General features: G+C 45.0%; 4 protein-coding genes and 1 pseudogene across 13 annotated transcripts; 4 read left to right on the top strand and 1 right to left on the bottom strand.

Moving 5' to 3' along the window:
- Window positions 1-24,014: 24,014 nt before the first annotated feature.
- On the top strand, window positions 24,015-24,486 carry LOC129478594 (E3 ubiquitin-protein ligase RNF181-like; annotated as a pseudogene).
- A 9,895-nt stretch (window positions 24,487-34,381) lies between these two features.
- MSANTD2 (Myb/SANT DNA binding domain containing 2) lies at window positions 34,382-69,404 on the top strand. 8 transcript variants are annotated; one of them, XM_055273593.2, is made up of 4 exons: window positions 34,382-35,992; window positions 61,031-61,130; window positions 62,813-62,873; window positions 67,875-69,404. In XM_055273593.2, the coding sequence occupies exons 1-4, from the start codon at window positions 35,216-35,218 to the stop codon at window positions 68,725-68,727; spliced, it is 1,791 nt and encodes a 596-aa protein (XP_055129568.2). In that variant the 5' UTR covers window positions 34,382-35,215; the 3' UTR covers window positions 68,728-69,404. The 8 variants fall into 8 exon arrangements, with proteins under 8 accessions (XP_055129568.2, XP_055129566.2, XP_063491662.1 ...); XM_055273591.2 differs by having other exon boundaries at window positions 60,875-61,130; XM_055273594.2 differs by lacking the exon at window positions 34,382-35,992 and adding an exon at window positions 56,757-56,820.
- A 4,058-nt stretch (window positions 69,405-73,462) lies between these two features.
- ESAM (endothelial cell adhesion molecule) lies at window positions 73,463-82,551 on the top strand. Of its 2 annotated transcripts, none has more exons than XM_055273585.2 (7): window positions 73,463-73,799; window positions 77,353-77,531; window positions 79,119-79,320; window positions 79,499-79,654; window positions 80,914-81,036; window positions 81,337-81,463; window positions 81,712-82,551. In XM_055273585.2, the coding sequence occupies exons 1-7, from the start codon at window positions 73,538-73,540 to the stop codon at window positions 82,025-82,027; spliced, it is 1,365 nt and encodes a 454-aa protein (XP_055129560.1). In that variant the 5' UTR covers window positions 73,463-73,537; the 3' UTR covers window positions 82,028-82,551. The 2 variants fall into 2 exon arrangements, with proteins under 2 accessions (XP_055129560.1, XP_055129561.1); XM_055273586.2 differs by lacking the exon at window positions 73,463-73,799 and adding an exon at window positions 75,939-76,161.
- Window positions 82,552-83,104: 553 nt separating this feature from the next.
- VSIG2 (V-set and immunoglobulin domain containing 2) lies at window positions 83,105-88,212 on the top strand. Its single transcript, XM_055273588.2, has 7 exons — window positions 83,105-83,599; window positions 84,097-84,254; window positions 84,759-84,966; window positions 85,807-85,965; window positions 86,910-87,029; window positions 87,135-87,279; window positions 88,008-88,212. The coding sequence occupies exons 1-7, from the start codon at window positions 83,539-83,541 to the stop codon at window positions 88,138-88,140; spliced, it is 984 nt and encodes a 327-aa protein (XP_055129563.1). The 5' UTR covers window positions 83,105-83,538; the 3' UTR covers window positions 88,141-88,212.
- A 255-nt stretch (window positions 88,213-88,467) lies between these two features.
- NRGN (neurogranin) lies at window positions 88,468-95,767 on the bottom strand. Of its 2 annotated transcripts, none has more exons than XM_055273590.2 (4): window positions 95,584-95,767; window positions 89,956-90,182; window positions 89,695-89,712; window positions 88,468-89,273 (listed from the first exon to the last, which is right to left on the bottom strand). In XM_055273590.2, the coding sequence occupies exons 1-2, from the start codon at window positions 95,596-95,598 to the stop codon at window positions 89,961-89,963; spliced, it is 237 nt and encodes a 78-aa protein (XP_055129565.1). In that variant the 5' UTR covers window positions 95,599-95,767; the 3' UTR covers window positions 88,468-89,273; window positions 89,695-89,712; window positions 89,956-89,960. The 2 variants fall into 2 exon arrangements, with proteins under 2 accessions (XP_055129565.1, XP_055129564.1); XM_055273589.2 differs by having other exon boundaries at window positions 89,695-89,715; window positions 95,584-95,766.
- Window positions 95,768-105,013: the final 9,246 nt, after the last annotated feature.

Raw genomic sequence — 105,013 nt, 5'->3', positions numbered from 1 at the left:
GGAGGATTGCTTGAGCCCAGAAATTCCAGGCCACAATAAGCCACGATCTCACCATTGCACTTTAGCCTGGTGATAGAGCAAGACCCCATCAAAAGAAAGAAAGAGGGTGAGAAAGAGAGAAGGGGGAGTGGAGAGGAAGGGAAGAAAGGAAGGAAGGAAAGGAAGGGAGGCAGAAAAAAAGGAAAGGAAAGGAAAGGAAGAAAGAGAGAAAGGTGAGAAAGAGAGAAGGGGGAGTGGAGAGGAAGGGAAAAAAGGAAGGAAGGAAAGGAAGAAAGGAAGGGAGGCAGAAAAGAAGGAAGGAAAGGAAAGGAAAGGAAAAGAAGAGAGAGAGAAAGGAAGAAAGAAAAGAGAAAGAAAAAGAAAGGAAGGAAGGAAGGAAGGAAGGAAGGAAGGAAGGAAGGAAGGAAGGAAGGAAGGAATATTGAACCACCAAAACCAGGATACTGCAGCATAGGACTTTCTTTTCTGGGAAAAAGCTGTGTTTTGAGCAGGATTAAAAGATGACCAAGATCTTTTGCCTTTCTCTAATTGTTGGTCAATTGAGTTGGATCCTTCCAGAGATGGACACTGAAACAAGGCTTTTGAGTGCAAGGAGTTTCTCTGGGGAAGATCATCAATAGGAAAATAAAGGTGTGAGAAGGGAAAGAAGCCAATACTGGGTAAATTGTGGATAGCTGGGGCTTAATTCCTTCAGGGAACTCTGGGAGAGGTGGTTTAGGATGCACCTCAGAGTTTTCCTACCTCAGGGGCAAGGAAGTTGGGATATTTATCTACCAACTCCCATCGTTTGTTAAGATCCACTTCTGGGAGCATTAACTATTGCAGGCATGGCCTTGCCACAGAACCCTAGAGGCCAATACTGCAGGTTTCCTAACAGAACTTGCAAGAGACTCTGTGTGGCCTACATGCCTGCAACAAGCATCTCTAGCACCATGGAATTACCAGGCAGATGGCCCAAGCAGAAAGGCCACTTCAACTGCAACTAGAACCTGCTGCAGAGTGTAGTCTTGCTCTGGGCCTGCTTCAAAATCCGTAGCCTTCTGAGTCACCCAATACATGGGTGGGAGCAGTATTCAAAGAGATGTGTTGCTGTCTCCAAAATCCAAAATCCCAGCAGTACCATACCTCTAAGTGGAAGAAAAGCAAGGTACAAGAACTTGTCCTAACCCTGGGATGTCTTGGCATACCCCAGACAACTGGACCCCTAAAAATTTCACTGATATGGGAGGCCCTGGGTCATTTTGGGGTTTATTTTCTCACCTCTGGTGATACAATTGACATAATGTATCAAAATAGGGAAACTGCATGGAGTTCTGGGATAAATATCAAGAGAAGCAAGGTCTTTCAGGCAATATTTTGAGGCTGCTCTTGGAAAAGGCCTTTAAGATTCTCAGAAGCCGTGACTGCAAGGTTCCTTCAGACATTGCCTTAAATCATTCAGAGGTTTTCACAGGGGTTCTTACAACCATACCCTTATGTGTTTTTTGGCTTTAACTTTCAGGAAGTCCAGGTCTTGCTCTGTTGCCCGGGCTGGAACGCAGTGGCTCAGTCATGGCTCACTGTAGCCTCAAAGCCTGGCCTCAGGCAACCTTCCTGCCTCAGCCTCCCAAAGCACTGCCATTACATGCATGAGCCACCAAGGCTGGCCAACTTAGACTAATTTTTACCAGCTGGGAAAACAGAGGATAAGAGACAGTTATGTTTTCCAAACTAGCAAATCCCTGGGCTTCTGTAAGTCCTCTAAACTTTGCTTATAAGCTGAATGGTTCCTTCCTTTGCTCATCTCTCTTTTCTTGTATGTTATCATACACAGGAGAAGCCAAGTGGCACTTTCAACATTCTGCCTGGAGATCTCCTTAATCATATTTTTAAAATGTTATTAGGTACATTATTTTTTTATCTTTCAAGTTTCCCCAGAAAACATTTTGCCAACTATTCCAATGACGACATAACACAAGTTGCCCTTTCTTCCGCCTGCAGTGACTGTTTTCTCACTGCCTTTCCAGCTCTAGTTGCCCTTTCTTCCGCCTGCAGTGACTGTTTTCTCACTGCCTTTCCAGCTCTAGTTGCCCTTTCTTCCGCCTGCAGTGACTGTTTTCTCACTGCCTTTCCAGCTCTAGTTGCCCTTTCTTCCGCCTGCAGTGACTGTTTTCTCACTGCCTTTCCAGCTCTAGTTGCCCTTTCTTCCGCCTGCAGTGACTGTTTTCTCACTGCCTTTCCAGCTCTAGTTGCCCTTTCTTCCGCCTGCAGTGACTGTTTTCTCACTGCCTTTCCAGCTCTAGCAGCTGTTGGTTTGCCATTTCTCCAGCCTCTGCTCACAGCTTACTTGGTGCTTTTCCAGCCTCTAACCACCAACTGGTCTAAGGGCAGAATTCCAAGAGAAGGAGAGTGGAAGCTACAAGCCTCCTAAGGTTAGGCTCTAGAACAACATCACTTCTGCCACACTTTATTGGTCAAAGCAAGACACAGGGCCTCTCCAGATTCAAGGAGTGGGGAAATTGACCCAACTCTTTTTGGAAAGAGTTGTAAAATAATGGAACAGTGTTTTTCAATTTGCATCAGACATCTTTTCACTAAGACATGGATAGATCTATAGAATAAATTCCTAAACGTGAACTTGCTGATTCAAATGCAAATATGTATTTGCAATTTTGTGATGTATTGCCAAGTCACCCTTCACAGAGGCTGTACCAATTTTGAATGTTGCTGCCAATGTATGGGCGTGCCAAATGAGGTTTCCCCAGATCTCACAACATGGTGTGTTATCCAGAGTACAGAGTTTTTCCTCTGCCCATATGACAGGTAAGAATGGCATCTCCCTGTAGTTTTAAGTTGTCTTTCTCATATTATGAATGAGATTGGGCATCTTTTATTTAATTAAGAGCCAATTACATATTTTTTCTCAAAACTGGCTATTCATAAGTTTACCATTTTCTATTTATCTTATTGGCTTGTTATCTTTCCATGCACTCAAGAACTAGCATATGTTAGGAGTGGGGTATCTGGATACCAATTCTGGGACAGGCTGTCTCCAGACTCTGGACTTAATTTTCCTTAAATAACCAATTATGGTCTTGCTGAGGTCAACAAATTCTCTCTTCCCCTGGCAAAGGCCATCAGTATGAGGAGAATATAGTAGCTTAATTAAATAAAATATGGCCAATTTCACTCATTGTATGCAAAGTTTACTTACTTCAGAGCAGCTCGCTACAAAATAGGAGGTTCCTACGGTCACCCTCAGGTTCAATAATTTTCTAGAATGACTCACAGAACTTGGGGCTGACAACTATAGTTTTATTATAATGACAGGATACAAATTAGAACAAGCCAAAAAAAAGACACATATGGCAGAATCCAGAGCTAAGAGCGTCCTCAGGAATGTGTGGCAACCCAAAAAGCTCATCCTAGTTTTGATGTCCAGACTCTCTATTGAGGCTTCAGTAAATAATAACTCAATTATTACATAGGTATAATTGAGGGTGGCTGGAATTGGCTAAACACAATTTCCCACCACTTTCCCACCCTGGAGGTCAGGCTGATTTCACTCCTGTAACTCAGGAAATTTCAAGGGATTCGAGGGAAACTTCCAGAAGCAGAAACAAAGGTCAGACCTTTCTTTGCATAGTAGTAATTCTTCACTACACAAATACCAGTAGTTTTTCTTTGTTTTGGTTTTTAAATCTTAATTTAAAATGTATTTTTCTACAAAAATTAGCCCAGTGTGGTGGTGCACCCATAGTCCCAGCTATACTACTTCAGAGACTGAGGCACAAGAATCGCTTGAACCTGGGAGGCAGAGATTGCTGTGAGCCGAGATCATGCCACTGCACTCCAGCTTGGGTGACAGAGTGAGATTCTGTCTCAAAAAAAAAATAAAAATAAAAATAAGGCCGGGCGTGGTGGCTCACGCCTGTAATCCCAGCACTTTGGAAGGCCAAGGCGGGTGGATCACAGGGTCAGGAGATCGAGACCATCCTGGCTAACACAGTGAAACCCCGTCTCTACCAAAAATACAAAAAATTAGCTGGGCGTGGTGGTGGGCACCTGTAGTCCCAGCTACTAGGGAGGCTGAGGCAGGAGAATGGCGTGAACCCAGGAGGTGGAGCTTGCAGTGAGCCGAGATGGCGCCACTGCACTCCAGCCTGGGCGACAGAGCGAGACTCCATCTCAAAAATAAATAAATAAATAAATAAATAAATAAATAAATAAATAAATAAAATGTAGTTTTCTTACATAGTAGCATAAAAAAACAGCTGACACTTGCCTTTCACAACTTGTGTGGCCAATCCCATGTACTTTTGATACGTTTTGGTCCATTTCTGAGTTGTATCTTTTTTCCTTAAAGGACTGGGGCATATACACCTCTCATGGAAGGTCCCCTTCATTTTCCCTATGCTAATGTGATGGTGTACAAAGTCTTGGAAGGGACAGAGTGTCTTTCATGTCCTCTCCACCTTCCTTTTCTGATGTTTCCAGTAACCAAATCACCTTCCTTGTGCCCTGTGCACTTTGCTTACTGTGCCTAGGTCCTCCATTCCTGCTTTTCACTCTTAGCCCTTGCTGGGGAGAGCAGTGTTCAAAATTTACCAGGTTACCATTTTCGCCCTACTCTCAACTAGTTATCTGCATGAAAAAACAATATAGTGAGCTCTTTATTTTTTCTTTTTTCTTTTTTTTTTTTTTTTGAGATGGAGTCTTGCTCTGTCGCCCAGGCTGGAGTGAAGTGGCATGATCTCAACTCACTGCAACATCTGCCTCCCAGGTTCAAGCGATTCTCCTGCTTCAGCCTCCCTAATAGCTTGGATTACAGGTGTCCACCACTATACCTGGCTAATTTTTGTATTTTTAGTAGAGATGGGGTTTCACCATGTTAGCCAGGCTGGTCTCAAACTCCTGACGTCAGGTGATCTGCCCACCTCAGCCTCCCAAACTGTTGGGATTGCAGGCATGAGCCACCATGCCTGACCCAATATAGTAAACTCTTAATGTTAGGCTATTAATGTCTGATACAGATTTAGTGTGTTCTCCCTTTCAGGTATATTTGATTTTGAAAAAGAGATTTTTGTAAAGCACATGGGGATGATTCTCTAATTGCAGAATTTCAGGCCAGAGGGGAAGATATACTTGACAGAGGTCCTGATGAGGGAGTGAACCATGTGGATATTTGGGGAAAGGGTGTTGCAGGCAGAGGGAATAGCAAGTGCCGGGGTTCTGAGGCAAACATGTGCTTTATATACTCTAGAATCAACAAGCAGGCGAGGGTGGCTACCGCAGGGGAGGCAACAATAGGAGATGAGGTCAGAGAGGCAACTGGATTATTCTGATTGTTTGGGTGAAAGTAGACTGAAGATGGTGGAAGGATTAGAAGCAGAAAATTCACTTAGTTGGCTCTCAAAATAATCTAATCAAGAGATAATGGTGGCCAGAGGCGGTGGCTCATGCCTGTAATCCCAACACTTTGGGAGGCCAAGGCAAGTGGATCACCTCATGTTAGTAGTTCGAGACCAGTGGACCAATATGGTGAAACCCCATCTCTAATAAAAATACAAAAATTAGCTGAGTGTGATGGTGGGGCATGCCTGTAATCCCAGCTACTCAGAGGCTAAGGCACAAGAATCACTTGAACCTGGGAGGCAGAGGTTGCAGTGTGCCACGATCGGGCCACTGCACTCCAGGTTTTGAGACTCCATCTCAAAAAAAATAAGAGGGGGGCGGTGATAATGGTAATGGTGACTTGAAACAGCAGTGGATGCTGTGAGAAATCCAATTTAGAATAAATTTTGAAGGTAGAGCCACCAGAATTTGCTGATATATTGGACATAGAGAAACAGACAATCACAACTCCATGGTTTTTAGTCTGAGCAGCTGGAATGATGAGGAGGACGGGAAGGAGCAGGTTTGGAGAGAAAGACCAGGAGCTGTTTTGTGCATATAGTTTGAGAAGCCTGTTAGGCAATGTGGAGATGTCCAGGAGGTGGCACATTATATAAGTGTGAAGTTTGGAAGAGAGGCGTGGCCTGGAGATATAAATTTGGAAGCAATTAGCATGTGGATGAGTACTGAGAACTGGAAGACTTGTGCCCTAGATGTGGCACAATTCCCTGGGGTGATCAGCCCGCTATTTGGTGGCAGGTTGATTATATTGGACCTTTTCCATCGTGGAAAGGGCAGAGGTTTATCCTCACTGGAGCAGACACTCCGGATATGGGTTTGCCTATCCTGCACACAATGCTTCTGCCAAGACTACCATCTGTGGACTCATGGAATGCCTTATCCACTGTCATGGAATTCCACATAGCATTGCCTCTGACCAAGGCACTCACTTTACAACTAGAGAAGCATGGCAGTGGGCTCATGCTCATAGAATTCACTGGTGTTACTATGTTCCCCATCATCCCAAAGCAGCTGCATTGACAGAATGAGGCAATGGCCTTTTGAAGTCACAATTACAATGCCAGTGAAGTGATGGTACTTTGCAGGGCTGGGGCAAAGTTCTCCAGAAGGCTGTGTATGCTCTGAATCAGAGTCCAATATATGGTACCGTTTCCCCCATAGCCAGGATTCATGGGTCCAGGAATCAAGGGGTGGATGTAGAAGTGGCACCACTCACCATCACCCCTAGTGACCCTAGCAAAATTTTTTCCTTCCTGTTCCCACGACATTACATTCTGCTGGCCTAGAGGTCTTTATTCCAGAGGGAGAAACGCTGCCACCAGGAGACATAGCAAGGAGTCCATTAAACTAGAAGTTAAGACTGCCACCTGGCCACTTTGGGCTTCTCTTACCTCTAAGTCAACAGACTAAGAAGTAAGTTACAGTGTTGACTGGGGTGACTGACCTAAACTATCAGATGAAATCAGTCTACTACTCTACATTGGAGGTAAGGAAGAATATGCATAGAATACAGGAGATCCATTAGGGCACCTCTTAGTATTACCATGCCCTGTGATTAAGGCCAATGGGAAACTACAACAGCCCAATCTAGGCAGGACTACAAATGACCCAGACCCTTCAGGAGTGAAGATTTGGGTCACTCCACTGGGTAAAAAACTACAACCTTCTGAGGTACTTGCTGAAAGCAAAGGGAATACAGAACGGGAAATAGAAGAAGGTAGTCATCAATACCAGCTACGACCACATGACCAGTTGCAGAAACGAGGACTGTATTTGTCATGAGTATAACCTTCTTATTTTAAGAACATATTTGTGCACGTATACACTCGTACTAAGAAAATATCTTCATTTTATTTCCTTTCTTTTTCTTTTATCATGTGACATAGGTTTATGGACTTCATGTCATCATTTAAGTGTTGTTAACTTTATGTAATAGCTTTTTTTTTTTTTTTTTTGAGACGGAGTCTCGCTCTGTCGCCCAGGCTGGAGTGCAGTGGCGCAATCTCAGCTCACTGCAAGCTCCGCCTCCCAGGTTCACGCCATTCTCCTGCCTCAGCCTCTCCAAGTAGCTGGGACTACAGGCGCCCGCCACCACGCCCGGCTAATTTTTTGTATTTTTTAGTAGAGACGGGGTTTCACCGTGGTCTCGATCTCCTGACCTCGTGATCCGCCCGCCTTGGCCTCCCAAAGTGCTGGGATTACAAGCGTGAGCCACGGCGCCCAGCCTATGTAATAGCATTTAGGTTAAGGATTAGTGCACTTCCAGTTGTATGAAGGATAGCTGTATTATGCTAGGCATAATTATGTCTGTATTGTTGTCTCTATTTGAAGATTATGTATAATTTCAGGAGATGTGTATGGGTTCAAGTTGACAAGGGTGGACTTGTGATGGTTAATATTGAGTGTCAACTTGATTGGATTGAAGGATGCAAAGTATTGTTCCTGAGTGTGTCTGTGAGGGTGTTGCCAAAGGAGGTTAACGTTTGAGTCAGTGGACTGGGAGAGTCAGACCCACCTTCAGTCTGGGCGGGCACCATCTAATCAGTTGCCAGCATGGCTAGAATAAAGCAGGCAGAAGAATATGGAGTGAGAGAGACTTACTGATTATTCCGGCCTTCATCTTTCTCCTGTGTTGGATGCTCCAAGTTCTTCAGCTTTTGGACTCTTGGACTTACACCAGTGATTTTCCAGGGTCTCAGGCCTTCAACCCCATACTGAAGGTTACACTGTTAGCTTCCCTACTTTTGAGGTTTTGGGACTTGGACTGGCTTCCTTGCTCCTCAGCTTACAGACGGTCTACTGTGGGACTTCACCTTGTGATCATGTGAGCCAATTCTCCTAATAAACTCCCCTTCATATATACATATATCCTATTATTTCTGACCTTTAGAGAACCCCAACTAATACAATATCCATGTTAGTGGTGGCAAATCCATAGAGGTCTACAGCAACCTCAATGTTTGCCTCCTCAGAAGAAAGAATTCAACCAAGAGGCATAAGGCAGAGTGAGAGACCAAGGCAAGTTTTAGATCAGGAGTGAAAGTTTATTTAACAGTATTAGAGTAGGAATGAAAGGAAGTAAAGTACACTCAGAAGAGGGCCAAGTGGGTGACTTGAGAGAACAAGTGCATGGTTTAACCTTTGATTTGGGGTTTTATACATTGGCATTCCGCATGTGCGGTGGCCTGCCAGCAGCTGGGAGGGGCCACATGCAAGGTGTGTTTACTGAAGTTGTGCACGTGCTCACTCGAGGCGTTCTTCCCTTACCACTTGAGTGTTCCTATAACAAAGTCATACACCAGTTAAACTCTGCCATTTTATCTCTTAGTGAGCAGCCTTGAGCCTACTTGCCCAACTCCTGAGATCTTATCAGGAAGCTGGTCAGCTTATCAGCAAGTTAACCTGGAATGGCAATGTTTCCAGGTCTTTCTATCTATTGGGAGACTGCCTTTTCCTGGCTCCAGGCAGTGTGACAGTGAGACAGACAGTGTGACAACCACCTGACCATCACCTGATGGTCGCCTAGACATTCCTGTTGTGGCTGGTGGGGTGGGTCTCTCCCGCCCCGCTCATGTCTGTCTGACTACCTACTGTAACATCAGGATCCCTCCCCTGAAGCTTTTAAAGAAATATATGGCCAGATAAGTGAGTATGGTGTGTGTTTAACAAGCATCTGGGTAAATAAATGTGCATAAAGCATGGGAACATAAAATGGGAAAGGCAAGGGAGTAGAGAATCATAGCGCATTCCAAGGCTGTATTTCAAGATGAACGGAAACACATGTGCGGTTTGTCTCAAAGTTATATCTTCAGATTGGGGAGAAAGGAGGAAAGAAAACAAAGTTTTAAAATGCAATTTGAAGCCAAGCTGCTCAGTTACAAGATCACCAAGGAAGTAAGTGTAAACCAAAAATAAAATTCTAATGCCTCCCAACCATCTGAATGGAATTTCCCCTCAGCCAGGGCATTCTTAAAACTTAACCAGAAAGACTGGTTCAGGACATGATGGAAAGTGGAGGCTGGACATGCCTCATTATACCTCTTCAACATTAATATCAATACTGACCTTTGAGTCTGATAAAAAGCATTTATAATCTATTCTCTCTGTAGCCTGCTACCTGGAGGGTTTATCTGCATGATTAAACTTTGGTCTCCACAACCTGTTATTGCAACCCAGACATTTCCTTTCTATTGATCCCAGGTCTTTAGATAAACTCAACCAATTGTCAACCAGAAAATCTTAAATCTACCTATAACCTGAAAGCTCCCCCACCCAACATCTCCCCGACTCCTGCCACCCTACCCAGCTTTGAGTTTTCCTGCCTTTCTGGACCAAACCAATGTGTTTCTTAAACGTATTTTATTGAAGTCTCATGTTTCCCTAAAATACGTGAAACCAAACTGTACCCCAACCACGTTGGACACATGTTCTCAGGACCTCTTAAGAGCTGTGTCATGGGCCTTGGTTATGCATATTTGGCTCAGAATAAATCTCTTCAAATATTTTACAGAGTTTGACTCTTTTGGTTGAAATAAATGTAGATAAAAAGAAAAGATCTAAGGACAGGTTCTGAGGTACCAGCAAAGGAGGCTAAGAAGTAAGATAATATATTGATAGAAGTAAAACTAGGAACTAGGAGAGCATAGTGTCCTGAAAACAAAGTGAAGATAGCGTGTCAAAGAGCAAGGTGAGACCACCTGTGTCAAATACTGCTGGCTGGTCAGATAAGATGAAAATGAGACTTGACTATTGGATTTAGCCATGTGGAAGGCATTGGTGACCTTCACGGGAGCACTAGGGTTCATGGAGGGTTAAAGCCTGATGGGTGGTGTTGACTCAAAAAAGAATTTGCGGGTGGGGAGGAGACAGGAATTGAGCATAAAGTACTAATCAGGCTTTCAAGAAGTTTTGGTTAAAAGAGAAGAATCATTTCTGGAAAGGCAACGTTGTTGTAGGACTTTCTCCTTAGTTCAGGTAAAAACGGGGTCCTTGTCACACGACCATGAAATATATTGGGCTCATAGACATTTCCAAGGGTGAGAAGGGCAGGGTTTATTGGGTGAAAAGGAAAAAAAGGGAAACAGGGACTCGGCAGAGCAAGTGTCCTGCTAGTAGTCTTCCCACCTCACAGATTGAATCCCAGGTTCCACCCAGAACAGGAGAGGCCAGGCTCCTCCCCTCTGCAAACTGAGCGAACTTCCCGAGGCTCCACCCCAGTGAGCACTCCTCCCAGTGCGCAGGTCAGTTGGAGGTTCTCTGGTGACCCCTTTACACTCGGCTGTCTCAATGTGAGGAGCTCCAAAGACCCTCTCCCCAACAAAACAACTGTAACTGGTAAAATTATTTTTAAAAATAACAACCTTTTAAAGTCCCTGGAAATTGTCCTAAGGGCATGCAGTAAATGAAGAAACATTTATTCAAGAAACCCTACTAAATCTCAGTAAGAACGGGCAGAGTCTGTGACACTTAAGCTATAATCTGCTCTCTCTCTTGCCCACTTCCCCCAGCTCAGCAGCATAGATGCTCTACTCTGGGTAGCTGCAGCCATGAAGACAGGGCTCCCAGCCAAGCACTGTGCTATCTCCCTGTTAGGGACAGACCACCAGCGTTTCTCATACCCCTAAACTCTGTGTTGCAGGGCCTAATTCCAGGGAGGTTCTCCCAAGAGGTTAGGAGCTCTCTTTCTTCACCTAGATCCCATTTTAGATCAGAGGCACTATCCAGGAGTGGCAAGCCAATAATGAAACAACCTTTGCAAAAATTGTATCAATGAGAAAATTATGAGAGTGGAAGAGATCAGAGATAGCCCACCCTGGATCTTGTCTGTCCATTAACAATTCCTGGGCTATCGGGTGGAGCTAACTTTGGAAGACATTTAGGGTATTGTTTAGATGATGATAGGGCTTTCCCAAAACTCAGCAGCTTTTATAAAGCTCATGGGAGGCCATCAGACTGCAGAGGAGAGGAGCCTAAATCCTGCTAAGGGGCAGACAGAAGCGATTGCCAGCCACTACTCCAGAGGTTATAAGATATGCAACTTCCCCAATTATGCCTGCAGATAACACCACTATTGTAGGTTGGCCTTTTGAGATATCTTTGCAGGTTTTTCGCATGTCTAACACCCATGGCTCGACCTGGACCCACCAACCCCATTCCTGCGGCCCCACCCAGAAGTAATTCAGCCCACAGGAGGATGGCTTCAACCCCCTTGATTTCATCTGCAGCCCAATCAATCAGCAGCAAGCCTAGCCACCCCCACCCCTTTTCCCTAAACTGCTTCTGAAAAACCCATAACCTACCAGTTTTGGATGAGATTATTTGAGCACAAACTCCTTCTGCCAGGTGGTATGGCTGGCCTTGTGTCTATTAAACTTTTTCTTTACTGCAATGCTGTGGTTTTTTTTTCTTTTGAGACAGAGTCTTGCTCTGTCGCCCAGACTGGAGTGCAATGGCGTGATCTCGGCCCACTGCAACCTCCACCTCCTGGGTTCAAGTTATTCTCCTGCCTCACCCTCCCGAGTAACTGGGACTACAGGCGCGCGCCACCATGCCCGGCTAATTTTTGTATTTTTAGTAGAGATGGGGTTTCACCATGTTGGCCAGGATGGTCTCCATCTCCTGACCTCATGATCCACCCATCTCAGCCTCCCAAAGTGCTGGGATTACAGGCGTGAGCCACCGCACCTGGCCACTGTGGTCTTTCTTTATGCTGCTGGCAGGAAGAACTCCTTGGGTGGTTACAGTAATACTGGGGCTCCAGTTGCCCTAACCCTAGTTCACTCATAGGGCAGAGGTTCCACATGAGGAAAGGCAAGACAAAAAGACCAGAGGCTGACCACCTCCATGATGTGCCCTGCAGAGGCAGGTCACTCTGAAACAAGCAGGCCACTGTCCCTGCCACCAACTTGGAAGCAGTAGTACCGAGATTTTGCACACGAGAGAAGTAGGCCATAAGAGTAAAGAGCGCCTGTGCTTTCCCCAAGGGAACTGACTTTATTCGGAACCAAGTGTGGGGAAGTTCAAGCCTAAGGGCACTTTTTGAAAACAATGAAAATGCTGGTGGTAAGCAATTAAAAGAAGGCTGGTAGCTCTATGAGAACAATAAGCTAAACTGTAGGCTAGCTAGTGTACCGGAAAGAACCAGGGGAAAAGACAGCAAAGAACAGCCTTCCTGGGGTCAAGACAAACCTCAAAGACTGTCTTTCAAAACTACCCCTGCAAAGGGGCCCAAATTTAAGTGGATTAGACTATGGAGCAATTTGCACCCCAGGTTATAGCATAAGACAGTAGAGCGATTTGTTGGCAATTAGCGGAACCTAACAGTTGGGTGCAAATAGAGATGTAAAAATCCTCAACAAAATACTAGCAAACTGAATCCAGCAACATAAAAAAGGGATTATATGCCATGACCAAGTGGAATTTATCCCAAAAATGCAAGGTCGTTTTGACATATGAAAGTCATTTAATGTAATCCATCCACTATACAATATTAATAGAAAAGAGGACAAAAATCACGTGATCATCTCAATAGAGGCTGAAAAAGCATTTGAAAAATCAACACCCCAATGTCCCTTAGCAATAAAAATACGCCACGAACTAGGCATAGTAAGGAAATTCCTAAGCCTGATAAAGGACATCTACTAACAAAATCCACAGCTGACATAATTCTTAATGGCAAAATACTGAATGCTTTCTCTCTAAGATCAGAAATAAGAAAAGGATATCTGCTCTTGCCACTGCTATTCAACATTGTATTCTAGGATCTAGTCAGGGAATTTAAGCAATGCAATGAAGTAAAGAATATCCAGATTGGAAAGAAAGAATAAAACTATCTCTATTTCTTAGATGGCATGATCTTATGTATAGAAAATCATAAGGAATTCACTGAAAATATTAGTATTAATAAACAAGTTCAACAATGTCACAGGCTACGAGATCAATTACACACATCAATAGTATTTCCATACACTAGCAATGAACAATCTGAAAGTGAAATTAAGAAAATAATTCCATTTACAGTAACATCAAAAAGAATCAAATACTTAGGAATATATTTGACAAATGAAGTTCAAGATTACATTCCAAAAACCACAAAAATTATTAAAAGGAATTAAGAAGACCTCCACATATCGAAAGATATTTTATGTTCACTGATAGAAAGACTTAATATTGTTAAGATGGTATCTTAGTCTGTATGTGCTGCTATAACAAAATACCACAGACTGGGCAATTAGAATATACATTTATTTCTTACAGTTCTGGAGGCTGGAAAAATTCAAGATCAAGACACCAGCAGGTTCGGTGTCTCATGAGGGCTGCTCTCGGCTTTCAAGATGGTGCCTTGTTGCTGCATCCTCATATGACAGAGGAAGTGACTGCTGTGTCCTCACATGGCAAAGGTGCGAAAGTATGAAGATACATTACAAGAGTGCAGCAGGCAGCACAGCAGAGAAGGTGGCAGACATCTTTGGGAACAGACTGATATACTGTTTGCAGCATTTGAAGGTGAAACAGCTGAATTGTAGAAGACACAAACTTGACTAGTAAGTTGAGATGCAAGTGCTGAAAGGAAGGAGAAGGGCTCCTCATAATGAGGAGGCACTGAAAAATGACATCCGAGGTTGAGATGTCGGGGAAGGTGAGGGAGAAGGAGCAGATGGAGTAAGTGTAACTGAACATAAAAGTGGTTTGTCAGGGGAAGCATGTGTGGGCTCAATAAGTCCACCAGGTTGGAGAGAATGGAAGAGAGTAAAGGAAGGGTGGTTTAGAATGTCAGAAGAGTCAGTGGGGCCAGAGAATTTGGCCAAGCACATCTGACAGGTTCAGCAGAGATTGGGATCCTGAGAGACAGTCAGGAAGGCCTGGACATAAAGAACTTCAGACCATTTCGAGAAATTATGTCAGAAGAGGTCAAGCTGTAAAACGGTATTGGAGACAATGGTCCCACCCAGAGGCCAAGCCTCCTGGTCTGGAAATTTATAAAGTGGCCATTTTGTTATTACATGAGAAAATTAGATGTTTCTTTTTGAAAGTCTGAGGGTCAAATTTATCCCAATGCTTTAAAATGCAGCCCAGGGGTGAGTCTGAGGGAATGGAAGGGCTTTGTCCCATAGTGGGTCCAGGAAAGAATCTCTGCTGGGGACACGAACCACAGTTTTCTTGGGGGCATCCCACTGAGGGAAAAGTGCTCCCCTCACATTCACTGAAGGACTCTGAGATGCACTTTACAAAGGGGCAGCGCACCTACCGGAAAGGATCTCCTGGCACTAGGGCCTTGTGTTAGATGAACACTGGGTGAGCAACCCCAGGTCAGTGCACGTACAAATCACACTGAGTGCTCAATCCAGGTATGAGGGGAAAAGATTGAAAGAAAACTTACCATCCCAGTGCTGTTTGGGTGATGGTGAAAGAAAACTCACCATCCCAGGGCTCACCTGGCTTAACACATCTGGAGCTGGCTGGTGGCTGTCTTCATGGAAGAATTTAGGGTGAGAAAGAGGGGGTTTGAATTCCCCAAAACATGTGTGGATTCCTCCTGGTCAAGCTGCCACCACCAATTATGCCCCGCATAGGGATAGGGGACTTCTGACCAGAAAGGACAGGAGAGAGCCTTCCTTCCTTTCAGGCAAGGCAGCCAAACCTGTTCACCCTCTGGACTTTAGGCTACACCAGGGAGTCACCCTGGCCAGTTGCCATCACTTGCCAGAGGGATACTAGAGATTGTCAGCTAGAAGACTGGAAAGTAAACTCTAAACTCTCATCCAACTGGGCAGTGGTCAGATGTCTTTCCACCAGGACCTTCTGTTCTGCCAGGGAGTGGCCCTGGCTAGGATTGTCAGTTGTCTCCAGGCCCGGACACTGTTTGCCAAGAGGTTGGGGTTGAAGTGGGAGAAGGGGAGAGTTCCCCATTATGGGCTGCCAAAATATCATGGGTTGCGACTGGCTGGGGCTGGAATCCAAGGTGATAAAAGAATTCACCAAGACAGTTGTGAGTAAAGGAAGGCAGATTTATTAGAGAAAGCATGAAGATACATTGAAAGAGTGCAATGGGCAGCACAGCAGAGAAGGGGCTATCTGCCAAGAGGCAGTGATAAAGGGTCGTGCTGGAGGGGACTACATGTGGATAAGGTGTGCAGATAAGGTCGTGCTGCCAGGGCTATATGTGGAGCAAGATATTTGGGAACAGCATGTTGTACCAGTGGGTTGTTTGCAGTTAGCCATTTCTCAGAACAATTACTCCCCCCAACCTGGGGCCCTTTCCTCATTGTTGCTTACTTATCAGGACTCCACATCCACCTCTTTTTTTGTTTGTTTGTTTGTTTGTTTTGTTTGTTCATTTGTTTGTTTAGAGACGGAGTCTCGCTCTGTTTCCCAGACTGGAGTGCAGTGGTGCGATCTCGGCTCACTGCAACCTCCGCCTCCCGGGTTCAAGAAATTCTCCTGCCTCAGACTCCAGAGCAGCTGGGACTACAGGTGCATGCTGCCACACCTGGCTAATTTTTTGTATTTTGTTTTATTTTATTTATTTATTTATTTATTTTTTTTTTTTATTTATTTATTTTTTTTTTTTTTGAGACAGAGTCTCGCTCTGTCGCCCAGGCTGGAGTGCAGTGGCGCGATCTCGGCTCACTGCAAGCTCCACCTCCAGGGTTCACGCCATTCTCCTGCCTCAGCCTCTCCGAGTAGCTGGGACTACAGGCGCCCGCCACTACGCCCGGCTAATTTTTTTGTATTTTTAGTAGAGACGGGGTTTCACCGTGGTCTCGATCTCCTGACCTCGTGATCCGCCCGCCTCGGCCTCCCAAAGTGCTGGGATTACAAGCGTGAGCCACCGCGCCCGGCCTGTATTTTGTTTTATTTTATTTATTTATTTTTTGAGATAGAGTCTCACTCTGTCACCAGGCTGGAGTGCAGTGGCGTGATCTCAGCTCACTGCAACCTGTGCCTCCTGGGTTCAAGTGATTCTCCTGTCTCAGCCTCCTGAGTAGCTGGGACTACAGGTGCGCACCACAACGCCTAGCTAATTTTTGTATTTTTAGTAGAGACGGGGTTTCACCATGTTGGCCATGATGGTCTCGATCTCTTGACTTTGTGATCCGCCCTCCTTGGCCTCCCAAAGTGCTGGGATTACAGGCGTGAGCCACCGCACCTGGGCAGTTTTTTGTATTTTAGTAGAGACGGGGTTTCACCATGTTGCCCAGGCTGGTCTCAAACTCCTGAGCTCAGGAAATCCGCCCACCTCGGCCTCCCAAAGTGCTGGGATTACAGGTGTGAGTCACCGCGCCTGGCCTTTTTTTCCTTTCCTTTTTTTTTTTTTTTTTTTTTTTAAGACAGAGTTTCACTCTCATTGCCCAGGCTGGAGTGCAATGGTGCAATCTCAACTCACTGCAACCTCCACCTCCTGGGTTCAAGCGATTCTCCTGCCTCAGCCTCCCAAGTAGCTGGGGTTACAGGAGCCCACCACCATGCCTGGCTAATTTTTTTTGGTACTATTAGTAGAGACGAGGTTTCACTATGTTGGCCAGCCTGGTCTGGAACTCTTGACCTCAGGAGATCCACCTACCATGGCCTCCCAAAGTGCTGGGATTACAGGCGTGAGCCACCATGCCTGGCCATCTACCTCTTGATGTAATCACATTGGATCTTAGGTTCTAGCATATGAATTTTAGGAAACACACATATTCAAACCATAGCAGATGTCAGTACTCCCCTTCTACAAATTGATCTACAGATTAAATGCAATCCCATCAAAATCCTAGCTTTTGCCTTTTTTTTTTTTTTTGCACAAATTAATAAGCTGATGCTAAAATTTCTATGGAAATGCAAGGGACCCAGAATAGCCAAAACAGTCTTGAAAAAGAGCAAAGTTGGATAACTCATTCTTCATAATTTTAAAACTTACTATAAAGCTATAGTAATGAAGATAGTGTAGTACTGGCATAGGGATAGATATATATTGATGGAGCAGATGAGAGTCTAGAAGTAAATCCTCATGTTTACAACCAATTGACATGGGGGTCAATTCAATTGAGTAACAATAGTCCTTTTCATGAACAGTGGTGGATCAACTGGATATCCAAATGCAAAAAAAAAAAAAAAAAAAAAAAGCTGGATCTCTCCCTCATACCATATGCAAATATTAACCCAAAATGAATTATAAACCTAAGTTTAAGAGCTAAAATTCTCAAAGTCTTCAAAGAAAATATAGGAGTAAGTCTTTGTGACTTTGGGTTAGTCCTAGACTTCTAAGATTTGACAGCAAAAGCACAAATGACAAATTAAATAATTAGGTGACTTGAACTTCATCAAAATTTAAAACTGTTATGCTTCAAGTGATGTTATCAAGAAAGTGAAAGACAGCCAGGCATGGTGGTTCACCCCTGTAATTCCAGCAACTCAGGGAGGCTGGGGTGGGAGAATCTCTTGAGGCCAGGAGTTTGAGACCAGCCTGGACAACATAATGAGACCATTTCTACAAAAAAAATTTAAAAATTAGCTGGATGTGGTAGCCTGTGCCTGTAGTCTTGGCTACTCAGGAGACTGAGGTGGGAGGATAGCTTAAGCCTAGGAGTTGGTTGGTTGCAGTGAGCTATGATCATGCCACTGAACTCCAGCATGGGCAACAGAGTCTCAAAAAATTTTTCTTCTACATGAATATTCATAGCAATATTATTCATAATAGCCAAAAAGAAGAAACAACCCAAATGGCCATCAACTGATGAACAGATAAAATGTGGTTTGTCCATACAATGGAGTATTCGTTGGCAATAAAAAAGGATGAATTACTAATTTATGCTACAATATGGATGATCCTTGAAAAGTTATGCTAAATAAAAGAAGCCAGTCACAATAACCAACATATTATATGATTCCATTCACGTTAAACGTTCAGGATTGGCAAATCTATAGGGAGAGCAAGTGTATTAGTTGTTGCTTAAGGCTGGGGTGGTGGGAGGAAATGGGGAGTGATAGCTAATGGGTATGGCATTTCTTTGGGTGACAATGAAAATGTTCTAAAGTTGATCGTGGTGATGGTTGCATAACTCTGTGAAGGTATTAAAAATCATCAAAATGTACACTTTAAGTTGGCCAATTATATGGTTTAATAAAGAAAAAATAAAATATTAAAAAATTTAATAAAGTAGCTATATCTTTTTTTTTCTTTAGATGGAGTCTCACTCTGTCACCCAGGCTGGAGTGCAGTGGCACAAATCTTGGCTCACTGCAACCTCCGCTTCCCGGGTTCAAGCAATTCTCCTGCCTCAGCCTACCAAGTAGCTAGGATTACAGGCACGTGCCACCACACCCAGCCTATTTTTGTATTTTTAGTAGAGACAGGGTTTCACCATGTTGGCCAGGCTGGTCTCCAACTCCTGACCTCAGGTGATCCTCCAGCCTTGGCCTCCCAAAGTGCTGGGATTACAGGCATGAGCCACCGCGCCTGGCCATGCTCTATCTCCTTTTAAAGGGAAAGAAATTGGACAGTAGCTGGAGGAAGAGGGTAGGTTTTGAGATTTTTTTTAATGAGACAAAAATAATGAAAGCATGATATACTGATAAGAATGATCCAATACAAGGGGAAAACAACTGCTGCTGAAGGAGTTAGAAGAGAAACTTTCTGGAACAATGTCCTTGTATGTAGAGATGACAGCATTTAGTGCTTAAGCAGAGGCATTGATCTTAGCTAAAAGTACAGACTACTAATTAGCACTAACTAGAGGTACACCATGCAGGTAAGTAAATGTGTTGGGAGCTTTGATTCTAATCCTTTCCATTTCTTTTTCAGTGAAACAAGAAGAAAGACGATGAACTAAGAATGAAGATTGGAGAAAGAGATTTTCGAAGTTTGAGGTGGCCAAAGGCATAACATAGTTCTATAGGAGAGTGAGAGAATGAATTAATACGAGAAACGAAATGGTTGCTGAGCCACATTAAGAGCTCACTTGAAATCTGTGGTCACATCTAATTGAAAGGAAGACCAGTCGGCATAGTTTTGTGGTTTTTTTCTAGCCATAAGCAGTTATATGGTGCAGGCATGACTTAGGCAGACAGTTGGATTTAAACAGGATTGTGGTTTTGCCAAATGGATACTACAAAGAAAGGAAGGAACCAGTGAGCTGAGAAGTAATAGCCCTCACTTACAAGGGCTGAGGGGGAAATGAGACAGCCAAGTTTGAGTAAGAGCCAGAAAGTGTAAAGAATGATCAGATAAGAGATTGAGGACATAGGGACTTTTTTTTTTATCACCTACCCTGAATACCAGAGGATTTTGGAAGGAGTGAGTAACAGAATTGGAAAAGAGAATTTACGGAGTCTCTTGGTTACTAAATTCCAGAACATTTAGAGTGTCCTCAGATTCCTGGGCTTCTCATGGTGAGTCTCTTCAATGGGTAAAAGGGCATGATGAGATTGCTATTGGTGGTTCCAAGTCAGATGGTGTGACAAGGCTGTCAGTGTTGGACAGGAGTGGGTTTGGGGATGGAAGCCCTTCCATGCAGATGGGAGGAAACAGCATCAGTAATCTTTCATTGTGTTTAGTAGTACCAGGCTCCATGCAAAGTACCCTTCATGAATTACCTTATTTATGCCTCATTCTTTCCTATGAGGTAGGCATTATGTCCCCATTGGGCAACAAATGTGACACAGACTACCTTCAGTGTTACAGTGGCCCAGCGTGGGCTGCACCGTGGAAGGGGGGAAACACTATTGCATTATTTCTTCCAATACTTCTTTTTTAAACAACTGATTTTCCTTTCTTAAAAATCATAAGACCATCACTCCTTTCTATGTAAGAAAACAAAGATAAACAACAACAAAACAAAAAACCAGCATTCAGCCTAGCCAGTACTAAAACCAGTTGCATATTTATTTCAGCCCTTTTTAGAATTAACAAATGTAGGCCTATTTTTAAAAAAAACCATTTTAATAAGCTTTATTTTTTAGAGCAGTTTTGAATTTATAGAAAAATTGAGCAGCAGTACAAAGAGTCCCCCCTGACACCCCCCGCCTGGCACCCCACACAGTTTCCCCTATTGTTAACATCTTGCTTTAGTGTATAGTACCTTTGTTACAATTGAGCCAATACTGATACATTAGTATTAACTAAAGTCCATCACTTACATTAGGATTCACTTTTTGGGTTGTATAGTTATATGCTATGGGGTTTAACAAACATATAATGTTACATATCCGCCATTACAGTATCATACAAAAGAGTTTTACTGTCCTAAAATTCCCCTGTGCCCTATCCCTTAATCCCTCTCCTCCTCCCCCATGGTAACCACTGGTCTTTTTACTGTCCTTATAGTTTTACCTGTTTCAGAATGTCATCCAGTAGGAAACATAGTCTTTCAGACTGGCTTCTCTCACTTAGGAATATGTATTTAAGTTTCTCTCATGTTTTCTCACGGCTTGTTAGCTCATTTCTTTTTATCGAATACTATTCCATTGTGTGAGTATACCACAGTTTGTTTATCCACTCTTCTATTAAGGGGCATCTTCCTTCCTTTCTGGTTTTGGTAACTACGAATAAAGTTGTTTTGAAAATTCATGTACAGGTTTTTATGTGGACATAAGCACTATTGCTGGATCACATGGTAAGACCATGTTAGCTTTGTGACTGTACATTTTGCATTTCTACCAGCCATGAATGAGAGTTTCTGTTGCTCCACATCCTTGCCAGCATTGGGTGTTGTCAGGGCAAAATGAGTAAAACGTAAAGCGTTGGGTGTTGTCAGCGTTGGGTGTTGTCAAATGCAAAATGAGTAAAATGTTTTGCATTTTACTCATTTTAATAGGCGTATAGTGGTAATTCATTGTTGTTTCAGTATACCAATCCCTAATGACATCTTTCCATGTTCATAGTTTTCAACTGCTTATCATCTTTGTATAGATCTTTTGCTTATATTAGGAAATTGAATTGTTTGTAATTCTTATTGTTGAGTTTTAAGAGTTCATTGTGTATTTTAGATGCAAGTCCTTTATCAGATTTGTATTTTGCATATATTTTCTCCCAGTCTGTGGCTTGTCTTTTCATTCTTTTAACAAGCCTATTATTATTATTATTATCATTATTATTATTATTATTTAGGACATGGTCTCACTATGTTTTCCAGGCTGGCCTCCCGAATAGCTGAGACTACAGACTACAACTGGCTTAAGCAATGTTATTTTGAACTAAGTTAGTTCATTTACTATACCATTTTTTATGTCAGAATAATATTTCATGGAATGAATATAACAGTGTTTATTAACCAGTCTCTTACTGCTGGCTTTGTAGGTCAATTCTAATTTTTGATATTATCAACAGTATCTTGATGAACAATCTTGTGACTAAATCTTTGTGTGCAGTCTTGTTTTCTTAGCATACATTCCTAGAAGTGGGGCAGTTGGATCAAAGGGTTTTTTTGTTGTTTAAGCTTTTGATATTTATTAAAATTGTCCAACAGAAAATTTCTCCCAGTTTACATCTTATTAGTAGAGTAAAAGAGAACACCTATTTTCCCAATCTCTTGTCAAGTAGGTACAGTAACATGCTCTATTTATTTATTTATTTATTGAGATGGAGTCTTGCTCTGTTGCCCAGGCTGGTCTGCAGTGGTGGCATCAAGGCTACTACAACCTCTGACCCCTCGGGTTCAAGTGATTCTCGTGTCTCACCCTCCCAAGTAGCTGGGATTACAGGTGCATGCCACCATGCCTGTAGAGATGGGGTTTCACCATGTTGGCCAGGCTGGTTTCGAACTCCTGACCTCAAGTGATCCACCCACCTCTGCCTCCCAAAGTGCTGGGATTACAGGCATGAGTCACCGTGCCTGTCCATAACATGCTTTAGGCATGGAAATGGCTTTTGTTCTTCCAAATATAAAATAACATTCTTATTCTATCATTTAAAATTATTTGCAAACTGAAAGGTTAAAAACAGTATTTCATTATTTTAATTTGTATTTTTAAATTGCTAATGAAGTTAAACATTTTGTCAGAAAAAATATATTATCTTTAGTGTCACTTAAATGACACGAATTTGATGGATATGTAACAGATGATAACATTCCTTTTTTTTGTTGTTGTTTTTGAGATAGAGTTTTGCTCTTGTTTACCAGGCTGGGGTGTAATGGTGCTATCTCAGCTCACTGCGACCTCCACCTCCCGGGTTCAAGTGATTCTCCTGCCTCAGCCTCACAAGTAGCTGGGATTACAGGTGTGTGCCGCCATGCCCAGCTAATTTTTTATATTTTTAGTAGAGACAGGTTTTCACCATGTTGGCCAGGCTGGTCTCGAACTCCTGACCTCAGGTGATCCGCCCACCTCAGCCTCCCAAAGTGCTGGGATTACAGGGGTGCGCCACCAGGCTTGGCTGATAACATTCTTAAAATAGCATTTATTGAGCACTTACTCTAGCATGGCATTTTGCCAGGTTATTACATAAACATGTATGGAATAATCAATCCCTAACTGCTAACAAGTCACAGTCCAAGAAAGTCAACGACTAGTTTATAAATGTTTATTGAGTCTCTAATATTGCCTGGAACTACTTTTTATAATAACTTTATTAAGGCATAATTAATATACAACAAAGTGTACATACTTAAAGTGTATAATTTGATAGCTTCTAACATAGGCATACAACTGTAAAACTATCACCACACTCAAGATATCCACCACCCTCAAAAGTTTCCTTGTGCATCTTTGTAATCCTGGCTGACTCCGGCCCCTCTGTCCTCTCACCATTTCCAGGCAATCACTTTTTGTTATCATATATTAATTTGCATTTTATAGAATTGTATAGAAATTGAATCATGAAGTATATACTCTTAGGGAGCAGGGTCTGACTTCTTTGACTTACCATTATTATTTTGAGAGTAATCTTTATTATATGTATCAGTAATTCATTTCCTCTTCTTTTTTAATCCAGCTTGTGTGTGTCAGAGGTTTATTTCTTTCAACTGCTAGGTAGTAAATATACCACAATTTGTTTATCTATTCTTTTGCTGCTGGACATTTGGGCTGTTTCCAGTTTTGGGCTATTACAAATAAAGCTGCAATGAATATGCATGTATATCTTTGAATGACCATATGCTTTCATTTCCCTTGAGAAATGTCTAAAAATTGTAAGGTTGGGGCATAAGGCAGATGTATAACTTTTTTAAAAACTGCCAAACTGTGTTCCAAAGTGGTAGTGCATTTATCTATCAGCAGGGTGTGAGAGTTCCAGTTGTTCCAAATCCTCATCAGTTAGTATGATTAGTCTTCTTAATATTAGACATTCTAATAGGTGTGTAATGGTATCTCATTTTGTTTTAATTTGCATTTTCCCAATGGTCAACAATATTCAATATCTTTTTGTGGGCTTATTTGCTATCTGTGTATCTTCTTTTGTAAAATGTATGTTAAAATAATTTCTTAAATCGGATTGTTTTTCTTATTATTGAGTTTTGAGATTCCTGTGCATATTTTGGGTACAAGTACTTTATCAGATATGTAATTTACAATTACTTTTTTTTCCGAGTTCGTGGCTTATCTTTTTATTCTCTTAACATTATTTTTCAAGGAGAAAACATTCTTAACTTTAATGAAGTCCAATGTATCCATCCTTTTTCTTCTATAGATTGTACTTTTGGTGTCAGACCTAATATCTTTGCCAGTCTGAGAGATATGTCAGAGAGCTGAGCAGCTATGACAGCCTATTTCAATGAACAAGACTGCAAGCTGTTGAACCCCAAGCAGGAGACCCTAACCCACATGCTGCTGGAGCTCACCAAATCACTTTTCAATAGGATGGATTTTGAAGACTTGGGGATATTAGTAGATTGGAATCACCACCTCCCCAGGACAGTCATCAGGAGCTCTCAGGCTGAGAGACACACACAAGCCCCATGTGCTTGAGGAGGAGACTGTCATTGGGATGCCTTGCCATTAGCTTTTCCATTCTAACTGCATTTTGCCCTGGCTAAGCAAGACAAATCCCTGTCCCTTGTGCTGCCAGGAGCTGCCTGCTGATAACGACACTTGTGAGGAGCACAGAGGAGATAAGGCTCGAAACAGCAGCAACAGCACTGTCTGGAGAACCTCTACAGAGCCATGTACATATGAGGAGGCTAGGGCTAAGCGCTGGCTCTCTACAAGGTCCTCCTCTTACACCTAGAACCCTCATTAAGGGTTTCTTTACCCACAAACACAAGAAAATATCTGCCTAATCCAAGACCACAAAGATTTTATCCCCTTTTTTTCTGAGAAATTTTAGAGTTTTAGGTTTTTACATTTAGGTCTAGGACCTATACCTATTTTGAGTCAATGTTTGTATATAGTGCAAAGCGTGGATCCGAGTTCATTTTATGGATATCCAATTGTTCCTGCACCATTTGTTGAAGAGATTATTTTTTCTGCGCTGACTTGCCTTTGTACCATTGTCAAAAATCACTGATCATATATGTATGAGTCTATTTCTGGGACAAAACCCTTTTGAGGTTTGTGTAGCACCGTGACTCATTAATCCTAACAATTGTGCCTCAATATTCTCTGCTATTTCATCCATTCTTCTAGTTATGGTGTTAGCTGAAAAAGGAACATGTACCACCTTTTGAACAGCAGCCTCTCCTAAAAGTTCAGGACAAATGTCCTTAGCAGCAGGCAGGATCAACTCTTCATCAATACTAAAGGGCTTCTTAGCTTTAATAACGTGGTTAGCCACTACGAACGATGCCCTCAGTACAGACACACTTAATGAAGTAGTGGCCTTCAATAATTACTTCTGTTCTCTGTGTTCATGTTTTTTCTTTAGAAAAACTCCAGAGGCTTGTCTTTTAATGCAGGGTGCTTGGTCTCCAGGTGGTGAAGCAGTTTTGAAGTTTTCATGGCTTCCTTGAATAACGGGTCATCACATAATATACAAAGTGGGCTTAGAGAATGTGAATCACCTGTTGCAATTAACCCATAATTTAAGTAGAACTTTTGGCATTTTCTTTTTTTTTTTTTTTTTCGAGACAGAGTCTCAGTCTGTCACCCAAGCTGGAATAGAGTGCAGTGGCACAGTCTCAGCTCACTGCAACCTCTGCCTCCTGCGTTCAAGAGATTCTCCTGCCTCAGCCTCCCGAGTAGCTGAGATTACAGGCACGCACCACCATTCCTGGCTAATTTTTTTTTTTTTTTTTTTTAGAAACATGGGTTTCACCATGTTGGCTAGGCTGGTCTCAAACTCCTGGCCTCAAGTGATCCACCCACTTCAGCCTCCCAAAGTGCTAGGATTACAGGTGTGAGCCACCACGCCCAGTCTGGTATTTTCTTTTAAGTGCAGCTTTCTTTTTGTTGGCAGTCTTAGAGTCTTCTGCTGTCTCATCATTGGGTCTCTCTGACTTTTCAAAGAAGCTCTCCAGTGACGTTTGCTTTTTACTCATTTTAGCTAGGGTTAGCTTGTGGGCTTACCAAAACTGTGACTGAGACAAGTGTTCAGTGCAGGAAAGAGGCACAGACAGAAGTGGTAAATAAAATAATGGGCAGGCCATGCAGACTAAATTAAGTGTCAGATTCTGACTTAAAACTTGCCACCAGATACAGCTATGCAATTGAAATACATCCACTCACTTGCCTCTATAAAGTCTGCCACCAGATGCAGCTTAATTGTCACTTGCCACTCACTGATAGGGTTTTGATATGAGTCTGCAGGCAACTGTTTTATTATGGTCTCCATGCAGTCAACCCTCTCTGCTAATGTTAATCTGTATTTGGGGCCACTCCCCAGCAACAAAATACCCACCTCCTAGCAACACTGCCGCAGCTGGACCTCACATCATCAGGCATTAGATTCTCATAAACAGCGTGCAAGCTAGATCCCTTGCATGTGCAGTTCACAATAGGGTTCATGCTCCTATGAGAATCTAATGCTGCTGCTGATCTGAGAGGAGGTGGAGCTCAGCTGGTAATGCAAGTGATGGAGAGTGATGGGGAGTAATGCAAGTGATGGGAGCTATAAATACAGATGAAGGTTTGCTGGCTAGCCTGCCGCTCACCTCCTGCTGTGCGGCCCAGTTCCTACCAGGCCATGGACAGTACTGGTCAGTGCCCCTGGAGGTTGGGGACCCCTGCTCTACCTAATGCTCCATATCTATGGGGTCTTCCAATTAGGCTGTTGAGAACTGAAATTATTCCTGGTTTGTATGTGCTCCAAGTATTTTTCTCTTCATACTTTCAGGTGATTCTTCCCCTGGCCTTGGGGTGCTTTGTCACATGCACGTACTGATACGTGCACAGCTGAAGAGCTGAGATCTTCTGCAGATCTCTGAGGTTCTCTCTGTGCATCTGTTTTCTCTCTGGTACTCTGCTCTACAAACTCCAGCTGCCTTGGCCACTCTGGAATTTCAACTTTGTCTCCTCAACTCAGGGACACCACAGAACCTCCGAGAATCCTCCTCCCTGTGCCATGCTCGGGAAGCTCTTTCCAGCTAGTAATGTTTGGCAATTGTATTCACCTTGTTTGTTTCCCATCTCAGTGTTTACTGTCCTTGATTGTCTGATGTCCTATGTCTTGAAAACCAGCGTTTCATAAACTTTGTCTGAGTTTCCAATTATTGAAGATAGAAGGGTATGCCTTTTTCCTGTTATTCCATCTTGGTTGGTGGGGAAAGCCTGCCTGGCATTCTTCTAAGTGCTGGATCTATTGGAAGTGAACAAAACAGACAAAGTCCTCAGCTTCAAACAGCTTACATGCTAGAAAGAAAATGCAGACAATAAATACATGAAAAAAATTAATATGCATAAACAAATGTTTTCTGAAAATAAGTGCTGTTGACAAAATGGTAACAGGCCTCTCTGGGGAGGTGACATTTGAGGAGATGAATTACAAGAAGGGGATTGTCACTGGAAGAGCTAAGATAAGAGTGTTCTAAGATAAAGAGATACGACAACTCCAAACGCTCCAAACCAGAAATAAGTTTGGCTCGCTTGATAGGACAGATGAGGTCAGGGTGGCTGGAGCATATTTGAGGTGGTAGATAAAGTTTGCACAGTAGGTTAAGCTCAGAGTAAAAAGGGCCTTACAGATTGTTGTTCCAAATATCCATTGCTATGTACAAATACCCCAGAATTTAGTGGGTTAGAACATAAAACAATAATTCATTTTGCTCATAAATGGAGGGTGCCTGGGGTCAGCTAGGCAGCTCTTAGGATCTCTGATATGGTTGTTGTCAGGTGGTGGCTGGGGCTGGGGTCATTTCAACACTTGTTCATTCACAAGTCTGGAGCCTGGAGTAGGCAGAAAAACAATTGGAGGCTGGAATATTTCTGGCTCATTGGCTATCTTTCTTGTTCTCTTTGTAGTCTCTCCATGTACACTTAGGATAGCCTAACTTCTTACATGGTGGATGAAATGGTTCCGAGCAAGTATCTCAAGAGAAACTGCCAGAAGCTGCAGGGTATTTTCAAATCTAGCCTTGAAAGTCACAGTGTCACTTGTATCGCATTCAGTTTATCAAGGTAGTCACCAAGACTCACCCACATTCAAGGGGAGGAAATATAGACTCAATTAATTTCTTCCTGGGAGAATGTCAAACAATGTGCAGACGTGTTTTAAAACCATCACAGCCATGGCAACGAGTTTGGATTATATCATTCCAAGGCAAAGCCATGGGTGGATTTTTTGTTTGTTTGTTTTTGAAACAGGGTCTTGCTCTGTCACCCAAGCTGGAGTGTAGTGGCTCGATCATGGCTCACTGCAGCTTCAACCTCCCAGGCTCAAGCAATCCTCCCACCTCAGTCTACCGAGTAGCCGCAAGTACAGATGTGCATCACCATGCCCAGCTAATTAAAAAAAAAAAACTTTTTGTAGAGACAGGGTCGCGCTAGGCTTGGATTTTTAAAAAGAGAATGACGTACAATGATACACAATTTTAGTCAACTGCTCCATCAGGATTACTAGATACAAAATAAGATAATCAATTAGTATTTTTATATACCAGCAAAAACAATTACAAATTAGCCAGATGTGTTGGTGCATGCCTGTAGACCCAGCTACTTGGGAGGTTGCAGCAGGAGGTGTGCTTGAGCCCCGGAGGTTGAGGCTGCAGTGAGCCATGTTCACACCACTGCACTCCAGCCTGGGTGACAGGGCAAGACCCTGTCTCAAAAGAAAAAAAATAGAAAATAAAATTTAAAAATGATACCACTTACAAAAACATTTAAAAAAATCAACTACCTAGGAATAAACTGAACAAAAATGTGTAAGACCTTTATGAAGTAAATAATGTAACTTTATTGAGAGACTAAAGACTAAATAAATGAAGGTTTATACCATTTCCAAGGACTCTAAGGGTGATTACTGTACAAATGTCAGTTCTCAAATTGGTCCATAGATTTAACGCAATACCATTCAAAATAACCGCAGTTTTTTTCTGTAGAACTTGACAAACGAATTCTAAAATGTATAGGAGAATATAAAAGATTAAGAATAGCAAGCTACTCTTGGAGGAGGAGGAGGAAAAGCAAGAGGGTGAGATGGAGGCACTTGCTGTATTCGACATAAGACTTACTATAAACTCACAGTAATTAAAGCAGTGTGATATTATCACAAGCAACACAAATAGAAAAATGGATAGACAAATAGGCAAACATAATAGAAGAGCCCAGAAACACACCCATGCATATAGAGACACTTGTTTTTGTTTTGTTTGTTTGTTTGTTTTGAGACGGAGTTTTACTCTTGTTGCCCAGGCTGGAGCACAATGGTGCCATCTCGGCTCACCACAACCTCTGCCTCCCGGGTGCAAGCAATTCTCCTGCCTCAGCCTCCTGAGTAGCTGGGATTACAGGCATGCGCCACCATGCCCAGCTAATTTTTTGTATTTTTAGTAGAGATTGGGTTTCTCCATGTTGGTCAGGCTGGTCTCGAACTCCCGACCTCAGGTGATCCACTTGCCTCGGCTTCCCAAAGTGCTGGGATTACAGGCGTGAGCCACCGCGCCTGGTCCAGACACTCGGTTTATGTCAAATATGACATTACAAAAAGGGAAGAAAAGGATAATATTTCCAATAAATGGAGTTGGAATAATTTTGTATTCACATGGAAGGAAGAAAGGAAAGAAGGGAGGGAGGGAGGGAGGGAGGGAGGAAAGGAGGGAAGGAGGGAGAGAGGGAGAGAGCTATAGAAATACTTGGACATATGACCTGGGAGATGTGTACAAGAATGTTCATAGCAGCATTATTCATAATATCTCAAATTTGAGACAACCCAAAATTTCAACAGTAGAATGGATAAATAAAATGTGATATATCTGGCTGGACATAGTGGCTCATACCTATAATCCCAGCACTTTGGAAAGTGGAGGTGGGAGGATTGCTTAAGCCCAGGAGTTTGAGACCAGCCTAGGCAACATAGTAAGATCCTGCCCTACAAACATTTTAAAAATTAGCCAGGTGTGGTGGTGCACACCTGTAGTCCCAGCTACTTGGGAGGCTACGCTGGGAAGATCACTTGAGGCCAGGGAGGTTGAGGCTGCAGTGAGTCGTGATTGTGCCACTGCACTCCAACCTGGGTGACAGAATGAGACACTGTCTCAAAAGAAAAAAAAGTGACATATCCACAAAAGAGCATTTTATAGAAAAAAATGAATAATCTACAGCCTCATACACATATATAATTTTTTTTTTTTTTTGAGAAGGAGTTTTGCTCTTGTCGCCCGGGCTGGAGTGCAATGGCACGATCTCTGCTCACTGCAGTCTCCACCCTCAGGTTCAAGCAATTCTCCTGCCTCAGCCTCCTGAGTAGCTGGGGTTACAGATGCCTGCCACTACACCTGGCTAATTTTTGTATTTTCAGTAGGGACGGGGTTTCAACATGTTGGCCAGGCTGATCTCGAACTCCTGACCTCAGGTAATCTGCCTGTCTCCACCTTCCAAAGTGCTGGGATTACAGGCGTGAGCCACCGTGCCTGGCCTGAAACTTAATTTTTGAAAACAATATTCAATTAATCAGACACAATACATAGTACATAATTTCATTTATAAAAAGTTCAAAACCAGGGAAAACTTTAGTATTTAGCAAGGAGTATGGTTATCTTTATAAGGGAGATGAGGGTAATATTGGGAAGGGGTGAGTGGGGCAAGACCTCTGGAGCTTTGGAAATATTCTATTTCTTGATCTGGATGGTACTTATGTGGTATTTGCTTTATAATAATTCATATAATTGTACATATATGTTTTATCTATTCCTCTATATGCATATTTCACAAAAAAAAGTTTTTAAAAAGCAGGTTCACTTCAGCTACTGTGTAGGCAGGCAAGTGTATAGGCAGGAAATCCAGTTGGTGAGTAAAGACAGGGTGGAGGCTTGGAGTAGGGTTGAGAAGTGGCCAGATTTAGGAAATATTTCAGAGGTAGAAGGAATAGGACTTGATGTGGAATGTGAAGGAAATAACAAAACAAATACACTGACTCATAAAACATAGTGCTAGAGCACGCAACAGAATTAACGAAGATTTTGAAACAGAAAACATCAATGTGAGGTGCCAGGTTGTATGAGTAGGTAGTAGATGGAGGACTTCTGTCCAACCATCTCAGGGAAGACATAGAAAAGCTGGAAAAACCAACACTTGACACAGATTGTGGAGGAAATGAATGAAGGACGATACAATTAAAGGGAGTAGTTGACAGTCTGCAGGTAGAAGATGAGTATGTATTGTTTTATTCTCTTTCGCACATTATATTATTTTCAAGACATTTCATACATTACTTCTCAAGTAGATTTTTATTTACTTATATCATTTAGATCCACAATTAAAGGCATGCCACACTACTTCAAAAAGAGTAGGCATTCCATAAATTGACTGGACTATGAAGTCTTGAACAGGAACCTCACACATCCCCCAAAACCCAGGACCAGCCATGGTAAGCCAATATGACAGACACATGATCTTGGCTGCCTATTCAGCAGTGCCTATATAGTATGCAATAAATACTAATAGCTTTTACAGTATTAGCTTAGTTTTAACTTTAGGATGTTGCTGGAAATTTCATTTTTGTTATAACTTTTTATCATTACATAGACTGATGGGTTTGGGAACAAGGTGGGGAAGGGGTAATACAGAAATAATGATTAGAAACAGAAGTTTGTGGGAAGGGAGACTTCCCAATCAAGCCATGTTATTTAGGAAGTTGTCCTGTATGATTCAGGGTTGATTTGAGAATCATCCAAAATTAGGCAATAGTGATGGCGGCAATGCCCTGTCTAGAGTGGCTGCTGCAAAAACGCCAGCTGCAGCCGGGCTGTGTGCTCCAGAGAGCCAGCAGGAGCAGGGAACAGACAGGAGCCGTGCCCCCTTCCAAGATGGCAGGGCAGGAGCCCCGCCCCCTCCAGGCACAGCTGCAGCCACCCAGCCACAGCTGCAGACCTGGGCATCCTTGTACTCTCAGAGACGTGGGAAGCTACTGCCCCTGCAGGCTCAGAAGTGCCTGATCCCACTGCCTGGCCTCTCCCCACTCCCCGTGCCCACTCTGATTTTGGAGCAAGGTTGAGGCCGAGCCTAGGTGCTGTTGCCACCTGGCCAGGTGTGCTTGTGCTCAGGGCAGCGCTGACATGCCAGCCCCCTATTCCCTCAGCTCCCTCTGGACTTTGGACACCAACGAGCATGGGAGGGAGGCTGAGGGCAGCTCAGTGTAGGCCTGCAGACACCCCTCAACACAAACAGCCTGGGTGCCATGGGTGCTGTGGATGGCAGGTTGACAGTGGCAGGAGGTAGTCTCCTGGGCAGAAGTGGGTAGGTCTCAATGAAGCCCCCACCTTCAAGCCAGGGGCGACCTGAAGCCTGAGGGCTGGACTGCCAGTTCTGTGGACCAGAGTGAGAAGTTACCACGCTTTTTCTGGGCCTGCCTATGGCCACCAATGGGACCAATCAGCATGCACTTTCTCCCCTCTGAAGCCCATAAAAACCAAGGACTCAGCCAGATTCAGGCAGACAACAGGATGACCTGCCTGCAGATAAGAGCTACCCACTCCAGTTCTCCTCTCCACTGAGAGCTGCACTCATTGGGACAACCTGCCTGCAGAAAGGAGTCATCCACTTTAGGTCTCCTGAGAGCTGTACTGTCACTCAATAAAGCACCTCTTTGCCTTGCTCACCCTCCAGTTGTCTGCATACCTCATTCTTCCTGGATGAGGGACAAGAATTTGGGATCTGCTGAATGGCGGAACTGAAAGAGCTGTAACATAATTAGGGCTGAAACACACATCTAATTTGCCATGTTGTGGGTGATGAGGAGAGAAGAGCTGTGGCTCTTTGGGAAGTCCAGACCTAGGAGCTCCCTGAACCAGGGCTGTGACACCCTCTTTGGGACTCTGCTGTTCCTGGTGTCTCCAAGCTTCTGGGAGACACCACATTCCCTGGTACCAGCAGTGGAAGCTGCTCGCGGTATGCCTGGTCCAGCCGCAGCCTCACAGGGAGCCAGTGCCCATGCTGGCTCCTGGAGCTGCCCAACCTGCCATAGCTGATGTGCCTGGCTGTGTGCAGTGGCCAGACCCCACACTCGCTCACTCATGCACCCCTTGCTGCTCTGCGCCTGGCTTACCCTTGGCAGGTGTGGGATCCGGGCTGGTAGCATGAGCTGAGTGCAGCCTGCCAGGCTGAGAGGGCAGAAGGAACCTAGTGGGCCCAAGCAAAACTTGGGCAAAGGCACCACCAGCCATAGAGATTTCTGGCTGGCAAAGCCACATCCCAAGGATCCCATGATAATAGGAGGAGGGGTTTTTGTTGTTGTTGTTTTTCAGACTTGTGGGACAATGAGAGAAGGTTAAAGTGGTAATTTAAAAACTCTTTGCAGGGCTGGGTGCAGTGGCTCATGCCTGTAATCCCAGAACTTTGGGAGGCAAAGGTGGGGGATCACTTGAGCCCAGGAGTTTGAGACCAGCCAGGGCAACATGGTGAAACCCCATTTCTACAAAAAATACATAAATTAGCCGGGTGTGGTGGCACATACCTGTGGTACCAGCTACTTGGAAGGCTGAGGTGGGAGGATCGCTTGAACTCGGGAGCAGAGGTTGCAGTGAGCTGAGATTACACCACTGCACTCCAGCCTCAGTGACAGAGCGAGACCCTGTCACACACACACACACACACACACACACACACACACACCCCTCTTTGGTATCTCTGATTTAGTATATGATTTAGGCACAACTCTCCCTTTCATACACACCAAATACCTTATGACATTAAAACATTTATCACCGGGCTGAATAAGAGTTAATTTTGTTTTGATAGATGTTTCAGATTCTTTTACAGTCGTCACACAATGTTTACTGTGAACCAGGCACCGTTCTAAGGACTTTACCTGTATTAATTCTCTCAGCAATGCTGAGATTTCATCCTCATTTTACAGATGCAGAAAACAAGGCACTGAGAGCTTGGTTAAGTAACTTTGCTGAGGTCGCAGAACTGGAATTTGAAGCCTGGCAGTCTGACTTTAGAGTCCATATTCTTAACTGAGGTGCTAGACTGCATCTTTCTTTGGAAAAAAGGGAAGAGGATATCATAAATTCGGGAACTTCCTTAGGCTTCTTCTGTTAGCTTATAAACCTATGGTAGTATTTTCATATGACATACGAGAACAATTATCTCCTTCTCTACTTTATCCCTATTGCTTAATCCTTTAGCTTTTCAGTAACACTCAAAGACAACCAGTCATTCTCTCCAGTGAGTCTCAGAGTTAAAAATTTAGCTGTCCTCAATAAGAATGATACTTTGGACTTTGGGGACTCGGGGGCTCGGGGGTAAGGGGAAGGCTAATGAGGGACAAAAGACTACACATTGGGTACAGTGTACATTGCTTGGACGCACCAAAATCTCAGAAATCACCACTAAAAACCTTATTCATGTAACCAAACGCCACCTGTTACCCCCAAAAATCGATTGAAATAAAACAATAATTTTAAAAAGCACATACCCCCCCAAAACATAGCTGACCTCAGCTTAAAAAAAACCAACATACATTTGTTATTTTAAAAAATATTGCATAGTTTATTTGCATTCATTGGTCAGCATCCTCAGTTATGTCTGCTTTGAAAGAAAAATCCGCTGAGGTTTTAAGTTAATGATCCAAGATATCCAATTAAGATTTTCAGCTTTGAAAAACGTGGAAATACGGTACAGCTGTGTACTGGATGTGGTGTGCTACTGTTAAGTTCCAGCACTTTAAGGAAAGTTTCAGGAGTGACTAATACACTAATTCATTACCAGAGGTCACAGAGCTGTCATAATTGACAGCGTTGAGTATGAAAAACCGGAAAACGATGCAACTTCCAAAGCACGGAGGATGGAGAATGGTATTGGAAAGTAACTTTTTTGCTGGGCTCAGGAGTTTTTATATGCTCAAGCTATAGACACCTGTACCAACGCAATAAAGACTAACGTAATCTAACTATTCTACAAACGGTCACACCTACCCAGACTAACTGGAAAACAATGGTTTATAACTGGAATTAAATAGTTGCTGTTCTTTAATTAATGAGATCGGTGTTCTTGAATAGCTACAGCGTACGAACTCTACCCTGGTCCATATCTGCTTTTTAAAGCCTTCCCCAGAACTGCTCTCACTTCAGCCTTGGTGCCTTCCCGGATATACCCTCCAGAGGCTTCCCTGCTCCCCATCCTGGACGTCAGCCTCTGCACCTAGAGGCCGGCTTAGAGGGAAGACGGGCAGAGGCGGGGGAGAAAGGAGAGAGAGAAACGGTCAATTCCTCCTTAACTCCGGGCCCCCTCGCGGGCCTCACCCCTCCTCCCGGGGGCTGAGATTGGAGAGGAAGTGGGAAGGCTCCAATCTGTTCCTCACTCCAGCGCCCTCATGCCCCCACCCTTCTCTTCAGCTCGGGGCTTCGGCGCGCCTCGTCCCCGCCCTTCGCCCCGGGAGAGGAGCGGGCGGCGTGGGAGGACTCGCGGAGAAAGGCCCAGGGGAGTGGACGACCTCCGCCCGGCAGCCACATCCGCGGCAGCAGGGACCCGGAGCCATCCGCCCGCGGGCGAGCCAGGCCCGAGGGCAGCCCCGGAGACCGCGGTGGCCGGATGCGCAGGCGCGTCACTTCCGGGCGGTGCAGCGGCGGCCGCTTGGAAGATGGCTGCGCCCTGTGGCTCGGAGCTGCCCGCCAACTCGCCGCTAAAAATCCCGAAGATGGAGGTGCTCTCCCCGGCTTCTCCTGGTGGCCTGAGCGACGGAAATCCATCGCTGTCCGACCCTTCCACGCCTCGGGGTGCCTCCCCACTCGGGCCGGGCAGTGCAGCGGGCTCGGGGGCAGCGGCGTCCGGGGGTCTCGGGCTGGGGCTGGGGGGCCGCAGCGCCGCCTCGTCCTCGGTCTCCTTCTCCCCTGGTGGCGGCGGTGGCGGGGCTGCGGCAGCCGCCGCCGCCGCCTGCCGGGGCATGTCGTGGACGCCGGCCGAGACGAACGCGCTCATCGCAGTGTGGGGCAACGAGCGGCTGGTGGAGGCGCGGTACCAGCAGCTGGAGGGAGCCGGCACGGTGTTCGGCAGCAAGGCCCCCGGGCCAGCCATGTACGAGCGCGTGTCCCGGGCCCTGGCCGAGCTGGGCTACGAGCGGACCCCGTCCCAGTGCCGGGAGCGCATCAAGGTAACCGGCCGCCCGGCCTGGGGCAGCGAACCAGAGGCAGAGAGAAGGCGGGGAAGCGGGCCTCGGGGGCGGGGGCCGGTCTGAGGGCAGGGCTCCCCTCCGGGGCCCGGTGGGCGATTCGCATCTCCTCCGCCTTTTTCTTCTCTCCCTGGGAAGGGGGCTTTTTCCCAGATGGCCGCCAGCCCGTAGGTTTCCTGAGTTTGAAGTTGGGCGTGCCTGCCGCCGCCCCTCTTTCTTGCCAATTGAGGATGTTCCTGCGCTCTGAAGTTGGTAGTTTCTCATTGTGCGCCGTGCGGCAGTCCCAGTGCCGCTGGCGCCTCTTGCCCCCACCGCCGGGGCCCCTCGCTTTGTTCCAGGCGGAGGGGCTCCCAGGCAGAGGCTTACCGGCCCGGGCAGGATTGAGGAAGGGCAGAAGGGGGGGCATTGAGCCCCTAGTTTAGGAATAGTTAATAAGTGGCCGTGGCGGAGCCATAGAAAAAGCGCCTTGGGACGACTGGCCTTTGTGTCAGTCGCTTTGCTTCTATCTTGAGCTACGAAGGACGAGTAAGACTAGAGATGCTTTGGAGAATTGGAAAGGCTTGATTGTAGCCAGATTGTGTATTGTTACCGCGGAGTTAGTGGACACCATGAAAGTTAGTTTGGCCAAGAGTTGGTCTGGAATTTGGATTGTCGATGCCTCCAGAGTTAGATTGGCTTGAGGCCCTGCGGTTTCTTAGGAAGCTCCTTCAGGAAAGCCAGTTTTTACCTGCTTCAGTTACTGTGCCGGATGTGGTGACAAGTAGAACTCTCAGTGTGCATCTGGCCATCCTTGTGTACCTGCATGTTTAAATGCAGAGGCTTAATTTGGGCTAGAAATCTTAGCCAGGTTAAGATTCTGCTACTAGAACTGACTTTAGGCGTTCATATTTGTATTATTGGCAGATAAGGAGTTGTATTTTAGTTAAGCTCATTTCCTCATCGTAATGGCTGCTAAAAAGATTGTGATAGGATTCTCCCAGTTTTTACTGAATTACTTATCCTATTATCTGTGCACTTCTTTTCTGATACAGCTGACACTTTTTCTGGGAACTTCTTGAGGGAGGATAAAGACCACCAAGAACAATCATAAAATAAGAATGATCACACCAAAGAGCAATAATAAAGTCTAATAGGCGCAATCATGAGTTAGAGTAAGCTAAAGGAGGGAAATTGCACCAAAGTTCTCCAGGTCTTGGCTCCAGTAGTATTTCTTTGGGGATGCTGTTGCTTAGAAACTTGGTCCAGAAACTAAGATATTTAAAACCTACTGTTGTTCAAGGAATTTGCCACCCATTAATTACTGCATTACAAATTTAAATTAGTGTATTTGATAACATTTATCTTTGGGACTTCTTAAGCTTTCTCTTTTTTTAACGAGGACATTAAAGTAGTAGCTAACAGGACAAAGCTACTCTTCTCTGAATCTCATTTGTTCTATTCAAAGTCATTAAGGTTAAATTTTAATTTTTATTTATTTATATTTACAGACAGGATCTCCCTCTCTTGCCCAACCTGAAGAACTCCTGGGCTCAAACAATCCTCCCCAGTAGCTAGGACTACAGGCATGCCCCACCACACCTGGCTCATTAAAAATATTTTTTTGTTGTTTTTTTTTAGAGACAGGGTCTTCTACGTTGCTCAGGCTGGTTTTAGCTCCCTGGTCTCAAGCTGTCCTGCCTCAGTCTCCCAAAGCACTAGGATTACAGGCATGAGCCACCGTGCCCAGTCAAGGTTAAATTTTCGGGAGAGTTTTTGTACTGTCTTGGCTAGCGTCTATCCATGACCTCTTCTTGAGTTTAGAAGTGCACTTTAGGCATTTTAAACTGTTTTAGCTTGATTGATTTCTGTCTGTAAAAACTTCCCAATCACACAGAAAAAGTGTGTTGTCAAAACCTCACTGAATATAAATCTTTGCATAAAATTGTTTCTCAGCCAGGGAGTATCTAATTGGGTTGTTTCATTGTCCAGTTATGAGAAGGAGAAAGAAAAGGAAGAAAAAGAAGAAGCAAGAAAAGGAGATTTATTTGAATAATTTTTAAAAGAGGATCGGTTTACCTGTGTCCAGACAGGTAAAACCAAGTTGACCTCAAGCTCTTAGGATATTTTGAGAATGTGCTGATGAGTATGGGTTCTCTGATCCATAGTAGCTGTTAACAAGGAGGGCAGATAACTGTTTTGTGTTATAAAGTGCTCTACTCTTTATGTGATTTCAATCAAAGAACCCAGACTTTTTCATTAGTAATGTTGAGTTTTCCTGCCAGAATTATAAGCTCTCTAAGGACAGGTTCTGGTCTCTCTTATTCACTGCTGTATTAGCATATAGTAGACACTACATTTTTAAAATTTGTTTTATGTTTATTTTTAATGGAGGCAGGGTTTTGCTGTGTTGCCTAAGCTGGAGTGCAGTAGCATGATCATAGCTCACTGCAGCCTTGAACTCCTGGACCTAAGTGATGCTCCCACCTCAGCTTCCTGAGTAGCTAGGACTACAGGCATTTACTACCACGCCCAGCTAATTTTATATTTTGTATTTTTATTTTTTTAGAAAAAGGGTCTCACTGTGTTGGCTAGACTGGTCTCAAACTCCTAGAATCAAGCGATCCACCTGCCTTGGCCTCCCAAAGTTCTGGGATTATAAGCGAGAGCCACCACATCCGACCTTATTTAATTAATTCACCAAATAAAGTCTAGAAAGAGAATTTTGGAAAATATAAAAATCTGCAGCATTATTCGGTAATACTGCTGTTTAACGAAAAAATAGACTTTGGAACCCAGTCTGAAGAATGCTGCATTTAAGGAGATTTAGTGTGAACGTAATCTTCAGCACAGAAGCAAATATGGTCACTGAAATCATATTCCTACACAATTATGAAGCGGATGTTCAAGTAACTCAGATTATGCTTATGAAAATAAAACTGCTATCTTAAAATCTCAGAGAATCTCAAACCTCTGAAAACAAGTCATTAGATCCCAGTTTCAGAAATGCAGATTTAAAACAAGTAGTTCAAAAATCTCTTTCACTTTGTGTTGATGAGAACTACAAAAAGAAACTTAGTAGTACTTTTTACATTAGATTTTACAAAATAGAAGCAAAGTAGTAAGATGTGGAAAAGGAAAAGGAGGAACTTCTTATACAGACTAAAGTACATGCGAACTCAATGTCAGAGGCTCACAGAGAAGGGGAGTATGTGTGAATCAATTACATTTCTGGTCTAATATATTTGAAATTCCTGTCAAAAATTCAATTATGAGCTGGGTACAGTAGCGCTTCCCTGTTGTCCCAGCTACTTTAGAGGGTGAGGTGGGAGGATCGCTTGAGCTCATGAATTTGAGGCTGCGGTGTGCCATGATCATAGCACCTGTAAATAGCCACTGTACTCCAGCTTGGGCAACATAGTGAGACCTGGTCTCTTAAAAAAAAAAAGGAATTCAACTATGAAAACCCAGTAAATAATTTCTTCTAACTTTAAAAGGAAGAGCTATACAGCAACTTTAATTTTTCCATGCAAACCTTCCTTTAGTCAGATAATTTCTGATTAGCAGCCTTCCTCACATTGTATAAAGGATCAGAAAGCTGAGCCTTATTGCACCCTTTTCTGACCACCTTCCTGAATCACCTTAAAGCATGTCACTTACCTTCTCTGGACTGTGCCTTGGTCCTCTTATCTATACAGTAAAAGTACTAAAATTATAAATATTGAAATTGAATTAATAATTTAACTCTTGGATTTTGAGACTAACATCCTACTTTTTAATACTGTCTAAATGAACATGTTTCTAAGCATACAAGATTTTAATTTACAGTCAGATATGAACGTTTGTTTATTGCTGCAAAGTTTGATTTTGATGTCTGTCATCTTATTGGTATTTGTTCTGTCGTTTGGGTAAAACGGATGTGTTTGACACTGCCTTACTACATAGATTGTTTATCTTGAAGTTTTGTTGCATTTTTGTTTGTTTGCCAGAAGAAAATTTGTCTGCTAACAATTCCATCCCAGTTTTGGAGTCAGATACACAAATCTAGGTAGTTTTTTATCTAGTGATTGCATGATTTTTCTCTTTTACTATAGGCCTTTTCATATCTCTAGTCACCAAATACTTAAGTGCTTACTATGTGGAGGGCTGTCTGCTAGGTGTTAGGATGAATAAAAGAACTGTAGTTTTAAAAATAAAAATAAAGAAGTGTAATATACAACTCCTGTAGTCCAAGAGCATAAAATCCAGTTGAAGCTTGTGTACATACATCAATGAGTTAAAAAGCTGGACAAGACAACACAAAGGATGGAATGCAAGGCGGTACTTGATTTAGTGTTATTTGCCTAAAGCAGACTATAAGTGTGATGACTTCAAAGGAATGAACAGTCTCATCGCCGGCCATACTGTAGTAGTTGAAAGACCTATCTAGACTGGGAATTCATGAAAGCATTCACTCTGAGCCAGATGCTGCATTCACACTTCAGTCAGTTAATCTGATGCACTGCAGAACTCATTCTCAAGTCCCATATTTTTGGGTGTTCTCCAAAAATTTGCCTCTTGAGAGTTGGCTTTATGTCTTTGAAACAGATGTGTACTTCTAGCTGTGCCTAAAGATGAAATGCAAGGTGATTGAATGTGACCTAAAAGACTTGCCTTTTCTAAATCAGTGCTGGTCGCTCATCAGACAAATTTAAAAACGGTAAAAGAGGCCGGGCATGGTGGTTCATGCCTGTAATCGCAATACTTTGGGAGGCTGAGGTGGGCATATCACATGAGCTCAGGAGTTGGAGACCAGCGTGGACAACATGGTGAAACCTGTCTCTACCAAAAATACAAAAAATTAGCCGGGCGTGGTGGCACATACTTGTAGTTACAGCTCCTTAGGAGGCTGAAGTGGGAGGATCGCTTGAGGTTGGGAGGTGGAGTTTGCAGTGAGCCGAGATTGAGCCACTGAACTTCAGCCTGGGTGGCAGAGTGAGACCTTGTCTCAAAATAAATAAATAATAAATAAAAGATAAAAGAGTCTTCTGCCCAGAAAACAAAATGATGAATTTTCTGGGGACATTGCTTAGATTTATTCATCAGTAATTGTCATCATCTTTGGAACAAATTTTGTACTCAAACAGGAAAATCACCATATAGTATATTTGGTCTTTCATTTTAGCTCTGAAGCCTTGCAATTATTTTTAAGAACGAACAGGGCAAAGATAACTAACTTGGAGCAAAAAGCTCCCATTGTCCCGGATAAGCATTTTAATAGACTCTGCCCATCTCTGAGGACTTCTCTTTGGTGTTTGCAGACAAGACATTTCTTCTACCTTCTCATTGAAAGATTTCTAAGAATTATGATAAGCTACTCAAATAGTTCATAAGAAAGGTTTAGATTTATTTCTTGTTATTTTTTATATATTTAGTCTCTGTTGTTACCATCCCAATGTTACCTGAAATCTTGTGCCTTCCAGTTTGCTTATCTGCTTGTGAATTTGACAGATGCTTGATATGTATTCTCAAAGAATAGACCATCTTTGACTACCAATCATACACTTATATTGAAGATTTCAGTTTTAGAAGGAAAGGAGCTAAGAAGCACATGTTAAAACTGAATGAGTAGAATTCTGGGTTTATTTTCTGGCATTTTTGGAAATATAGTGAAGGATGGAGTTAAATATTCTGGTTACTTCATTAAGAGGGTATGTTAAAGGAAAAAATAATTTAGAAAGCATGTAGTACAAATAGTACTGTTCCATAAACTTTTGTGATGATGGAAATATTCTCTATCTACCTCAGTTCAGTATGATAGCCACTGGTCACATGTGGCTCTTCAGCCCTTAAAATGTGTGGCATTGTGCTTGAGAAACAGAATTTTAAATTATATTTAGTTAATTCAGTTTTAAGTTATAAATAGGCATATGTGACTAGTGGCTACCATATTGAACAGTTTCAGGTAAAAAGTTGTTATTCACAGTATTAAATTCATCTTTGTAAAAGGATTCTCATGGCCACCCACTCAAACCTCCAGGGGGAGCTCAAAGTTCCTTCTTGACCTTTCTGTCACTTTACCCCATGTAGGAGGAACCTTGATAAAAGTCAGAAAAAATGGCCTGCCATTGCAGGAGGTGGTACCAGGAATAAAAGTCTTATAACTTCAACTCACTGGGGCAAACAGTACATATTCTAGGTTCCCTAGGACAGGCCTGTCCAATAGAATTTACTGTGATGATGGAAGTGTTCTGAATTTGCACTGTCCAGTACAGGATTACTAGCCACAGGTGGCTCTTGAGGACTTGAAATGTGGCTAGTGTGACTGCAAAATTGAATTTTTAATTTTATCTAATTTACATTTAAATAGTCACCTGTGGCTAGTGACTGTTTTGTTGGCCAGAACAGCTTTTGAATAATGGGTGTTCAAACTTTTTGCTCGTGTACTCGCAAAAGGCTTTGAAACCCATGTATCCTCTGGAAGATTTTTAAGGTGACATTAAAATTTTTCATGATGTGTTTGGAAATTTATAGGAAATTAGCAGGACATAGAAAATGTTAAGTCTGGTATGAGATGAATATGATGAGAATTGGCGATAAAATGTACTGAATAACAAACTGAATCTGAAAAATACACATTAAGTCATTATTTGTGAGTTTTATCAGCTGTCTCTTGAAATTTTTGGTGTTTAGGAAATATTCAAGTTACATTTAAAAGAAACAATATCACTAGCCTATATTGTTTTTGTTATTCTAAATTCAGGGGCCAGGATTGATAACTTAAACAATATAAATAAGAGGGGGAATGACAGGAATCCCTAAGGTTTCAAGTTGCCTCCTTCAATTATTAAAGGAGACTACCCCAGTTAAAGACTGCTGCTTTAGAACTCAGTATCTTTTTGATATCTTTCTTGGCTGATGTAGTGGTGCTGGGCTCCTGAATTCCCTTGCCATTAGAAAGCCAGAGGGAAACAGGGAAAGGTTACAGGGAAGAGTGTGGAGCTTAACTTTTGGCTAAAGTTCGGGTATCTGGAGGGGCGGGGGGGGGATTTAGATATTTTTCTCATTCCGTGTCATCAGATTCAACTGACAGATTCATCACAAGATGTCTTTAAATGCTAAGGTTTGAAATAAGCTCTTTATTTTTTTCATTATTCATCAACAGATATTTGAGTGCCTACTGCAGTAGGTCCGAGAATTACGGTAGTATACCATCACCTTCAAGATGTCCATCTTCTAATAAAGGAGTCAGATTACTAAAGAACCAATTACGATATTGTGAACAAGGTCTTGTGTGTCATGTTAATGTTATGCTTACGGTGCTACAGGAGCACACACATCCTAGGCTTTCAAAAGGTGGATCCTGAAGGTGAAGGTGGACTCAAAGGTAGATGAATAGTTGGTGTAAAAGCTCAAAGGCAGCATAACCTAGAATAGTGCAAACTGCAAATATAGTGAGATATACTTACCAAAGAATGCAAAACTGGAAGCATCCAAACAATGACATACTTTCAAAAATCTTTAAGTGTTCAGCTGTTTAAAAAGTCATGCTTTTTAATTGAAGAAGAATTTGCCAGTAGTGCATGGCATGTGGTGAAAGTGTGATGTGGGAGCCATAAATGATGCCTTGATGGTGTCATAATCACGTAGAATGGTGGAGCCAGTAGTTTTGGGATGACATTATAGTGAACTTACCAATTCCAGGTCATTTATATGTTGTGATGAGTAACAACTTTTTTATGGTGTTGAATTGCAGTTGCGCAAATATCCATTACATATCTCATTTTTTAATTTGTATACTGGAAAGTAAAACCAAAGCAGTGCATCTTTTTTTTGACCACAACTCACAGGAAGAAGAAATATATTTTACCCTGGGACTTAGTAGTTGCATGACATATATGTATAACTGAAACAAATTTCACAAAACAGTGATTATAACCAACATATAGTATTTTCTATGTGCCATGCACTATTCTAAGTGCTTTGTAAATATTAACTTAATCCACATAATGACACTATACTGAACTACATGTAATATACTCTGATATGTTCTGTTCTAATTGAAGGCAGACACTCCAGCTGTAGAGCCTCTTTCATAACAGTATACACAGTGAATGCACCTAACACAATACCTGCCCCTGGCAGGGCATCTTTCTCTGCCCCACATCCTCCTCCTCCTACTCCCCAGTGCTTGTCAGCATTGGCTCCGCTTTTACCCCAATCCCTGTGGTGCCTCTCATCTTTCCCCTTCCCTAGCCACAGCCTTGGCTGTCTCCAGAAATGCCCTCACCAAATGCTGATGCAAAGAAAGTCTGGAAGGATGGAAGCTGCGGATCCCACTGGTATTGGGCAGCGGGCTTACTCTTCGGAGACTGGCAGCTCAAGGTCACATTGGTGACCCTTCTGTCTGCACCCTTCTGTCACTTCATTTATCCCTTCTCCAACTCTTGCCCTCAGCCATTTAGGAGAGAGACTCGCCTGACCTCCCAGTGCAGGTGGGGAGGGGTCCGGAAGTCTGTGCTTCTCACTCATCCCGTACACTGAGTTCTAAGGTTTTGATGCTGTATCCCCTAATAATGCCTTGTCTTGCACATTCACGGAGCAGCTGTAGGGGCCAGACACAGGGACAGGTTCTAGGAGGGCATGGGGTAGACCAGGGATACTCCAGGTTTGCTTCTTGTGACCCCATTGATGGTCAGTGATGGCATTCTCCACATGTCCCTCACATGCACCCATTCTTCCAACCTGAACCAGCTCCCCATTCACCCTTTGTCCCTAGCCCCCTCTCACTGTCCCTGGGTCCTCTTCACCAGAATAGTTCACTTCTTGGTCCCTTATTCATTATCTCTTCATCTCCCACTTGTGATGTTTAGAAAGGTGGTCACAACTTGCTAAAATTAATTGTACAACCCACTAATGGGCCATAACCTACAGTTAAATAAAAGAGGACTAGAAGATAATACAGTGAGATCAAGATTTTTTCCTTCATTGTGTTCTTTTAGACTTAACATATCGAAACTCCAGAGACATTAATTTGCAACATCTCCTGTCCCAGATATTCTGGTGAAATTATATCACATAGTTTTAGATAGCTTGAGCCTAGGCTTTGAGATAAAGGGTGAGGCAGGGGAGTGGGAAGTAGTAAGAAATGAGACTGGAGACTTAAGAGGTCAGGTGATATGCTAAGGCGTTTGGACTTTATTCTAATCATCAAAGGATTTTAAGCCAGGCAATGACATGGTGAGTCTTAAATTTTAAAACAGTCAGTGGCTGTAATGTGGAGAATCAAAAGGGTAAGACTGGAAGCACAAAGATTATTTAGAGGCTTCTTGCAGTAAGCTAGATGGAAAGTGAAATAAAGCAGTGGTAACGAAGATGGAGACACAAGAATACATTTCATGTACATCAAAACCAAGGACCTGTTTCAAAGAATCTGGGAATTTTAATTTCCAGAATTTGTTAGATCCTAACCTGTGAGACAACTCACTATCTACTTCTCTACCAACTTACACAGAGGATTCTTGACTGCGGTCAAAGACCATAACAGTATTTCATAGCTGAAGTTTTCAGGCTTGATTTCTAAGAACCCAAGGAAAACCAATTGAAATACCAAATGAAGACAGTCCTGTCTGTATTGCCTCTACCATATACTCTGTACAGACTCTTCAGTTCTGCTTCCCAGTCTTCAGAAGTGATTATCCTGCTTTTCCCCCCACTTTTTCACAATATTACCAGAGAGTAAGAACTAAAATTCAGATCCAGTATTTCAAATGTTAAGTGTCATGTAGCTAGATACCTAGATTTGTTCTCCTAGTGTTACGTTAACGTAGAACCAGCAGTTTTTTTCTGTGGAAAATGGTATCTGTGTAATATTAAAACAAATGAAATAAAATAGAAGGAAAAACTTTCTGAGTTTCAAAAACAACAGACCAGTACTCTGAAGAACTTTTTAGAACAATTAACTGTTAGGATTGCAGTTATGATTGGATATTATTTAATTCTGTTTCTGATATGGGGTTCCTCCACTGTGTTCTGTGTGCTATTAATATTCACCATTGCAGAAGCTTCATTCGGTGTTGAAAATGAATGCTTAGTGGATCTGTGCCTCCTATGCATATGTTACAAATTATCTGGAGTTCCTAATCAATGCGGAGTTCCGCTCCCCTCCGATTGTTCTAAATAATTGAAAGATGTCTGCTGTGGAAAAAGGCATGTATTTAAATCTGTATGATTCTCAACTGTTTTTAGTTGGGAAAAGTCCTTGAAAGCCAATGGAAATACTTTTTTTTTTCTTGGCACTAATCAAGTGAGTGTTACCTTTTCACTTGGTAGGATGTGTTGTTACTCTAGTAAAATAGAAACCTGTGTTTATTCTCAGGTATTTTAGAAACAACAGCCATCATTTTATTTTATGTGTGTGTTCTTGGCTGTATTCATAAATTATCTATTTTGGGCTATCAAATATTACTTCATTCAATATAAATAACAATAGTAGAAGTTGTATACTTAGATATGCTTTCTAGTTGCATTTTCTCAGCCTATGTAAGACTACTTTGTTGTAATAGCCTTTGAAATTTACAGTACTGTCTCTCTACTATCTTCAGATTACTTGATTCAAATAAACCAATTATGTTTGTAATTGATATTAATAAAACCAGAATAAAAGTTCATATCTACCCAAAACTGCTTTTATTATTTTTTTAATTTGCAAATACTTTTTTCTAAAGGGAAATAGCTGGTTTATAATTGAGAAGGAATAGGATAGGTCAAAAAGCACTTCAACCTAATATTTGTTATCTCCACTACCTATACACCATCTTAAGGAATTTTCCATTCATTCATTCAACAAAAATGTATTGCACCCCATTAACATGTTAGGCATTGATTTGGGCTCTGGGAATACCTCAGTGAACAAAACTGACAAAACCCTGCCTTCAAAGAGCTTACATTTTGGTAGAAAATAATGTGATATTTAAAATATGTAATTAAGCAATTAACACAATTAGGGAAAAAGACCCTCAAATATGATATTCCTTGATAAATCCTTGAAGTTGAGCTCTTTCATTATGCTTATGAAAGAAATTCATTTGCTATTGTTATATTAAGAATGATTTACATGATTTTATATCATTCCTTTGTCTTGTGTATATCCAGTTGTCATTGAGGTTTGTACCACCAAGCAGCAAAGTGCTACATTCTTACTCATTCAACCATCAGTTCATGAGCATCTGCTGTTGTGCCAGGCATTACGTGGAGCCCTAAAGAGTCAGTTTTAAGCAAAACCAAGAGAGATCCCTTCTCTGTTGTGCAGTTTAGGAAACATGGTTAATGGTTGGGCCTTGAGCAGTCAGAGTTGTGCCAATTTTACAACAGTACAAATAATTACTTTTTTGCTTATGTAAGTAATATAAGCACACTATAAAATTAAGAGGAAAAATCAGGAAAAAAATTCGAACTTCTTCACTGCAGCATAACCATATATCCATGAAACCTTTTGTTATTTTTCAAGAAACAGTAGTGGTAAGTCTGATTTTAATTCCAGTAAATTTTGATGGACCAAAAAAGGAATGAAAGATCTACATGCTTTTTATTTTGTTTAACTCCAAGAGCACATGTGGGTTATTCATATTTCTTATTTCTATTCATGCTGAGTTTTGCCTGCCTTCTGCTTCTTGTAAACAGGTTGCCCAGCCAGTGAGGCCTGTTCCTCGCTCTGCATGGATAGTTAGGATTCCTTTTTACCCATTGGTTTATATGTCAGTGTGTTAGTCACCATATTCTTGCCAAGCCTATAAATCTTTCAAAATGATTAATTAATTGGCTTTTTTTTTTTTTTTTTTTGAGACAGGGTCTTGCTCTATTGCCCAGGCTAGAGTGCAGTGGCATGATCACGGTTTACTGCAGCCTCAACCTCCCCAGGCTCAGGTGGTCCTTGCACCTCAGCCGCCTGGTAGCTGGGCCTACAGGCATGCAGCACCAAGCCCAGCCAATTGTTGTATTTTTTTTGTAGAGATGGGGTTTTGCCATGTTGCCCAGGCTGGTCTGTAACTCCTGGGCTCAGGCAATCTGCCCACCTTGGCCTCCGAAAGTGCTGGGAGCCACCACCCCCAGCACTAATTGGCTTTTACCTATAAAGGAAGAATTGAGCAAAAAAGTCAAAGAAGCTATGGCAGTATAGCCAGATGTTTGTGAAACTCGAATAATGTATGAGCAAAAAGATGTTTATTTACATAGGTACTCCTAGGTATAAACTCCTTTTACCTATAGAGTTCACATGTTAACACAAACAGTTGTGTGAAATACTTTGAATAAAATGAAAAATCAAAAAAGTCTTTGAGACCAGCCTGGCCAGTATGGTGAAACCCCGTATCTACTAAAAATACAAAAATTAGCTGGGTTTGGTGGTGTACACCTATAGTCCCAGCTACTCGGGAGGCTGAGGCAAAACAATCGCTTGAACCCAGGGGGTGGAGTTTGCAGTAAGCCAAGATCGCGCCACTGCGCTCCATCCAGCCTGGGCGACACAGCAAGACTCTATCTCCAAAAAAAGAAAAGTCAAGTTGGCATTTGTTTAATGATGTTTTAGATGATGTGGTTTAGCTGAAGCTTGCTTTTCTCGACATGACTCTGACACTGATTGCTAGGGTAAGAGTTCTGTTGAGTATGTTACTCCTACATGTTATTCCTACCCATGTTGCGCCTCGTGATACCACACTTTGCTGCACTACTTTACTTGAACTAACCGTAATTCATAAGGCCCCTTGGTCTCCATATGGTGTGACTGTATCATTTTTGTAATAATTATAATAATAATGCAAACATTTACTGAGTGCGGGCAATTAAGCAGACACTTTTAAATGCTGTGTTTTCTCATTTAATACAGCAAATCTATGATGGAGGTACTGTTACCAGTCCCACCATATAGATGAAGAAATTAAGGCACAGAGAGATTAATTTGTCACAAAGCTTGCAGGTGGTGACACTAAGCAGCGTTTCTCTGGAACCCATGCTCTTCTTAACCACTTGCTCATATCACCTTTTTCTGAATCAGCCCATCTGTATTAAATTTTGACAATTGAAGTCATGTTTTTGGCAACGGTGTGATTATCAACAGTCATAAATACATACCAAAATCATATAGTAACACCCAGATGGACAGCATTATGCTGATATTTCTTGTCATTGAAATGAAAAGAATTTTTTAAATTCTTGGGGATAATTTATGGTTTCCTAAGATTAGAAACACAAGGAGATTTGGAAGTCCTAAGAAAGAATTTAAAATAAGTATTGAAACCTAGTAAGTAAAGACTTAATTGTAGATTCATTCAGTCATTCATTCAAGACCTCAGATAAATGATGGCATTTATTGGATGACCAACTCCTCCAAAAAGAAGTAAGTTTGAATTATAGGAGCAGAAACAAAATGTAGAATTACTTTTTGACAGTAAAAGCAGGTAAGGATGTGGCTTATCAAAGGAGGCTATGGAATGTTCACTACCTTATGCCTGCCATTGTTTACCTAATGTGTAAATGGTTTGGGTACTTCTTAGAGAGAGATGATGGGGATGAGATGGACTGTTTTTTAATATATGATATACCAAACAAAACATATCAGCATATTGAGAAAGCTAAAAGTAGAATCAGGAAATAAGAAAACAGAGAATGCCAGCTTGATGTGGTGGTGCACTCCTATAGTCCCAGCTACTCGGAAGGCTGAGGCAGGAGGATCACTTGAGCCCAGGAGTGTGAGGCTGTTGTGCATAATGATTGCCCCTATGAATAGTCACTGCACTCCAGCCTGGGCAACACAGACTCCATATTAAAAAAAAAAAAAAAAAGAAATGATGCAGGGCAAATAGCAGTAACCTAGGTAAATATGTTTACTTAAACTAAATATTAAAATGAGCTATGAGCTTCCTGGCAACGGTAGCAAAAAAGTAAATACAGTGACTTGCCATAATTTTCAGTGTCTTCTGAAGAGAAGTATACCAGGTCTTAGTTTTGAAACCAAAGATGAACTTACATTAAAGACACTGAAAGTGACTTTGGATAAGCTCTTAACCTTTCTCTGTCTTATTAATAATTTTCTTGTCTGTAAAATAGACAAATATGATACATATATCTTAATATATGTGTAATATATACATAAGATACATATATCTTAATATATCCGTAATGTGCTACCCAGATCCCTCTTCCAGGAATGAGACGCTAGTCCCCCCCCAGCTGTCTGGAATGCTGACTGCTGGTGGCTTCTGGTTGATTTCTTCAGAATTTCACTCTGCCCAAGGGAACTGTCTCACCCCAGGTGAGGCCCCCCCCACTCTCTGGTGGCAGCCTGAATCCAATGACTGGTCAGTGTTGAAATACCAAGGTCCAGCCTCCTTGCCTCAATTCAGTATAACTCTGAAGGATAACCTGAGTTCCATACCTCATTTTAGGATTAGCAGCGGCTGCTGTTGCAGCTCTGTCTAATTTAACTTCTTTCTGTGCCCAGCCCTGCTTCTCAGTCTCTCACATGTGTGGTTCCCAAGAGCCTTCCCCAGCATACCTGCACAGTCTCCTCAGACTCTGTTTCCTGGGACACTCTCTTTTAACATCATTGTTAAGTAGGAATGATCATGTAAATTGCTTAGCCCAAATCTCAGCACACAGTTGGCACTCAGGAAACGGTAGCTATGATTTACCTTCATTATATGGCATGTTGAGCCATGTAAGGAAAATGTTTGGTTTTTGTAGAAGGTACAGAGATATTTTTTCATATGGTCGTTTCTCTTAGCAATCTTCATAAAGCTAAGAATAGAATATAAAAATTCTACCAAATGAGCTATAAAAATAGTTATGATTGCCTGAATTTATTTCTAACAACTTCCTAAGTTCAGGTCACCCAGGTTAGTTGCTTTTAATAAAACATGCTTATTTTCAGGTTTTTCTTAGAAAGGATATGTGTCAGGATATGAAGATGTATTCTTTTCGTGCATTGGTGACCTGTAGTTTACACTGTGTAAATGCAAAAAATATATATTTTTTGAATGTTTACATTTTCACAAGCTAATGAATCTGGATTTAATGTTTGTATCCAGAGGTCTTGAGGGAAGATTTCAGATAACCTTAGTTTTTGTATGATTTTATCTGCCTATCAGGATTCTTTTTCTCATAACCAAATGTGTAAAATTTACTAATGGAAACATCTCTATTATAGGTTATCTTTGCACTATAGATGTTAGTTTTTAGTGAGAAAATAACTACAGAACTGAGAATCACATGGTCGACAGATGAAAGGAATAAAGTGGCCTACTGCTTCAGGGGAAGCCTGCTCTGCACAGTCTCCCTTTTAAACACTGGTCTCATGAATGGAAACACCTTCGTATTTGGGAAGCAATACGATGTTGTAATGGTAAAGCTGTGTGCGGATTTTTGAGGTGGCGGGAGGTTTTTAATTTTTAGACATTGTTGTCCATGGAATAATTAGTTCGTAGTGGAGGGTGTTTGGGAGTACTTTAACGAAGACTGGTTCTCCCCTGCTATGCCAGAAATATTTTAGATAATTTTCTTGAATGTGTTTTAGATATCACATACTAATAAAAGTATCATTTTTAGTGTATCTGAATACCTCTTTGATGTAGTCCCCCAAGGTGTGAACTGAGAAAAAGATTCAAAGAGGTGCTGACATAGCAACTTCAGAGGTGATGTAGGAGGTCAAATGAAAATAACCTGTAATCCCAGTCAGTTCTTTGCCAACAACTGATTTTTTTTTTTCCCCTTTCAGGTGAGGAGGAAGTTCTAGACAAATAGTGTTACCTGCTATCTTTGGTGACTGTGGCTACCTATTGCTGCTTATATACTGAAATAGTTCAGTATACCCTACTTTTTTGACCTGTATTCTAAATAGAAAAGCACTTGAGAATTCCGTGTCTTGAAGGATTCTTGTACCCTAAAGAAGCCTTTATACATGAACATGCATGCTAGGTGTGACTTTTACAAGTATTACTGCCCATCTGAGACCATTGTATGAGTGTCCCTGAGAAGCACACATAGCATAGGGTCAGAAGCTTTATGGTTACATGAATTGAGTTCCTTGAGCCATGGAAGATGTTTGTTTTTAACAATTAGTATTGTCCTTCTTTAGGGTTTTTTTCTTAGTAATCTGAATGGGCACGACCCTCAGCTGCTAGCATGAAGGAACCTAGAAAACTTAGAACTTGATATTCATTGACAATCAAAATTTCCTAAATTTTATATATTTTTTTAAGTTTTGTTTTTACTTTCTTTTATTTTTTATTTTTGTTTTTTGAGACAGAGTCTCACTCTGTCACTCAGGCTGGAGTGCAGTGGCACAGTCTCAGCTCACTGCAACCTCTCCCTCCTGGGTTCAAGCAATTCTCATGCCTCAGCCTCCTGAGTAGCTGGGACTACAGGAGTGCATCACCACACTCGGCTAATTTTTGAATTTTTAGAAGAGACAGGGTTTCTCCTGTTGGCCAGGCTGGTCTAGAACTCCTGGCCTCAAGCGATCTGCCTGCCTTGGCCTCCAAAAGTGCTGGGATTATAGGCTTGAGCCACTGAACCTGGCCCTGAATTACTAATATATATTCTAGGCAAGAATCTCTTCTCATGGAGGCAGTATTGACCAGTTATAAACCAAAGTGAGTGAGTCATTGATAGCCAGATTCAGAATGAAGTGCAAGCTGATAGGATTCAGTCCTGGACAGTTCCCCATAAAGACTGAGGCTCCAGAGCGATAAGATCTCTTCGTTTGTGGTGGTCATTCTGTTTGACCCTATTAAAATCAGGAAACGATTGAGTCTTTCCCCCTTCCTGTCTTTGACAGAACTACCTTACATTCTTGAATATTTCATTTGCTTGTTTACTTTGTAAGGCATAAGAAATAAAATTTGGACAGGGCTGCAGAGCTCCCTTTGGCACATGGCCTGCCTGCCCAAAGAAAGGTATAACAACAAGAATGATAGATATTTTTAAAATAGCCTTGCCCAGCTATTTTCAAAAGGTTTCAGGAGCCCTGCCCATCAAGATTCATTGATTTTATAATTTGTTTTAGTTAAGCAATGAATTTTCTGATGTTCTTTGCTAAGAAAAATTTTATCCTCTTGCTAGTGATTTACTACTTTAAAATTAGCTTAATTTATGTATTGAATAAATATATATTTTGAATAAGCCTCATGTGATAAGCACTGTTCTGGGTTTGGGGAATAGAGACAACCAAGGTAGATAAAATCCTTACCTCATGGAGCTTACAGTCTCGTGAAATCACTTCTTAGGAAACATTAAAGTTTCTTAAGTGGCATTTGATAATTTTCATATGCCAAACTCCTCTTAAGGGAATACGTATTTTTGGGCCTTGCTTCCTCATTTGTTAAGTGAGGAAGATGAACTAGATGATCTCTAAGGTTCTTTTATATTCAGAACTTGTATAATGCTTTTCTATTTTTTTTTTTTTTTAGAGACAGGGGTCTCACTCTGTTTCCCAAGCTGGAGTGCAGTGGCGTGATCATGGCTCAATGCAGCCTCTACCTGCTAAGCCCAAGGGATCTTCCTGCCTCAGCCTCCCCAGTAGCTGAGACTGCAGGTGCACACCACCACACCCAGACTAATTTTTTTTTTTTTTTAAGTAGAGACAAAGTCTTGCTATATTGACCAGGCTGGTCTTGACTCCTGGCCTTGAAGCATCCTCCAGCCTTGGCCTCCCAGAGTGCTGGAGTTACAGGCATGAGCCACAGTCTAGCTCCATAATGTTTAGAAGATGGAGCCTGGTTTGTAATTAGAACCTTAGGCAATTCCACCCACCTTTAGTGGATCAGTATATTACAAAAAGTGTTATAAAGAGACATTTACCAAAGACAGTGATATCAGCAGGTGATGAAGAGTATCAAATGCTACAGGGAAGTCAAATGAGTTAAGGACAAAGTTTGAGGACCATTCAGTTATTAAGAAGACATTGGCCAGGCGTGGTGGCTCACGCCTGTAATCCCAGCACTTTGGGAGGCCAAGGCAGGCAGATCACCTGAGGTCAGGAGTTTGAGACCAGCCTGGCCAACATAGTGAAACCCTGTCTCTACTAAAAATATAAAAATTAGCCGAGCGTGGTGGTGGGTGCCTGTAGTCCCAGCTACTCGGGAGGCTGAGGCAGGAGAATCACTTGAACCCAGGAGGCGGAGGTTGCAGTGAGCCCAGATTGTGCCACTGCACTCCAGCCTAGGCGACAGAGCAAGACTCTGTCTCAAAAAAAAAAAAAAAGACATTGATGATCACAACAGGAACAGTTTTAATAGAGTCATAGATTAGACTGGGTTGAGTATTGAATTATTGTAGACATTGCCTATTCCTGTGAGACCCTTTAGACATTAGGCAGTGTTAAAGCTGGAAGATGTGAGAGCTTAGCCATAGAGACTACTAAGGAATGTAGTCAAGACTTACTTTACTATAATTGTTTCTGGATGTGTGTTTTTCTGTTTTAAGTTGTTACTTGAGGTAGTTTATCTGGCATCTATATTGATAAGTTAATCAGATAATAAGTGATCAAGTACTGTGTGATGCAGTTGGAACAGATAATCAGCATAACAAATCATTTAATATCGCTTAATTATTACTTCAGAAAAAAGATTTCTTGCCCAGCAGGTAGAAAGAAGTGCTATATTTTTTAGGAGAGTAAAGTAATATCCTTGTATGCTTTCACTTTTTTTTTTTTTTGAGACAGAGACTCGCTCATGTCGCCCAGGCTGGAGTGCAGTGGCGCGATCTTGGCTCACTGCAACTTCCACCTCCCAGGTTCAAGTGATTCTCCTGCCTCAGCTTCCTGAGTAGCTGGGAGTACAGGTGCCCACCACCACGCCCAGCCGATTTTTGTCTTTTTAGTAGAGATGGGGTTATGCCATATTGGCCAGGCTGGTCTCAAACTCCTGACCTCAGGTGATCCGCCCACCTTGGCCTCCCAAAGTGCTGGGATTACAGGCATGAGCCACCACACCCGGCCCTTGTATGCTTTTACTGATAGAAATTATTTCCTTCAAGAAACGGGAATTTGGCTAATTTACCTCTTAAAGGAAATATTAATGCTGCTTTATCTAAATGAACAGGATAGTGAGTGAACTGATAATTGTACTTAAAGTAGTTGTTCCAATCTTTAGAATCTCCTATAAAATCTAAGATACAAGTTTACCTTATTTTAGGGTTTCAAACTAATGTATGTTATATTTTATGGAGGAAAGAACTACATAATGTAGAGCAGAATTTTTTAACAAGAGGTTCTTATGTGGGCTCTTTAGTGAGTCCAGGTACCCCCTTGAAATTGTATGGGACAGGTTGTGTATGTGTGCATTTTTCTGAGGAGTGGATCCATGACTCAAAAAGGTTAAGAACTTCTGCCCTGGAAAGGAAAAGCAAAAGATTGAAGAGTAAAAACATTTTGTATTTGCCAAAACTTGCTCTGTAGCAGTACGTGTGAAACAAGTTTGCTACATTTTTCTTTTTGGTTTTACTTTGTTGGGGCTTTTTTGTTTAGTTGGTTTTAAAGGATTTAGGGGATTGGCAAGTCAGTTTGTCAGATGTCAGTGAACAGAAAACCTAAGAAAAAAGGTAGCAAAAGCTCTGCTGGCCCCAGATGGATTTTGCCATAAGTAATTTCCTAATCATTAGTTACAGCTCTTTGTCAAAAGATGTATATAGAAATTTATGCTAGATTCTTAACATCTTTCTTACTGTGTGCAGAAATGTTTTTTTATTTATGTATGCTACATAAGATATTTTCTCTCCTACTTTTATGCTCACAGTAACAAAATATAGCTCAAGAAATTAATGTTTTTCTTAAAGATATTAAATGGTGTTTTGTTTTGTTGCCTTGATTAACTAAGAGCAACTAGTTTTAACAGTTACAGTAGTAACTTCAAAGGAATAAAAAAGATCTGTTTTGCAAAGATCTTTGTTGCTTCAAAATACAAATCTGCTTTAGTCTGAGGTATCATTTTTAACAATTTTATAAGAAAATTAGTCACTGGAAATTTACTCCCAACGTAATTTCTTCATCTCTCGTGGAGCATAATATGTGATTTTTAAGGCCTTGTTTGTGAATAAGTGTGCTCTTTGATCATTTGGGTAAAAGGAATCTCAAATTTATCATGTGTACTTGGCAGTGGATTAAGATAACTATGTAATCCAATTCTAGTGTGGCCAGCTTGACAGCTGCATTTGAAAATCTGTTTCACTGCTTGTTTTTTCTTGTAACATTGTTTCCTGCTATTATAACTAAGCTGTCCTCCTTGCAGATTGACTTTATTTTTCATCTGACATCTTAGACTGATCAAGCCAATGTTTTCTAAACAATACATTTATATAGCTGTTATGCCTTATTGCTGTTCCTCCACATTATAATGCTCCATTCCATGTATGGTCAGTTAGCTAGAACAGTGTTTTTGTCCTGGTGAATATTTTATGATTGTATGAAATGGGGCAAACTTTGAGAAAATTATTAAGCCAATACAGGAATTGGTTGGCATATGCCTTTATGATTTATTTAGTTTGTTTTCTACTTTGCCCTACCAGGGAAGAATTTAATTCTTCCCATTTCCTGAAAGTCAAAGGACTGGAGGACACTAAAGCAAAATAAACCTTAATCTCACCCCAAAAGTAGCTTAGATAATGTCAGGAAGGGCTTTGATGAAACCACTGTCCCTGCTTATAGATCTTATTTTCCAAGCCTTTCAATATTTTATTTGCCCTTTTCTGAACTCTACAATTTCCCTCTCTTGTAGCTGGTTCGATGCCCAGAACTGAATGCTGTGCTCCAGCTGTGGCCTCACCGGTGCTGAATAGAGAGGAAGAGCCACCTTCATAGCTTACATGTGATTCCTCTGCTTATACAACCCAATACTGGATTTACTTACTTTGGCAAGATAGCTGCATTGTGCACTGTATTTAATGTTACGTGTACTGTAACCCTGGGTCTTTCTCTGCATTGCTGCCGTTAAACCCCCAATCCTGCCAATCTAAAACTCCTGCCTTTGTTTACCTTCCCCCTCCCCCATAGACTCCCCATACATTCATCCACAATGAATGTCATCTTTTTATTCTCTCATTTCCTTTTACTCTAATCTTAAACTTTGGCAAAACTTTCACTCTGTCCTATAAATTGTCAGTTGTCAGCCATCTTATTTTTCTCCCTGCTTTGGTAATGGGACATCTTTGAAGTCTTTTCTCTGGCTCTTTTCCCTTCATAGTCATGAAGCACTTGGCATGGTGGATTTAGTAAGCATTCTCTTGCCATTGCTTCCAAATCAAATACCATGAACTCCTCTGGGTTGACCACCGATCAAGTTGTTACCTATGCTTTAGTTCTTCAGTCCAGGTTTTCCTGACCCCTCCTGACCTCTATCCCTACAGCTTCGTTCAGGATACAGTATTCTCTCACGACTCTTCCTCCAGGGGGAGACAACAGCATCTTCCGACAGTCAGGAAAATTACAATCTCTAATTGTGAATAGAATAGTTTTTAATAATTTTAAGCACATTTCTGCCCCTGCCCCAGACCTTAATTTTTAGAAACTATTAAGCTTAAGTTACTACAAATTTCTAGGATGAGTAAAATAAAGGAAGAAGAAAGGGAAGCAAGATTTTTGTGTTGAATAGGACATGGTTCTCCAAGAAAGCCAAATTGAGGTTCTTGTTGGATTTGAGAGCTGTCTGAAATGGGAATTGAGGCTTCGTTTTTCTGAGCATTATTGTAATCCCACCTCTAGAGTAGGTTTTTAAATTGGTTTATTTAGGACTGTTGACACGCACAGTCTTAATTACATGCTTTGGCTAATTTAGAGTGTGGAAAGTGTAACCTTTTTTGCTTTATTGTGGGTGATAATTGGAAGGTCTCCATAGTTCCTTTTTATCCATCTCTAAACTCCCTCAAGTTTAACTAAATCCCAGTGCTTCTTACAGTACCAGTCAAGCCGAAGTTTCAGTTCTTACTGTTTTTTTTCTTAGTTGATGTGATTTAAATAGCCTCTCCTTGGATCCGTGGTCTTTACTGAACCCAGAAGTTACCTCTTAAGTGCATTTATATCTTGAGAGAGTTAAAATCAGTTGGGAAATCTTTTTTAACATGATTTCAATACATCAAATTCCTATCATGGATTTAAAAGTTACCAAGCATCTTTCCTTCAGGCCCCTGATAGATATTTTGCATACTAGCATAGTGCACTATTCAAGTGTATTACAAAAGTACACTACAAAGTAAGAGGTAGCAAGATCTGTTAGTGTCTTTTGATAAATTGTAAAATGTATCACCTGACTTTTCTTCCATATCTGTAACCATTAGATACTGCTAGTTTCCATATTCACAATTACATAAGCCAAGTGAAGTATTAAGCTCAATTTGGTGGTTCCAAAGACAGTAAGAGTCTTTTCTGTGGTTTCCTACCATGTCTATCGCCAGAGATTGGTGGCTTTGCTTATGCTTGTGTCACTTCTTGTTAAGTGTGGTACCTTTCTTGAAAGGAATGTTAGTTTTATTCCCTGGCTTCTGAAATAACCCTCAGCAACAGAGCCAGCTGGGCCCTTGTGTGTGCTGAATGCTTGTCTCCAGACAGTCAGTAAGTAGTGAGCAGTGGCATGGTTTCCTTCTCCATTTATGGCCTTGGAAGGGTGAAAGGGACATGGTTGGGACTCTCCATTTACGGTCCTTGGAGGAGTTGAAAAGAGTGGTTGGGGTGTTCTTGGAGGCAGAAACTAGACATTGTGAGATAAAAATAAATTGGCAAGGGATGTTTGGAATTCAAATTCCAATCCCTGCAAGGAGGGCAGAGGGCGCTGGGAAAGGGGGAGTGTGTAGAAAGTCAAATGAGCTCTGCCGCAGGCATTTGTCTCCTTCCATTGGAAGGTTTGCCCATGACACATTTGCCAAGTTTGTATTTCTGGTTTGTTCTAGAAAATTTTGTTTTATGTAATTGTGACTATCTTTTACAAAGAGGAAGAAGAAACACTTTTAAAAAGAGTGTATTGTTGGAAACCTCAGTTCTCTAAGGCATCATTTGAGGCTCCAGAAGAGACCTCAAGAAAGGGAGAATGAGGCAGGTGCTTGTGCAGGGGGTAGGCCGGCTGGCTTTAGGGTGGGAGACTCTTAATAGTTGCTCTGTTTTTGTGTGAGGAAGATCACCACACATGTCGTGCTTTTATTATTCCTTTTACCCATCTAGATTTCTGGCTTCAAGGGACAATTTTTTAACTTATCTGATAGAGTGTCTTGTAGATTGTCAACTGTGATTTAAAGATACTGAACTTCCTGGCTGGGTGCGGTGGCTCACGCCTGTAATCCCAGCACTTTGGGAGGCCAAGGCGGGCGGATCACCTGAGGTCAGGAGTTCGAGACCAGCCTGACCAACATGGAGAAACTCCGTCTCTACTAAAAATACAAAATTAGCCAGGCAGGGTGGCGCATGCCTGTAATCCCAGCTACTTGGGAGGCTGAGACAGGAGAATCACTTGAACCCAGAAGGCGGAAGTTGCAGTGAGCCGAGATGGCACCATTGCACTCCAGCCTGGGCAACAAGAGCAAAGTGCTGTCTCAAAAAATAGATAAATAAAGAGACTGAACTTCTTTGGAGGCTCTATAGAGATTATTAAGAGTTGTTTTCGTTTGGTGAAAATAGTTAACATACTGGCTTATGGAGAGCAATCTCACGTTTAGGATAAATTTAGTCTGGCAATGCCTATAAATTAAGTCTGAGCTGAACTACTTTTGAACAGTTGAGTTAGAAAGTATTTGGTAGCCACCAGGGAAAAGAGATCTTATTTCAAGAAAATTATTAGTGAAACTCAGTAAAGTAGAAGGGAGATTAGAAGGAACAAAAGGAGGCAGAGATGGGATAGAGACTGGTTGCAACTTAACTAAATTTGGAAGCTGAGATTAAGCCCTTGATTTATCTTTTGAAATGCCATATAAGATAGCATAAGATGGTACCATTAAATTCAGGAAACTGGGCTAATAATCGGAAATATGTGTTAGAAATAAAGACCATGGTAAAAATGGAAGGGTTGTACAAGAGAATAAAATTATTCAGGTTTTATCTGTGGATTTGCATAATGATATTTATTTGCTGTGTGCCACATGGCAGAAAAGGAAGTGAAATAACACCCCTCTGTCCCGTCCTTCTCCCCAGAAAGAAATCACTGGCTTCATTTGTTGGTTTGTTTAGCTGGCAGCTCAAGTTGGTAGAATAGAATAGTAGATTGACTAGTTTTAGACGTAGGTATTAGTGTACTGTTTCTTGATCATTGATGTTTGAGTCCTGGAATTTGTAGCATTATTGATTTGACCTCTGTTTTAAATTTTAGCAGCTTCCACAAAGACTGAGTTAGTAAGGAATACAACTATGTAAGTAATATATTTTACTAGCTAATTTGTTTAGGCAATTATTTTTACCCTGTATTCATTCCTTCTTAATCAAGAGTAAGGCAGGTATTCTTTGCTTTGGGAAATTCTTCTTTCTGTCCTCCCTTCCCTCACTTTTTCCAAATTCTGGGCACAACAGCAACTCTCTCTCTTCTGTGGCAGGTGTGCATCCTATTGGCTGGCTGGTATTTCTTGTTTTTTTCCCCCCTTATTCTTTTTAAATGGGGGTGGGGGTATAAAAATATGTGTATGGGGTACATGCAATAATGTTGTAATGTTTCTTGTTGTTTAATGGATAATTAATTGCAAAATAATTGTTTTAATTATAACATGTTTGAGTAAATGCTAAATTAGTATTTCTTTCTAATATAATAATGAATTTGAAATCTAGCATTCCTGTAACAATGTGTCTATGTTTGTCTGTCTGTGTCTGTCTAATAGTAATTAATATCTGTGGTCCGTACCTGGAAGAGGAAGTACAGCTTTAAAGGAATAACAAAAGACTTTGTGTCTTAGACCCTTCGCAGGTGTTACAGTCGGGTGAAAGAACATGGTGTTGGGAAAAGAAAGAGCAGTTACACATTTGAACAGTTGGAACAGGTGTTTGGTCAGGGAGGATGGGATGCTCAGCCCTGCCAGCCTGTACTTATTAACAGTAGTGGCTTGTACCAGGAGCTGGAGTCAGATGGCAGCACTATGGAGGACTATTCACAGGAGGACTGGGGAAACCACAGTCAGGATCTCCATGGCTATCCAACAGATCAGGAATTGGGTAAGAAAGCCAACATAGATGATGCTTATGTTTGTGTATATTTCTATACCTTTATGTATGTGCACCAATACTTATTACCTATAAATATCTTTGGTACTATTCCCTGTAGTGGTCAGCATAAGGCATAAAGGGCATCTCTGCCTTGTATGTCTTTTATGAATGTGCATGTCCCAGTCTATTTGGGACAATATGGGCATCCTTGGTTTAGCCTTAAACTGCCAACTGGTGCTTGGTGTTGTTCATTTGGCAAGTTGTTTACCAGCAGGATTCCCAAAGACACAGAAGAATTTCTAATTCTGAGCTATACAAGTACACTCAGTGACAGGTAACATCCTATGCAATTCTAAATATCCTGTACCTTCTAGTTCTAAGATGACTGCTAAGATAATGACTCTTGGCCCAACTGCTGTAGATGTTGTTTTTAGGAATTCCTTCCTTTATCCCAAATACATTTTTCTTTTCTGTTTATGATTTGGAAAAGGTTCTTCTCCCAGACTTGAGCCTGAACAAAAAATGAGGGGAAGCCTCCATTTATCTTGAACAGAGCTGTTATTTGAACTGTGTGATCATGCTCCTTCACACTTCTTAAGGGATCCCATCCCAACAGTAGCTAGAATTATTTATACAGTCATAGGCACTAAAAATGGAAAATAAAATTCCTGGTCATCAAATCTAAACTTGTGAGACCTAACTAAGAGTATATATGTAGTTGTGGGGTTGTTCTGTTTCTTTGCGCATTACATGCTCCAATTTCTATTTTCATAATTTGATTTCATAATTTGGAAGTACTGATCAATCAGCCATTGTACATTAACAGCAGGTTATGTAATGAGTGCTCGCTTAGAAGGGTATGTTCTTGCTCCCAGCCCTTGGTACTCAGGCAGCCCCCAGGGAAGTGTAAGTAGGGTTGGCAGTAGGGTTGGCAGTATAAACACGCTCCCGGAGCTTCAGATCAAAGTCCACGGGTTCTGTTTTTTACCAAATTCTTGATGATAGAAAAATGTTAATTCCAAAGAAAAAGGACTAAATGCTAATATGTTTCTTAGCAATGTTATTTTAAAAATACTCTTCAAATATTGGAAGAGAGTCAAAGAAGAAAAAGGTTATAAAACTATAAGACTAACAGCATATAAGAGATGGACTTAACGATTAGAAGAATAAAAGGGATAGATGGTAAGCGATCACTACCGATTAATTTCAAAGGAGTAATAAGGTCTAAATTACTTTGGCATTCCATAACACTGGTTTTGCTGTAGAGAGTTAAGTCACTCAAACCTTTGGGAAAAAAGCAATATGCAGAATATGTTGATCCTGACATTGGGGGAATAATTGCTTTGTAAAACCTACATAGAAAATCTAAATAGAACAGAATTATTTTTATTCTTGGCCTTTTAAAATCATGTCTGCAGTGAAATTAAGCTTTAAGCTCCTAGCTAGAAATCCACTGGTGACCTTGAAGAATTTTATACTTGTGGAGCTGGTTTCTGATCTTGCATATAAATGTATGCATCTCATTATATAAGAGCTATATTTATAAATCTGACATTGGACAGTGTTTGACACTAGAATAAAAGCCTGGTTTTGGAAAGTATGGAATGATCAGTAAACATAGCTACTTATCTACATACATGCATGCCACCACTTAGGAAAATATAACTTGTTTCAAAATCTTTGCTTTTCAGATGAAATACCTGTCACAAAGAGAACATTAAAAATAAAACAAGAGTCTTCTGAAGAAGCACAGTAAGTAGATGCTTCACCTTTCCAGAAAGTGTGTCTGCCTAAGTTTAATGACCATTTGGGAAGATCAGAAAATATTTAGACATGTTATGAAAGTTCTGGCCATTCACCAAGGAGGCATGTCTATTCATTCTTTAGGTTTAATCAGGGACTCACTTAAAGCTATTAGAAAGCATCACAAACATAGCATCACTGGTAATTCCAGGAACTGTGATGTCTATACATTCTTTTTTTTTTTTTTTTTTTTTTTTTTTTTGTTGAGACGGAGTCTTGCTGTGTCACCCAGGCTGGAGTGCAGTGGTGCTATCTCTGTTCACTGCAAGCTCCACCTCCCGGGTTCATGCCATTCTCCTGCCTCAGCCTCCAGCGTAGCTGGGACTACAGGTGCCTACCACCACGCCTGGCTAATTTTTTGTGTATTTAGTAGAGACGGGGTTTCACCGTGTTAGCCAGGATGATCTCGATCTCCTGACCTGGTGATCCGCCCACCTCGGCCTCCCAAAGTGCTGGGATTACAGGCATGAGCCACTGCACCCAGCCAGATGTCTATACATTCTTTCGTATCTTAGCTTAACCCTTCCAGTGGTTATCTAAATGTTGAGAATTTTGTATAGAAGAAGAAATAAATGTGTTACAGGAAAACAGGCGTGTCTATGGTGTTTGCCTGTGTGTGGATCTGGACATCTGGATGTTTAATTAAGGCACAAAGATGAGTCACAGGAACCTGAGTTTATCTGAAGTTAGGTGGAATGATAGGCAGACCAGAGGGACACCTGAAGTATTTTGGGAATCAAAAAGAAAGCTCTTAGATGACCTATTATACATTTGGAGAAGAAAGCAGTTGCTAGAGGAAAGACTAAGAAAGTCCAGGGACAGAGTCCTCCCTGGTTCACACAACTTGATCTTCCCCGAGTTTAGCATTATCTTTTGTGCAAGGACATCATAGTTCTTGGAATTACCAGTGACATTATATTTGTGGTTCTTTTTAATAGCTTTAAGTGAGTCCCTGATTAAATACAATTACTGAGGAGAATATACTGACAGAAAATTTATGGGGAAAGTAAGGAACGCCATTCATTTTTTTCGCCTGTTAACCTTGGAGCATTGATAGAACCCACTTATTCTTGAGTGCTTCATCCCACACATGTGATCTTAATGTCTGAGAGATGGTAGAGAAGAGGCAAAAAGGGCTGTGATAGGTAACAAGAAAGCATTGTGATAGCACAACAAGAAAGCATTAGTTGTTTTTTGTTTGTTTGTTTGTTTGAGACAGAGTCTTACTCCATCACCCAGGCTGGAGTGCAGTGGTGCAATCTTGGCTCACTGCAAGCACTTGTAATTCCAGCCCGAGTAGCTGGGACTACAGGTGCATCACCATGCCTGGCTAATTTTCGTATTTTTAGTAGAGATGGGGTTTTGCCATGTTGGCCAGGTTGATCTCGAACTCCTGACCTCAAGTAATCCACCTGCTTCGGCCTCCCAAAGTGTTGGCATTACAGGCGTGAGCCACAGCGCCCGGCCACATTAGTTATTTTTATTCAGCAAGCCACCACTACCACCTCCCCTTTGTAAATGCTCGTTTCTTTTTCAGAGTCTCTCTTTGGAATCAAAGAATTCCCATTGTCATCTGATTCCATGTCTGGGAAGAGGGTGAGAGTTCAGGGATGAGGAGTTTTTCCCCCAAATTGTAGCCATTATTTCATGCCTCAAAAAAGAAGCTAATCGCCCACATCAGTAAGTTTAAGGCCATTTCTTATTGGGAAGTAGTTGTCTTTTAGGAGTGTGACATCAAAGTGTACCAAAGAAAGGGAAACTGATTAATGTTGTAAAAAATAAGTTGGGCGTGATGACTCACGCTCACGCCTTTAATCCCAGCACTTTGGGAGGCCGAGGTGGGTGGATTGCTTGAGGTCAGGAGTTTAAGACCAGCCTGGCCAACATGGTGAAACCCTGTCTCTACTAAAAATACAAAAATTAGGCTGGGTGCAGTGGCTCACGCCTGTAATTGCAGCATTTTGGGAGGCCGGGGCAGGCAGATCACGAGGTCAGGAGTTCAAGACCAGCCTGGCCAACATAGTGAAACCCTGTCTCTACTAAAAATACAAAGAATTAGCCAGGCATGGCAGCAGGTGCCTGTAATCCCAGCTACTTGGGAGGCTGAAGCAAGAGAATTGCTTGAACCCAGGACATGGAAGTGCAAGACTCTGTCTCAAAAAAAAAAAAAAATTTAGCTGGGCGTGGTGGCACACACCTGTAATCCCAGCTACCCGGGAGGCTGAGGAACAAGAATCGCTTGAACTCGAGGCAAAGGATGCAGTGAGCTGAGATGGTGCCACTGCACTCCAGCCTGGATAACAGAGTAAGACTCTGTCTCGAAAAAAAATGTGAGTTATTACAAGGCAAAGCGCGGTGGCTCATGCCTGTAATCCCAGCATCCTGGGCGGGCCAAGACAGGAGGATTGCTTGAGCCCAGGAATTAAAAACCAGTCCGGGCAACATAGCTAGACCCTCATCTCTACAGAAATTTTTAAAATTCACTGGGTATAGTGGCATATGCCTGTAGTCCCAGCTACTCAGAAGGCTGAGGCGGAGGGTTACTTGAGTCTGGGAGGTCAAGGCTCCAGTGAGTCATGCATTCCAGCCTGGGTGAAGAGCAAGATCCTATCTCCAAAAAAAAAAAAAAAAAAAAAAAACTTATTATAAATCTATACCTTCAAACCCTTATTCTCCAAAAAAAGTCACTGATTTTTTCACTGAAGTGTCCTATCTCTTCCTTATAATCATTCAGGACCTTCAAGGGAGGCCCAGTTGGTATAACTAGGAATGAACTCAAATTTTATGGATTTCATGTCACCAACCTCGAACCACTTAAACTTTTCTGGTGATTGGAACTTCAAAAACCAGGAAATCTCACAAACAGTTGGCAGGAATTGTTTAAATAACTGAGTCTAGTTCTCATTGTGAGTTCGCAGGAATTGTTCAAATAACTGAGTCTAGTTCTCATTGTGCTCCAGAGCTTTGAAATGCTGGTTTGACTCTTGAGCCCAAATCAGCTTCAGGCTCAGATCAGCAGGGCAGGAAACTGACAGGCTCTGCAGAAATATCCAGCCTGTGCTGCCTCTCCTATAGGTTTTAGCTCTCAGGGTGAGATTCTGAACAAGGTCTGGGTAGGCCATTTATTTTCCAGTGCAAGAGTTTCTTTAAAACGGTTATTTGCAGGGTCTAACTATAGCATTAGTGCCATGACAGTGCTGAATAAAATGTGATTTGGGCATGGGATTTCTTTTTCTCTGTAGGTATAGGTGGGATTAGCTGAACCTAGCTAATCCCCTAGTCTGCTCATTTATTCAACACACATTTCTGAAGTGCCTACTATATGTCAGGCATTGGGATACTTCATTGAGCATAATAGACAAAAATCTCTGCTCTCCATCCCAACTCCTTAGCATAGTCCTCTGTAAGATCAATAAAACATTTCAAAGGAGGGCAGGGAAAGATGGTAGCTATGAAAGATAATTTTCCTTTAAAGCATCGACCTATGCAGAAATATGGTCTATGTCTTAGCCTCATAAGCACCACAATCAGACATCCTAAAATTGACCAAGTGCTTTTGTCTCCTCTGAGAAGAGGAATAATTCCCCAAGAATGTAGTGATTTCATCTAGATAGCCACTCTCATACTTGAAAGCTTTCAAGACAAACTAAAGGATAGAGAGTAAATTCAGGGCAGTCTTAGCTCCAAGAAGCAGCTGATAACAAAATATTAATTCTTTGCCATCTTGCAAAGAAAGTCAAGGAGAGTGAGAGGACAGACTGAGAATGGCCATGTGAAGCCTCCCCAGAATGTTCCCAAAGCTCCTCCCCTAGAAGGTATGAGAATGTGACAGAAGTCTCAAGGATCAAGCTCCTTGCAGAGCCTTTTTTCAAGAGGCTGTTAGCACGCACACCCGCCTTTCTTGCCTGTGTATGATGGTATGTAAGTGTGGTAGTTGAGTTTTTTTATAGGTTAAACCTGTAATTGATGTGGAGGGTAGTAGTTTGCTGCCAAGTTAATATTTAACAAACCAATCTTCCAGTATCAAAGTTTTGCTGTACTTGAGAAGCAAACTTTATATAGCTTCATATATATACAAATTACATGATTTAAGCAACCTGTGAAATAAAAATTCCAGCATTTTCTGTCTTCTTCTGTTAAGTATATGAATCAAAATTGAAATAATTCCTATATTTTTGCTTCCCTTTATAAAGGGTTTTCTAGAACAGTCTCAATTTATTAACTTGAATGTTGCTCTCTTGAAATCTAAGCCTAATGTGAGCCTTTTCCATCTGAATTCCCAGATCTTAATTCTGTGCTAACCTGACTTCTATTAATTTTGGGATTAGTAATGAATTTCAGATAAATAGAAAATGTCATTTTAAAAAGGTCATTAGTCATAATCAGTTGTATATTTTCCCACAGCACACACAAATCCCATTATTGGACTTTCTGAATTTCCAGGTTAGAAATGAAGCTGTTAATTATTTTAAGTGACGCCAGATACTTTTCTTTTCTAAATACAGCATTTTTCACCTTATTTTGGTAGGTAGTTAGGTCTGAAGGCCATCATAGACATAATAGCCACTTTAAAATATTATGATCCATAGATTTCTGAAATCCTAGAGTCTAAGGTATTGATTCTGATTATACAGTGAGGCTGTAGAAGTCATGGAAAGCAGTTTATCATTAATTCTTAGAAACTTGCTAGGGGTGTGTTTCTTTTCATTTTAATAGGTTGATTGTCTAGACTTACACTGCCCAGTACAGTAGCTACTAGTCATATGTGGCTATTTAAATGTAATTTTAAACTAAATATAATTAAAAATGTAATACCTCAGCCGCATTTTATATTCTAGTGGCAACCATATTGGACAGCAGATACAGAACTATTTCCATCATCACAGAAAGTTCTATCTGACACCGCTGTTCTAGATACTTAGGGAATTTGACTTTTATTTCTCTTTCCAGGAAGAGAGACATCATGCAGAATATTGTACAGATTTTGGAATCGGTACAGTTGAAATGGGAACTTTTTCAGAGCTGGACAGACTTTTCAAGGCTCCATCTTTCTAATAAACTGGCCATTTTTGGAATTGGTTATAACACCCGTTGGAAAGAGGATATCCGTTACCATTATGCTGAGATCAGCTCCCAGGTGCCCCTTGGCAAGCGACTTCGGGAGTACTTCAACTCTGAGAAGCCTGAAGGACGGATCATTATGACCCGAGTGCAGAAAATGAACTGGAAAAATGTTTACTACAAATTTTTAGAGATCACTATTAGCGAAGCTAGGTGCTTGGAGCTGCACATGGAAATTGACTGGATACCCATTGCCCACTCCAAACCAACTGGTGGGAATGTTGTTCAGTATTTATTGCCTGGGGGTATTCCTAAAAGCCCAGGCCTTTATGCCATTGGCTATGAAGAATGTATTGAGAGGCCCCTCTCACCACACGTGGAGCAACATTCCCTGGACCCAGGAAAAGAGGGCCGGGTTGACCTGGAAACCCTTTCAGCACAAGGCTCATTACAGGTGGAAATAGAACCCACCCGAATTATCTATTGCTACCTCGGGATTGCTGAGGTCAGGACTCTACAGCAGTGCTTATTTTTACATTTCCAAGCGAATACCAAAACCTTCAGCAAAGATTGGGTTGGTATTAATGGGTTTTTGTCTCAGAACTGTATTGTGGATCCCGGAGTTTCCCCCAAATCCATCTACATCAAATTTGTGGAAGTAGAGAGGGATTTTCTTTCCGCAGGCTCTTTAGTTGAGTGCCTGGAAAAAGCCATTGGATATCCCTTAAAATTTAACAACTGAATGTCATCCTTCATAAGGATTTGGGCTCTTAGCTCCTTCTTCTCTACTCACTTCCCAGTACCCGGACCACCCCTCATCCAGATGCCGCCATCAGAATCTTCATGGAAACCCTTTCTTCAATTGGGCCAGTACGACTTCTAAGGAATCATAGTAGACTTGGGCCAGAAAAAACAGACCTCACCTGAAAATGCTCATTTTGAGCAAGCAAGATATATAGCGAACTTGCATGGTGGGTCAGCTATTTCTTTTTTATAAACAGAAAAACAATTTTTAAATGGATTTTAGAGCCCTAATATAAACAAATGTAGGTACATTCCATATTGGACAAAACTTATACTTTGAGTTTCATATGAAATTGAAAAATTGTATTTTTTTCACAATGTTTCATTTTTACACATCTCTATGTCTCTATATAAGTAATATTTACAACCCTGAATAAATAAGCAATAGATAATGGCAAGTTAAATCTTGATTCACAGTTAAAAAGACTTTTTCAATATCACCCTTAGCTACTATTGTATATAATTTAGATTTTCATTTTTTTCACCAACCAAGTGTTTTGCTATTTCCAATCAGTATTGCCTGCAAAGACCTTTGTTTCTGTGATGTACCAACTTTACAGTTGTGTTGCCATTTAAACCTTTTTTTTAAAAAAAAAATTAAAGTAATTCCTGGCCCCTTGGCGTACTAGTTGAGCTTTTTGTAGCAGAGTGTGGCTGCACTGGCAGTGGGGGCTGCGCTCTAACCTGACTGCTAAGAATGAAGAGAACAAACAAAGCAGGGTATCTTCACATCCTTTCATTCTCTATATCTCACTGACCAATATCATTATTTATTGTCAGAGTACCAAAGGTCACTGGACATCTCATTTTGTAATTCTTTGAAAAATGACTAGGATAATCCTTTTGACCCTAAGTACATCAATTTGTAAAAGACTCATTCCTCATCTTTTACACTCAGTACTCAGGGGCAGCTCTCAAGGAGTACAACTGGAAAATTGATGTAATCTTGCTATCTCTCAAAAGGAAGGAAGATCCAGTAGAAACTTTTTTTTTTTTGAAGACAGGGTCTTGCTCTGTCACCCAGGCTGGAGTGCAGGAGTACACTCATAGCTCACTGCAGTCTCGAACTCCTGGGCTCAAGTAATCCTCCTGCCTCAAAGCTTCCTGAGCAGCTGAGACTACAGGCTCAAGTGCTACCACGCCAGCCATGTTTTTCACTTTTTTTTTTTTTTCTTTTTTTGGTAGAGACAGGGATCGTGCTGTGTTTCCACTGAGCTGGTCTCAAACTCTTGTCCTCAAACAATCCTCCCACCTTGGCTTCCCAAAGTGCTGAGATTACAGGTGTGAGCCACTGGGGCCAGCCCGAAAGTATTTTTTTAGGAGAGGGAATTGACAGGTATGAGTCCATTAGGAAGGTAACTGTCATGTTTAGATCTTTCAGAGATTTCTAATGGGCCAACCACCACTCCACTTAGAGGTTAGTACTCTTGGCTCAGAATCACTTACTAATAGAGTAGTCAAGGATCACTTTGGTCTCATGGCAGGAATTTGTTAGATTGGTTATTTATTTTTATGATTTCCCAGCATCTCTCAGGTGCTCTGCTTTAAGTGGGCCGCAAATCCAGGTAAGCACTCTCGTTCTTCTCATTTTTCTATACTACTGAAGATATAGTTACATATTAACAAAAAGTGTTCTTTTCGTGCAGCCTGAATGTTCTCAAATCAGTGATTTTCTTATTCTGATGCCTGTTGGTTGATTGATGCTTATTTATTTTTGTAATAACTAGAGAGCTTATAATCAATGAGATGGCTTTTATTTCTGTTATTTGAGTCTGGGGTTATGGAGTTGGGTACTAGTTCAGGGAGAATATAAATAAAATGAGAATGCTTTGAGTGTAGCACCTGTTCTCCCCGGGCAGCATCTATAGGCAGAGGCCTGAGGAAAATTTCTCTTGAGTTTGCTTTTCTTTGGAACTTAGAATTCTGATCCTAAAGGCTGAGGCAGTCTTGACCATCTTTTAGCCATAATCTCATAGTATTCAGTGCTAAATGCTGTAGGAAAAAAGCATTATTACCAGGAATTCTTCATGGCATCTCTAAAACATTGCCACTGACCAGTCCCAAAACTAACATTATGCTCCATGCATTTTTTTTCTGCATCTTCCCATTGTTATTAGTTGCTTAGCTGGGGCAGAACATTTGGGGAACATTTCATGAGGATGTTTTAGACCTACCAAACATTACTGAGAATGGGACATTGCTAGACCCACTATGAGCAGCATGGAGAAGATAGCAAAGGCTGGATCCAATAGATGTTTTCACCGTTTGCCTTGGGATGGGTGAGGGTAGAGGACAAAGATGAGCATTGGGAAACGGAGGTTTACCAAGAAAGTAGCTTGCTGATACTGGATCTCCAGTCTCTTTGGCCAGAACAGTCTAGAAAAGAAGATAGCAGGATGTCAGATAACTATGAGCACTGCTGAAAATAAGAAATGGACTATTTAGACCTTAATGAAGCCTTATAACTGATTCAAGGGGGACAGAGAAAGTATATTCAAATGTTAAGGTAAATATTAGGAATGACTTTCGAAATCTAAGATGAGATGTCATTGGAAGAAACACTAATGACCTGCAAGTCTCTAACATATGAAACTATGAACTAGCTCTTGCACACGTTTATGTAAGCAGTTCCCAGGTCACACATAGATCATCTGTGTCAGCATTCATGATTTACACCAGGGTGGAGAGCAGTCCACCCTAAAATGCATCTTGGCGAAAACTTTCACAAAGTAATGGAGCTGCTCTGCGAACTTCTACGACTTGACTGCCTCAGGGTCAGAAGAAAGAAACAGCTGAAATAGGAGACAGGAGACAGTGAGGACAATTCTTTAGGGTCAAAGAATCTTGAAGAGACTGCCCCTGTGTCACATGGAAACATTCACTGACTACAGATCATTGGTCACAGCTTTACTTCTCATGTCACAAGTTATTTGGGATCTGAATTCTGAAGGAAAAGTTAGCTACAGGGAATGAATGTTGAGGCTACACCTTACGTAGCACTTGATCAGGATAAGCACAGCCTGTGCGGTTAGATACTTGGTGTTTCTGGGTTAGAACCAAAAGACTTTGTACTTCCTCTCTTGGAAGGAGTTACTTATTTGGGGTGACTTGCCTGGAAACAAAGGAGGGGTGTTTACAAGAGATGGTTTGCAATGCAGACTAAAGCCAAGAAAAATTTGAGTGTGATGAAATAGGAAAGCCAAACCAACAGCCCCCAACCCCACCACACAATCTGCTTGGCCAAGTCCAAGTTTGTAGTTCCCTACACAAGAGTGTGAGACTGGTAGGTATCTCTTCCTGTTGTCTTTGCCGCCACTGAGCTGCCAAGTACTAGATTCCAGGGTTTGCATGAGCAGTTTTGTGTTTGCATAGGCGTTTCTCAAAGCCACTGCATGGCAGGTATTTGAAGAGGAGCCAGGCAGGTCACACTAGGAAGAAGCAGCTGAGAGGGCGTATGGGGCACTGTATAGAAAAAGACCTTGTGTGAAGTGTGGGCCCAGGGACTACACTCTGTTAAAACAGCAGAACTATGTGCAGTAAATGGAATCCCGCAGGCCTACCTGCTTTTCTTCCCAGACCGCAGAGCGGGCAGCGCCAGGAATTCGTTGTTATGCTTTCTGCCCTCACTGACCTTTGCTGGGTGGTTGAGCTGTGCTGGGATGTTTGAAGCATGTTTTTTTTTTTTTTTTGGCTGTTGAACAGAAAAGCAAGAATAGGTGCGTGCCTTTCTGTAAGGGAGCGGCGGCCGCCAGAGGGCGCAGAGGTGCCTTTTGACCGAATGGCCCGGGGAGGGGGGCGTTAAATTCAATTCACAGCGAGCAAGATCTAGTCTCGGGAATTAAAGGATCAGAGCGCGCCTGAGCCTTTCACTGCGGGGATGGGAGGCACTGAAGATTCGGGGGATAAAGAAGAAACGGAAGGACTGTCCTGTCTTCCTTCCCGCAGCCGCCCCTCCTCCCCAGTCAGCATCAGGCCCGTACGCCGCTCATTTCAGGGGCTAAGCTGGGAGCAGCACGCACGTTGCCTCAGTTTCCCGCTCAGCTCCTGGGACTACCTTGTGCCAACCTTCCCTGCTCGGAGTATGAGGCACAGGCCGGGGTAATCCTCCAGCCTGGGTTGGGGTTTGCGGAACTCCCGGAGCGCTTTTTCCTGCCCGCAGGTGAAGATTCCCCGCGCTGCCCGCCAGCGCTGGCACGTTCCGGGGCGTCCTGGGGTTCCGCGCGGCCTCTGCCGTCGCCCTCGGTGCGGCGCTCCGGTGGCCGCGCAGTCCCCGCCTCCAGGAAAGCCACAGATTTCCCGCGGTACGAGGAAGCCCGCGCGGCCGGCGCTCCGGCCTCTCCCTGCAGCTGGAAAACGCTGCTCCCCTCTTCCTCCTTCAGGAAGGCCGCCCTGATTGGGCCGGGGATGCGGCACCCCCAAGCTTGGAGCCAGAGCCCAGGAGCGTTTACATGTCAGGGGTTACGGGTGGTTCTGACTTCGGATAGTCCCCAAATTTCCCACCCTTCCTGGTAACCCTTCCTATCCCACCCCAGCGGAAGGGGAGGTTATGGCTCAGGATAGTTCTGGAGCCTCCTCTTCCCCCTCTGCTCCCTGGCTGGCTCGTGGGGCATCAGAGCTTACCTCTCCCCTCCCTGCGTCCACACCTGGAAGAGGCCTCAGGATCCCGCCGTCCGCGCCCTGGGGGCGCCCCCGGGAGGCGGACTCCGCGCGCCCCGCCCGGGAGGACGGCGACCTCTCCGCCCCCTCGAATGCCCCGCCCCGCTGTCGCCGTCGGTCCCCACCCCGCCACCGGCACACAGGCGCGCAGACTTGGGCTGGAGCCGCCCTGGGTGTCAGCGGCCCGGCTCCCGCGCACGCTCCGGCCGTCGCGCAGCCTCGGCACCTGCAGGTCCGTGCGTCCCGCAGCTGGCGCCCTGACTCCGTCCCGGCCAGGGAGGGCCATGATTTCCCTCCCGGGGCCCCTGGTGACCAACTTGCTGCGGTTTTTGTTCCTGGGGCTGAGTGCCCTCGGTGAGTGAAACCCGGACCTGGAGGGGACTTGGGATGCGGGATGGGGTGAGTTCGACCCTGAGGGAGAACTCTGGCCACTGCTGCGGAACTGGGTCCCACGACTCGCCCTCCTCCCCTGACCTCCTAATCCCACTCCAGGGCATCACTGGCTGGCGCTGACTTCTCGCTTTGGCGGGGACAGCTCCCAGTTTGGGTGTGGGGGCGGATGGCGGGGGGAGGTAAGGGCATCTCTCGGAAGACCTGGGGATACCTCTGGGGTGAGTTATCGGAACCATTATTCACCCTGTCCACTCCCCACCCCCCACCCAGCAGAGCCGGATGAGCTGAGCCGCTAGATGAGACACTGGCTAAAGAGCTTAAGGACTTAACTCTAGCCCCCTCTCATCCTCGACCCCACATACAAGCCGATGAGGAAGATCCCCCGGGGAAATACCCCTGGTCCCCAGGCTTGACACACGCACTTCGTGTCAATTCCCCAGCGCAGATGCTCTCTCTTGCCCCCTCCTGCTTCCTGCCCTGGGAATCAAGGGAGGTGCCCCAAAAGGACGACCGTGAGGTCATTTGGGACACAGGAAATGGGGGAGGGGTTCAAACGCACAGAGAAACAGAATTGTGACCCCCCCCCCAAGGCCCACCACCCCTATTGGTTCCCAGAGCCAAACGGACGAGGGAAAATTGGGAGGAGGGTGGCCAAGGGTCAGAGAGGAAGGGAACCTCCTTGGAGAAAGTGTTTGGGAAGTATTGTAGGCCTCCAGCAGCGCTGGCTTCAGCTGAAGCTGGGGTGGCTCAAAACTCCGTCTGGGAGAGAAGGACCCGGCAGGACTAGGCCCTTTTAAACTGTTTCACTTGCTGTCCCTCAGCTTTCTCGCCATCTCCCTTCAAGGATCTCGAATGGGAGTGAAGGGTGGGTTTAACTATATTGACTTTAACTCATTTCTCAGGTTGGTGGATGTCAGGACAAGTAAGGCCTGGAAAGCTGTAGAGTGAAATTCAGCCACAATGATGGGGACTAAGATGAGGATCACCAGTGTCCCCTTTAGCCTGTTCTGTGCCCCACAGGTGTCGGGGCATGCAATATTATAGTCCTTGGACAAAGTGAGTCTCAAGTACAGCCCCCCAGGCCACACCAAAGCCAGGAGTAGCCTTCTGTCCCTCTGGGCTTGGTGGGCCTGCTCCAGGATCCCTCAAACTTCTCATCCCGGCTTTCCCAACTTCAACTTCAGCTCTGTTCCTTCTGCATTCCACCCCAACTCTATCCTCCTTCCTTGTGGGGGGTGGGGGCTGAGAGAATCTCTGAAGCGAGGGAGGACAGTTCAAGTTGGCTGCCTGAGTGTCCCAGGCTTCACCTGCTGCTCATCTGCAACCCTTTGTCCTACCCCAGCTTTGAGCCTCAGTTTGTCATATTGAAGACCTGGACTCAAAAGTTCCAATCGGTCCCCCTGGGGGTTGTCCAGTTCCCGCCAGCCACTCGAGGGTTAAATGGCTCTGGTGACCCCGGGGCAACGGGCAGGCGCCCGGCTCCTCCGCTCTTCTGGGCTCTAGAGGAGGCTCTCCGGTTCAATACGCTCCTCGGTGGCTCAGTGCTGCTGCCCCTGGGGCGTGAGAAGCCCGCGGGGGGAGTTTCTCAGAGAAAGAGGGAGACTAAAAATAGTAGCCCCGGGGAGCGGGCCCATTTCGCTCTCCTTCGGCCCCTGCCGGCTCCCTCACTCTGGGCTCGGAGAGGGTCCCTTTCTTGGGCTGTCCCAGTGTCCTTCGCTCAGACCCAACCAGCCTCCTTTTCTCTCCCAGTGTCTCCGTGGACCCTGGGACCGAAAAAAACGGACCAGTGGGGTGACTTCTGAGCCAGCAGACACCCGGGATAGAGAGCAGAAAAGCCTCAGGCCCTCTTCTGTTCCTAGTTTCTGACAGGGCGAAGGGCAAGGAGCATGTGCCCAGACCCCAGTGTGTCCGTTACTATCTCTTTTAACTCTCCTCTACCTTCTGGAATTACAAATGTGGGACCTGGGGAGGTCGCTGGTGGTCCACAAGGTGAAGGAAGGGCGCGCCCCTTCTGGGCCCCAGGCAGTTTCCCGGCGGAAACCGTTTCTGGCCGCTGGGTGTGTGTTGTAGAAAGGCTGGGGGAGAGCCGGCAGCACCTGCAGGCTCCAGGCGTGCCCGGCCTCAGCGGAATGGCCAGCGGGCCGGGTCCCCAGGGGGCGTCCAGCTCCTTGAGGCGGGGATTGTTCCCTCCTGTAGAGCCTCCGGTCTAGTGGCCCCCCCTTCATTGTCTTCTGCCTTATCACTGGGTACAAATTTCCTGCCCAGACCACAGAGATCCTCCAGGAAATGGGAAGGGGGATGCGGCGAAGGCCAAGTAACAGAGGTGGGGGTTCTGTACGGCGCAGCCGGGAAGCGGTGGGGGTGGCTTGCATCCTGGCCGGATCGGCTCCCAGCCCTTAAAGTCCTTCAGCCTGGCTCTCCGAGGGCGAGGGTGGAGAGCGGGGCCTGGCTGCGGCCTCCTCCCGCGTCGTTGGCCGCCTGCTCGCCACGCGGATGTGGCGTCTTCTGCTCCGAGGCAGAGGCCGAGGCCTGGAGGGAGTAGGGCCCGGAACTAGAGCGGCCAGCATCCTCAGGCCTGGCCGTGTGCAAGCCCAAGGTTACTCCCCAAAGGGCTTACCCGTTGGCTGCTCTGTTGCCTCCCCGAAGGGCAAAGGATGAGTATTTCTGGACGCCGTGGTGCAAACGACGGCCCCCTCCTTGAAACCAACACCCCGGTCCACCCCCTGAGCCCCGGACACACGCAGGGGAGGCTTTATACTTGTCTAGAAACGGTCGTTCGCGCTGCCCTTAATTCCTTGCCACCTGAGAGGTCTCTGCCCAGATCGCCCGGACCCCAGAAGGGCTCCGAGGAGCTTTCTGCGTTTCAGCCCTCCGTTTTCCGAGGGAAGCCCGCCTCTGGGATTGCGCAGGAGGGCGGGGAGCATCGCATTCACTGGGTCTGGCTAGGGCGCTGGGCCGCTCTGCTCTCTCCAGCTCCTGGCAAGCTCAGAAGGAGCCGCAGGGTTAATAGGTAACCAGGCGGCCTCCCAAACCCCTCCGCCGTTTGCGAACTCGGGAGTGAGGGACCCTGGCGGCCCTGAGCAGCGTCTCTACTCTCCCTTGGCTCTCCCTCAGGAAAACTAGGGAAGCAAGTGGGCTACGTGGAGCGTACAACAGAAACAGTCGATCTGCCCTTTCTCCTGATATCTTCCCCTCCTCGCTGGAAATCTGCCCCCTCTCTCTGATGCTCAGAAATCTGCGCCTCTGGATACGAATAAATGCATAGAAATGTGTCCCCATCCCCGCTACAACTGCAGAGGCTGGCGGCGGAGAGAAGTCGTGATGAAATGGGAAGCAGGACACTGAGCCAGTGGTCTCTGGGCACCCCTTGGGGCCTCCAGGGGCCGGACCCCGCAAGGTTCCTCTTTCCAGTTAAAGCGACTTTCCTCACTCTCTCGTGAAGCCGCGTCGGGCAGGGTCCGCGGGCGGAGCTGGGAGCCGGTCTTGGGCACTCACGCCTCGCTCTTGTCTCCAGCGCCCCCGTCGCGGGCCCAGCTGCAACTGCACTTGCCCGCCAACCGGTTGCAGGCGGTGGAGGGAGGGGAAGTGGTGCTTCCAGCGTGGTACACCTTGCACGGGGAGGTGTCTTCAGCCCAGCCATGGGAGGTGCCCTTTGTGATGTGGTTCTTCAAACAGAAAGAAAAGGAGGATCAGGTGAGGGAAGAACGCCTCTCAGCCTACCGCAAGTTGCGCCCAGCGGGGGTTGTAAGCCAAGAGCTGGTAGCGGTGGGAGGGGTGGAGAGGGAATGGGGGCCGGGGAAGGAGTTTCAGGGAAGAGCAGAAGTCTTCACCAGTTCAGTTTTTGTTCTGATGTTGGAGACTTACCAAACGATTATCTCTTGCCGACTTTCCCCAAAAATCCAGCACACAAAATACTGTAAAAGTGGAGAGGCATTTTACTTGGTTATGGGGGAGGAGAGGAGGAGGGGAAGAATGGAAGTTGAGGACTGGGAAACGCTTAGCGGAAGTAACACACACGACTTATAAGTTAGCATATCTCTAGCCTGACTCAGTGACTCATACCTGTAATCCCAGCACTTTGGGAGGCCGAGGCAGGCACATCACTGGAGGCCAAGAGTTCGAGAGCAGCCTGGGCAATATGGTGAAACCCTCGTCTCTGCTAAAAATACAAAAATTACTCGGACATGGTGGCACCCGCCTGCAATCCCAGCTACTTGGGAGGCTGAGGCAGGAGAATCGCTTGGATCCACGAGACGGAGGTTGCAGTGAGCCAAAATCCAGCCACTGCGCTTAAGCCTGAGCGACAGAGTAAGACTCTGTCTCAAAAAAAAATTAGCATATTTCTGTTTTCACATTCTCTGCGTTGAACACTGTCAAGTCACAGGCCACTTCTCTTCCCAGATAATTCTCATCTGTCACCTTGCCCCCCTTTATACCACCTCGAGAGCCAAGGGGCTGTCTCCTCCCACAATCTCCCACCCATCTGTCTTGACACCAGGCTTACATCCAAACACAGATTTACCCAGAAGAGAATGAAACAATGTTCAGAACCCCTGAAAACTGTGTTCAAGGAAGTCATTTGGATTTTTTTGAGACAGGGGTCTTATTCTGTTGCCCAGGCTGGAGTGCAATGGTTCAGTCTTGGCTCACTACAGCCTCTACCGCTCCTGCTCAAGTAATCCTTCCACCTCAGCCCCCTGAGTAGCTGGGACAACAAGCACACGCCACCGTGCCAGGCTAATCTTTGTATTTTTTGTAGAGACTGTGTTTCACCATATTGCCCAGGCTGGTCTTGAACTCTTGGATTCAAGCAATCCATCTGCCTCAGCCTCCCAAAGTGCTCACAGGCATGAGGCAACGTGCCCAGCCTCATTTGATACTTTCAAAATAGATTTTTAATATTTTTTTCCTCGAAGATGCCTCCCCCATTGTGTAAGTTTGAGGTCTTACAAACCTGGACCCACCCCAGCAGTCTAAGTTGCATACGTACATACCTCCTATTTACATGTCCCTCCTCCCACTATTATGTCACCTTTCTAAACACCGCAACTGGGAGATGAGACAATGCACAGGAACCAAGAACTGTTCTGGTGAAGAGGACCCAGGGGCAGTGAGAGGGGGCTAGGGACAAAAGGTGAATGGGGAGCTGGTTCAGGTTAGAAGAATGGGTGCATGTGAGGGGCATTTGGAGAATGCCAGTTGGGAGAGGGAGAGTGGCTGAGCCTGTAGGCACAGTAGACACATGTAGCAATGACGGGGATGTGTTATGCCCCACACCAGGTGTTGTCCTACATCAATGGGGTCACAACAAGCAAACCTGGAGTATCCTTGATCTACTCCATGCCCTCCCGGAACCTGTCCCTGCGGCTAGAGGGTCTCCAGGAGAAAGACTCTGGCCCCTACAGCTGCTCCGTGAATGTGCAAGACAAACAAGGCAACTCTAGGGGCTACAGCATCAAAACCTTAGAACTCAATGTACTGGGTGAGTGAAAAGCAGATTTCTGGACCCCTCCCCATCCGCACTGGGAGGTCTGGTGAGTCTCTCTCCTAAATGGCAAAAGTTGGAGGAGGAACAAATGAAGCGATAGAAGGGTGCAGGGTGGAAGGAGAGGATCTGTGGGTCTCCTGGGTGTGGTTTTAATCTGTCTCCCCCTGCCCAGTTCCTCCAGCTCCTCCATCCTGCCGTCTCCAGGGTATGCCCCGTGTGGGGGCAAACGTGACCCTGAGCTGCCAGTCTCCAAGGAGTAAGCCTGCTGTCCAATACCAGTGGGATCGGCAGCTTCCATCCTTCCAGACTTTCTTTGCACCAGCATTAGGTAAGGACACTTCTGGAAACAGCCGAGACTGTGGCTGGGTAAGGGGAAAGATGAGAGGTACCACAGGGACTGGGGTGAAAAGGGGGGCCAATGCTGATGAGCACTGGGGAGGAGGAGGAGGATGTGGGGAGGATGGGGGGCAGAGAAAGATGCCCTGCTAGGGGCAGGTATTGTGTATTGGGTTAGGTGCATTCACTGTGTATACTGTTATGAAAGAGGCTCTACAGCTGGAGTGTCTGTGTTCAAATTCCAGCTCTTCTAGTGACTAGCTGTGTGACTTGGTGCCATCATTCCCGAATTTGTAAAATGTGGATTTTACACATATCAGCTTGAACTCATTAGTGTGACTTGAACACACCAGTTATAAAAAAAAATTTTAGGGATAAGTGAAACATTTTTAATATGAAGTATTCGATGATTTTAGATAGTTATGTTATTAATTTCCTAGGCATGGCAATGCTATTGTGGTTATATGGAACGATGTACTGCTTTTTTGGAGATTTATGCTGAAGTATTTACTTTAAAATATCTAAGTAAAAGAAAGAAATCAAATAAATATGGCAAAAAGTTAGCAACTGTTGGATCTAGGTTGTGGGAATATGGATTTTCATTTTGCCTCTCTTTCTACTTTTCACGTGACCATTTTTATAATAGTAGCTTTTTCTTTTAAAAAATAATCTTTATTACCCCACAGGTTTGTTGGGAAATTGTGGTAAGTTCATACACATAAAGAATCTAGAGCAGTCTTTGGCACAGAGTTAGCAGCCAATAAACAATCACTGTTATAATGATTAGTCCATATAGTCCTTTAACACTCTCAGGTAGGTCATATTGTCCCCATTTTACAGATGAAGAAATGGAGATCCTCAGATATCAACTAACTTGCTTCAAGTCAGTCACATGGCCTGTTCTGGAACCCACGTTTACCAGTTCCTACCCCAGTGTTCTTTCTCTCTCATTACGCTGTCTTGCCGAAATAAAAGTAAAATGGTGTTTTGGTTTCTCTGTGCTTCACTTTCTCTGTGGCCTCCTGTCGGATATCCACTGGGGGCACTGACTGAGGAGTGGCAATGGAGGTTATTGCACTAGCCAGTCTGCAGCTGGGAGCCAAGCCCAGCTGTCACACCTCTCCCCCCATCAGGGAATAGACAAGCCGTGACTCCCAGAGGGTCAAAGGGGACGTTCCAGAGGAGGGACAAGATTTTTTTTTTTTAATGGGAAAGAGGGTCCCTGGACTGATGGCTAAATTGTGTCCACAGATGTCATCCATGGGTCTTTAAGCCTCACCAACCTTTCCTCTTCCATGGCTGGAGTCTATATCTGCAAAGCCCACAATGAGGTGGGCACTGCCCAGTGCAATGTGACCCTGGAAGTGAGCACAGGTCAGTGAGGGGTAAGTGTGGTTAAGAAGAGTGGTCAATGGTGGGGGAGGGGTTGCAAGTGGGGAGGAGGCCTGTCTCCTGAGGCCTCTCATTGTAACAGGGCATGGAGCTTGCCCTGATCAAATGTTTGTACAAATGGTTGGTCAGTGACTGGTCATTTCCTGCTCAACAGCCACCCCTCTCCTTGACAGGGAAAAAGAGGGAATGTGTATGGTGGCAGATGGGGTGGGGGGAGTGGGACTGGAGAGGGGTGAGAACCCCTCAGCTGGGTGTCCTCCTCTGACACGACGCCTTTTCCAGGGCCTGGAGCTGCGGTGGTTGCTGGAGCTGTTGTGGGTACCCTGGTTGGACTGGGGTTGCTGGCTGGACTGGTCCTCTTTTACCACCGCCGGGGCAAGGCCCTGGAGGAGCCAGCCAACGATATCAAGTAAGTGTCCCTGGTGTCTGCTGCAGCAGGGGCTCTCCCAGCTCTCCTCACAGAGTCTGGGAATTCAGGCAGCTCTCATCTTTTGGGATGGGGTCAGTGGCTGAAACATCATTCCTGTGGGCAGGTGTTAAGGGAGAGGGAAAGGAGTCTTGAAGTGTGCAGGCAGAGGTGGCATATAAGACCAAGCATGTAGAAACTCCTCCTTCCCCCACCCACTTCTGACCTCTTGTTATTTCTTTGATGACTAGGGAGGATGCCATTGCTCCCCGGACCCTGCCCTGGCCCAAGAGCTCAGACACAATCTCCAAGAATGGGACCCTTTCCTCTGTCACCTCCGCACGAGCCCTCCGGCCACCCCATGGCCCTCCCAGGCCTGGTGCATTGACCCCCACGCCCAGTCTCTCCAGCCAGGCCCTGCCCTCACCAAGACTGCCCACGACAGATGGGGCCCACCCTCAACCAATATCCCCCATCCCTGGTGGGGTTTCTTCCTCTGGCTTGAGCCGCATGGGTGCTGTGCCTGTGATGGTGCCTGCCCAGAGTCAAGCTGGCTCTCTGGTGTGATGACCCTGCCACTCATTGGCTAAAGGATTTGGGGTCTCTCCTTCCTATAGGGGTCACCTCTAGCACAAAGGCCTGAGTCATGGGAAAGAGTCACACTCCTGACCCTTAGTACTCTGCCCCCACCTCTCTTTACTGTGGGAAAACCATCTCAGTAAGACCTAAGTGTCCAGGAGATAGAAGGAGAAGAGGAAGTGGATCTGGAATTGAGAGGAGCCACCACCCACCCCCAACTCCTCCTTATGAAGCCAGCTGCTGAAATTAGCTACTCACCAAGAGTGAGTGGCAGAGACTTCCAGTCACTGAGTCTCCCAGGCCCCCTTGATCTGTACCCCACCCCTATCTAACACCACCCTTGGCTCCCACTCCAGCTCCCTGTATTGATATAACCTGTCTGGCTGGCTTGGTTAGGTGTTACTGGGGCAGAGGATAGGGAATATCTTTTTAAAACTAACATGAAATATGTGTTGTTTTCATTTGCAAATTTAAATAAAGATACATAATGTTTGTATGAGATAAGAAACAAGTTGCCTTTTCAAACTAAGAATTCTAGAAATTGAGCTTCAGGAGGACACAAAGTGGACCCCTTCCCAAGCTGTGTACCCAGGAGGGCTTCTCCCCACAGGCTCAGAGCAGCTCTTCTAGTGTTTAGAAGGGTCCTTGTTTGTCACGTGGAGAAGGGGAGGAGACTCTAAGCTACTCTGAACAGCAGAGGGATGGAGTTGGTACACTTTCTGCTGGAGCCTGAGTGCTCCCAGCTAGGGGGTTACCTGTACCTCATCTGCTTCCTCTTCAGGGACAGGGGAGAGGAAGCTCACATGGGCTCCTCTCCCACACCACGGAATCCTTAACAAAACACTTCTTGCCCATCTGGAAGAGATCTCTGTTGTTACTGACGGAGAGCTGGGCATAGTATGAGGTCCAGGTGTGTGTCCAAATTCTGCCATGTTCTTTCCTACCAAGGGTGAGGTCTCCTTTAGGTCTCAGTTTCTCTGCCCCTAAAATGGAGTGGCTCTGGAAATGGAGAGATGCTCATTTCTACAGAGCCTCCTACCTCAGTAAGTGGTGAAATGAAAAGGAGTGTGGACAGGAAGGGTCTGCGGCCTGGGGCTCACACCCACAGTGAGGCTCCGAGGTGGGGACGCCACTTGCCAGCTCTGGGGTATCAGGACGCCTTCCAAAGTCAGCTTTCCTTCCGTCTCCGCAGAAGGCCCACCCCAAGCCCAGCCCTTTTCCCAAGGCCTGACAGCTTCAGACCTTGGGGAGAAGAGGAAGGAAGGAGGGAGAAGGGATAGAGGGATTGCAGAATCGGGGCTGGAGGAGAGGAGGGAGGAGCACTTTTTTTTTTTTTTTTAACTTGCGGTGCCGGCCTCTCCCCTGTTTGCTCTGAGATACCAGTCTCGCTCCTGCCCAGCCCGGGCGGCTGCCCTTGGGTGCTCCCTTCCCTGCCCGACAGCCAGACCGACCTTGACCGACCACCTGGCAAGAGCAGGACCGGACGGCCGGACGCGGCCATGACCAAGCTCCCGGGGCCCTTTCTCTGCGGGGCCCTGCTAGGCCTCCTGTGCCTGAGTGGTGAGGAGGGGCCGGGCGGGACCACGGCGAGAGCTGGGGGGCATAGGCCTGGCTTCCCCGGCTCCTCGGGACCCACTCTGTCCCCGCCAGGCCAGATGAGGCTGCCGTGGGCCGCAGGGGCCCTAAGGCGCCTGAGGTGAGGCCGGAGAGTGGGTGTCGAAGGCCCGGAGGGAGGAGGAGAGAGACCCCCAAGCCGGCGGGCGAGTTGGGCCTCTCCGCGGCACAGGCCGGAACCACTCCACCGCAGGGCTAGTGTTTTCCTTTCTCTGCTAAACACACACACCCTCTTACCTGGCCCGGTTCCGGCTCTTTTACCCACAAAGACCCGGCCCCTCCCGGAAACCTCAGGTTTTGGGAAGGGAGGGGTTGGATTGAAGGGAGAGGGTTGTGCTCTGGGGAGGGAGCCCCCAGCTTCCAATGTAGATGCCCGGGGATGGGCCTGACCCTCCAGATCACTGGAATTTGGGTTCTCACCTCCTTCTGGTCCCCGGCCCCAGGGCTGGCCGTGGAGGTGAAGGTACCCACGGAGCCGCTGAGCACGCCCCTGGGGAAGACAGCCGAGCTGACCTGCACCTACAGCACGTCGGTGGGAGACAGCTTCGCCCTGGAGTGGAGCTTTGTGCAGCCTGGGAAGCCCATCTCTGAGTCCCATCCAGTGAGCTGAGAGCGACTACATGAAGCTGGGTTGGCCTGGAGAGACAGTAGCCCAGGATGGGGGCATGTGGGTAGGGAGGGGGCGTTTGGGGATCAGTTTGCTTGGATGAAAAGGTAAGTGGGCTCTCCCTAGATCTCTTTAGAGCTGCAGTCTGCCTGACCCTATATCTTTCTTTCCTCTCCCATAGCTCCTATTTCCAACTCCCCTGCCGTAGTGTATCCATTGACACTAAGGTGTTGTGACTGATACCAAGATAATATGCTGCCTCTTCTGCCTCTCTCTTTGAGAGAGAGAGAGAGAGAGACCAATGGATCAGGTTCATTTAGCACCTGAAAGGGGGTGGTGTTTGGGGACAGAGATACCTTTGAGGTTCCAGATACAGGGTATCAGCCTCCCTGGCTGATGTAAGTCAGGGGCCTCTTATACCCACTTTGATGAGGAAGGACTGTAGAGTTGATGCCAGGCAGAAAAAGGCACATATGTGTGTCTTCTGCCTCTCCCCAGATCCTGTACTTCACCAATGGCCATCTGTATCCAACTGGTTCTAAGTCAAAGCGGGTCAGCCTGCTTCAGAACCCCCCCACAGTGGGGGTGGCCACACTGAAACTGACTGATGTCCACCCCTCAGATACTGGAACCTACCTCTGCCAAGTCAACAACCCACCAGATTTCTACACCAATGGGTTGGGGCTAATCAACCTTACTGTGCTGGGTAAGGCAGACTGGGGATCCACGAGCCACATACTCTTTCACATACTTGGGGGGTTTGCACTGGTCCTGCTAAATCTCTGGTTTCTGACTTTTAGCCCAAGCACACAACTGCACTGGGGGCCCCAAGCGAAAATACTCCCTTTCCAACTCTTCTAATTCAGGTGTTCATACTCCAACTCCATCCTCCACCGAGAGCATCTCCTCCATCAGAGCCTAATAACAGAGTGTGTGAGAGAAAGTCCTTCCCATACATGGGGATCTGAGCCTGCTCCCAGCAGCTCCATCATGGGGGAGCCTCTCATTGGTAGTTGGATTCTGTCCCTCCCAAGGTCAATGGCAGAGAAGGGGAGTGGCCACCAAAGGAACAAGGGCCCCTATTACTGAGCACCAACTTCATGCTCAGAGCTTCTGTCTCACCCCAAACTAGAGCCTGTTCAGAGATGAGCAACCAGAAAAACTAACAGAGACTGGCGGTGTTTAGATGGAAAAGAGAAGGCCTAGGATGGGTGTATTACTGCTGGGTTCAACTATCCGAAGGGCTGTCATGTGGAGGAGAGATTTTAATTTCTCTTTGTGGGCCCAAAGGGCAGGAACTGAAACCAATGGGTGGAGGTTATGTTAACACACATTTTGGCTCAACATGAAGAAGAATTTTCTCTAACAATCAGAATTTCCAATAGTGGAAATCCCTCAGTTCCTGGGGATGCAGTGGTGTGTGGACCCAAGAGGACCACTGTTTGATAGGGGTATTGAAGTAGAGAATGTAGCACATAATGGAGTTGGGAGTGGGGTTGGAAGATTGCTGAGGAACTTTCTGTTTTTTGTTTTTTTTTTTTTGCAGTTCCCCCCAGTAATCCCTTATGCAGTCAGAGTGGACAAACCTCTGTGGGAGGCTCTACTGCACTGAGATGCAGCTCTTCTGAGGGGGCTCCTAAGCCAGTGTACAACTGGGTGCGTCTTGGAACTTTTCCTACACCTTCTCCTGGCAGCATGGTTCAAGGTAAGGGCCCAGGGCATCAGGAAGAGGGTACTGGAGACCTGGGCAAATCTGGTCTCTAAATCCCACACACCCGTATTATCAGTTCCATGACTAGGGGTATGAGACAAACCACTATACCTTTCCCTGTCTCTTCCTTGGCTTCCTGTATTGTTCCCTCCTGCCTGTCTTCCTGCAGTCTGTGGCTGCATGATCTGGGAGTATTTCTCTAGCTGAATATACTACTGATAACCTGGAAGAGAGTAGAGGGCAGGGAGCATTCTGATGATGCCCACCCGTCTGCCTTGGGGAGATTTCTTTTAGGTTTCCTAAGGGTCATGGGTCACTTCCAAACTTCCTAGAGAGGAAACTGAGGCAGAGTACCACGGACTGGCTGGAATCTTTTAACCAGTTTCTTTGGAGGAGCCTTAGTTTCTCGGCTTCCTCTCCCTGGATCCAGTTCTTCTCTCTCCAGCCCCAGGAAACTCCTTTATCAATCCAGAAATGAATGACCCACCCCCAGATCACGTTCCTGGTATGTGCTCTGCCTTCTAAGGCAAAGTTAAACAGTTTAGAAAAGCATTGTGTCAGCTTAGAGCCACCCTACAGGATGCAGTTTCTAGCAATCAAGACTTTTACCCCAAACCAGGAACCTGACATCAGCCAGTAAGCACCCCACCCCGACTCCATTGCCAGTTTCTGAATCCTTCATGAGTGCAGTCCTCCTCCTCCCAAAAAGGCAGCTATGTAGGGTGGAAAGAGCAGGTAAGTTGTAGCAGCTTTGGAATTCCTCTCTGGGTCACCTCAGACACACTACTTCCTTCTTCTGAACTGGTTTCCTCCCCAGTAAAAAAAAAATTAGTTCCTCCCTGACAGGATTGTTAGAAGGATGACATGAAATGTGCTGTCCTCATAGAGCTGCTCACTGAGTTGAATGAGTCGTGGAACACTTCCTCTTCATCCTCTAGATGAGGTGTCTGGCCAGCTCATTCTCACCAACCTCTCCCTGACCTCCTCGGGCACCTACCGCTGTGTGGCCACCAACCAGATGGGCAGTGCATCCTGTGAGCTGACTCTCTCTGTGACCGGTAGGGATGCTGGGTGGAGGACAGGCTGGCAGCCTTGTGTTGAGGAAGCTGTCGGCTGGTGGACCGAGGAAAGCCTGCAATTCTGAGGGTCCTGTATCTCCTTAGAACCCTCCCAAGGCCGAGTGGCCGGAGCTCTGATTGGGGTGCTCCTGGGCGTGCTGTTGCTGTCAGTTGCTGCGTTCTGCCTGATCAGGTTCCAGAAAGAGAGGGGGAAGAAGCCCAAGGAGACATATGGGGGTAGTGACCTTCGGTGAGCAGGAGGGCGGGGGGCTTGGTGGTGCAAGGAGGGAGGAAAGGGATTGAGTTAAAAGCGGGTGCCTGCAACCCTCGAACTCCAACATCGTTCAGTGTGTTTAGGGGCAGGAGGTGTTGTTCAGCCCTGGAATTTGCTGGTGGCAGCAGTATAACCTGTGTATTTGAGGGTACAGGCAAGCGGTACAGGGTGGAGTGGCTGGTCCACAAGCTGTGGCAGGGAAGCTCAGTTTGCAGGACTGCCCTGCCCCTCCTCATATTTAATAAAGTTTACTTTTCTGTTCTGAAGGCATTTTCATATATTTTAACCACCTGGGAGTAGTAGTGGCTTGTAGATGCCGGGAAATGGAGTTGTCCTGAGCAGTCAGCTGAGTTCAATTCTTCTGTGGAGGAAATCAGGAAAGGGGAGGGGAAGCTGCCTCTGTCATCCACTTTAGCTGCCAGTCAGGGTCTAGGATAGGGATCAGAGCAATATTTCTCCAGGTGGAGTCCTCAGATTACCTGGAGAGAAATCACCGGGAACTAGTTATACATTCAGATTCAGGCCACTTCTAGCCTTCCTAGAGTTGTGCGTTGGGGAGTGATGAGGCCCAGAAATTTCATTTTAACCAAAGTTCCACAGATTATTCTCAAGCACAGTGAAATTTAAAAGTCCCCAGGTTAGAGGACAGCCCTCCTCTGCAGGAGGCTTCTACTCTTCACTCAGAACTTGCCTATACCCATCAGGGAGGATGCCATCGCTCCTGGGATCTCTGAGCACACTTCTATGAGGGCTGATTCTAGCAAGGGGTTCCTGGAAAGACCCTCGTCTGCCAGCACCGTGACGACCACCAAGTCCAAGCTCCCTATGGTTGTGTGACTTCTCCCGATCCCTGAGGGCTGTGAGGGGGAATATCAATAATTAAAGTCTGTGGGTACCATCCTGTCTCCTTCTTCTTTCTGCTGGTATGGCGAATTCCTCTAGGCGGCTCAAAGAGTACTAACAGTAGGAGAAGGAATGGGCTTGAAGTCCGAGAAAAGGTAGGCAGGAAGTTTGGTTGGGTCAAAGGGGTAGGTTTCAACCTAGGTGCCTCTCCACTTCACCCCCCCAGTCCCCGATTTTTGGTTGTTGGTTTGGCCCAAGGAGACTTGTTCAAGTTCCAAGCGGAGGCCTTGTGCACCCAAACTCCCTCCCCCTGGCACCCTCTGAACACTTGGACATTCCTCTTTATTGTTCACATTCCAACCCAGCACAGTCACATGCACACGCGGAGATTAAAAACCTTTCGGCCACAGCCCCAGGAGCCCGGCGGGGGGGAGGGCGGGACCGACAGGGGCGGGGCGGGGCCGTGGAAGACTCCTCCTACCGAGCCTCCCAGGCGCTCGGCGTTTGCATAAACAAGAGAGCTGGAGAGGCTGCCCTCAACAGTGCGCTGGGGAAAGGGGAGCGAACGTGACAGGCAGGTATGGGATAGGGACTTCTCTTCCGGTCAGAGCAAGGGGCGTCCGAAACCATAAAAACCCTCTTCCCTTCATCTCACCCCAGATCCAAAGTCTTGGGGCTAGGCCGGGGCGGGAGTGGCACGGAGATGTAGGGCGCCCCTTTTAGCTGCGCACAGAACGAAAGAACTTGTTTTTTCTTTAAGTGAGTGTACTTGGGTGACGCTTAGGGCGCCCTCCGCAGTGCGCGCAGGAAAGCGCACTGAGGCTGCGGAGGCAGAGCTGCATGCTGGGTGCGGGGAGAGGTGGGCGAGAAGCAAAAGAAGGAAGACTGGGAGCGCATGGTTTGGGGGGGGTGGAGTGGAAGGGCAAATGGGGACCATACTAGACTGCAGAACTAACTAAAAGGGCACGGACTCAGCGGCTCCGCGACGGAGCCTGCCTGGGTGAGGGAGTCTCTGGGACGCAGGGGGCTCCTGTAGCTGGCAGGTTGCTGGGCAGGAGGGGGTCACAAACACGGCAGGGAAGTCTCGTCGCTGCGAAGGGGACGCGGCATCCATCTCTCCTCGGGAACTGAGGAGAGAAAAGGTCTGAGAACCTGCCCTCTTCTGCTACTTCCTCTCGCCCTCCCCCTTCCCCCTTTCAGTACCAGGATTCTTTGGGCGGTGAGTGCCAGGGGGCCCCTGTCACCCAGAACCCCCACCCCGGGTCAAAGCGCTGAAATGAGCCCCGCGGCAGGTACGTGTGCGCGCCGCGATGTGTTTCTGCCCCTCGGTCGGGCTTGTGCAGCCAAATGGGGTGGCTGCGCATGTCGTGGTCCAGGTATGTCGCTGTCGCAGCCTTGGGCGTCTGGACGTATCAGAAAACCCGCAGGGACAGGGTGCATTTTCCCCGGCTGGGAGGGGTGAGGGCGGGCAGAGGGAAGGGCTGGGGATTCGATCCTTTTCTCCCACTCACGGGTCCCACCCCGCCGCCTAGGGGCCGTGTTCATTACCTTTGAAAATGCTCAGTTCTTCTTCGGTCCAGGGCGGGGCAGAAGGGAGGATGCAGAGGGGAGAAACAGGTGAGCTTCTGGAATCCGCGCAACCCTCAGCCTCTTCCCACCCACCCACCTCCCATCTCGGATTTCTATCCCCCAACCCTTAGCTCCCTCCACGCCCCCTGCACCTCCAGCCCGCCCTTATTCTCCCCCTGCTCCTTCTGGGGAGGGCTGGGGAAGGGCAGCTGTCAGCCTGCCGCGCGCCGCCCGCCTCACCTGGCCTAGTCTCCGCTGGGGCCGCCGCCCGCGCCTCCCCGGGCCACCCCAGCTCCGCCAGGCCCCCCAGGGCCCGGGCCCTTCCGGCCGCGCTCTCCGCTCTTTATCTTCTTCCGCGCCATGTGGCCCCGAAAACTCGCCTGGATTTTGGCGGCGGCCGCGTTGGCGCCGGGATCGTCCAGCGGGATGTCTAGAATGTCGTCGTCCGGCTTGGAGCAGGCGTTCTCCTGGGGGCGAAGGAGGAGGGTTCTTGTGGGGTCACTGGGTCTTGATCCGCGGGAGTGGGGTAGGAATAGAGCCCTGAGCGGCAGGGACTATGGCGACGCCGGGGTAGGAGGTGCAGAGAGGGGTGTCGAGCCTGGAGCAGGGCTATGGCAGGGACACGCACTGAGGCATGGGCAGCGACAGGCGAAGAAGGTTCAGGGCCAGGTGGACAGTCATGTCTCAATTCAGGAAAGAGAAGTGCAGGCAGGATTGGGTGCGGAAGAGCCAGGCCCATCACCAGCACCGAGTTAGGGGTCTGCAGGGCTGATTGGAGGGTGGGTTTGGAGGGGCAAGGAAAACAGCAGCAGGCACTCCTGGAGTGGCCGCCTGTCCCCCTGCTCTCAGAGGGTACCTCCAGCTCAGAAGGACCCAGTCTGAGTCCAGGGTTTTCCGTGGAGAGGGTGGAGAAGCCTCAGTCCGCCAGCTTTCTCCCCAGTAGAAATGCAGAAAGCTCACAGCTGGAATTAGGGAGAGGATGGGGATACTAGTCAGTGAGCCAGCCTGCCCCGACCTAAGGCTAGAGGCCCAGAGATTGTTTTCCCATTGACTCTTCATTTTCCACTGCCCAAGGATGAACTCAAACACAGGAGACAGGAGATGATTTGGATGAAGTGATAGAGAAAAGGCTTCACTCCAAGAAAAAAAAAAGAAAAGAAAATGAAAAGAGCAGCAGGAGCAAGAAGCCCTTTCCAGGGTGTGCTTATGAGAAAGAAGGGAATTATGGTGATAGCTACCACTTGAGCACTTACCCTGTTCCAGGTGCAGTAACCGTGTTTTACAGGCATTAGTTTATTTAGTCCCCCAAAATAAAGCTATTATGTACCTTTTTATCATTACACCTAATAAAACTAATGATTAGACTGTTTAAAAACCTACCTGGGTCATACAGTTACCAGCGGACCCAAGATTCAAACCTTTGTATTTCAGAGTCCAGAATATATTGTTACCCCTACTTTGTAGGATAAGAAAATGCAGCCCAGTCAACCAGCCAAGGTCTACCATTTGCTACAGGTGTGTGGCCTTCGGCACGTTATCTAACCTTTTCCTATCTCAGCTCCTTCCTCTAAAATATCAGGATAATAGCACCCACCTCTATGGGTTGTGGGGAAGAATAAACAGCATGATATGCATAAAGTCTCTTGCACAATCTAGCTGCTCAATAAATGGTAGCTCTTATGATTGTCTTAAAAATAACATTAAGTTAATGTGAAATAGTCGTTTTTGCAGGCCAAAAGTGGTCATATAATAACAATTTCATATGGTTCAACCTAATAATAATCAGGCCCATCTCTGTGCCCCAAACTAGGTTTCTGTTTCTCTGACAGCCTGCCCTGGCTGAAAGCAGAAGGAGTGAGGGGATTGATGGTATAGATTGCAGAGGAAAGGCTATGGAATGGAGAGGAATTCAGCCTCTGAGCCCCTTTGTTGCTTAACATTACTTGCAGTATTAGCGTGGGTCAGGATGGGGATGGTTACTATGAAGTTAGAAGGACATTTCTCCTTTGATCTGGCTCTCTGGCTTCTAGGAATTTGCCTCCTTCTTTTTTTTCATGAAGTCTTCCACTGCTTTGACTATCTTTTTCTTCTAGGACACGAGATGACCAAGGTTTCACATAATAATGGTAATTCAGTTCTGCACATTCGCTGTCCCTGCCATCATCCATCCGGTTCATAGAAGTGGACAGGATATGAGCAAGGCTTCAATGATCACTGTCCTAGCCAGATTCTGCCCCAGGAGCACAAGCTTAAACTCCAGATGCCCAAGCCCCAGCTTATAAATTGCTCCCCTCGCCATGTTTCCTAAGGTTAGCCTCATTTCCTGGGCTTCACATTCTTCAATTTGTGCTCAAGATGCCCACAATCGATTTAAACACAGATAAAAGGAGTTACATTTTGGTAGAAGACTCCCCCCAAAAAAAGAGTTATAAAAAGGCAGGTATGGTCGTGGAGAGGCCCAACACAGGTCTAGAGTGCTCAGAAAAGTCTCCTTTGGAATTTTTTATTCTTAGAGCTCAAGTCTTTCTTGGGATATCCTCAGGGAACAGTGAGGCTTCTTCTCAAAAGAGGGTGACAACCATAAAAAAGCATTCCTGACCTACCTCTCCTCCTTGGCCTCGCAGCTGTGGAGGAGTGGGAAGGTTGAGTGGAGGAAGGGATATCTGCCTCCAACCACGCTAGACCCGACCTGCTGTCACCGCCCGCCCCAGCTGGATCCAGAATGGAAACCTGGAATAGCAGGCAAAGCCACCCCCGATGCTCCATGTTCCTCCCCAGAACCAGCTCCCTCTCCTGCCAGCTGAATTTTCAGGACAGAGCTGCCAGGTGGCCAGTCCACAGGTGGAAGAGGAAAGAGATTGAAAGGACCTGGGAAGAGGTTCACTGGTCATGGTGCCTGGCTGGTGCCTTGGTGCCTTCCAATGCCAAGGTTGCTGGTGTGTGCCTGAGAGTTCCATAGGAACTAGGGACTTCTGGGAGGGAGAAGGAGGTGGAAGGTGCCCTGGTCAGCAAAGCAGGAGCCAAGGCTTCTAGTCCCAACTGTGCACATCGCTTCATCTCTGAGAGTCTCATTTTCTTCAGCCACAACTAATGAATAAAGTCTCCTTCAGCTCCCAAATCCAAATAGCTTTAACGATTTCCCCTGCTTGCTTCTTGTTATATGTCAGGCCCTGTGCTAAGCGCTTTGCACATATTACCTCATTTAATCCCAATTTTGGAAGTCAGGAAACAGCCTCTGAGACATTTTGTAACTTACCTGAGGTCACTCAGTTGACAAATAGTGAAGTGATGGGATTCAATAGCCTCTGCTGCTAGCCACTGCCTCAGGGCAGGTAATTATTTCTATGAATTCAGCAGGGCCAAGCCAACTAGACTAAGCAAAAGAAATGAGGAGGATCCAAAAAAAAAAAAAAATGTTTCTTTCATGCGCTTTTTCACGCGTGGTGAATGCAGGAAAAGTCATATATATATATGGCTATGTAAATCAGCAACTGCAATATTTGAATCAAAAGGAAGAAAAAACCATTCCTCTGTCTCTTAAAAAAATAGGCAGATCTGTTTTCTTCTTCCTCATTTCTATTTGAGCCTCTGTACCAAGGAGAAACGGGAATAAGGCAGGACTAGATTCTTCCCAAACACCAGGTGATGCGGTCAGTGAGGAGAGCTCCAGAATCAAAGATGAAGAGGGACCTGCCTCTAGCCCCCAAGAGGTATGCTGTTCTTCCTACACGTCTCAGCTCTCTCCCAGTACTGAGTCCAGCCCTCCACAGAAAGGGGAGGAAAATGCCCACCCCCAGCCCTGCCCTTCCCCAACCCTCCACACGTCACTCCTTCTTCTTCTTCCTGCCCTCCTGCACAGTCTGATAATGGTGCTCTCTCTTGCTCAGCCCTTTAGCCCTGCAGACCTAGGACAGGGCATGACTTGGGAAGGCTCCTGTGTACAGGGTGCACTGGAGGAGGTGCCCCAGACCCTGGGCCATGGAGATCATTGTGTATCTGCTTCTTCTTTACCTTTTGGGTGGGTAGCTTCTCCTTTTTTAAGGGACACTGACTTCAACCATGTCTACTAATCCCTCAGTATGGCTCCCTGGGCACTCAAGAGCAACAGTTCCAGGCAGGGACCCCTACATCCTACTCTAATTACTACTGCAGACACAGAGGAGACCAATTCCATTCCTTCCCTGGCCTCTTGGATTCTCTGTTTTACTCACCTCTTTCCAGTGACCATGTCTCCCACTTCCCCTTCCCCAGCAATACTCCCCTCTCATCCTCACCTCTCCCCTCCCCCCACATCATTTCCCAGAACCCACCACCCATTTGTCTTTTCTACTTTATACAACACTGCTGGGAGGAGGGGCTCTTCCTCAGCGGAGCCCAGGAACCTCCATGAGGAGCCCATTTCTCCCTTCACAACCAAAAAATTGCTTCCTGTAGAATAACAAGCAGAGGGAAAAGGCTAGAAGGAGATATGTTATCGGGGTGTTCTCCACGGGGTGGGACTGTAGGTGACTGACATGTTTCTTTTTCATACTTTTCTCTAGTTTTTACGTTTTCTATTATGAGCAGATTACTTTTATAATCAATAAATATTTAGAGGAGAGGTTAAACCACAGCTTTTCGAAGAAGACAGGGCTATGTTTGAATCCTGCCTCCACAGTTAGGAGTCATGCTTCCTTGGAAAAATCTAACTTTCTAAACCTCAGTTGGCACATCTGTGAAATAATACCTACTTCACAGGGTTGTTGCGATGATTAAATATAAAGTGCTGCCTACAGGGCAGGCATTCACAAACTGGCAACTATTACTGAAACTAATAAGAATTAAAATCGCAACAACCACCACTTGCCCCTAAGTTTTCTATGCCTCTTGGTACCCAGATATGGGAAAGTCTCACCTATTGTAGAACTGGGCTATCCTTTCTTTCCAAATCCCACTTTTTTTTCTTTACTATGCCATAAGGTGGCAAAGTCAGTAACCTTGTGTATCATTAGCTGGTTGACTGAATGACTGAAAATACAAGGACTTTGGAATAGTCTTTCTCCAAGTGCAGAGGCAAAAAATAAATAAGCAAATAAATTTCATATACGTATGATCACTGTGCTCTTCCAGGGAGGCAGGAGCCAGGGCCTGTGCCAGGCACTTTCATACCGAGTCACCTTAGCAGCAACCCCCTTGGGCGCTGGGCACTTGCAGTACCCAGGTTTCCGCGTGGGCGCTGACAAATTGCAGACACTTCCTTCCCTCGCCAGCAGGGCTCTCTCGCGGTCACTTCACCCAGCCCCTTCCGAGCGAGAAGGCCTTGGGGGCCGGGACAACCCCTCCCCGGAACCACCCTGACTAGGCTCTTTGCAGCCAGCATCACTACCGAGCTAACCAATATGGACCAGCCTGCGCTGCACAGGGCGCTTAGGCAATCGTTGGAGGGTCATGAGGATCAGCCTGTCCGCCCACCGACGGCGGCGGCAGTGGGATGGGGAACGGGGTGGGGGCCGAAAGACGGGAGAAAGGAGTCGCTGCAGTGTCTCCAGGCGATGGTTTCCAGCGTCTCACTGGGGAGGAAGTTCCTCCTGTCATCCAACCCGCAGTTCCCCTGTTGCAGAGCCCTGCCGAGCTCCCAGTCCAGCCTAGGCTGTCTAGCGGATGGGCGCTCAGACGCCCCCGCGAGTTGAGGAGCATTTTTCCTAGGGCTTCCAAGTCGGGCGGGCGCCTTCCCCCATCCACCACCCACGTCTCGGGAAGGACCCCTTTTCTTTTTGCTCCTAGGTCTTCCGCATCCATTTCCATCCCTCTCTCGCCCTCCAGGGCTTTCTCAGGCGCCTCTCGCAGCAGACCCCGCCAAGTGCCCCTCCCCCGGGCCCTCTAACTTACGGTGCAGCAGTCCATGCTGGTGTCGGGGGTCCTCGGCGGGGACGAAGGCTGGCGCAGGGCGGGGGTGGGGTCTGTGTGGTGCCGGGTGGGGGCTCTGGGACAGTCGGCCGCCAGCCGACCCGCGCCGAAACAGCAGCTCTGCTCTCGGGTCCGGTCTCCCGCGCTCGGCTCCGCTCGCGAATGTAACCTGAGCCCCGCGGCCGGGAAGCCAATCAGGAGCAGCCTCCGGCAGGGTGGGCGGGGAGAAGTGGAGGGAGGACCACGCCCTCTCGCGTCTCTCTCTCCGCCGCGCTCCCGCTCCTGCCCCAGCCCCTCCGCCTACACGCTTGTATCCAAGCCTCCTACGCACTCCATCCTCCCGGGCGCAATCCCCTGGCTTGCTAGGCGGCGGACTGCCAGGCAGATGTACGCCGGAGTAGGCAGAAGGAGGCCCCCGACACCCCGAGCACAAACACCCACATCTGGGCACAGCACCTACTCCCGCTCAGAGAAAACCACGCACCCCTCACCCACCCCTCCATACTTCCACAACCTAGCAGGAGTCCCAAATATGGCTCCCTCTAACTTCACTCCCCCTCAGTCCGCAAAGAAAGGCTCCCTAACGGGCGGTAAAAAGGTCTCATCATCACTCCTGCTACAGACGGAGAAACCTGTTGGTACAACCTGGCGATGGGCATGCGTCCACGCAAAAGCTCACAAGCCCCGCATGTCCACATATGATTTTCCCAGGCCTTCTTCCAACATACAGACACTGCAGACACAACCTGCAAAAATAACTACGCAGCCCTTCAGTTGCAGGTAAATGCGGACACCCTGTTGTGGGCGCCCGCGCGCTCACGCACGCACACGGACAGTCACCCAACTCAAGCTGTCGGCATGACGTATCTATTATCGATCTGTCTACATGAGCTGCAACAAACAACATCATATAGGCTCAACACCTATTTTGTATGTATTTATATATGGGCACAGACTTGTGCCCTTTATACCGGACTCTGTGCCCTTTATACCGGACTCTGTGCCCTTTCATACCAGACTCGGCCTAACCTTTTGATCTACTGCCTCAGAATAAGACAAAAGCTGGCCATACTCGCCCTTGCTCCCGAGAAGAAAAATACCCCAAACCCAAGTATAGAGAATTCGAAGTAATTGGCTCTTGGGTCCATGATGAGGCAGGATGTGGGCTTCGTGAGAAGCTGGGAAGGGGAGCTATGGAAAGAGCATCTGGGAGGGACAGACTGCCACTGTTGTGGTCGTCAGCCTCCCCCAACTCGGCAGGGTACAAGAGCTGGCAGTGTGGCTTGTTATGTGGGTAGGGTGGGCCTTCTCTGAGAAAACTAGAAAGTCTTTCTCAGCTAAGGTCCCAGAGAAGGGAAGGAGGAAAGGATGGCTCCTGCTGGGAGCAAAGGTGGGAAATGCCCTGTGGCTCTGGTTGGGACAGCAGATCCTGAGACAGCTCTGCTGTGCATCCCCAGCCCCTGGCCATGACCAGGGACCACATGGCGGTGACATGCTTCCTTTCCACCTAGACGTTTGGGCCCGAGGCTCTGCTTGCCAAAGGAAAAATGAGTGGGAGGGAAATGCCTGAGTCCATTCAGGGTGGGGATAAGGTTAGCCAGCTTGGGGTCCCGCGCTGAGCTGGATGCTGGCCGGGATTCCAGGGCTTGGGGTGTAGGGGTGTCTCTCCCAGCATGTTTGGGACCCACCCACTTTTGTAACGAAAATCTGTTCCCCAATCTGTCTCTGGCACATCTTCCATCTCCCCACCTCCTCCAAGTGGCCAGATGTCCTGGGAACTCAGGCCCTTGCCTAAATGACGGGCACATCTGCGGCCTTCTGTTGTGCCAATTCCTGCTGGACTTCAACTCAAGAATCCAGAGAGGAGACGAAAGGGGGAAATTGGGGGACAGAGTCGATACCAGGCCTAGACTCTGTGCTTTTCTCTTCCCAAATTAGAGCTGAGGAATTCGGGATTTGGTGAGTTTGCAGTAAAGTCTCCCAAGTTGCTAGGCAACATCCCTCTGCAGACTGCGCTGCCTCTGGGCCCTTCTTCCTGCTGGTCAGAACTGAAGGGGGGGTATCTTTACAACACCCCCCCCACCAACTCCCACACAGGCAACACAGCCCTTCCCTCTTCCTGGAGGACACCTTTGTGTGGGGTGAGGGTGTCTCTGAACACTGGAGGGCCCATAGGAGAACAGATACGGCAACTGTCAGTTCCATCCGCAAAGCAACCATTTCAGCAACAGCCCACTCAAGGCGCCTACGCAGAACTGGCCACAGTGCTGGCCCTGGGGGATGGGCAGGCTCTGAGGTGAGGAAAAGACAGAGAGGAAGGCAGAGCCTGAGATGAGAAGACAGACGCTCACAAACTCAAATACCAGTGGCAGGAGCAGTAACACATATGGCCTCATAGAAATTACACACACAGACCCAAAGTTGCAGACACACACACTGCCCACACACCCAGAGACACACATCCTGCACGGGCTGTCACCCACTGACATCCAAAGACATGCTCAGCGTGGGCCCCTTAACCACTGTGGGGCCAGGGCACCCACTAGCACTGGTGAAAGGTCCCTCTTCTTAGCCTCTAGGTGGCTGGGGTTTGTCAGCAAGGTGGACTGGTGGGACTCAGCCTGTGATACTCAAATAGATGAGCTAGGAGAAAGGACAGATGCAGTAAGGGATGGCTGGGTCTGCCACTGCAGGCTCCGGTCTTTGGCAGAATGATGCCAAGTTATACTCCCCATGGTAACCTGCCTGTCCTAGGGCCTGGGTGCCACAGGTCAACATTTGGAGTACGACCTACTGTCCAGATGGGCTTGGACTTGTAGTTGTTCTTGACTTTTCAAATTTTAAAGCTTCTCATCTACAGTCTCCAGCCCCCATAGCTACTGAAGAAGAACTGCTGGCCTGGAAAGGAGATGAGCTCTGGAAGGGAAGGGCCAGGTTAGAGAGGCAACTGGGGCATGGTGGTGGGTGCCGTGGGATGGAAGCAGCAGGAAGCATGGAGGTGAGAGGGTGAGGAATAGAAGCCAAGGCAGGCGAGGGATAGACAAAAGAGAGGATAAAAGATGGATTAGTGGGAAGCTCCTGTGGTCCAATACAGATTCTTCTTGGGACAGATGGAAGGGGATTTGGAGAGGGTTGGTCCTAGTAAGCTGGCAGAAAAGCCAAGGCACGTGACAATCTATTTGCCAATAACCTGTGGCTTCCCCTTCTCGGAGTGGGCACCTTCTGAACTTCACATCCTGGCTCAAGCCCATGGAGGGACCCATAATCAGAAGGGGGCTAGAAAGTAAGAGGCCTGTGTCTTTGGTGGAGCTGATCTGGGGGCTTCTTAGGTCAGGATTTTACCCATTTGAGTGGAGGGGGTGGAGGTAGCAGGAAATTCAGTTTTCTCTGCAAATATTTCAGCTTTTGCTGTTGTAGTATTTTTAGCAACCTGGTTGGCAGAGGAGGAGCCCGGGTACATTTTTAAAGGGGCCTCCGCCAGGCTGGAGGCCTCTTCCCACCCTCACCCCACGTGTCAGAAAGGAGAGGGGGAGAAAGCACGTGGCTTAAGGGGTCCCTTCAAAGGTAGAAATCAGGTTCGCTGGACATTAGGTGACCGTTAAGTCATTTTCACCAGTAGTCATTTTGTTCTGTCATTGTCAGCATCATGACTGTTACCGGCACTATCAAGAGGAGTAAATATTTCTTGAACTTCCGCTACGTTCAGGGTGCTGCTAGGGAGGCAGTACGGAAGGCTTGATATAATATATTTGCTAAGATGGGGAAAGAACCAATATTCTAGAGTGAGTTCTAGGCTAAATCTGAATAGCACTTTACAAAGTGCTACCACATCCATTATTTAAAGTGGTGCTCTCGAGAACAGTGTGAGGAGGTCTTTCTTTCTTTCTTTCTTTTTCTTTCTTTCTTTCTTCTTTCTTTCTTTTTGAGACAGAGTCACACTCCATCACCCAGGTTGGAGTGCAGTGGCACAATCTTAAGCAACCTCCACCACCTCCCAGGTTCAAGAGATTCTCCTGCCTCAGCCTCCTGAGTAGCTGGGATTACAGGTGCTCACCACCACGTCAGGCTAATTTTTGTGTGTTTTTAGTAGAGACAGGGTTTTATTATGTTTGCCAGGTTGGTCTCGAACTCTTGACCTCAAGTGATCTGCCTGCTTCAGCCTCCCAAAGTGCTGAGATTACAGGCATGAGCCACCATGCCCAGCCTAGGAGGTATTGTTATTTCTAACCTCTTTTTCTGAGGAGGAAACTGAGGCTGGGAGAGGTTAAATGACTTGCTATTTGTCCAGCATTAGATCTCTGATGAAATGCAGAAGTAGGACTAAAACCCAGGAGTTCTGACTGAATTCTGCGTTTCTCCTCTACAGTGCTCCTAGCGTAAACTAAGCAAATCAGACATAATCTCTTTTCTCTTGGATGTTGTAGTCTGATGGAAGAAGTACATATATGTGTGCATGTGTGTGTATAAAATAATGAATGATAGATACCAAAGGAATTAAGCAGACAGTAAATGTTATAGGAGTTGAGGTGTGGAAGAAATGACTGAGAATTTGGATGGTCAAGGAAGGCTCCCTGGATGATGGTTTGAAGCAAGTGTGAATCCAAAAGTATCTGAGACAGGTATCAATCAATTTGGAGAGTTCATTTTGCCAAGGTTAAGGATGCACCGGTTGACACATCTTCAAGAGGTCCAGATGACATGTGCCCAAGGTAGTTGGGTATAAGCTTGCTTTACAAGCTTGTACAAAGGGTACAGTTTGCTTTTATACTTTTTAGGGAGACATAATACTCAATCAATACTTGTAAGATGTACATTGGTTTGATCTGGAAAGGTAGGACAACTTGAAGCTGTGGTGGAGGGTGGTGGCTTCCAGGTTATAAGTAGATTTCAAATTTTTCTGATTGGCAATCAGTTAAAAGAGTTATTATCTAAAGACCTGGAATCAATAGAAAGGAAATGTCTGGCTTACCATGATAAGCAGAGTTTTATCATGCAGACAAAACCTCCAGGTAGCAGGCTGCAGACAGAATACATGGTAAATATTTCTTATCAGTCTTAAGGTCTGTGTTGATGTTAATGCTGGTCGGCTTTTCCTGAATTCCAAAAGGGAGGAGGGTATAATGAAGCATGTCAGACCCCCTGCCTTCCCATCATGTCCTAAACAAGTTTTCCAGGTTAACTTTGGAATGCCCTTGTTTGAGAGGAGGGGTTTGTTCAGATGGCTCGAGGGAGCCTTAGAATTTTATTTTTGGTTTACACAAAAATACAACTTAGATAAGTGAAGAGGGCCAGGAGTGGGCAGAAGAGTATTTGAGGTAGGAGCAAATGTGAGCCATGCACCACACTCAGTGTCCCTGCGAGTGCATGCCACCCCAGCCCAGAAGGGCCCTGAGGTCAGCAATCCCAGTAGCCTTCCTCTTACCCAGGGTTTTATGTCCAAAGCTCAGTGCTCTGAATTCATCTACAGTACCACAGCCCTGCTGCTCCTTGGAGCTCTAATGCACACCTGCCCCTTGCTCCTGTAGATGTGCCAGGTGTCTGGCTCCTCTGCCTTCATCCCATTTTTTCTAGGTCTCAGATGTAGTTCAAAGTCCTGGACGTGGTAGCTCCTTATTCCTATTTTGCTCCAAACACCTACTTGTTCTTACCTTTCCGCCTCCCTTTCCTCAGCTTGCTTCCCCACCTCTCCTAATGTGTGAAAGCTCCTGATGCTAAGCAGTGTGTGTCCCTGCTGGGCCTGCACATCCTGCCTGCAAACATTAGACCAACACAATTTTTTTAATAACAAGGCACCAACCATTTGAATAACAAACTCTAGAACAAACCTAATAATAAGCATTTCAGTGTTGGTTCAGACAAAGACCTATTTTAATTGATTTCTGCAAAAAGACATGAGATGTAGTTTTTACGTTATTTCTTAGTCCATTTAAGGACGTTTGCTCCTTTTGTGGTTCTGCTGGATAGTCAGATACAAGAAATTCCTGGTTTAACCAGCAATGCATGCCTGCTGAACCAAGTGAGGTTCAGGCCATTCTCCCCATCATTGTCTACCTCTAGGCAGAAGGAAGGGGGAACTCTTGTCCGGCAGAGGGTTATCCTCTTAAAATCATCCAGAATGAGTGGCTCTTGCCTGCGTGTATGAGGTCAGCATCCCAGGCTCACACTTTTCCATGCTGATGCTCTCTGGTCTGAGAGTTTGGACTCATCGTTCTAATCTGGATCCACTGGCTATGGCTATGTCATTAATTTGGCATCTAGTATTTACTGCCTCATATTAACACTTAAAAAACTTTTTTATTTTAGAAAAACTTAAACATATGCAAAAGTAAATAAAGTAATGAACTCCGCTGTACCCATCATCCACATTCAATAATTCCTCAACTTATCATCAAACTTATTTAATTCGTATGCCTTCTGATTCCCCCATTATCATTTCATTCATAAATATCTAAGTATGTCTCTCTGAAAAATAAAGACCCTTTAATACTTATTTTTAAAGCATATGTTCATTAGCCTATAAGTTCTGTGGGGAAACAGATTAGATTCTGAGGATCCAATGTACAATATGGCAGCTACAGTTAATAACACTATATTGTTTACTTGAAATTTGCTAGGAGAGTAGATCTTACGTGTGATCACCGCACACATGTACACCAAAAATGGCACCTATATGTAGTGATGGATGTGTTAACTAATTTCATGTGCTAACCATTTCACAAAGTATACATATAGTAAATCATCCCACTGTACATTTTGAATATATACAATTTTTATTTGTCAATTATACCTCAATAAAGCTTGAAAAATATAAAATGAAGGCTGGGCATGGTGGCTCATGCCTGTAATCCCAGCACTTTGGGAAGCTGAGGCAGGCAGATCAATTGAGCCCAGGAGCTTGAGACCAACCTGGGCAACATGGTGAAACCCCATCTCTACAAAAGATACAAAAATTAGCCAGGCATGGTGGTGCATGCCTGTAGTCCCAGCTAGTTGGGTGGCTGAGGTGGGGGATCACCTGAGCCTGGGAAGTCAAGGCTGCAGTGAGCTGTGATTGTGCCACTGCACTCCAGCCTGATAGAGCAAGACTCTGTCAAAAAAAAGAAAAATACAAAAATGCAAAGAAAAAATAAAGAGATTAGAGATGTTTTCTTTACCATAGTAGCCTTAACACAATATCCAGAACATAGTGGATACTCAATAAATAGTTTTTGAATAATTGAATGAATAAGGAGGGAATGAAAGAATATATGTCAGAGGAAGCAAGCAGTAAAGAAAAGTATATTGCTGTGGTCAGGCATGACCTTCTTTGCAGCAGGCCATGATTCTGTTAGAGGTCCAGGTATGTCTTCAGCAACAACTCAGAAGTTAGGCCTTAAATAGGGAGGCAACTCTTCATCTCTCTAAGATTAGGTGTTGGGGCTTCCATTTTGAGGAGTGAAGATAAAGTTGATGCTGAGGTGGCCTCTTTCGGGGAGCAGTGGGGAGATAGAACAAGACTGGACCTGAAAGCCAGGAAGGAGCCACGTCTGTTCCAGTGTATCTGGTTTAATGTCACTCTCTGTCTAGTTCCATTTTATTATTTCCTTCTTTAACTTGGTTAAGCAATTCTACTTTGTCTTAGCTATGTGAGGGGACATTCAAAGAAGAGTTATATACTTGGCCTCGGGCCAGAGAGGCCAGGGTGGGGCAGTCAGCTTGGTGGCAGCAGTTCTTACGGAGGCATCACAAGAGGAAGCGACTTTTAGTCTTCGTGGCCTTAGTGTCTTGTCGCAATGCAGAGATTTGTTTCCAGTGCTAATCTTGGAGGGTTTTATTTTTATTTTAAAAGAGGAGACATTTCTTTCACTGGGTGGTCTGACATAGCAGATCCCAATTGCTTAAATAAGCTCACAGACTAATGACTTCTGCCTACCAGGTCAAAGCGGCAGCCTGTTGGGTAGACGAAGACCACCTTTTCACTGCTGTTTATGAGGAATTAAGGGCCTAACACCTATCATCTTCTCTAAACCAATCCAAGTCAGCCATCTGGCTGAAGATGGTGTTACCAATAATCATCTTCTACTGAGTTTTCATATGAGCTTCTCATAGTAAGTGTTGGCATGTTCTGAAGTTTTAGACTTCAGAAGAAAGAAGACATTGACAGGATTGTTCCAGTGGACTGTCATCCACTATGGCCAAGATACAGATGAGCAGATATTAGAAGTCAGCCATTGCAAGGCCTGGGTGGCAGGCCATGTGCAAGCCAAAGCTTCTTCAAGGGTATACCCAAAGTGAAAGATATTTCACATACCCCTGGACTTGGATCATGACACAGGAATTGGTTATATGAACAAATGTCTTTCTTTATGTAAAAATGAGAGTTCTCTTAGCCAGATAAGCCCTGCCTGTAATCTTGGAAAGTGATGATTGTTTTGACTTTTCTTTTTCTTTTTGGTCAGACTGAAGCACTGAAAGGTAAAGGATTATTAACTACAAGTTTTTGCTATTCTGTAGTTTGGGTGAGACATTTAAGTTTAATGAGATAGGTACCGATAGTTATTTGGGTTGCTGTATTTGTGTTATTTTTGCTTTGCCTTCATGGGATTGTGTGTTGGAGTGGGGTGACTGAGGGGAGAGCTGGAACAAGAACTGTTTTTGGGTTGGGTTGTTAGTGGAAATGTTCTCTCTGCTTAGAGAAAAGACATGTTTAGAGAGAAGGAAATGAAAGTAAAAACCACACTTCCTTTTGACCCTGGGGTCTTAGGATAACTTTTCCATAGATGTTCAGTGTTCATATATACCTAGTAGAGAGAGTCAAAGGTTTGTACTGGATACAATCCTATCTAGTAGATGTTCTTCAAAAGAGGAAGAATATAAAGCTTGATCCTTAAAGGAGAGACAATATTGCTGTTTTTTTGTTTGTTTGTTTGTTTTTAATCTGGAGTCTCACTCTGTCACTCAGGTTGGAGTGCAGTGGTGAGATCTCAGCTCACTGCAACCTCTGCCTCCCAGCTTCAAAGCGATTCTCCTGCCTCAGCCTCCTGAGTAGCTGGGACTACAGTCACCTGCCACCACTCCTGGCTCATTTTTGTATTCTTAGTAGAGATCGGGTTTCACCATGTTGGCCAGGCTGGTCTTGAACTCCTGACCTCAAGTGATTTGCCTGCCTCAGCCTTCCAAGTGCTGGGATTACAGGCATGAGCCACTGAGCCCAGCCTCGTTCATATAGAATTACTATATTATATTATAGAAAGACTGAATATACATATACATATTATACATATTATTATAGAAAGACTGAATGATAGTGGCTTAAGTCTATAGGATTATGAGGGTTTTTTTCTCTCATGATTTTATCATGTTGACATTTTGCTTCATGGTCATAAGACAGCTGATACAGCTCCAGACTTCAGCTCTGCATTGAGGGAATGAG

This window comes from Symphalangus syndactylus, chromosome 3, assembly GCF_028878055.3.
Source record: "Symphalangus syndactylus isolate Jambi chromosome 3, NHGRI_mSymSyn1-v2.1_pri, whole genome shotgun sequence".
Classification (NCBI taxonomy): Eukaryota; Metazoa; Chordata; class Mammalia; order Primates; family Hylobatidae; genus Symphalangus; species Symphalangus syndactylus.
Note: the sequence above shows the minus strand (reverse complement) of the source record. Positions and strands in the feature narration are given on the sequence as shown.

Bases quoted from the DNA above. Each gene is read 5' to 3' on its own strand.
- MSANTD2 (XM_055273591.2), top strand. From the start codon at position 35,216: ATGCCCCCACCCTTCTCTTCAGCTCGGGGCTTCGGCGCGCCTCGTCCC. The intron at 35,993-60,874 runs GTAACCGGCCGC...TTTGTGTCTTAG, and splicing joins AGTGCCGGGAGCGCATCAAG to ACCCTTCGCAGGTGTTACAG. The intron at 62,874-67,874 runs GTAAGTAGATGC...TTCTCTTTCCAG, and splicing joins GAGTCTTCTGAAGAAGCACA to GAAGAGAGACATCATGCAGA.
- ESAM (XM_055273585.2), top strand. From the start codon at position 73,538: ATGCCCCGCCCCGCTGTCGCCGTCGGTCCCCACCCCGCCACCGGCACA. The intron at 77,532-79,118 runs GTGAGGGAAGAA...GCCCCACACCAG, and splicing joins AGAAAGAAAAGGAGGATCAG to GTGTTGTCCTACATCAATGG. The intron at 79,655-80,913 runs GTAAGGACACTT...TTGTGTCCACAG, and splicing joins TTTCTTTGCACCAGCATTAG to ATGTCATCCATGGGTCTTTA.
- VSIG2 (XM_055273588.2), top strand. From the start codon at position 83,539: ATGACCAAGCTCCCGGGGCCCTTTCTCTGCGGGGCCCTGCTAGGCCTC. The intron at 83,600-84,096 runs GTGAGGAGGGGC...CCCCGGCCCCAG, and splicing joins AGGCCTCCTGTGCCTGAGTG to GGCTGGCCGTGGAGGTGAAG. The intron at 87,280-88,007 runs GTGAGCAGGAGG...TATACCCATCAG, and splicing joins TATGGGGGTAGTGACCTTCG to GGAGGATGCCATCGCTCCTG.